General features: G+C 42.6%; 1 protein-coding gene across 1 annotated transcript; it reads left to right on the plus strand.

Moving 5' to 3' along the window:
* The first annotated feature begins 2,837 nt into the window (after positions 1–2,837).
* On the plus strand, positions 2,838–111,984 carry LOC111952978 (alpha-1,3-mannosyl-glycoprotein 4-beta-N-acetylglucosaminyltransferase C-like). Its single transcript, XM_023972027.2, has 5 exons — positions 2,838–2,924; positions 19,742–19,839; positions 108,610–108,761; positions 110,308–110,455; positions 110,723–111,984. The coding sequence occupies exons 3-5, from the start codon at positions 108,633–108,635 to the stop codon at positions 111,877–111,879; spliced, it is 1,434 nt and encodes a 477-aa protein (XP_023827795.1). The 5' UTR covers positions 2,838–2,924; positions 19,742–19,839; positions 108,610–108,632; the 3' UTR covers positions 111,880–111,984.
* The last annotated feature ends 32,195 nt before the right edge of the window (positions 111,985–144,179 follow it).

Consider the following 144,179-nt stretch of genomic DNA (forward strand, 5'->3'; position numbering starts at 1 on the left):
AGTTATATATTCAAACCCATAACCATTCAATCTTCATGATGAGAAGTGAAAGCTTTCTGCATCTAATTCTAGTCCTATAGTACTCAAGGATGTCATTAGAATGATGAAGATAAGGACAACAAAACATTTAATTTTATTCTATATTTTTTTAAGGGGTGGATCAGCTTTAATATTGCGGAACGATTGTTGCTTCCATCAATGTAATTGTCTGCATCATTTCCCATCCCCCATATGTTTTTGGGGTAAATACAGTTGAAGTCGGGAAGTTTACACACACCTTAGCCAAATACATGTAAACTCAGTTTTTCACAATTCCTGACATTTAATCCTAGTAAAAATTCCCTGTCTTAGGTCAGTTCGGATCACCACTTGATTTTAAGAATGTGAAATGTCAGAATAATAGGAGAGAGAAGAATTTATTTCAGCTTTTATTTCTTTCATCACATTCCCCAGTGCGTCAGAAGTTTACATACACTCAATTAGTATTTGTAGCATTGCCTTTAAATGTTTAACTTGGGTCAAACGTTTCGGGTAGCCTTCCACAAGCTCTCCCACAATAAGTTGGGTGAATTTTGGCCCATTCTGTACGGCTGTCCTCGCTGACAGAAGGTGTGGACCAAAACGCAGAGTGGTTAGTGTTCCATACTTTTAATGAAAGTCAACAAAACACTTCAAAATAAAAAAAAACCAACGTGACAAAACCGAAACCGTCCTGTGTGGCCAACAAAACCTCCACAAGAACAAACACCCACAAAACACAAGTGAACCCTGGCTGCCTAAGTATGATTCTCAATCAGGGACAACGATTGACAGCTGTCTCTGAGAATCATACCAGGCCGAACACAAAATCCCCAACATAGAAAATCAACCATAGACAACCCACCCAACTCACGCCCTGACCAACTAAAATAAATACAAAACAAAGGAAAACAGGTCAGGAACGTGACACATTCCTCCTGACAGAGCTGTTTTAAGTCAGATTTGTAGGCCTCCCTGCTCGCACATGCTTTTTCAGTTCTGCCCACACATTTTCTATGGGATTAAGGTCAGGGCTTTGTGATGGCCACTCCAATACCTTGACTTTGTTGTCCTTAAGCCATTTTGCCACAACTTCGGAAGTATGCTTGGGGTCATTGTCCATTTGGAAGACCAATTTGTGACCAAGCTTTAACTTCCTGACTGATGTCTTGAGATGTTGCTTCAATATATCCACATAATTCTCCTATCTCATAATGCCATCTATTTTGTGAAGTGCACCAGTCCCTCCTGCAGCAAAGCGCCCCCACAACATGATGCTGTCACCCCCGTGCTTCATGGTTGGGATGGTGTTCTTCGGCTTGCAAGCTTCCCCCTTTTTCCTCCAAACATAACAATGGTCATTATGGCCAAACAGTTATTTTTTTGTTTCATCAGACCAGAAGACATTCCTCCAAAAAGTACGATCTCTGTCCCCATGTGCAGTTGCAAACCGTAGTCTGGCTTTTTTATGGCGGTTTTGGAGCAGGGGCTTCTTCCTTGCTGAGCGGCCTTTCAGGTTATTTCGATATAGGACTAATTTTACTGTGGATATAGATACTTTTGTACCTGTTTCCTCCAGCATCTTCACAAGGTCCTTTGCTGTTGTTCTGGGATTGATTTGCACTTTTCGCACACCAAAGTATGTTCATCTCTAGGAGACAGAATGCATCTCCTTCCTGAGCGGTATGACGGCTGCGTGTTCCCATGGTGTTTTTTCTTGCGTACTATTGTTTGTACAGATGAACGTGGTATCTTCAGGCGATGAACCAGACTTGTGGAGGTCTACAATTTCTTTTTTAGGTCTAGGCTGATTTCTTTTGATTTTCCCATGATGTCAAGCAAAGAGGCACTGAGTTTGAAGGTAGGCCTTGAAATACATTCACATGTACACCTCCAATTGACTCAAATTATGTCAATTAGCCTATCAGAAGCTTCTAAAGCAATGACATAATTTTCTGGAATTTTCCAAGCTGTTTAAATGCACGTCATCTTAGTGTATGTAAACGTCTGACCCACTGGACTTGTGATACAGTGAATTATAAGGGAAATAATCTGTCTGTAAACAATTGTTGGAAAAATTACTTGTATCATGCACAAAGTAGATGTCCTAACCAACTTGCCAAAACTATAGTTTGTTAACAAGAAATATGTGGAGTGGTTGAAAAACGAGTTTTAATGACTCCAAACTAAGTGTATGTAAACTTCCGACTTCAACTGTATATGCTTTATAATGCTTTGAAATACCAGATATCTCGGGAGAAAAGTGATTTATTCTCGGGATGGAACATTTGTAAAATACTGGGGAAATATTCAACCCTAGCATACACTCCAGGTTCCAAAAGGAGAACCCTGTCTTGGTTCCAGGTAGAACCCTTTTTGGTTCCCTCTGTGGAAAGGGTTCTTCAAAGGGTTCTCCTATGGGGTTCTAGATAGCACCTTTTATTCTAAGAGTGTAGGCATGCACTTAGTTGTATTTCACAAAGAGGATCATCATTTTCTTGAGCATGTATAGCCTGACTCTTTCTGCCTGTGTTATTACTGTATGGTATAATAACCAGAGGTTAAGTTTCTCACTGAGCTAAAGCACAGAGAGATCTATCATGGCGACCAACTTTGAGCCCCCAAAATTACAAACAAACTAAAGGCAAGGGATTGCTAGTTAGTGTTTCTCCCTCCGGCCATAAGCTCTGTGTCCACGTTTGGAGCCAGTGGATCCACGACAACCACCACGTACTAGTGTTTTACTGTGTGTTTACTGAGTCTGCGTGGGTTTTCTTACTACACTGATTTAACAGCCTAATGTTTTTTTTCCATTTTCCAGCCCGGCCCTGACCAACCCTGCCACTTTGATCTGTGAGAGCGAGGAGAGAGCCCTCAGATAATGGCCTATAGGATAAGCAGTAGAAGTAAGTGCATTAGAATAGATTTACTATCTTCAAGACCCCCATCCCTTGTCTCCATACTGTGGTTCATTAAATGTACTGTAGGTTCTCATCTATATATGTTGATCAATACTGCATTAACATCTCTAAATCACCTAATTTAACAGACAAGATAACTACAACTAATAGGAAACAGAGAATTTCCTGTAATGTAAGGAAATTGCTGACTGGGAGACAGTAGGATCTCCCTTGCTACTATGATCACATTATGATCAGCCATGTGTAGTGGCTCATGGTAGAGGAAACAGCTAGAAGTTCCATGAGGATTAATGTTTCCTGTAAGATATGTAACACTTTACCTTGACACCTGTCAGAAGGCACATCCCAGTTAGCACATTTAGTTACTTGGAAGTTGTGGGAACGAAGCCATACGTTTCCTAACCGGTAAAACGGAATGTTTTTTAAACGTTCTGAGAATGGAATTTAATGTTTAGGTTGCTGGGAGATCCTTTTATCATGGTTCCCTGAGTTATCCTGGGAGGTTTTATGGACATTTATGGACATTTTTGAATAACTTCCTTAAAAAACGTTCACGGAATGTTTCAATAACACTTTTAATAACACTGCTAGCTTAGTTTGGGTGAAGCACATACAGTTGGTGTCGTAGGTTTTCATGCACTTAGGTTGGAGTCATTAAAACTCGTTTTTCAACCACTCCACAAATTTCTTATTAACAAACTATAGTTTTGGCAAGTCGGTTAGGAAATCTACTCATTTTTCCAACAATTGTTTTACAGACAGATTATTTCACTTATAATTCACTGTATCACAATTCCAGTGGGTCAGAAGTTTACATACACTAAGTTGACTGTGCCTTTAAACAGCTAGGAAAATTCCAGAAAATTATGTCTTGGCTTTAGAAGCTTCTGATTGACATAATTAGAGTCAATTGGAGGTGTACCTGTGGATGTATTTCAAGGCCTACCTTCAAACTAAGTGCCTCTTTGCTTGACATCATGGGAAAATCAAAAGAAATCAGCCAAGACCTCAGAAAAAAATTGTAGACCTCCACAAGTCTGGTTCATCCTTGGGAGCAATTTCCAAACGGCTGAAGGTACCACGTTCATCTGTACAAACAATAGTACGCAAGTATAAACACCATGGGACCACGCTGCCGTCATACCTCTCAGGAAGGAGACACGTTCTGTCTCCTAGAGATGAACGTACTTTAGTGCGAAAAGTGCATATCAATCCCAGAACAACAGCAAAGGACCTTGTGAAGATGCTGGAGGAAACAGGTGCAAAAGTATCTATATCCACAGTAAAACGAGTCCTATATCGACATAACCTGAAAGGCCACTCGGCAAGGAAGAAGCCACTGCTCCAAAACTGCCATAAAAAAACAGACTACGGTTTGCAACTGCACATGGGGACAAAGATCGTACTTTTTGGAGAAATGTCTTCTGGTCTGATGAAACAAAAAAAACGTTTGGCCATAATGACCATCGTTATGTTTTGGAGAAAAAGGGGGAGGCTTGCAACCAAAGAACACCATCCCAACCGTGAAGCACGGGGTGCAGCATCATGTTGTGGGGGTTTTGCTGCAGGAGGGACTGGTGCACTTCACAAAATAGATGGCATCATGATAGAAAATTATGTGGATATATTGAAGCAACATCTCAAGACATCATCAGGAAGTTAAAGCTTGGTCGCAAATGGGTCTTCCAAGTGGACAATGAACCCAAGCCTACTTCCAAAGTGTGGCAAAATGGCTTAAGGACAACAAAGTCAAAGTATTGGGATGGCCATCACAAAGCCCTGACCTCAACCAATATAGAACATTTGGGGCGGAACGAAAAAGCATGTGCGAGCAAGGAGGCCTACAAACCTGACTCAGTTACAATAGCTCTGTCATGAGGAATTAGCCAAAATTCACCCAACTTATTGGGAAGCTTGGGGAAGGCAACCCAAAACGTTTGACACAAGTTAACAATTTAAAGGCAATGCTACCAAATACTAATTGAGTGTATGTAAACTTCTGACCCACTGGGAATGTGATGAAAGAAATAAAAGCTGAAATCCTTCTCTCTCCTATTATTCTGACATTTCACATTCTTAAAATAAAGTGGTGATCCTAACTGACCTAAGACAGGCAATTTTTACTAGGATTAAATGTCAGGAATTGTGAAAAACTGAGTTTAAATGTATTTGGCTAAGGTGTGTGTAAACTTCCCACTTCAACTGTATAGGACATTTGGAAATGCGTTGGCTTAGGCATTAATCATGCACACTAATTTCATGTGTATTGGGACACGTCGTCAGTGAGATTCAAACTTATGATATTCTGTTATCTATGCATGGAATAGGTCTGCTGCGCCAACATTGTGGAGCGAGCATGCCATGTTTCTTTTAGCTTACACAAGCTGTGTCATTTTAGTCTATTCAAACAAACCCCATTTCAAAGGAAACAAGAACTCAATTAGTGGGCTCGGCCAACACACCTGAACACACTTAACAAGATAGCGGATAGAAAGAGTTTTGTTGACACTGAATGCACAAAACATTAGGAACACCTTCCTAATATTGAGTTGCACACCCTTTTGCCCTCCGAACAGCCTCAATGCGTTAGGGTATTGACTCTACAAGGTGTCCCACAGTTGTCAAGTTGACTGGTAGTGGATCTCTTCTCCGAATAGTTCATTTCATCTCATCCCACAGATACTCAATTGGATTGAGAGCTGGTGGCTGGGCAGGCCACTGCAGTAAGCTGAATTCGCCGTCATGATTGTGGAACCATTCTTGGACAGTCCTAGCCTTTTGGCATGGGGCATTATCCTATTGAAATAGTCAATTCACAGATAGATGCACTGCTACCATGAAGGGATGCACCTAATTGGCAATGATGTTCAGATATCCTGTTGCATTCAAGTGTTGCTCACCTTTTATCAATGGCACCATGTGTGCGATCAAAACACACCACACACCCCACACCTGCAATGTTGACACGCATCATGATGGATGCATGTACTCGTGGTTTTCTCCATACCCTAGTCCTCCCATCAGCTTTAAACAGCAGGAACCGGAATTCATCAGACCAGGCAATATTTTTCCAATTCTCCAGTGTCCAGTGTTTTTGTTCCTCAGCCCACCGCAACCACAGTTTCTTGTTTATTGCTGAAAGAAGTGGAACTCTGTAAGGTCGTCGGCTGCCATACACCATTCGTGTCAAGGTACAACGAGTTGTGCATCATTTTATGGGTCTTTGGGAACTAATGGTGTACTGAGCTGTCAGTTGACTAACTGTAGCCCGTCTGTTGCTTTGCACAATTCGTGTCAGCCTCATTTGTCCTCTTTTATCAATGACCCATTTTTGACCACTGGCCTGGATGTCCTTTGGGTGGTGGACCATTCTTGATACACAAGGGAAACTGTTCAGTGTGAAAAACCCAGCTGCGTTGCAGTTCTTGACACACTCAAACTGGTTCGCCTGGCACCTACTACCATACTCCGTTCAACGGCATCTACAACTGGTTGAAGTGGATTTATCAATCAGGGGTCATAGCTTTCACCTGGTCAGTCTATGTCATGGAAAGAGCAAAACATGACATGTTCCTGATGTTTTTAAATAACATTCTTAGAATGTTAAGGAAACATTAGTAATGTTTTCTTGTGGTTTTTATGGAAAGTTTTCTTAATGTTCTGAGAACATGACTATAAAATAGAACCATGAGGAAACCTGCAGAAAACGTTACGCTGAAGTACTGAAATTCCCACAGAAGAACATGTTTTAAAAAGTTTTATTTTACCCATTTTTTCAATTACAATCTTATCTCATCGCTGCAACTCCCCAACGGGCTCGGGAGAGGCGAAGGTCAAGTCATGCGTCCTCCGAAACATGACCCGCCCTTAAACCACGCTCCTTAACACCCGCCAGCTGCACCAATGTGTCTGCGGAAACAGTTCAACTGACAACTGTGGTCAGCTTGCAGTTGCCCGGGCCCGCCACAAGGAGTCGCTAGAGCGTGATGAGGCAAGTAAAGGGCCAAACCCTCCCCTAACCTGGACAACTCTGGACCAATTGTGCGCCGCCCTATGGGACTCCCGGTCACAGCCATTTGTGACAACCTGGAATCGAACCCGGTGTAACGATCGTCTAAGGGAGGAGACCAAAACGCAGCATGGTAAGTGTTCATGCCTTTTAATGAAAAGTGAACACTATGACAAAAATAACAAAGTGATAAACGAAAATCGAACAACACGAAACAGTTCTGTCTGGTACAGACACAAAGACAGAAAACAACTACCCACAAAACACAGGTGGGAAAAGGCTACCTAAGTATGGTTCGCAATCAGAGACAACGATAGACAACTGCCTCTGATTGAGAACCACACCCGGCCAAACACACAGAAATAGAAAACATAGAACACAAAACATAGAATGCCCACCCCAACTCACGCCCTGACCAAACCAAAATAGAGACATAAAAAGGATCTCTAAGGTCAGGGCGTGACACCCGGGTCTGTCGTGACGCCTTAGACCGCTGTACCACTCGGGAAGCCACCAAGAAAGTGGTTTAACGTTCTCTGAATTATTTGAGAACATTTCCAATGTCAAAATAGTTGATAGAACATTACCAACATTTTAATGAAATGTTACCATTTTTTTTACTTTTAGGAAACGTGCTGTTAGAAAGAAAATAAGAAATAATGTTTTTTTGTCAAGTTCATTAAATGTGCGGAGAATGTTCCAAGCCAAGCAACTATCCTGCATTATTCCCAGAAAGTTGTGGTGGGGTTATATGCAAAATAACCATAAGACAACCACGCTCTCACCAAGCTCTAAGAAACATATGGTTCTCAGAACATTATGTGCTAGCTGGGATTATACAAGAAGCTACTCTTCTCTGTTTTTTGTGTGTGTGTGTGTGTGTGTGTGTGTGTGTGTTATTATATATGTTTGTGTTATTTCTGTTTGTTCGATGTTTGTGTGTGGAGTGTGTGCTGCTCAGTATTTGTGTGGTATTTATGTGCCCTTGGTGCTTGTGTGCCTGTACGTGTGTGGTACTCTGTGTTTGTGTTGTATATTTGTGTGCCTACTGTTTGTATTCTGGGTCTTTGTGTGCCCCCGCATGTCTGTATGTACTCATATGTGTGTGTATTTGTCATGGGCGTAGCCTGGTGCCTGGCAGCAGTGTGATGTGGGAGGCTGTGAGACAGCTCCAGTTCCCCCGTAAGGCAGCGCTGTCAGCAGCGGAGAGCACCTCCTGTCATCCTTGCCATCTGAAAATCGGGCTGTAAGATGAAGCAGGAGACAGGTATATGTCGTGGGGCCTCTCTCTTCTCTGAGCCAAGGGGAACAAGGGAAGGAGGGATGGAGTGTGTGTGTGGGTATTTATGTGTGTGATGCTAGTAAAATATTAATACATGAGTGGGGTTTGAAGAGGTCCACTTGACACTTCCGTACTCTAGCGTCATCTCTTACTATTCATTACAACACTCTAATGTAGCTTACTGTACTCTTGACATGTATAGTAGCTGTTGGTTGCCTAATTGTTACATCAAGTGTATACTGGTAATCTAGACAGTATAATGTTGGTTCGGTTGCCTACAGTTTGTAGCATGTAGTTACAGTATGCTGTCATGACTATAATCATAGCTGTGATGTGTGACGTAAGAGATGGTAAGTTGTACCACATACAATTCAGTGTACATGGAGTATTCTGTTTAAGGGTGCTTCACCTTCATGATCACAATGCTACTGTTATCCCCCCCCCCAGAAAGAAAAACTGACGCCTAAAACATCATGACAAAGTTATGGAGGCAAATTGCACCATTAAATCCAAATTAGATTCCACTCTCCAAATGGGGCTGAAGGTCTCAGAACACTTAATCAATTTATATCAGATTAGCTGTGGAATATTCTCAAATGTCAATAACAGAAATGCTTCTATTCTGACAGCAGGGCTCTTTAAATCCGAGCTACTTGCAGTGAAACAGCATTGGTTTCTGCCATGCTCTGCATAATTCAGCCATGCTGTTCAGCCTCATAGAGCAATAAAACTATTAGCCTCAGTGGAAAAAGTAAACAGGAGAGAGTACGTTTTTAGAAAACCCCACTTCATCCCCTTCTTCTTTCTGCAGTAGCGTCTCTGTAGCTGATCATGAGGACAAGGCCCTATCTCCACATTCTGCAGAAATATCAATATGGATTTAGGAGTCTCCCTGAAGCAAGGTCCTCAGCTAATTAAATCTGTAATCACAGTGGGGGGGGTGGTCTGCATGTTGAAATGACGGCCAGTGGAGTTTTATTTAACAAAGAAAAGATAATTGGGTTCAGGGCCTTTCGTTCGTTCTCCTCATAAAACACGAAGGTTCCTGCTTCCCATCAGGCTGCTGATATCGCTGCTCAGGTAGAGCACTACTTCCCTTGAGGAACAAGACACCACTGCCAAGGGTACACCAGAGAAGCACTAAGTCAGTAGTGGGATGGAGAAGGTAATGGGCTTCAGGGGAGCTCCAGACAGAACTGGAATTCTAAAGGAGGATGGAGGGAGATACTCTCTCTAGGACTGCATGTACTCCTTTTAGGGCTGCACGATCAAATTCAGGATATTGACATGTGAAATATCCATATTGCAAGAGGCTGCAATTTTCTCCTTTCTTTGATACAAGAAAAACTAGACTACGGTACCTCCTCCAATGAGGTACCTTCTCCAATGAGATGCGCTAGACTCCGTTCACTCACTCCCTGCATGCATAAGAGGGTGCTGACCAATCACAAACGGGCTCTCTCACTCTGCGTGGCATGCACATGCTGGCCAATCACAATTGTCCTGGTGAGGGAAAAAATGCAGTGTTGGAAACATGAGTGTTGCTAGTGCTAACGGGAATGTCGATTTGCTGCCAAAGAAGGGCGCACCTCCGTCGTATGGCAATATTCCAGCTACAGGCAAACTGATGTCAACCAAATGTGCATAAAGTACCTCGGAGTTGTGGCGACAACAAGAGGCAACACAACACATTTGTTCAATCATTTGAAGAAGTACCATCCCCTACTTTACGCTGATTGCACGGTGAAACAAGTGCCAAACAGCAGCAAAGACACTCGGCCATAGCCAGCCACCTACGTTAAGCAGGTATTGATTGCCGATGCGTTTTCAAGTGTAACGCCCTACTAAAACCCCCGCAGAAACAGAGAATTCACTGAGGCTATCGCCTATCTATCGCATAGCCAAAGACATGATTCATATTTACACTGTCAGCAAAGGCGGCGTCAAGAAGATAATAAACAAGCTGGACAGGAGAAAAAGATTCACCCATATTTTTCCCAAGTCACCATCCCAACACAGTATAACTAAATTAAGGGAAGAAGCTGAAACAGAGCTTACACATGTTGATTTATGTGACTACAACATGCCTTTTGTCTAGCAGAACAACCGACAGTCAAACATTCGTTTGACAGTACACTTTATTGATGAGGAGTTTCAACTGAATGGTCGGTGCTTGCAGACATAGGCTACATCCCCGGAGATCACGGGGGTGAAAACATCACTCTGAGGTTGAGAGAAGCTTTAGCCGCCTGGGGCCTACATGAGGAGCAGCAAGTGTGCATAACGGTAACGGCACAAACGTGCTAAAGGCCATCGTATTTAATTACTGGACCAGCCTCCAATGAAACAGGCTTCACTTTGCAATCTGTAGCTTACGTGTTACATGTTAAGGCACTTTGAATTATAATAATCATTGAGCCTACTTATACATAATTAAACCTACATTATGGCTGGCGAAATAAATACAACTGAAATAAATAAATAAAACATATATTATTAAGAACTCATAATGGTAAAATAGGAATTCATAATGTAATTAAATAATTAGTGCTGCGCTTATAGCACACTGTATTTTGATGATCATGTGAAAAATGAATGTTTTTTAATATGTAGGTGTAATAATATTATCATAAGTATAACAGAGTGGGAAAATATTTGTTTAATTTGGTTTTGTATCCAGTTAGCACAGTATGTATTCATTCCTACGATCTCATTTTAGAAGTGACGTTCTCTACCCTGCCAATTGTTTTAACCATGTCTGATGGAATTACCAAGTTTTCACCCAAGTGTTTGAAAATCACAATTCATATTCGCAAAATTCGCATCCCCCCAAAAATCGCATTTAGATATTTTTTGCAAATCGTGCACCCCTAGCTCCTTTCATCTTTGATATCTCGAGTCTTGCTCGTTCTAACAAGGTGCTCCACATTATAGTTCTGCCAGCCACTCTCATATGACCCAGGTACTCACATGCTCACACGCTCACACGTCCCGCTTTGCCCTTCACATACACACTACCTTGGACCCACCCAAACTCTATAATTATAATTAGTATATTCCAATTTTAAGCACTCATGCATGCTAGTTGGACTGGCAGCCATATTGGGTGAGCCATTCGGAATGTTTGATTGGTGACACCATAAAGATGTGTACAAAGGTGTACTATCTCAGGCACAACTTATCATAGGGTTCTTTACTTTTTCATGGTTCTTCGAGCAATAAAGGAACAGTACAAAACTATCTCAAGACGTCATCAAGATAAGGTCCTTATTTGTTATTTTCCATTGGGGTCACATGACAAGAAGAGAGCCTTCATTCTGGAAATGCTATGTTCATCTGTGAGCTGATCTCTAAGGTTGTGCCATCCTCCTCTTGTTCCATCCATGTCATTATCTGTCTTACTCACGTTTGTGCCTGTTCCCAGGGCACAACATTTAAAGGGTTCTGACTGGGAGGGAGAGAGGAAAGGCAGGCCAATCACAGTATGTCGGGGTTATCCATGCCCTGTAGCAATCGCCATAGTGACCTGATTTCTTCCTGTTATGTTCCACATTTCCTGGGCCATTCACTCCGATTCTCCAATCCACCTGATCTTGACCACTGCCATTTTTGTTAGGAAAAAAATATATATTACAGAAATCTGGAACGCTCATGAGAAATCTAAGAATGAAATTCAACTCCCTGATCTTATTTTGTATTTTACTCATAATCCATTTTATATTAATTATAATTATCAGGTCATTTGAGATATGCTTTTTTGAATTACATTGATAATGATATTGCTTGTTGTTTCCAACATCAGCAGAGTGTTTTTGGAGAGCCGTCCTCCTCGCTTCTCCTCGGTCACATTCTGTCACATTTATTACTCAGATTTGAGTTATGGTCTTTTGATTCATTGTCCAGTCACGTTTGTCCATGTCTTTCATTTCAGCATCTGGGTTTAATTGGTGCGATGTTGTAAAGCCACAGCTGCGCTGCCTGTTAGGACAATAAATTACCCCAATTAGGAGAGAACCAAAGGCTCAGCTGTCTGACCGATGCTGTAGCCACTCTCCTCTCACACCCATAGGTAGGGCCTTAGTCCCTATGCGCCCTGGTCAAAAGTAGTGCACTATGAAGGGAATATGGTACCATTTGGTACACAGACAGGGAAGGACGTGCTAGAATGAGGCTCCATCGACACGGAGCTTATCCCAAACACCTGTGTCCCACTTTGGCCTGCATTTCAACCGCCACCTGCATCATCGGCATCATCTGCATAATCTGCGTCACAAGTTATCTGACCTAAATAACTTGTATGTACAGTATGTGTATACTGATATGTAAACTCAACAAAAAAAGAAATGTCCTCTCACTGTCAACTGCGTTTATTTTCAGCAAACTTAACATGTGTAAATATTTGTATGAACATAACAAGATTTAACAACTGAGACATAAACTGAACAAGTTCCACAGACATGTGACTAACAAAAATGGAATGTGTCCCTGAACAAAGGGGAGATCAAAATCAAAAGTAACAGTCAGTATCTGGTGTGGCCACCAGCTGCATTAAGTACTGCAGTGCATCTCCTCCTCATGGACTGCACCAGATTTGCCAGTTCTTGCTGTGAGATGTTACCTCACTCTTCCACCGGACATTTCTTGGGGAATGGCCCTAGCCGTCACCCTCCGATCCAACAGGTCCCAGACGTGCTCAATGGGATTGAGATTCAGGCTCTTCGCTGGCCATGGCAGAACACTGACATTCCTGTCTTGCAGGAAATCATGCACAGAACGAGCAGTATGGCTGGTGGCATTGTCATGCTGGAGGGTCATGTCATGAGCCTGCAGGAAGGGTACCACATGAGGGAGGAGGATGTCTTCCCTGTAACGCACAGCGTTGAGATTGCCTGCAATGACATCAAGCTCAGTCCGATGATGCTGTGACACACCGCCCCAGACCATGACGGACCCTCCACCTCCAAATCGATCCCGCTCCAGAGTGCAGGCCTCGGTGTAACGCTCATTCCTTCAACGATAAACGCGAATCCGACCATCACCGCTGGTGAGACAAAACCGCGACTCGTCAGTGAAGAGCACTTTTTGCCAGTCCTGTCTGGTCCAGCGACGGTGGGTTTGTGCTCATAGGCAACGTTGTTGCCGGTGATGTCTGGTGAGGACCTGCCTTACAACAGGCCTACAAGCCCTCAGTCCAGCCTCTCTCAGCCTAATGTGGACAGTCTGAGCACTGATGGGGGGATTGTGCATTCCTGGTGTAACTCAGGCAGTTGTTGTTGCCATCCTGTCCTGCATGTGTGATGTTCGGATGTACTGATCCTGTGACTGCGAGGACGATCAGCTGTCCGTCCTGTCTCGCTGTAGAGCTATCTTAGGCGTCTCACAGTACGGACATTGAAATGTATTGCCCTGGCCACATCTGCAGTCCTCATGCCTCCTTGCAGCATGCCTAAGGCACGTTCACGCAGATGATCAGGGACCCTGGGCACCTTTCTTTTGGTGTTTTTCAGAGTCAGTAGAAAGGCCTCTTTAGTGTACTAAGTTTTCAGAACTGTGTATAATTGCCTACCGTCTGTAAGCTGTCAGTGTCTTAACGACCGTTCCACAGGTGCATGTTCATTAATTGTTTATGGTTCATTGAATAAGCATGGGAACAGTGTTTAAACCCTTTACAATGAAGATCTGTGAAGTTATTTCGATTTTTATGAATTATCTTTGAAAACATCCCTTTCCTGAAAAAGGGACGTTTCTTTCTTTGCTGAGTTTATATATGCATGTAACTGATAGATGTTACTGAATGTAGGCTTAAAAGGTACAGCGGTTCCTCTATTAAATGTTTTGAACTTATGCCGCGACACATTTGTGGTAGATGGTGGTAAATTGCGTTATTCCGTCATTGCTCCACGCTATCGTTAGAGGGAGTTAGACGATCGATTATGCTTTAGGTATTGCTTTTGGTTTCTCTCCCTCTTAAAAAATGTAATAAAAACTATTCTAATGTAACAAACTGGCTTTATTCAGCACAGTGTGATATCCCCTCTATATAAAGTGAGTTTCTGAAACATGGATTTCTTCTTTGCTGATGTGAAGAAGAAAATGAATGACAAAGAGTCCATCGAGAATATGTTTTGGAAAAGGGTTGCCCATATTTTCAGGACCTGAGCTATTTAATTTATTTGTTTTATTTATGAAATTGACTATTTTATTTAGTCAATTACATTGATTTAGTAGGCTATTTTGCAGCATAAAGCTATATTTGTCAGCATAAAACTGAGTGACTCGCTCATTTGTGGCTTTGGATCAAAATAAAAAAGTACCGACATTATTTCAGATAGTCTTTAATAAAGAAATGCTTTGACCAAGTTAATCTGCTCATGTGTGTGTGTTCAATTAGTTGTGCCATTGTGGTTACAATGAAGATTGTAAACAAAATAAATAAAATACATAATCAGGTTCGTGTTGCAAGCTGTCATTTTTCCTTTGTTTTTTAAACATGACGAAACATACAAATGACCACATCACACAAACATCAACTACATCACACCTGCCCAGACCCATATGCTCACACCCCCATCTCCAGGTCCTGCATCTCTCTCCACCAACTTCACAGTTTTGTTTCTCTCTGTCACCCACACACTTTCACAATAAAGCATTTTACCTTTCCATTATGTTAACGACGGAGGATTGGTTGATTTCCAGTTTTTAAGTGTTTGTTTTTTCAAGAGGATTGATGAGAAAAGTATCGTTCAACCCATTGGGTATCTCACAGCACCCTTGTATGCCATGTCTTGAAATATGCAGACAGACAGATTAAAAGTATATTTCCATTGTAATTCTTCTGACAGCCAAATTTCTAACTCTGCCCATAACTTATTATTATAACGTAATGAAAAATGAACCTGGTAATCTAATTTAATTTACTGTGGGGCTGCAGGTAGCCTAGTGGTTAGAGCGTTGGGCCAGTAACCGAAAGGTTGCTAGATTGAATCAACGAGCTGACAAGGTAAAAAGTTGTCGTTCTGCCCATGAACAAGGCAGTTAACACACTATTTACTGTTAACACACTATTCATTGTAAATAAGAATTTGTTCTTAACAGGGTGGTTGTTGCTCCGCCCACAACAGGCAGTGGCTCGGGTGGTTGTTGTCCTTTGATGATTTTTTTGGCCTTCCTGTGACATCAGGTGTTGTAGGTGTCCTGGAGGGTAGGTAGTTTGCCCCCGGTGATGCGTTGTGCAGACCTCACAGACCCTCTGGAGAGCCTTACGGTTGTGGGCGGAGCAGTTTCCGTACCAGGCGGTGATGCAGCCCGACAGAATGCTCTCGATTGTGCATCTGTAAAAGTTTGTGTTTTTGGTGACAAGACAGATTTCTTCAGCCTCCTGAGGTTGAAGAGGCGCTGTTTCGCCTTCTTCACCACGCTGTCTGTGTGGGTGGACCATTTCAGTTTGTCCGTGATATGTACGCCGAGGAACTTAAAACTTTCCACCTTCTCCACTACTGTCCCGTCGATGTGGATAGGGGGGGTGCTCCCTCTGCTCTTTCCTGAAGTCCACAATCATCTCCTTTGTTTTGTTGACGTTGAGTGTGAGGTTATTTTCCTGACACCACACTCCGAGGGCCCTCACCTCCTCCCTGTAGACCGTCTCGTCATTGTTGGTAATCAAGCCTACCACTGTAGTGTCGTTTGCAAACTTGATGATTGAGTTGAAGGCGTGCATGGCCACGCAGTCATGGGTGAACAGGGAGTACAGGAGAGGGCTGAGAACGCGCCCTTGTGGGGCCCCAGTGTTGAGGATCAGCGGGGTGGAGATGTTGTTTCCTACCCTCACTACCTGGGGGCGTCCCGTCAGAAAGTCCAGGACCCAGTTGCACAGGGCGGGGTAGAAACACCAGTCTCAAGTTTAATGACGAGTTTGGAGGGTATTATGGTGTTAGGGCAGTGTGCAGTGTTGTTGTGATTGCATCGTCTGTGGACCTATTGGGGCGGTAAGCAAATTGGAGTGGGTCTATGGTCTCTTTCCCCCCTTGATTTTGCATAACCACTGCACTACAATGTCCTTCATGTTCATGATGTTCATGAACAAAAATTTGAATAGGTCATTTTAAATTTGGCAACCCCAATGCTGGTGCTTGACACAATTGCTTCTTTAGCTCGACAAACGCTTCCTCACACTCTTGACTCCGTTTTATTTGTTCATGGGGACCCTTCCCACCTTTTGTCAATTCCCTTCCCACCTTTTGTCAAGTGGCTCAGCAATTTCAGAAAACAACATAATAAAATGTCTCACAAATGTTAAAACACCTAGGTCTCGCATATGAGTTTCTTCGTCTTTTGACGCCAATAACAAATCATCTACATACTTTACCAACACAGAACCCTCAAATGTACACCCTTTTAGCGATTGTTTCAATGCGGCGTGATACAAAGTTGGACTATTTGTAAATCTCATTGGTGCCCTCGCCCACGTTTACTGCTCCCCCTGGCAACAAAACTCAAACCAGTGTCGTGACTCCTCAGCCACCGGCACTGACCAAAATCCTAACCCTAACCCTTCAATCACGCTATAAAGATGAACTTTAGCGATCCAGCCCTAAGTCGCCTCAGTCAACATCTTCCTCCGCACTGGGACCACGTTCTGCGACATGAGGGATGATATTAAATATTGCAGTGGCATGGCTTTCCCTTGGTATGTAACTTTACTTCTCACATCCGCTCCAGCAGTAATATTCCAGAACAGAGAAGCTAGAGAAGTTGGTGTCCGTCTCTCTCTGCTACCATTTTAAAGCCATTTTTAAACTAATCCTTGTTATGTTGATGACAGTGGATGCATGTAGCCGTTATGGCCAAGCGTCCAAGTACAGTGTTACTGTATAAGTTTGTTTGTATGACAACATTGCTCTCTATCACAGGAGCATGCAACCACGGGGCCCAGGGCTTGTTGCCCATATGTATTCTGTGTTTATCATTGGGCTTGCCCTACCTCCAGCTGGTCTCTTGCTGAAGGGGATTCCCAGTGAGGTGGACCTCTATGAGAACTGCACAACCCTCCAGGTTCTCACACAGGTTCTGCAGCTCTACAACACACAGACAGGCAGAGCAACACAGGCCTGAGCTTCAGGTTTTACAACACACAGAGGTAGTGCAGCGTCCTGGGCTTTAAGCAGAGCAGTGCCCTACATTTATGGTTTTCACTGCCTATATCTCACTATCACTGGTATCTGATCTTGTTGTGGAGACTGTATCTTTATCTACTGCCTGGATCCCCTGACATTTACTGGATGGAGGTAGAGTAGAGTACCAGATACCGGCTAGTGACAGTGTCTAGTGATGACTGTTTAGCAGTCTGATGGCCTTTAGATAGAATCTGTTTAACAGTCTCTCAGCCCCAGCTTTGAAGCACTTGTACAGTTGCCATACCAGGCGGTGATACATTCCGACAGAATGCTCTTGATGGTGTATCTGAGAGTTTTAGTGGCCAACACAAATATATTCAGCCTCCTGAGGTTGAAAAGGCGCTTCACCACGCTGTCGGTGTGGAGGGACCATTTCATGTCCCCAGTGATGTGCACGTCGAGGAACTTGAAGCTTTTGACCCTCTTCAGTGCGGCCCCATCTATGTGGATGGGGGTGTGCTCGTAGTCCATGATCAGCGTGGCGGAGGTGTTGTTGCCTACCTTGTCCAGGTGGGATAGGGCAATATTCAGCGCAATGGTGATTGCGTTGTCTGTGAATCTGTCATATCACCTCCAGGTAAAGTGGAGATGATATGATCTTTAACTAGCCTGTCAAAGGACTTCACAATGACAGGAGTGCTACAAGGCGATGTGTTTAGTTTTAACTGGGAACAATGCATCGGTGTCCAGATCATGGCGGACTTTCCCTTTATAATCCATAATTGTCTGGAGTCTCTGCCACACGTCTCATGTCTGACCCGTTGAACTGTGACTCAAATTTGTCCCTCTACTGTCATTTTGCGTCTCTGATTTCCTTACAGAGGTCATAGCTGGTCTGTTTGTACACGTTCATGTTCCCAGTCACCTTGCCATGGTTAAATGTGTTTGTTTGCGTTTCAGTTTTGCACAAATGCTGCCATCTATCCACGTTTTTTGGTTTGGATCTAGTTCTAATCTTCCCGATGAACCTAGTCGCCGAGTCAGTGTATACGTCGATACTATTTTCAGAGGCGACCTGTCTGCGCGATGGACAGAGAACCCCGCTGGCTGAATGGACGGGGACAATATATCCGGAGAGAGACATGATTCCGTAAAACAGTATGTTACAGTCCCTGATGTCTCCCTGGAAGGAGATCCTCGCCCTGAGCTCATCTACTTTATTATTCAGGGACTGAACGTTAGCGAGTAATATACTCAGAAGCGGTGGATGATACGCCCGCCGCCTCAGTCTGACTAGGACCCCACTTCTTCTTCCTCTTCTTCATTTTGCTGCAGACCCTGGGATGAATGCCTCAGTAAGTACAAACAAAGGATCCAGTTCAGGGAAGTCGAATATATTGTCGAAATGCTGGCGAGTGACTGCCAATCTAATATCCAAAAGTTATTTTCGGCTGTAGGTAATAATATAAGACATTCTAAGCAAATAATGTAATAAATGACTAAGTAAATGAGAAATACTGCAAAGTTGGCTAAGAGTTAGAAACAGGCCGACTGTGTATGTCGGCGCCATCTTGTGTGTATGTTTGTGTGTGCATGCCTGTGTGTGCGTGTACGTGCATGCAAGTGTGTGTGTGTGTGTGTGCATTTCTCTGTGTGTGTGCATGTGTGTGTCATTGGGGGGGGGGGGGGGGGGTGTATATGTGTCTCTTTGTGTGTAAGAAGCAGAGAGAGCGAGAAGCTTAGTTAGCTGTCTGCTTGGCGCTCCACTGCCCTTGTGATGCATGTTTATGACCCATCATGGTGAGCCAATTACAGTGCCTCTGTGTGGGAGAACCACACCATCCCATCTCGACCATCAGTGTCTCTGCACAGCCTCAGAGAGAGACAGTCAGCGACAGTTAGACTAGATAGAGAGCCTGTGTGGGAGACAAGTGACAGTTAGACTAGAGAGAGAGCGCGAGAGAGAGACAAGTGACAGTTAGACGAGAGAGAGCGAGTTCCTGGACACAGCCAGCTTTTTTTCTCTCCTAGGGGAAACTCTGGAAAGGAGAGTAATCTTCAAATGTAAGGCAGAGTACTAGGCAGGAGGCACAGGAGTTGGAAGCCGGGGGTGTTGGGGCTTTATTGTTCGCTTTACTGTACATTACAGTAATTTGTACGCAGAAAATGAGGGACTCTCTCACATGCACACTCATATGCACACACACTTACACACACACTGTACAATACATTTTCTGTGCACCAGACACGCACTCACACACGCGTTACGTACAGCACATTGATGTGCAGCTCACATACACGAAGGGTACATAGCGGAACAATGGCACACTGATGTGTATAATGAATTACGTTCCCGGGGTTGGGCTGACTGTCTCTCTGTCTGTCTTCGTTTTGACAGAAACAACTGAGGAGCATCTGTTTGTGGATACAGTCCATGTCAACCTTCAGAGCAACCAGAACTCCTCCCCAAAAAAGACATCTGACTTCTGCTGAAAGGTACTATAACATTTCATACAACACTCTTAATGAGCTTGACTCTGTTAGACCTGGATGGTTATTTGTTTAATTGAATGGCAATACTCTGTAGAACCAAGTGAGCAGCAAAACAGTGAGCAACCGCCTTTTATTCTATATAGTTGTTCCCTTTATTTTTCCGCATACTGTACTTCTCCTTACTTCAGAGAAGCTACACTACTATATAACATTCAGTGTGACAGAGCGAATTATGCCTGTCGTTGTGATCTGACATTTTCAAAGGTGAACACACTGAGAAAGTTCTGTCTCACAGCCGCTCGTTTATATAGCCCAATTAGCATTTTCAAATGAGTCATCTCCTTTCCTCCTGACTGGCAGCGGTAGACACAGAATGTGGTTACCCACTTGGTAAATATATATTATTTTCTGTAACTACTATATGTACCCATCTCATTGTTATTCAATTATTAGAGAGACACACATTGTTTTTGCACCCACCATACGTCTTGTCTGCAATGGTCAGGTGAAATGTGTATATTTTGGGATATGAGCACTCAGTTTGTTTGACACGACAAAGATCTGTTTCGGATCGTAACGTTGCCAATAAATCGGTGAATTGGGAGCTTTAACAGTGTGCGGGCCTTCTTGCTCTATACTAGTATTCTTTATTAGCCCAGCACCTATGTTTTTAAGGATGTGCGTATGACCACAAACTTTTCGACAGATACAGAATGTGACATTATCTCTGGTAATTAGTTCCATCAGTGCCTCGCATGGATCTGGTAGGTGAGGCTGAGGACAATGTATTTTTAATTTTAAAGGACGACAGTTTCATCCTCCATAAATGTTTTATTGTTGTTTTTTTACACAGAGAGATAGACAGTGTCAGAGACAGAGATTGATGATCGGATGCCGATTTTCGAGGAGGTGGTTTGTGGCATCTAAGCCTGGTCTCCAGGGGCAGTATATGTGACCGCTAGAGTGCTAGACCAACCTCAGACATAGACTGGAGACAGTGACCCTTGGAGTAAGGGTCTATATTTTCAGCCTATCCACACTCTGTTGACAGGATCAAACAACGACAAAGCTTTGTTTGTGTTGGCTGGCCGAAGAAGGGCACTTGCCCAAAGGGTTTATCAAGAGGGAAAATATTGACATCAAAGCCACTGTTGCACTTTGCTGCTGTTATTGCTTTTCACACTTCTGTGATACAGACGGTAGAGTCTCCATGTAGAGCAATTTAAACCGACAGCCAGAGTAGATGTTTTGTCGTTGACAGTGGCACAGCCTAGTCTGTTCTCAGTGCCATGTGGAACTTCTTAGTGATGTATGTGCACAAATAGTAAAGAAGCTTAAGTGTTCTCATAGATTGTCATTTTTAAGTCGATTCTATAACTTTAAACTTAACAGGCTGCTTACTATACAGTTTGAATAGCTTCTGGTTTTGGCTGGTGTCCAGATCTTCTCATTCTCCAGTAAAAAGCCAATGTAGTTGATTTTCAGACTGGTGGTGGGCTTCATTTATTGACAGAAGCAAATGTGATATGTTGGTTGCTGTCGACTCCTGATATATGCAATAGCTTAGGACGCTTGTGAATGTGGCGAGATTCATATTTATTTCCACAATCCGGCTGCGAGCTAACTGCCCCATTGTGCATTTCAAACTGCGTTCGCTACTTTCCTGTAGGAAGCGAGACACTTGAATGAATGAGATTTAACATTCTCGAAGTGAAGGCGACTTGAAGCAGTTTAAAGTGAGAGTGAAGGGATCCAGATCTACATCTGCCAGAATGAAGCAACAATGATGTGGCCGATGTGCATTAAAGATTCATGCAAACAGCTGTTCTTCCTACAGGACAGACAGCATAAACCAAAGCCTGTGTGCTCGATAAAACATCACAGGCCTGTGTGCGTTGCCTTGGAGCTAGAGATCCTTTCCCAGCTGCCCAAACCGTGCATATAGCGATGAGAGCGTCCGTCAAAGGCAGCTCACGCTAACCAGCCCTGTCACAATCGTTTTAGTTCACATGGACCTCAACTCAACTCCACAAGCGGTTTACGTGATGGAGTGAGTGGTTGTATTAGTGGTCGTTAGTGTTGAGCATCTGGAATATGGTGGTCACTGGACGGTAAAGTAATTGTCTTAGACTAGGCTACGTGCAGTCATTCATCTATACAAACGTTAAAATGCAAGTCTAGTAAAAAGGTTGGGCTATATCCAGATTTTCATACCGTCATAACATTTCTGTACCATACCGGGGTATACAGTATTACCGAATGTGCACACGAGGAGTGATTCAAAAAACACATACAAGAAAACATGGATCTTGATAAGGTTTGAATTACGGGAACCCGGTTACCGAGATGTATCGCTCGAAACCACTCCCGGGCTAAATAGCTGCGAGAAACCGGCAAAGGATAATAAATGACTTGTATGAACAGCATGACGTGAAATGGAACTGTTAAACTATATGCAATGTCTAAATCTGGCTTCTCTACACGCTCAGGGTGGGGACATACAGCCCATCTCAGTATGGAGGGAAGTTCACAATGCATGTAGACCTATCATGTCATCATGGCAACTTTTTTTCTTGTGACAGGTAGGCCCTACATTTGCTGGGGGGGGGGGGGTCAATGTAAATAGTCTGGGTGGGCATTTGATGAATTGTTCAGCAGTCTTATGGCTTGGGGTAGAAGTTGTTAAGGAGACACTTGGTCCTAGACTAATCAAATCCAGACATAGCCTATTCATGTGCTTTATATGCTGGGATCACCTCCATTAAAATGGCTGTTTCTCCACAATTGCAATTATTGTTGTGCATTGACTGCTTGTCAGAATGCTGGTTTCCCTCCCTATGGCACTCGTAACTTGAATGTGTCTCGGTAAATTCTATTCTACTACGGGGTTGTCTGATTTTTCTATTCATTACTCATTTTGTTTTTAGAGAAAAAGTCAATGGGGACATTTTCTAGCATTATTTTTTGACAGGAATCTTTGTTCATGTTTCATACAGTATTACTTGGGTGTGGTGGGAATGATTTTGCGGTGGTGCAGCGCCACAGTTAAATGACTGCAGCGGAAACACTGACACACAAAATAACCACAAACAATATGGTCACTCATCAAACAACTGCCACTTTGCATTTAAATGCAATCCAATCCAAATGAGTACTTCCAATTATAATGGTGAAATTATGAAATGGATAATTGCTCCTTCCAAAGCAGAGCAGGTCTGGAGATAGAAGAAAAGACACTGGGTGCCTCTGCAATAGCAGCTTATTGACTATATAATGCACTATAAAGAGAATAGGGTGCTATTTGGGATCCAGCCCACTGTTCTGTCATCAACACAACAAAGTCACACCTCGCTCCATGCATGCACCCACACATCTGCCTGTCGTGCTGAATAACGCCTGCCACTGCTAAGCAGCAGTCGCTGAGGCACTGAGCTGAGTTATTCCTGCTGGAAATCACGGTAATAAGCAGATGATCCCCTTTAGAAATAACATCTGGTTGTGTTTTTCTAATGGAGGAGCCCCATCACATGCCGTCAGTCCTCGTTCATCAGCAGCTGTTAACCAAGATACCATACGGTGGAATATGTCTTTCTTTGCTTTTTTTGGTGGACTAGCTAGATTTCACCAGTATTATACAGTACATTCTATGTTAGAGACTCTAAAATACCTTTAGATTGTGTAGGTTAACTGTGTGCTAGGGTATAAGTGTTTGTCTGTATATTTGTAAGAATGATGACCCGTAAACCATGGTAGTCGCCCTCACATTTGATCTTGCAATTATTTTGCAGAAAAAAACAAGTTCAATTGCTACTGACCCAACTTACTTTCTAAGTTTCACTATTAATCTGTGTTGGAGAGTGTTTCTGTGGTTTGTAGTGATTAGCTACTGAAGAGGATCTCTACTTCTAGAAAAGTGGCTTTTTATTTTCGGAAACTCAATTACAGTGTTTGTGAAGCCTTTCACCTTCCAATTAATCCTAACAGTACCAGTGGGATCTGTCTGAATCCAATTACCAGAGCAGCAAAATACAAAATACAATATCTCTTCAGCTCTAATCAGCAGGTTGAAGTTTATTGTCATGAATATTGCCCTGGTGGCAGAACTGACAACCTAGATGGGCCAGCTGCAAAGTCCAAATTGGCTATATCGTAAAAATGTTAAGCTGTTTGGTCTTAATGTTAGGGTTAGGCATTTGGGTGTGATTAGGGTTACATTTAAAATCATATTTTATGACTTTGTGGCTGTGCCAGGTAGTGACCACTCTGCAGAGCTGCAAGATTCATGACAATAAATGCCAACCTGCCTCTATCTAATCATGGAAAGCCCAAACCACTTCCAGCTCCACAATAGTGCAGCTACTTCCATAGGGACCTATGTGCTTTTTAATGCCTAGCTGTGGCAGGTTCAGAGAGCAGGACAAATATCAACGTGAGAGAGTAGACTTAGTGTATCTCTCATCTGTGCTTAAACTGTGTGCTTTCAGCCTAATGTCAGCCTAACACGCACAGACATACACACACGTTGTGCATTTTCCTATTCCTAGGTTGTTATATTATAGAGGGAGTTGTTTCTACTTGCTATTTGTCATTGCAGTATGGGATGTTTGTTCTTGTGTCAGGAGGCTTGTGCCTGGCTGGATCTTTAGCTATACTGACCCTTCTATTCAGAGTCAGTGGGCTGCAATGGGCCAGAGCGGCTTATCGTAACCGATGGCCTCTGGAAGTTGGCTGCTGGCTTTACCTCCATGGAGCAGGCCAATTGGGCCGAGAGCCTGAAAGGAGTGAACCTATCTGTGGCTCAGAGTGTCCTCAGCCCCCATGCTGAGACAGAGGGCCCGGGGGCCAGATAGACAGATTATCCACCCAACTCCAGAAACATGGGGTCAATGTGGGACAGAGGTAGAGACCAAGTCCGCTGCTGTACTTAGTTGGGGTCAATGCCATTTCAATTCAGTCAATTCAGGAAGTAAACTGCAATTCCAGTTCTATTTACCTCAATGAGAAAAATGGAATCTGATCTCCAAAGGGCTCAAACTCTCCTAAGTACAGTGCCTTCAGAAAGTATTCACACACCTTGACTTGTTCCACATTTTGTTGTGTTACAAAGTGGGATTAAAATGGATTGAATTGTCCTTTTTTGTCAATGATCTACAAAAATACTCTGTAATGTCAAAGTGGAAGAAAAATTCTAACATTTTGAAAACAGGGGTGGCAGGTAGCCTAGTGGTTAGAGCGTTGGACTGGTAACCAGAAGGTTGCAAGATCGAATCCCTGAGCTGACAAGGTAAAAATATGTTGTTCTGCCCCTGAACAAGGCAGTTAACCCACTGTTCCTAGGCTGTCATTGAAAATAAGAATTTGTTCTTAACTGACTTGCCTAGTAAAATAAAGATTACAAAATAAATAAAACAATATATGAAAAATAAAATGCTAATCAATATCAAACACTAATCAAAACCTTGATAAAATAAGTATTCAACCCCCTTAGTCAATACATGATAACCTTTGGCAGTGATTACAGCTGTGAGTCTTTCTGTGTACTGTAAGTCTCTAAGAGCTTTCTACACCTGGATTGTGCAACATTTGCCCATTATTCTTTTCAAAATTATTCAAGCTCTGTCAAAATGGTTGTTGATCATTGCTAGAGAACTATTTTCAAATCTTGCCATATATTTTCAAGCAGATTTAAGTCAAAACTGAAACTCGGCCACTCAGGGACACTGTCTTCTTGGTAAGCAACTCCAGTGTAGATTTGGCTTTGTGTTTTAGGTTATTGCCCTGCTGAAAGGTGAATTAATCTCCAAGTGTCTGGTGGAAAACAAACTGAACCAAGTTTTCCTCTAGGATTTTGTCTGTGCTTAGCTCCATTTTATTTATTTTTTATTCTGAAAAACTCCCCAGTCCATAACATGATGCAGCCACCACTATGTTTGAAAATATGGAGAGTGGTACTCAGTATTGTGTTATGTTTGGGGAAAATCCAATACAACACTTTGTAGTCAGGACGAAAAGTGAATTGCTTAGCCACATTTTTTTACAGTATTACTTTAGTGCAGGATGCATGTTTTTGAATATTTTTATTATTCACTTTCCACTCTGTCAATTGGGTTATTATGGTAAAAGTTAGGAAGGACGCCTTTATCTTTGTAGTGACTGGGTGTATTGATACACCATCCAAAGTGTAATTAATAACTTCACCATGCTCAAAGGGATATTCCATGTCTACTTTTTCATTTTTTTCACCCAATGCGAGGCATTGGAAAACCTCCGTTTTTTGTGGTTGAAACTGTGTATGAAATTCACTGCTCGACTGTGGGGTACAGAGATGAGGTAGTCATTCAAAAATAATGTATAACATTATTGCACATAGAGTGAGTCCATGCAACTTATTATGTGACTTGTTAAGCACATTTTTACCACGGAACTTATTTAGGTTTGCCAAAACAAAGGGATTGAATACTTATTAACATAAGACATTTCAGCTTTTCATTTTTTATTCGTTTGTAAACATTTCGAACAACAGAATTTCACTTCAACATTTTTATCCATTTTAACTGTAGGCTGTAACACAACACAAGGTGGGAAAAGTTAAGGGGTGTAAATACTTTCTGAAGGCTCTGTATAAGTACCTCCCAAGGAATAAATACAACTCTTGTAACACAACCGCATTGTGAGTAGTCACAAGGAAAGGAGTTTTTTTAGCAAGAGGTTTGTAATAAACAAAATATCTTGCATCATTCAAATAGAGAGTAAGAAAATGAGCAATTAACTACTGCGGAGAGAGGAATGACAAAAAACACATCCATTATGGTGAAATATGGCCACCATGAGGAGATGAAGGCTCTTGAGTTGTAATGAAATAGGCCCCCTGATATCCATGAATTCACCAATATGGGTCTCATATAACATTTAAAGTATGTGCTTTTTCACAACTGGTTTATATTGCAAAAATAATCTTCCTGGTGGTTTCAAGATGCCTTCCTAATTGTACAGCTCATTTGGAAAGTATTCAGACCACTTTACTTTTTGTTACATTACAGCCCTATTGTAAAATTAATTTAATCGTTTTTACCCCTCATCAATCTACATACAATGCCCAATAATGACAAAGCAAAAACAGGTTTAGACATTTTTGCAAATTTAATAAGTATTCAGACCTTTACTCTTTGACAGCGATTACAGCCTTGTGTCTTTTTGGGTATGATGCTACAAGCTTGGCAAACCTGTATTTGATGAGTTTCTCCCCCCCTCTCAAGCTCTGTCAGGTTGGATGGGGATCGTCGCTGCACAGCTATTTTCAGGTCTCTCCAGAGACCTTCGATCAGGTTTAAGTCTGGGCTCTGGCTGGGCCACTCAAGAACATACACAGGCTTGTCCCTAAGACACTCCTGCGTTGTCTTGGCTGTGTAGTTAGGGTTGTTGTCCTGTTGGAAGGTGAACCTTCCCCAGTCTGAGGTCCTGAGCGCTCTGAGCAGGTTTTTATCAAGGATCTCTCTGTACTTTTCTCTGTTCATCTTTCCCTCGATCCTGACTAGTCTCCCAGTCCGTGCCGCTGAAAAACATCCTCACAGCATGATGCTGCCACCACCATGTTTCACTGAAGCGATGGTGCCAGGTTTCCTCCAGACATGACACTTGGCATTCAGGCCAAAGAGTTCTATATTGGTTTCATCAGACCAGAGAATATTGTTTCTCATGGTCTGCGTCCTTAAGTTGCCTTTTGGCAAACTCCAAGCGGGCTGTCACGTGCATTTAACTGAGGAGTGACTTCCGTCTGGCCACTCTACCATTAAGGATTAGTTGGTGGAGTCCTACAAAGATGGTTGTCCTTCTGGAAGGTTCCCCCATCTCCGCAGAGGAACTCTGAAGCTCTGTCAGAGTGACTATCGGGTTCTTAGTTACCTCCCTGACTAAGGCCTTTCTCCCATGATTGCTCAGTTTGGCAGGGTGGCCAGCTCTAGGAAGAGTCTTGGTAGTTCCAAACTTCTTCCATTTAAGAATGATTGAGGCCACTGTGTTCTTGGGGACCTTCAATGCTGCAGAATCTTTTTGGTACCCTTCCCCAGATCTGTGCCACGACACATTCCTGTTTCGGAGCACTACGGACAATTCCTTCAACCTCATGGCTTGGTTTTTGCTCTGATGTGCACTGTCAACTGTGGGACCTTAAATAGACAGGTGTGTGCCTTTCCAAAGCATGTCCAATCATTTGAATTTACCACAGGTGGACCTCAATCAAGTTGTTGAAACAGCTCAAGGATGATCACTGGAAACAGGATGCATCTGAGCTCAATTTCGAGTCTCATAGCAAAGGGTCTGAATACTTATGTAAATGTTTAATTAGGGGCGGCAGGTAGCCTAGTGGTTAGAGCATTGGGCCGGTAACCAAAAGGTTGCTAGATTGAATCCCCGCGCTGACAAGGTAAAGATCTGTCGTTCTGCCCCTGAACAAGGCAGTTAACCCACTGTTCCTAGGCCGTCATTGTAAATAAGAATTTGTTCTTAACTGACTTGCCTGGTTAAATAAAAAATGTTTAATACATTGTGAAAAAGGGGTCTGAATACTTTCCGAATGCACTGTACATGCAATGGTAATTACAATAATTAAGGCTTTGATTTTCCCCATAAAATCGAATAATGTATGCAGAAAGAAAAAGTTTCAATACATTGCAAGACCCTGTCCTTGTCTCATTGCATAAAAAATGTTGTGGTTATGTTAGCTCCGTATTTGAAAGGTGCCGCTTATGTTTTTGTGAAACAGTACCTCACGCTCCAGGTCTTAACAGTACCTCACGCTCCAGGTCTTAACAGTACCTCACGCTCCAGGTCTTAACAGTACCTCACGGCTAACAGGTCTTAACAGTACCTCACGCTCCAGGTCTTAACAGTACCTCACGCTCCAGGCTTAACATACTCACGCTCGCAGCGTCTTAACAGTACCTCACGCTCCAGGTCTTAACAGTACCTCACGCTCCAGGTCTTAACAGTACCTCACGCTCCAGGTCTTAACAGTATGCATTAATATGCATTTAAAAAATTGGGAGTGTTACTTTTTTCACCGCGACTGGCGATCAAAGTCTACCCCAGGGGTTTGGACCTAAATCATTTCCCCATCGTTTTGTTCTGAACAGAACCATAATTTTTCCCCTTCCGTTCCACTGATCCGACCAGCAAAATACATTTAGAATAAAATACATTTGTATTTGTCACATGCGCTGAATACAACAGGTGTATACTTTACCGTGAAATGCTTCCCTATGAGCCCTTTCCCAACAATTCAGAGTTAAAAAGTTGGAAACATTTTCTAAAAATAAAAAAGGAAATATACTGAACTACAGTATAAACACAACATGTAAAGTGTTGGTCCCATGTTTCATGAGCTGAAAATAAGATCCCAGAAATGTTCCACATGCACAAAAAGCTTATTTCTTCATATTCAGTTCACAAATTTGTTTACATCCCTGTTGATTAGCAGTTTTCCTTTGCCAAGATTATCGATCCATCTGACAGGTGTGGCATGTGAATATGCTTATTAAACAGCATGATCATTACACAGGTGCCACTTGTGCTGGGGATAATCAAAGGCCACTCTAAAATGTGCAGTTTTATCACACAGCACAATGCCACAGATGTCTCACGTTTTGAAAGAGCATGTTGACTGCGGGAATGTCTACCAGAGCGGTTGGCAGAGATTTGAATATTTATTTCTCTACCATTAGCCGCCTACAATGTCATTTTAGAAAATTTGTCAGTACATCCAAACAGCCTCACAACAGCAGACCACATGGAACAACGCAAGCCCAGGACAGCCACATCCGGCTTCGTCACCTGCGGGATCGTCTGAGACCAGCCACCCAGACAGCTGATGAAACTGTGGGTTTACACAACCGAAGAAGTTTGCAAGAAGAAAAACGGTGTGCTCGTCGTCCTCACCAGGGTCTTGACCTGACTGCAGTTCGGTGTCGTAACCGACTTCAGTGGGCAAATGCTCACCTTCAGTGGCCAGTGGCACGCTGGAGAAGTTTGATCTTCACAGATTAATCCCGTGTTTCAACTGTTATGGGCAGATGACAGACAGCGTGTATGGCGTTGTGTGGTCGAGGGGTTTGCTGATGTCAACGTTGTGAACAGAGTGTCCCATGGTGGTGGTGGGGTTATGCTATGGGGAGGCCTAAGCTACGGACAACGAACACAATTGCATTTTATTGCTGGCAATTTGATTACACAGAGGTACCGTGACAAGAATCTGAGGCCCATTGTCGTACCATTCATCCACCATCATCTTATGTTTCAGCATGATAATGCATGGCCCCATTTCGCAAGGATATGTACACAATTCCTGGAAGCTGAAAATACTCACCAGACATGTCACCCATTGAGCAATTTTGGATGCTCTGGATTGACGTACGACAGCGTGTTCCAGTTCCTACCAATATCCAGCAACTTCACACAGAGGAGTGGGACAACATTCCACAGGCCACAATCAACAGCCTGATCAACTCTTTGCGAAGGAGATGTTTCACGCTGCATGAGGCAAATGGTGGTCACACAAGATACTGACTGATTTTCTGATCCACGGCCCTACCTTTTTTTAAGGTATGTGACCAACAGATGCATATCTGTATTCCCAGTCATGTGAAATCCATAGATTATGGCCTAATTACTTTATTTCAATTGACTGATTTCCTTATATGAACTGTAACTCAGTAAAAACTCAGTAAAAGCACAGAGAGACCAAAATTATTGAATATGTTTTTATTTATGGTCAAGTTTGGGGGAAGCCTGGCTTCCCTTGGCATCCATAAATACAATCCACTGATACCAAATGGTGATGCAGCCGGTCAAGATGCTCTCAATGGTGCAGCTGTAGAACTTTTTGACGATCTTTTGACGATCTGATATATATATATATATCTGCCAAATATTTTCAGCCTCCTGAGGGAAGAGGCATTGTCGTGCCCTCTTCATGACTGTGTTGGTATGTTTGGACTAGGGGTGCACCAACATGGCCACACTCTTATTTGTAAACTTATCCGTAAATTGACAGTTGATAGTCGAATCGGATTGGATGATACTCGTGATCGGAAAAAATTAAGTGTTTTAATATGCCTAAATAGATGTTGGCAAAATAAATCACTGCACGTTCTCACTGCTAAAAAGCTGCAGATTTGGAGCAGCTTGCAAAGGTTTGGGTCTGTGTGTGTCTCTGTGTCCTCAGCAGGCTGCCAAGTTTGCTGTCACTCAGTCAGAATGCTCATCAGCGTTTCATCTTTTTCCCCTACCATTTTGCCCTGCTTGTTAAATATAATGCACATTGATAGCTTCATAGAATATTTCCTCGCCATGTGATTTATCATAGTAGTAGGCAACAGCAATCTAAAGGATCAGACTGAAAACATGCCAGGAAAAGTGGTTGTGAAATGATGAATCGAGTGGACGGAGAAGTACAATTTCACTCTATCTAAGCAGAACAGCAGGATCAACATGCAGCTTCTCTTTACAGACAGGCAAACTAGACAGTTGACGTATTTAGACCACGTAGAGCCTCGCACATGACTGACTTAAAGAGAGTACAGTGCAGTATGGTCTTCATTTTTTTTCTAATCACAGATAATTACACAAAATACTCGGATCCTAATTGTATCCAGAAAGTTGCCCATATCCGTTACGATACTCGTTTTGTCCGGCTACTCGGCACACCCCTAGTTTGGACCATGATAGTTCCTTTGTGGAACTTGAAGCTCTCGACCCGCTCCAGTACAGCCCCATTGATGTGAATAGGGGCATGCTTGGCCCTCCGTGTCCTGAATTCCACAATCAGCTTCTTTGTCTTTCTGACATTGAGGGAGAGGTTGTTATCCTGGGATTACACTGCCAGGTCTCTGACCTACTCCCTATAGACTGTCTCATCGTCGTCAATCATCAGGCCTACCACCGTCGTGTCATCAGCAAACTTAATGATGGTTTTGGAGTCGTGTGCTGCCACGCAGTCGTGGGTGAACAGGGAGTACAGGAGGGGACAAAGCACGCATCCTGAGGGGCCCCCGTGTTGAGGTTCTGTGTGGCGGATGTGTTGTTGCCTACCCTCACCACCTGGGGGTGGCCTGTCACCACCTGGGGGTGTTCTGCAGGATTCAGTTGCAGAGGGACGTTTTAAGTCCCAGGGTCCTTAGCTTAGTGATGAGCTTGAAAGGGCACTATGCTGTTGAGGACTGAGCTCATCACTGGTAATTCCTCTTTGAGTTTTTGCTTGTAACCAGGAATCAGGAGGATAGAGTTATGGACAGATTTGCCAAATGGAGGGCGAGTGAGAGCTGTAGTCAATGAACAGCATTCTCATGTAGGTATTCCTATTGTCCTGGTGGGAAAGGGCAGTGTGGATTGCAATAGAGATTGTGTCATCTGTGCATCTGTTGGGGTGGTATGCGAATTGGAGTGGGTCCAGGGTGTCTGGGATGATGGTGTTGATGAGAGCCATGATCAGCCTTTCAAGCATTTCATGGCTACAGATGTGGGGGCTACAGGGTGATAACCTGTCTAAATTATTATCTTGGCATTCTTGGGCCTAGGGGCTGTGGTGGTCTGCTTGAAACGTAGGTTTTACAGATGGTCAGGGAGAGATTGAACATGTAATTGAAGACACTTGCCAGCTGGTCAGCACATGCTCTGAGTACACGTCCTGGTTATCCGTCTGGCCCTGCGGCCTTGTGAATGTTATTAACTTGTTTAAAGGTCTTACTAAATCAGCTACGGAGAGAGTGATCACACAGTTGTCTGGAGCTCTCATGTATGGTTCAGTGTTGCTAGCCTCGAAGCGAGCATAGTAGGCATTTAGCTCGTCTGGTAGGCTTGCGTCAGAGGGCAGCTCGCGGCTGGGTTTCCTTTTGTAATAGTTGATAGTTTGCGAGCCCTGCCACATCCGACGAGCTTTAGAGCCGGTGTAGTAGGATTTCGTCTTAGTCCTGTGTTGATGCTTTCTTGTTTGATGGTTCATCTGAGGGCGTAGCAGGATTTTTTATAAGCGTCCAGATTAGTGTCCCGCTCCTTGAAAGCTGCAGCTCTAGCGTTTAGCTCAGTGTGGATGTTGCTTGTAATCCATGGCTTCTGGTTGGGATATGTATGTACGGTCACAAACAAAAATTTGCTTGTTATCGCGTTGTCACTATGGGGTATTGTGTGTAGATTGCTGAGGATTTTATTTATGTTTAATCCATTTTAGAATACGGCTGTAACATTACAAAATGTGGAAACAGACAAGGGGTCTTAATACTTTCCCGAAGGAACTGTATATATGGTCACTGATGTCGTCGATGCACTTATTAATGAGGCTGATGTGGTAAACTCCTCAATGCCATCGGATGAATTCCGGAACATATTCCAGTCTTTGCTAGTGAAACAGTTCTGTAGCTTAGCATCCACTTCATCGGACCACTTCCGTATTGAGCGCATCACTGGTAATTCCTCTTTGAGTTTTTGCTTGTAAGCAGGAATCAGGAGGATATAGTTATGGACAGATTTGTCAAATGGAGGGCGAGTGAGAGCTTTGCATGGGTATCTGTGTGTGGAGTAATGGTGATCTCTAGTTTTTTCACCTCTAGTTGCACAGGTGACATGCTGGTAGAACTGAAGTATTTCAGATTTCCTAAAATCAACGGCTACTAAGAATGCGGTCTTAGTGCCAGCATCGGTGGTAAGTAGACAACTACGAAAAATATAGATGAAAACTCTCTTGGTAAATAGGTCTACAGCAGTAGTCACCAACCTTTTCTGAGTCAAGATCACTTCCTGAGTCAAAATGCAAGCCGAGATCTACCACTCAGATAAAAAAAAGAACATGACTTAAAAAACGTATTAAGCCTATGCAACATTTACCAATTAAAAACTGTTCTGTAGAAATGAGGTTTGTTTAGTAGGCTATAGGCCTAATACATTCTCACTGCATATCGGCTATGCTTGAATACACTGCCAATGTTGTTATTCTCATACCATTTAGAAATTATATATTTTAAATTAGGTAAATGATCTCACTTGTAATAGACCATGTGGTGTTTTACTTGTGAGGCACAGCTGAGTGGGCATAATAATTAGCTTTTTTTACTGGACTGATGGCCTGCATCTGATTATCAGTCTGAAGGGAGGGAGGAAGCAGCGGTGAGGTAGCCTCTCACCCGACTTACCGTCCCTCCGCTCTCCCTCCCTCCGCTGAGAAAAGGGGACACAGTTTTCCAGATGGCGAGACTCATGTTTCACTGCATTATTTATGCCGTATGCACCAATTCATGTTGTTACTCCTATGAGCAGAGAAAGTTAAATATTTATGAATATTAAAAAAAGACACAAGCCACTAAGAACACACAAGAACACTTTGCTATACTCATTAATTGCAGCTGCAATGCTTGTTGTAGCGTTAGTGGAAGTAGGGAGAACGCACATTTTATGGCTTATAAAAATGTTGAACAAAGTGTTGACAGTGCTGAATAACAACTTACACTTTGCTGTATTCGTTGTCTCTCTAGGCACGATTTTAAATGTTTTTAAATCTCACAGTATCAACTTTGCTGTGCATTCAAGGTTTCTTTTTACATTCTATGACTCGAGGAAACTGATTGGCCAGCAGTAGACCTATAGGTGTACTTGATTCGCTCTCTGGACCTTCCAGGTAGGTTGAGTTCTACCTTCAGACACATGAAATGTTACAAAATGGAAACACTTTGCCTTCCCGGTGCTATGGCTGCTGAATCAATGTTATCTACCACCAACAGCTCATAACAAATTCAAAAAAATTGGAACGCAAGGCTTTATCGTTGGGTTTTTTACAGAAATGTTTGGTGATCGACTTGGAATGCCTTGGAGATCGACCAGACTCCCTTAATATTAGAGATTGCCCACTAGCTGTTGTTAACAAAGCGATGCACACCATCCCCCCTGAGTTTGCCCGACGCTGTCATTCTGTCCTGCCGATGTATAGAAAAACCAGCTCGATATATATTTTCCATGTCCTTGTTCAGCCACGACTCGGAGAAACATGTGTGTCAGGGATTTGGGCCTGGTCCAGGATGAGCTGTATATAAATCGCCTACCGGCTCATTTAAGTAGAAATCTTCATCGAAATCGAGGTCACTGTTTTGATGTCCAAAAGCTCTTTTCGGTCATAGGACATGATGACGGAAACATTTTGTACCAAAAACGTTAAAATCAGCGGGAAAAAACTCAAAGTAGCACAATTGGTCAGGGTAGATCACTAACAGTATAGATCACTTTCGTTCTCAGTTCTGATTCTGTCCCTCAAAAAATTACGTTATTTTCAGGTATTTTCTGTTCTCTGAACCGGTTCCAACCCCTGGTTTATCCACCTATTTTTAGACCACTACATCACTGCCAGTAGCATACTTTAACACTACTCTTTCCAGCATGGTTCGGTTCACTAAAATTGGACTGAGATGTCCCAATTTTTTTATCTACTATTGCCCATTCATAAGCAGCCCAGTGGGCAGAGATGATGAAGCCAAAAAATATGGACCACCCGTTTGTGTCACCTCACTCATCAACATCGGTCAGCTTTGAATTGAAAAGACCAACCACATTTTCCTGCATTGGAATTACAATCCCACATTCGCCCAGTTGTAACATCACATTTTCTAGCAGCGCAACAATGTTCTATAAAAACAGGTACAGTAGTTAGACCTAGTATTCAAACTATAGGGATTATTCTTCTTCTCATACATTTGTTCAGAAAATGTTCTCATTTCCATTTATACTCTCCATTAAACACTTCTAAACATAACAGCTATTTTTATCCTCATTAAATGTACCAATAGGAGTCTTGGGGAAAAGGAAGCTATGTGACTTTTTAAAGAATGAATAAACCTGTCTCATTTGGATGTGTCTAGTATCACAGGCAGCCTCTGGAAGCCCCAGTTTCACATTTTCTTGACAGTGTCTTTGATGATCACTGATTATGTTGCGGATCATCCGACAATGCAGAGAGAGTCAGCGGAGACCAGCTCTACTGATCCTGACTGAGCTTTATTGTCTGGCCCCTCCCCAGCATCGTGGGCCCATCAATACCTTGGCTTAGCTCTCTCTTATAAATAGTCGTTATCACATAAATTACACATTCCATTCTCACAACATCAGGAGCAGTGAGTACATGTTTGGCATGTTTCTCTTTTCTGCTTACATGGACAATTGGTTAGGCTATTTGATGAAGGTCAATGGCTTTTCTGAGCATGCAGGCGTTGTAACAGAAACTCAACAGGGTCCTTTATTACCTATCTTTGCTCAGTTACCAAAAATGCCCATTGCTGTTAAAAGCATTTCTCACCGTGCTCCAATGGCAAATACTCTGAACTGCACTTATGGCTTTGTTGGAGTTATAGGCGAAGGATAGCGTTCTCAATTACATTACTGCTTTAAAGGTATTCTGAAATGTCTCCACATTGCACACAATCTGTTTAAATACATTGTCACGTACAGTAGGGCAGCGATCATCAACTAGATTCAGCTGCGGGTCTGTTTTTTTCTTGAGTGGATGGTCAAGGGGCTGGAACATAATTCCAAATCATTTGTGAACTGCAAATTGATTGTAAGAAGCCCAAACAGATATAACGTTTGACTAAAACATAAACATTTCGAACCTTGCTTACATTTGTATACGATCATATACCTGTATATCTCTCTCCTCCTAATATTTCTTAATTTCATTCTTTTACTTTTAGATTTGTGTGTATTGTTGTGAATAGATACTACTGCTCTGTTGGAGCTAGGAACACAAGCATTTCGCTACACCCGCAATAACACCTGCTAAATATGTGTATGTGACCAATAACATTTGATTTGATTTGACATTATGCGTGGGAATACTTTGGAACAGATTTCCAAATAAAATCACCCGAGGGCCACCAGTTCAGGAGACAACCTGCCCTTGTCTGTTGAAAATTACAGTCATGGATTTATTGAAGAAATTAGGTTTCCTCCAAGTAATATCATAATACAATGCAGGTTGTCTCTATTCTGGCTCCTAAATCAATGCACAGGATGCTACCTGGAACACACTTGTCACATCAATACGAAACGTTGACAGGGAGAACTGTAGAGAGCTAGCCTGTGACCCTGTTTTAATGTGTTGTCTCAGGGCCTTTCCTTGCCTGCAATAACATCACTACTTACTCACTGGCATTGGGACCTTAATGATATGGTAGATACTGAGACAAAAAAAGAGACAGAAAAGATACAGAGACAACGACGATAGAGGCAGAAAAGATACAGAGGAAGAAAGGTTGGCAGAACACCAGGGGAATGCAATGAGGCTTCCACATAAGCAAGTCCACACTGTTTATACATACTCCAATTGCACGAAATCTAGCAACCCTCGAAACTCACTGTCATTTAGCCTTGTGTCACATAAGTCATTACGGATGATGATAAAGCTCTACTGTTGCTGAATGTAGCAATTCAGGTTTAAATGATCTAAATGTGATTGGACTACCTAATTTAGTCTAGATGGCAATGCAGACCTGAAGAATCTGTGTGTAGGCAGGTCGCGTAGTTGTCCAGTACTGCATGAGCTTCTTTAATGGTTTGTTGTTTGTGCACTTGAGTCAGACTTCTTTAGGAACACAGGTATGATTTTTTTTGTTGTTTACATTTACATTTAAGTCATTTAGCAGACGCTCTTATCCAGAGCGACTTACAAATTGGTGCATTCACCTTATGATATCCAGTGGAACAACCACTTTACAATAGTGCATCTAACTCTTTTAAGGGGGGGGGGTTAGGAAGGATTACTTTATCCTATCCTAGGATTCCTTAAAGAGGTGGGGTTTCAGGTGTCTCCGGAAGGTGGTGATTGACTCCGCTGACCTGGCGTCGTGAGGGAGTTTGTTCCACCATTTGGGTGCCAGAGCAGCGAACAGTTTTGACTGGGCTGAGCGGGAACTGTACTTCCTCAGAGGTAGGGAGGCGAGCAGGCCAGAGGTGGATGAACGCAGTGCCCTTGTTTGGGTGTAGGGCCTGATCAGAGCCTGAAGGTACGGAGGTGCCGTTCCCCTCACAGCTCCGTAGGCAAGCACCATGGTTTTGTAGCGGATGCGAGCTTCAACTGGAAGCCAGTGGAGAGAGCGGAGGAGCGGGGTGACGTGAGAGAACTTGGGAAAGTTGAACACCAGACGGGCTGCGGCGTTCTGGATGATTGTAGGGTTTAATGGCACAGGCAGGGAGCCCAGCCAACAGCGAGTTGCAGTAATCCAGACGGGAGATGACAAGTGCCTGGATTAGGACCTGCGCCGCTTCCTGCGTGAGGCAGGGTCGTACTCTGCGAATGTTGTAGAGCATGAACCTACAGGAACGGGTCACCGCCTTGATGTTAGTTGAGAACGACAGGGTGTTGTCCAGGATCACGCCAAGGTTCTTAGCACCGGGAGGAGGACACAATGGAGTTGTCAACCGGTGATGGCGAGATCATGGAACGGGCAGTCCTTCCCCGGGAGGAAGAGCAGCTCCGTCTTGCCGAGGTTCAGCTTGAGGTGGTGATCCGTCATCCACACTGATATGTCTGCAGACATGCAGAGATGCGATTCACCACTGGTTATCAGAGGGGGAAAGGCGAGAAGATTAATTGTGTGTCGTCTGCATAGCAATGATAGGAGGACCATGTGAGGATATGACAGAGCCAAGTGATTGGTGTATAGCGAGAATAGGAGAGGGCCTAACAGAAGCCCTGGGGGACACCAGTGGTGAGAGCACGTGTGGCGGAGACAGATTCTCGCCACGCCACCTGGTGAGCGACCTGTCAGGTAGGACGCACATCCAAGCGTGGGCCGCCGGAGATGCCCAAGCTCGGAGAGGGTGGCGAGGAGGATCTGATGGTTTCACAGTATCAAAGGCAGCCGATAGGTCTAGAGGACGAGAGCAGAGAGAGAGAGTTAGCTTTAGCAGTGCGGAGCGCCTCCGTGACACAGAGAAGAGCATGTCTTCAGTTGAATGGATAGTTCTGTGAAACTGACTGAAGATTGGATCAAGAAGGTCATTCTGAGAGAGATAGCAGCCGAGCTGGCATAGGACGGCACGTTCAGAGTTTTGGAGAGAAAAGAAAGAAGGGATACTGTCTGTAGTTGTTGACATCGGAGGGATCGAAGTGTGGTTTTTTCAGAAGAGGGTTGCAACCTCGCTCTCTTGAAGGACGAAGGGACGTAGCCAGCGGTCAAGGATGAGTTGATGAGCGAGGTGAGTAAGGGAGAAGGTCTCCGGAAATGGTCTGGAGAAGAAGGGAGGGGAAATAGGGTCAAGGCGGGCAGGTTTGTTGGGCGCGGCCGTCACAAAGACGCGAGATTTCTATGCTGGAGAGAGGGGAGAAAGAGGTCAAAGCAAGGGCTAGGGCAGTGTGAGCAGAACCACGGTTTTGTCGTTTGGACTAGGCAAACGAGGATCGGATGTCGTCGACCTTCTTTTCAAATGGTTGACGAAAGTCTATCAGCAGAAGAGGAGAGGAGGGGGGAGGAGGGGAGGAGGATTCAGGAGGGAGGAGAAGGTGCAAAGAGCTTCCTAGGGTTAGAGGCAGATGCTTGGAATTTAGAGTGGTAGAAATTGGCTTTTAGCAGCAGAGACAGAAGAGGAGAATGTAGAGAGGAGGGAGTGTAAGGATGCCAGGTCCGCAGGGAGGCGAGTTTTCTCCATTCCGCTCGGCTGCCCGGAGCCCTGTTCTGTGAGGCTCGCAATGAGTCGTCGAGCCACGGAGCAGGAGGGAGGACCGAGCCGGCCTGGAGGATAGGGGACATAGAGAGTCAAAGGATGCAGAAAGGGAGGAGAGGAGGGTTGAGGAGGCAGAATCAGGAGATAGGTTGGAGAAGGTTTGAGCAGAGGGAAGAGAATGATAGGATGGAAGAGGAGAAGAATAGCGGGGAGAGAGAGCGAAGGTTGGGACGGCACGATACCATCCGAGTAGGGGCAGTGTGGGAATTGTTGGATGAGAGCGAGAGGGAAAAGGATACAAGGTAGTGGTCGGAGACTTGGAGGGGAGTTGCAATGAGATTAGTGGAAGAACAGCATCTAGTAAGATGAGGTCAGCGTATTGCCTGCCTTGTGAGTAGGGGGGGAAGGTGAGAGGGTGAGGTCAAAAGAGGAGAGGAGTGGAAGAAGGAGGCAGAGAGGAATGAGTCAAAGGTAGACGTGGGGAGGTTAAAGTCACCCAGAACTGTGAGAGATGAGCCATCCTCAGGAAAGGAACTTATCAGGGCGTCAAAATCATTGATGAACTCTCCAAGGGAACTGGAGGGCGATAAATGATAAGGATGTTAAGCTTGAAAGGGGCTGGTAACTGTGACAGCATGGAATTCAAAGGAGGCGATAGACAGATGGGTCAGGGGAGAAAGAGAGAATGTCCACTTGGGAGAGATGAGGATCCCAGTGCCACCACCCGCCGACCAGAAGCTCTCGGGTGTGCGAGAACACGTGGGCAGACGAGGAGAGAGCAGTAGGAGTAGCAGTGTTATCAGTGGTAATCATGTTTCCGTCAGTGCCAGAAGTCGAGGGACTGGAGGGAAGCATAGGCTGAGATGAACTCTGCCTTGTTGGCCGCAGATCGGCAGTTCCCGAGGCTGCCTGAGACGCTGGAATCCACGTGGGTCGTGCGCGCTGGGACACCAGTAGTTAGAGTAGCAGCGGCCACGCGGTGGTGAAGCGTTTGTATGGTCTGTGCAGAGAGGAGAGAACAGGGATAGACAGACACATAGTTGACAGGCTACAGAAGAGGCTACGCTAATGCAAAGGAGATTGGAATTGACAAGTGGACTACACGTCTCGAATGTTCAGAAAGTTAAGCTTACGTTGCAAAAAATCTTATTGACTAAAATGATATAGTACTGCTGGCTGGTGAAATAGGCTAGCTAGCAGGGGCTGCGTTGTGACTTTGTTTGAAAGTTAGCTGGCTAGGTAACCTCTAACTGGCTAGGTAACCTCGACAATTACTCTAGACTACACAATTATCTTGGATACAAGACGGCTATGTAGCCAGCTAAGATCAAACAAATCAAACTGTTGACTGTAATGAAATGAAATGTAATACTACCTGTATAACTACCTGTGGAGCAAAGCGGAATGCAACTACTCGCTCCAAACCAAACCGGAAGTGCGTATCGTAGAGGGAGAGGCAATAGAAGTGTTGTTTCTTGTATTATTGTCTTTTGTGTCTTTAGAGGACTGCTTCACCTTAATGTCCCCTTTCCCTTTTATTCTGTCCTTATTTGTCCCACTTTGTCCCTTCTTCTCTTCTGCCAACTAGACACTCCTTGTTAGCTAGCTAGCTTCTTYCAGGAATGTCCCTAGCAACTGCCTAGCAACAGGTAAACAACTTAGCTAGCTAAGAAAACGGTATAATTTTATGAAAAATTGTTACTTTTTCAAAAGCCTTTCTTCTTTGTTTGCTGCTTGTTTGGTCTCCTATTCAGTTTGCAGTTTTCTTTTGATTTTTTTTCAATGTACTTTACTCTAAAAAAACATTTAAATTTCAATATTTGTAGGAGCTCATCTTTTCAGCTGCTGCTGCTTAATTTGGAACTCCGGAACACTGATTGTTGCTGTTTTTAATGATGTTGTGCCAACAGACAGGGCAGCGATGGTAAATGAATAACCGTGTAACTGACGGTTACGGATGATGACCTTCATGAAAACACAAAACCTCAAAACCGTTTCAGTAGGCCTACATTAATTATTTGAAAAACATATGGTTTCATGAACTTTATTTTCATGTGGACTTTACCTCATAGCGGGAGTATTCACTAATGATTATAAGCAATTGTTTTTCTAATTTAGTCTGCCTATTAAACTGTCTACATTTCCTCTTTCCAACTGTTGTTTGATGCTCCAGCAGCCAAACGACTAGAAGCGCGGGGGTGTATAGGCTATGGCACTTGATGTGTCGACTTTCATTTACACAATGCATGTTTTCATTGCTTGCTAGTAAATAAATAAATCGGTCTTCTTTTTTGAAAGGTTGGATGTGTCTGACTAGTCATTAATTATTCAACAGCAGTCGACAAGGTTGTTCTGTCTCTGAGGCCTATAATGCGCTAATGTTGTGTCAAATGGACAATGTGCCAATCCTCTCCAACCTGGCATGGTATAATTTGATACGGAATCATTTCTTCATTTATAGACTAATCAACTCTGATATATAGGCTATGGACTATTTTATTAATTGTCAATTTCATACTATCGCATAGCTGTCTCTCTCCCCTTCATACTTTCCTCATCAATTCATTATCTTATAGCCTACTTTCAGAAAGCCTAATGTAGGCCTAGGTTTTTTAATACATTTTAAGGAAATATTTGCTCTTGTGTCTGACAAGCTGGTGGATTTGATTGACGGGTCCTTTTACGGGGTGTGATTATATCTATTGTCCTACAGTGCCTCCATTCACTTATTCCACATTTTGTTGTGTTACAGCCTGAATTCAAAATGGATTCAAATATTTGTTTTTCTCACCCATCTACACCAATGGGGGCTCCTCAGAGGAGAAAGGGGAGGACCATCCTCAGAGAATTTCATAAAAATAAAAATTGTAAAACATTTTAAAAGTTATCCTTTTTAGATAAAATCATATTAAATACAATCATGTCACCAAATAATTGATTAAAACACACTGTTATGCAATTAAGGTCTACAGTAGCGTCAACAGCACTCTGTAGGGTAGCACCATGGTGTAGCCGGAGGACAGCTGGCTTCCATCCTCCTCTGGGTACATTGTATTCGATACAAAACCTAGGAGGCTCATGGTTCTCATCCCCTTCCATAGACTTACACAGTAATTATGACAACTTCCCGGGGGACGTCCTCCAACCTATCAGAGCTCTTGCTGCATGAACTGATATATTGTCCACCCAATCTGTCACACCCTGATCTGTTTCACCTGTCTTTGTGATTGTCTCCACCCCCCTCCAGGTGTCGCCCATCTTCCCCATTATCCCCTGTGTATTTCTACATGTGTTCTCTGTTTGTCTGTAGCCAGTTCGTCTTGTTGGTCAAGTCAACCAGCATTTTTTTTGCTACAGCTCCTGCTTTTCCCCAGTCTCTTTTGTCATCCTCCTGGTTTTGGCCCTTGCCTGTCCTGACCCTGAGCCCGCCTCCCTGACCAATCTGCCTGACCTGACTCTGAGCCTGCCTGCCGTTCTGTACCTTTGCTCCTGTTGCTGAAATAAACATTGTTACTTTGACACGGTCTGCATCTGGGTCTTACTTTTATCCTGATACAATCAAAGGATCAGAGAATGAATCTAGTACTGAAAGCATAAGCTACAGCTAGGTAGTACTGCAGTGCATAAAATGTGGTGAGTTGTTGACTCAAAGAGAGAGAAAGACCGTAGTTGAACCCTTTTGAAAAAGAGAAGCAAGAGAACTAGAGAGAGTGATAGAGAATGTCTTTTTTTTTCACTTTCAGTTTCACTTACTTAGCTAGCAAATTCAGATAGCTAGTTTAGCCTATTGAAACACCCTGCTCAAACAGAGGGATGCTATGTTAGCTAGCTGGCTATGACATTCCAACACAACACTGGAACTCTTCCAAGTCAACGTAAGCTTTTGGTTTTACAAATCTATTTCCACCGGGGCCCGCCTGTGTAACTGCTTACTGACTGTACACTGTAACATTACTGCATGATTGTAGCGGGTTTATTAACGTGTTAGTTCTATTAGCTATGCTGATTATGACGGTGACAATGATGTAGCCTGTGTGTAGCGGTTTGGCTCAGAAAGGTTTTTTCACCTGGGCACATACAGCTGATGTGTTGTACAATGAAGTCCACAAGCAAGAGGAAGAGGTGAGAGGAGAGTGTATAGAGAATGAATACACTGTGGCTGCTATGAAAGTGAACTGTGTTTACGCATGATATGGGGTGTATTCATTTGTTGAAAAATGTTTCTTAAAAGGAAGCAGACGGAACAAAACGGGGATAAACATACCTGAATTTGTCCAATAGAAACTAATGATTACAGACTATATCAGCTAGATGCAGGCAATAGTGTGCAAGGCTGCACTGTCTGTCCATGTGTCACTGTCTGTCACCTCAAATGTGTCTCCCGACCTGTGTGCACCTACGTTGTAAACTTTCATTCATAGGCTAGGTTGTAGCAACCTCATGATGGGTATAGGGAAAATTTGAGTATCATGTAGTAGCCTAAACCTATCACTGTTACATTAAACTGGGTGAGGTGAATGGAATATGAATGACAATCATCCAATATGCTGTAATAGAAGTTGAAGGCCAGGATCATGAAAAATAAAATTCCTCCATCTTAAACGGCACTGACTGCCACTGACCTACACACAATACCACATATTGACAAAGCAAACATAAAAAAAAATGTTTTTAATCAAATTTATTCTAAATGGAATACAGAAATATCTAATTTACATAAGTATTCACACCCCTACATTGATTACAGTTGTGAGTTTCTGATTAAGTCTCTAAGAGCTTTGCACACGTGGATTGTACAATATTTTCACATTATTCTTTCAAAAAATATTCAAGCTCTGTCAAGTTGGTTGTTGATCATTGCCAGTCAGCCATTTTCATGTCTTGACATAGATTTTCAAGCTGATTTAAGTCAAAATTGTAACTGGGCCACTCAGGAATATTCATTGTCCTCTTGGTAAGCAACGTCAGTGTAGTTTTGGCCTTGTGTTTTTGGTTATTGCAGGGATGCAAACTGGTGAGGGCCCAAAAAGGTGACCCTTTTTTTTGTTGCACTGAAACATGCAATAAACTCCTGCTAGGGGAAGATTCAGGTTTTAACTAATTAAACAACAAAGAATATGATCATCATAAAATAAAAAGTGGTTAATGTGAACTTAACTCTGCTAAAAATGTAAAGAAAGCAATCCAATGTTATTTGTTGCCTAGACTTTACTGCAAATGACACTCAAGTCTCGAGAAAAAAACAATACACTAAAAGTAACGCCCGGGGTGTAGTGGAGGAAGAAGTCAGGCGCAGGAAGCAGAGAGTTCAGGGTAGCGCTACTTTTAATGCACCACAACGGTGAACAGACGCCAACCCAAAYAAATGCCCCAAACACGGGGAACATTAAACAGYCCAGAAAAAATACCAACACACGAACAACCGTGACCTACAGCCGTGTACACACGTACACTGAAATAATCCCGCACAACAGCAGGCGGGCCGGCTGGAAAATAAAGCCCAACCAGTTAGCCTAACTAAACACAGGTGCAACTAATAAACAGAAAAGGAGGGAAAAGGGATCAGTGGCAGCTAGTAGGCCGGTGACGACGACCGCCGAGCGCCACCCGAACAGGAAGGTGAGCCACCTTCGGTAGGAGTCGTCACACTAATATTGCAGTTAGCTACGACAGCCTATATGATCGAACGCTTGTGACCACACACATCTAAATATTGCACTTGGGAAAAAAACATCTCAAAGTAGAAATAGAATGAAACAAACAGGCATTCTATTTTTGCTCTATTGTAGTGGCCACTATAGTAGACATTGATTAAATGCACAAGGCTATATGTGTGCAAAAATAACTTTCACTGAGTAAAAAATTTAATAATCCCCCCTCACTCACACACAAGTGTTACTGTCAAGTTCAACACAACAAAAGCAATATATTTGGGCTACACTGCACATTATTACATTGTACACTTTCTGCCTGTGGACATCTGTTCTACAATGTGCCAGCAGAGTATGATACCCTTTGTAGGCATAATTGGTCTATTTCAGGCAGAGAGTACACCTGGTATACCCCTTTTTATCCACTGTATTGAAAAACTGAGAAAGAGGGAAGTGTGTGGGGTTCCTTTCACCTCTATAGTGGCATCCAGCTTAAGCCAGAACCAGCTACACTTGATCCCTGAATCCAGTTGTGTTAACAAGCAATGCTTAATTTTCTCTCATTCTGAAAATTAACCACATACTGTAGAGGTAAAACATTAGTTCACAGATAGGAGTTAGTTCGTTAGCTAGTTAACTAGTTAACATTTCACACAAATTGCCAGGGTCCAGTAAGCAACTAACACGTTATAACTTGAGGAACGGCAAGGAGTCGTATACCAGTTAATACTATAGCGAATTGGTTAGGTTACTAATGTTAGTTCATCTGATGTTGTAATGTTAGCTAGCTAACGTGCTAATTTTCACACCATAAACTCAATTATTTGATCAGTTGAGTTGGCTAATGTTGCTCAACATTTCTCTGGCTAGCTAACAGAGAATTTGATCCAGCTAGCAAGATACTTAACAATGCTAACAATACTTATTCCACCACACTTTCACACTCAACTCAAACTTTCCAAATGCCAGTTGTTTTTCAGTTACAGCTCATGAAGTACGCTTCATCACCTTCTCACCCCCGTCTCCGTGGTCAGGATTCTATCCTACCTTTTCGTAATCGTTCAGGGGACGCGCTGCTGTAACTGGCAAACTGCCTTTCCATTCTCTACTGTCTTTCCAGAGCGTGCGCTGATGCTATAACTAGCAAATTGGTTGTCTCTTCTCTCTTCAGTCGTATGCTGCATTCTGTTGTTATGTGAACGATTGGTGGAGCCTTGGATACAGCCAGTATTGCTCCAAACACGCATCACTCGTTCACTTACAGCCAGTAGTGATCCAAACCCCCCCCTCTCAAACTTTTGTCATCAAATCTACACGAATAACGTAGGTCACCTATTTTTGCCGAAAGGTGACTAGTTTTCATCCCTGTTATTGTCCTGCTGAAAGGTGAATTTGTCTCCCAGTGTAGGTTGGAAAGCAGACTGAACCAGGTTTTCCTCTAGGATTTTGCCTGTGCTTAGGTCTATTCCCTTTATTTTTATCCCCCAAAAAACTCCCTAGTCCTTGCCGATGAAAAGCATATCCATAACATGATGCAGCCACCACCATGCTTGAAAATATGAAGAGTGGTACTCAGTGATGTGTTGGATTTGCCCCAGGCATAACACTTTGTATTCAGGATATGAAGTCAATTTCTTTGCCACATTTTTAGCAGTTTTACTTTAGTGCCTTATTGCAGACAGGATGCATGTTTTGGAATATTAATGGGGGTCCTAATAAAATACCCAAATATCTTCACCATGCTCAAATAGTTTTTCAATGTCTGCTCTTTTTTGTATTTTTCACATCTACCAATATGTGTTCTTCTTTGCGAGGCATTGGAAAACCTCCCTGGTCTTTGAATCTGTGTTGGAAATTCACTGCTCGACTGGAGGACCTTACAGATAATTGTATGTGTGGGGTACAGAGATTAGGTAGTCAAAAAATCAAAAATCAGGTTAAACACTATTATTGCACACAGAGTGCAACTTTTCATTTGTAATTCATTTGTAAGAACATTTTTAAAATGTTATTCAGTTTTTAGGTCGGTGCAGCTAGCGACTGGAACGAGCTGCAAAAAACACTCAAACTAGACCGTTTTATCTCTTCATTCAAAGACTCAGTCATGAACACACTTACTGACAGTTGTGGCTGCTTCGCGTGATGTATTGTTGTCTCTCCCTTCTTTCCCTTTGTGCTGTAGTCTGTGCCCAACAATGTTTGTACCATGTTTTGTGCTGCTACCATGTTGTGCTGCTGCCATGTTGTGTTGCTGCCATGTTGTTGTCATATTGTGTTGCTACCATGCTATGTGGTTGTCTTAGGTCTCTCTTTATGTAGTGTTGTGGTGTCTCTTTTGTCGTGATGTGTGTTTTGTTGTATATTTTTATTTTTAATCCCAGCCTCCGTCCCCGTAGGAGGCCTTTTGCCTTTTGGTAGGCCGTCATTGTAAATAAGAATTTGTTCTTAACTGACTTGCCTTGTTAAATAATGGCTATGTTTAGTTCCAGAAACAAGCCTGTTCACTCACCAATACCCTTTTTGGATTCCTGCTGAGGTTACCTGCCTATTAGCAAGTTTAACCACACAACAGGGCTGAAGAATTGGATGAAAGGGGCTTGCAAATAAGCTTGAATGAAACAGAGCCATGAGCAGGTTATTGACTGAAAGAACAAAATTAGAATTGATTTGCTGGGAAAAAGAGGTTAGCTGCCTTCCTTGTGAGCCAGTGACTGCTGCAGTGAATTTGTAATCCAGCAGCCTTTGAGGAAATCTCTGTGGCAGAACTGGCCTCTCATTTATCTTTCAGACAGACCTGCAAAGGAGCAGATTGGAAACTAGACAGACATCAGGCTGTATTAAGATTCAGCCTCTCCTCAATGCCCCCAACAGACAGTTGGGTTGAAGAGAGAGGGATTCTTGTACAAAGCCCTGTCTTTGTGTCCTCCAGGGAATCTAAGGCATATGACCATTACAGGTAAAGAAAATCAAACCAACCCAACTAACTCTGTGTGCCATCGACAAAATCAGTTTTATTCTCAATATATATTTTTTTGCTTTGTAGAACCCTTTGACATCTCGACTGGGCACATTATGCTTAGTGTTCGCACTGAAACATCTCTTCACCACACCATAATGTCACAGCATGGAGTTTGGTCTCACACCACCACCCATTTAGACAAATCTGAGATGTAGGTCTATATTAGGTATATTCAATATAATGCTGGGTTGTTTTGAATGAAAGCCTGGATGCCCCTGCAATGTTAACAGGACAGTCTAAGTCCTCCAGTAAATTTAAGGGATATGACCACTCCACAGAATAAATTATTTGTTGGTTTTCTAAAGTTATTTAACGGTATGGTAGATATTGAGGCAGAAGGATACTGAGGCAAAAATTGACAGACTAAATCCCTCTATGGGATCTCTGTAGTGTGAGGCAGCAGGGTGGCGGTAAAACCTAAACTGAAGTGACACTTAGTGGCTGGGCCGACGGTAAGGCAAAATGAGCTTTCCTTCCCGGGGAAAGGGGAATCTTTGAATAGGCAGATTGACAGGTTGAGGAGGAGATGGAAAACACTTGTAATTCTTTATGTAACGTTTAGGGGTCAGAAGCGGAGGGTGGCAGCTCTGCCGGGCGAGCTGTGCCAGCGGTTTGTCGTTATGACACCCTGTCAAGCGTTTTGTGATGGCGTCTCCACGCAAGCAGAGCCAACACAGCAGGGTCCTGGCGGTTGGGCAAATTTTCAAGGAACCCAATGATGTTCTCCTCTGGGGGTTATTGTGTCTCGACAACATGTTTTGCCTAAAATGGCGATGTACAAACAAGCTTGGTGTTAATCACTTGACAGACCGGAGATTTCACCTGTGCTACTTCTTGGTATTTCTGGAGGTAACACTTTTACTTTTGGGGAGTTTTTAGTTTAGCTCTTATACCTAAGGCATTCATTACGACTAATAGAATTGGAAGTGTGAATTGCACATTTTAGGATTGGAGGTAGTTAGTGCTTAGATACACAAGTTGACAGAAATTATTTTAAACTTCTGTGGTGATTTAGGATTTTTGTTTAACTTCACTGCTTTCTTTCAACACAGTCTGAAAGTAAACAGCTTCCTAATACTGGGATGCTGTGTCTATTCTCTGAAATAACCTGTCATTTTTATAGACATTTGAAGAAATTAAGCCTGCCTCTGCTTGAGCAGGATATATTATCACTTCCCACCAACAATAAAAGGTAATTCAGCTGACCCTCGAAGCCTGGACACTGTCGGAACATAAACAAGATAATTGTGCTTTAGTTAATCGGCCCTGCGTGTTGTTGAAATCCGGTAAACCCTTAAACAGGATGTGTGTGTTTTGTGTTTATCTGATATACTTCTGGCGCACCTGCCTAGCTGCCTTCATTTTGAAACGAGATGATAACAGGCAGGATGTTGTCCTCATTATTTATAAAGCCTTCCATTAGGCTCTGCTCTTGACAGGCAGGATGTGCCTTTAAATTATTCCACCGGCTGGCAGCTTTGCAATGGGACGAAAACACATTTTATATTGCTCAGTAAACACTCACAATTCACACTTCAAAAAAATTCACACTTCATGTATGTTTTAAATATTTTCTGCTGTACACAGTCAGTGTAAGGTGGTTGGTTTATATTCTCGTTATCTGTCGAGGCAGCGTCAACTCCCTATGCTGTAGATATTGCTGACTTGTATACATGTACAAACTCAAAGAGAACATAGATGAACCGGAGGAGGAGGAGAAGGACGCAATCAAAGAGGTTGCATAATTAGAAAGTGAATGAAGGTTTGTCTTAGCTAAGTTCTCCCATCTTTGTGAAATACAGGTTAGCTTATCATGGTCTCGTAGAGAACTCATCAGTGAATTGACACATTAATTTCCCTGTGTCTTAATTCAGCATGTATAGAAAGTGAATGAAGGTTTGCAAAGTGTGTGGGCTGCTTTCTCCCAAAACAGGTTAGCTTATCATGGTTTCGTACAGAACCCATCAGTGAATTGGGACATTAATTCTCCTCTGACTTATTTCTACTCGGCTCTTGTCTTATACAAATTGATTGCAACTTTTAATGGCTGTTTGGAAACTAAATAGGCGTTTCCATTTGTGTGAAATCGAAGGAGCCATTACAGAAAAGGGCCATGGCTGAGGCATTTAACAGCACAATTAAATTCCAATGGTCTGGTATCTATTGAGCAATTAACCTTTGGTAAACCAATTATTATTTAGCACTTGATGACAAAAGTGAGGTCCTGGAGGAGCCATGTCCTGGTTTAATAGATGGTTCTTATGCAGCAATAAAGGGTGGAAATGTGAGGCCGTTTCCGTCAGCTGGTCTATTAGCTCAGCCTCACTGAAACTGGATCTCTGCCAACCAATGTGCTAGAGTCGCCACTCGTCACTCGCTAGTATTGATTCATCGGAGCTGAACCGCACATAACACTGCCTGGGATGAAGAAGGAAGAGAAAAATAGAGAAAATTATCAATGGATCTGATGATGAAATAGGAGAAAAGAGAAGTGGTGGTGTCCAGTGCAGTGCTGAGAGTTGAGAGCTAGGTAATAAATGGGAGAGAGGCAATATGGGCACTAGGTCCTCAGACGGTGCAGTGCACCAGCTAGATGATGGACGGTGCTTACGGGAAGACCTTGAGACCCCAGATGCCAGTGATGTCTGTGAACCAGATGTTCTATTGTCGGGAATCTGGAACCTGGTGTGCCATCCTGTGGCTTAGCGCTCATTCTTGGCAACCACCGTCAAATTCCCGAGAACCCTCTCCACGGTGCATCGTATTTCTTGCTCTTGCTCAGTCATCTGGAATATTGACATGATCTCTGGCCTCAAATATATGTAAGCTTAATTGATGGCATTGTGTTATTAAATGTATAATGCATTTAACATCATCAGAACACACTTTATCATCGAAGCAACATTGTAAATGCCATTGTTGACTTGTCTGGTTGCTGGAGTGCCGTTTGTCATTGGAGATGTGACTCAAAACTAGCTGAATGATGCCTCCATTCTATTCTCCCTACGGTACATGGAAGACTTCAGCCATACATTTACCTCAGGATAGCCTCGAGCACTACCATTACCCTTAGCCTGACAGCCCTCTAGCAACGGGAGCAATGGATGGGAATCCAATAATATAATAGATTTGATCCGACATAGAACACAGAATGCAGACAGTTCCCTGTGTTTTACTTCCTCCTCTAGTCTCTGTGATACAAAAGAAGGGCTGTGTTAAAGGTTAATGAAAGGATCCAAATAAATAGATCTCTATACACCTAGAAGTGCTCATGGCAAGTCTGGAAGTCAGGTTCTGGAGTTATAATCAAGAGCCAACCCAAACACTAACTTTGACTCATTCTTAACTGAGGGAAAGAAAACAGAGAATCCCACCATATGCAATGTTCTGTTTCTCTGTATAGTCTAAAAGTATTGTGTTTTGGTCCATAAAGGCATGCCCAGAACAAGAAGGAGGGAAGACAAAGTTATTCTTTGTGTGAACAGCCAAAACGCTATACATCCATTTTCAGAAATGTTGGTAAATTAGATTTGATTGTTTAACACTAGAACTGCTAAAGCAGTCATCTTGACTGCTCATGATTGAAAAAAATGTACTACTCATGCCCCCCTCTGTCCTTGACTTTTCCTAAATTAGTCTAATAACACACTGTCGGTGTTAGATTCTTAAATGAGTTATAACCAGTTTTAGGAGGGCATGTCATTTTTGTTATGGTTTTCCCCCGTTGACCCTCCTCCCAACCGTAGGGCCTGCTCCGCTCCTTCTTCCAACAGTTGAAAGTGCAGTGCCCAGCTGATAATCACTCTAATAATTGCCTCGAAACTGTACCTAAACTATACCGAAAACTCAATTTCACGCATATAACAACAGATTAAATAAATTAAGTAAAGTATGATGTGGAGACTGGGGAGTTGATGAGTGAGGGGAAGCGAACGATGAATAATTACGGGGCGGGCCATTCTATTATATTGATCCATTCTTAATCTAATCTTAAAATGGTATGTACCCTATATCAGTCAACAGAATCAAAGCAGTCTTATCAGTCTACTCTGGCCTATTTCAAGTAGGCTACACAGTGAGAGCGTGCGTAATTGTACATGCTGAACAGATTTCAATTTCCGGGAAAACATCCACATCGGGCAGCAGGTGAGCTAGTGTCGGAGAATGTGGTGATGAGGCTTGTGGAACCATGCGTTGACAAGGGGAGAAATGTCACCACGGACAATTTCCTCACTTCACTGTCATTGGCAAACTAGTTGCTTTCAAAGAAAACAAGTCTGGCCGGCACCATGAACAAAGTGAGACGAGAACTCCTAACCTTTGTGCAAAATAAGGTACCTGCACAGCCTTTGTTACAATGGTGCTGAAGAATGACAAGATGACGGGACACAATAAAGAGACTATTATGCAAGACAACCAAACAAAGGCACACTACATGACCAAACGTATGTGGACACCTGCTCGTGATCATTCCAAAATCATGGGCATTAATATGTTGGTCCCCCCTTTGCTGCTATAACAGCCTCCACTCTTCTGAGAAGGCTTTCCACTAGTGAGGTCAAGCACTGATGTTGGGTGATTAGGCCTGGCTCGCAGTCAGCGTTCCAATTCATCCCAAAGGTGTTTGATGGGTTTGAGGTCAGGGCTCTGTGCAGGCCAGTCAAGTTCTTCCACACTGATCTCTACAAACCATATCTGTATGAACCTCGCTTTGTGCACGGGAGCATTGTCATGCTGAAACAGGAAAGGGCCTTCCCCAAACTGTTGCCACAAAGTTGGAAGCGCAGAATTGTCTAGAATGTCATTCTATGCTGTAGCGTTAAGATTTTCCTTCACTGGAACTAAGGGGCCTAGCCCGAACCATGAAAAACAGCCCCAGGCCATTATTTATCCTCCACCAAACTTTATAGTTAGCACTATGCATTGGGGCAGGTAGCATTCTGATGGGATTTGCCAAACCCAGATTTGTCCGTCAGACTGCCAGATGGTGAAGCGTGAATAAGTACTCCAGAGAACGCGTTTCCACTGCTCCAGAGTCCAATTGCGGCAAGCTTTACACCACTCCAGCCGACACTTGGCATTGCACATGGTGATCTTAGGCTTGTGTGCGGTTGCTCGGCCATGGAAACCCTTTTCATGAAGCTCCCAACTAAGAGTTATTGTACTGACATTGCTTCCAGAGGCAGTTTGAAACTTGCAACCGAGGACAGACAATTTCTATGAGATACGTACTTCAGCATTCGACGGCCCTGTTCTGTGAGCGTGTGTGGCCTAACCGTGAGCCATTGTTGCTCCTAGATGTTTCCACTTCACAATAAGAACACTTAGAGTTGAACAGGGCAGCTCTAGCAGGGAAGAAATTTGACGACCTGACTTGTTGGAAAGGTGGCATGCTATGATGGTGCCATGTTGAAATTCACTGAGCTCTTTAGTATGGCCACTCTACTGCCGATGTTTGTCTATGGAGATTTCATGGCTGTGTGCTCGATTTTATACACTTGTCAGCAACGGTGTGGCTGAAATAGCCGAATGTGTCACAAACTTTTGTATATATAGTGTATGTCAAAGTGTGACAAGCAAGTGAAAGTTACGAAAATTGTGTCAACTGTTAGGACAAGGGATAAGAGAAGAAGACAGAGACAAGCACGAGCTGACAATAATTCGAATATTTATTAGAATGCCATTATTGCTTTTGTGCTGAGTTTCACAATTTATAAAAGCGACTTGGAGCTCATAATGATGTTTAGGCTACTGAAGTTTTCATTATTTGACCGCGCATCTTGACAATGCGTCTTGATGGTTGGGATATTTTGGTTTATTTTGTTGTCATAAAAAGAAGCTGTTACTGTGTTCCAACACATATGCTTTATGTTTCATAGTTGTAACTAAGCCACTCCTACGATTACAATTTATTGAGTATTTTCATATGGGTGTTTATTTGATTTTTTTTTACATATAGCCTAAAGTAACATAAACTAATGAAAATGCTATTGTGTTATTAGAATAATATTTTGGGGGTTTTAAATGTTACCCAAGGCCTTCGTAAACACAAGCATATGATTATTTTTGCAACAGCATAAATTAAATGTATTAATTACACTGTTAGAATGTTTCATTAGCTTGAAGGGGGGTCCGTCAAGGCCCAACGGTTCTAGTGTTAAAGAAATTATGAAGAGATGGGTGTGTTTTTTTGCCGAATATTCATGGCATGGTTCAGTGACAGACTTACTTGTTAGAAATGTATCACGTGATGGAGACAAATAATCATGTTTTGTTGCAAAACGCAATATATCGCCTCACTCTCAGAAAAAATAAGTAGTACTGCTGTTTTACTTTTTTTTTAAAGAACTGTACAAAGGATACATTTGTGACATCAATATTTTTTGGGGGAAAAAACTGTTTAAAAATGAATCAATATAGTAATATGAGATCTGTATGTATAATATTTACATTTAGAAATGTTTGTCATTTAGCAGATGTTCTTATCCAGAGCGACTTAGTTAGTCCATTCATCATAACATAGCTAGGTGAGATAACCACATACATTGCCTTCAGAAAGTATCAATCAATCACATTTATTTATAAAGCCCTTTTTACATCAGCCGATGTCATAAATTGCTATACAGAAACCCAGCCTTAAACCTCAAACGGCAAGAAAGTACTCACACCCCTTGACTTTTTCCACATTTGTGACCCGTTTTTTGAAGTTCGGCGTATGTTGCATGTGACTACTTCACAGGAGAGGCACTTCAACAGAATTAATTATACTTTTTCTAAATGCATTTTTTCTTTCAGATATTATTATGTAGTGTCTTGGCTATCATTAATGTGATGACGATTGTTTTATCAAATCAATGAACTATGTTTAATTATTACAATGATTAAATTAATCCCGTAACAATGAACTATTTGGCGATCTTGGGGCATCACGGAAAAGGTTTATTTAACGAATTACCGTTTTCCGAATTTAATCATAAAGATATAAATATATCTTACATTTCAGTCATCAATCAGTAATTAATTAATTGTTTACCTTCTATTAGTCTCATTCTGAATGTCGCAAAATCCTTAGATATCTGCACGAACCCTAGCATAAATGATGAATCAGCGATATACAAATTGGCTTATTTATTTATTTATTAACTAACTAAATACTTACACAGAATTACATAAACACACAAACAGTTGGTTATTGGTTACTAACACAATGCAATGAAAGGTCCCTAGTGAACTAAACCGATATGACGGCGTGTTAGACAATGGAAAGGGGTGGGGACAGATAAAGAGCGGGAAAGACAGAATAGAACCGACTACACACAGTTGATAACTAGGCTCATTGAAATGCTAATACTTGGCACATGAACAGCCGCTCATTCGAAAGGAATTGCAATTTATATATTTATGCCTGTGTCCTGTTGTCTCTCTGTTGAAATTGCCGGTCCGTCTGCTGGAGAGTCAGTCGACAGAAAGTCTCTGGTTTGTCCACCAGAGATCAAAGTATTTCGTAGTTGTAGCTCTGTTATAATGGCTCATCAGGCGTACCAATGGTCGTTGGATAGAGAAATGTTCTTTAGAATGGATCTTTTCAAAGTACCACCCGGTGGTTCTCGGGCTCGGACTATTTTACATATACAGCTGCAGACTGTCAATGTGTAGTCTTGTAGTTCTCTTAAACATTTCAACTTGTAAAGCTGGCGCTGCACGTAGCTGTTCTGGTGGAGTCTAACCATTCGTGACATCCGGTTCAACACCGTCCGCCTGTTTGGTCTAATGCACATTTTGCCAGAAGTGGGTTTTATCCACCCTGGGAAAAGGGGCATTCCATGATGCCGATGTAATGTCTGTGCTCACATGAGTGTGGCAACATCACATTACATCTTCTCACAAATAGTTTCATATTTAATCATATCAGTTCCCCAACATTTGGGTGTGACCATGATCACTGGGAAATATACACATTCAGATACAGTTACGTTGTTATACCGTCCTTCATGGGATCCCAAAACACAACTAATCTGACATAATTGTGCTTTGAGTGCCCACGGACCACTCCAACCACTTGGATTTACAGAAATATTGTTTAATTCCCCACTTTTGGATGATGGAGTTTTGGCTGGAAGAATGCCATTGTTCTTCATAGGTTTCTTTCCCCTCAATTTTGCCAAATCCAAAGTTTCTACACGGTATTTACGACCGGTTATAAAACTGGGGGGATCTGGCGCCTATGAGCCTCACCCAACAGGGCGAGTCATGACAATATGTTACAACGTTTGTCAGAAAGTCGTTTTTATTGCAAGTTAAAGCATACTGTTAGCTAGTGAACGTTAGCTTGCTGGCTCGCTAGCAAGACTAATGTTAGCTAGCTAGCTAACATTGAACCTAGTTGGTTAGCTTTAGCTAACTGCAGATTCATACTACAGCATTTTATGCATGGTGGTAAGCTATGACAATATGTTTTTACTGTAGATATGGGTTGGGATAATGGTTTATTGTTTAGCTAGCTAGCTAGTCATAACAAAAGACTCAACTTTGCCAGAATCATCAAGTTAGCCGGGTGTGTCTGGGGGTGATTATGGCCATCTATTGTATTTCATGAACATGTTTACATGTCTAGACAATAGTGACCCATCCACTTTGCTACATGTGGCTGTGGAGTGGTTATAGTGTGTCTGGGTAAGCATAATTTAATATTTATATATTTTATTTATGTATTAAATATTTTAATATACAGTGCATTTTTTCACATTTTGTGACGTTACAGCCTTACTCTAAAACGGATTATTTTTTTCCCCTCATCAATCTACACACAATACCCCATAATGGCAAAGCAAAAACAGGTTTTTAGAAATGTTTGCTAAAATCAAAAATGGAAATATCACATTTACATATGTATTCTGACCCTTTACTCAGTGCTTTGTTGAAGCACCTTTGGCAGTGATTACAGGCTTGAGTCTTATTGGGTATGATGCTACAAGCTTGGCACACCTGTATTTGGGGAGTTTCTCCCATTCTTCTCTGTGGATCTTCTTAAGCTCTGTCAGGTTGGATGGGGAACGTCACTGGACAGCTATTTTCAGGTCTCTCCAGAGATGTTAGATCGTGTTTAAGTCTGTGCTCTGACTGGGCCACATTAATAGACTTGTTCCAAAGCCACTCCTGCATAGTGTTAGCTGTGTGGTTAGGGTCAATATCCTGTTGGAAGGTGCGTTTTCACCCCAGTCTGAGGTCCTGAGCGCTCTGGAGCAGGTTTTCATCAATGATCTCTCTGTACTTTGCTCCATTCATCTTTCCCTCGATCCTGACTACTCTGCCGGTCCCTGCCGCTGAAAAACATCCCCACAGTGTGATGCTGCCACCACCATGCTTCACCGTAGGGATGGTATTGGCCATATGATGAGCGGTGCCTGGTTTCCTCCAGATGTGATGCTTGGCATTTAGACCAATAGTTCAATATTGGTTTCATCAGACCAGAGAATCTTGTTTCTCATGGTCTGAGTTCTTTAGGTTCCTTTTGGCAAACTCCACGCAGGCTGACATGTGCCTTTTACTTGACTTCCGTCTGGCCACTCCTCAAAAAGCCTGATTGGTGAAGTGCTGCAGAGATGGTTGCACTTCTGGAAGGTTCTCCCATCTCCACAGAGGAACTCTGGAGCTCTGTCAGAGTGACCATCAGGTTCTTGGTCACCTCCCTGACCAAGGCCCTTATCCCCCGATTGTTCAGTTTGGCCGGGCATCCAGCTCAAGGAAGAGTTCCAGAATGATGGAGGCCACTGTATTCTTGGGGACCTTCAATGCTGCAGTCATTTTTTGGTACCCTCCCCCATATCTATGCCTCTATACAATCCTCTCTCAGAGCTCTACGGACAGTTCCTTTGATCTCATGGCTTGGTTTTTTCTCTGACTTGCACTGTCAACTGTGGGACCTTAAATAGACAGGTGTGTGCCTTTCCAAATCATGTCCAATGAATTCAATTTACCACAGGTGGACTCCAATTAAGTTCTACAAACATCTCAATCATGATCAATGGAAACAGGATACACCTGAGCTCAAGTCTCATAGCAATGGGTCTGAATACTTATGTAAATAAGGTATTTCTGTTTTTTATTTTAAATACAGTACCAGTCAAAAGTTTCGACACGACTACTCATTCAAGAGTTTTTCCTTATCTTTACTATTGTCTACACTGTAGTGTAATAGTGAAGACGTCAAAGCTATTAAATAACACATATGGAATCATGTAGTAACCAAAAAGGTGTTGAAGAAATCAAAATATATTTTAGGTTTGAGATTCTTCAAAGTAGCCACCCTTTGCCTTGATGACAGCTTTGCACACTCTTGGCATTCTCTCAACCAGCTGCAGAGTGCTGTGGTAGCCATGATGGTTAAGTGTGCCTTGAATTCTAAATAAATCACAGACAGTGTCACCAGCAAAGCACCCCCACACCCTCACACCTTGTCCTCCATGCTTCACGGTGGGAACCACACATGCGGAGATCATCCATTCACCTACTCTGCGTCTCACGAAGACACAGCGGTTGGAACCAAAAATAAAAATTTGGACTCATCAGACCAAAGGACAGATTTCCATCAGTCTAATGTCCATTGCTCGTGTTTCTTTGCCCAAGCAAGGATCTTCTTATTATTGGTGTCCTTTAGTAGTGGTTTCTTTGCAGCAATTGGGATTCACTCAGTCTCCTCTGAACAGTTAATGTTGAGATGTGTTTGTTACTTGAACTCTGTGAAGCATTTATTTGGGCTGCAGTTTCTGAGGTTGGTAACTGAGGCTGGTATTCTCTGCAGCAGAAGTAACTCTGGGTCTTCCTTTCCTGTGGCGGTCCTCATGAGGGCCAGTTTCATCATAGTGCTTGATGGTTTGTGGGAATGCATTTGAAGAAACTTTCGAAGTTCTTGAAATTCTCCGTATTGACTGACCATGTATTAAAGTAAAGATGGACTGTCGTTTCTCCTTTATTTTTTTAGCTGTTCTTGACATAATATGGACTTGGTCTTTTGCCAAATAGCGCTATCTTCTGTGTACCACCCCAACCATGTCATCTTAAGAAGGAATGTAATTCCACAAATTAACTTTTAACAATGCACACCTGTTAATTGAAATGCATTCCAGGAGACTACCTCATGAAGCGGATTGAGAGAATGCCAAGATTGTGCAAAGCTGTCATCAAAGCAAAGGGTGGCTACTTTGAAGAATCTCAAATATGAAATATATTTTGATTTCTTTTACACTTTTTTGGTTGCTACATGATTCCGTATGTGTTATTTCATAGTCAATGTCTTAACCATTATTTCACAATGTAGAAAATAGAGAAAATAAGGAAAAACCCTGGAATGTGTMCAAACTTTTRACTGATACTGTATATTTGCACAAATTTCTAAAAACCTGATTTGTCTTTGTCATTATGGGGTATTGTGTGTAGATTGAGGAAATTGTTTTATTTAATCCATTTTCGAATAAGGCTGTAACGTAACAAAATGTGATTTAGTGAAAAGGACTGAATACTTTCTGAATGCACTGAATTTATACAATATTTTTATATGGACGCTTGCTATTTTTGATATTGCAAGTAATAATTTCACTGTACTGTTTGCACCTTCAGTGTCCTGTGCATGTGACAAATAAACTTAGATTTTAGTTGATATAGTGTGTGTTTACCAGAGACGGTAATGTGAAGAACAACAGGACCTGCGTCAAAGTCAGATTAGCATATAGGCCAAGGACTAGATAAAGTGTATTTTTACCTGGAGTTTTTCCTTTTTGCAGGATACTACTTTGCCAACTTTTAGTCTTGAAATCTTTGGTTGTTTCCAACACTACCTTACTCACTCTGTTTAGCACATGGCCTCACGTGAAATCAAATCAAATTTTATTTGTCACTGCGCCGAATAAAACCTTACCATGAAATGCTTACTTTCAAGCCCTTAACCAACAATGCAGTTGAAGAAATAGAGTTCAGAAAATATTTACTAAATAAACAAAAGTAAAAAAAATCGAATCAAAAAGGCTATATACAGGGGGTACCGGTACCGAGTCAATGTGCAGGTTAGTCGAAGTCATTTACAAAGTGACTATGCACAGCGAGTAGCAGCAGTGTAAAAACAAAGTGGGGGGGTCAATGTAAATAGTCCGAATGGCCATTTGAATAATTGTTCAGCGGTCTTATGGCTTGGGGGTAGAAGCTGTTATGGAGCCTTTTGGTCCTAGACTTGGCGCTCAGGTACCACTTGCCGTGCTGTAGCAGAGCACAGTCTATGACTTGGGTGACTGGAGTCTTTGACAATTTCTTGGTTCTTCCTCTGACACCACCTAGTATATAGGTCCTGGATGTCAGGAAGATTGGCCCCAGTGATGAACTGGGTCGTACGCACTACCCTCTGTAGCACCTTACAGTCATATGCTGAGCAGTTGCCATACCAGGGGTGATGCAACTGGTCAGGATGCTCTCGATGGTGCAGCTGTAGAACTTGATGTGCCCTCTTCACAACTGACTTGGTGTGTTTGGACAATGATATTTTGTTGGTGATGTGGACCCCAAGGAGCTTGAAACTCTCATCCCGCTCTACTTCAGCCCCGTCGATGTTAATGGAGGCCTTTTTCGGCCCTCCTTTTCTTATAGTCCACGATCAGCTCCTTTGTCTTGCTCACATTGAGGGAGGGTTGTTGTTCTGGCACCACACTGCCAGGTCTCTGATCTCTTCTCTATAGGCTGTCTCATCGTTGTCGGTGATCAGGCCTAGCTACGACTGTGTCGTTAGCAAACTTAATGATGGTGTTGGAGTCATGCAAAGCTGAATAGGTGTAGACAAAGAAGGGCTCTCCAGTAGGTGTACAAAAACATTCAATGGACATTTTTTTCCTCAAAGTGGGGTTACAAGTTTATCAACTTTCAAAGCTGAATTACTTTCCCATTGTTCCTCAACTGCAAATATACCATTTGTGACCAACCGGCTCAATTTGGTCTTATGCACAGTAGCAAAATTTCAAATTGTGTTTTTTACATTAGATAGAAATAGTGACTAAGAGCTAGAAAATTGTATATCATACACTACAGTTGAGGAACAATGGTAAAGTAATTCTGCTTTGAAACTTGTAACCTCACTTTTGAGAAAATTGCTTTTTTTGCCAACGTTTACTGACACCTGCCAAATTCAACGGGTGGGGAAATGTCATACATTTCATAAATCTGTCAGGTATTCTGTGTTCTAACACACTCAGACGAGAGTGCTCTGAAATCGGAGTTGATAACCAGAGCAAATTTACCAGCTATGTCTTTGGACAGTTGTTGCAGTTACATCATAAACATTCTATTGAAATAGTTATTTGCATAGTGGAGTCTTTTGTTTAGACATGTAGCTAGCTAGATAAACAATTAACCATAATCCCAACTCATATCGTTACTATCCAGCATGAATCTGCAGCTAGCAAACCAACCAAGTTCAATGTTAGCTAGCTAACATTAGGCTATAACAACCAATGCAAATGGCTCTGAGATACGAATAATATTACTACACAGATCATACACGTAACGTCAGCTAGCGAGCCAGCCAACTAATGTCAGCTAGCTAATAGTACACTTTAACTTGAAATTAAAACGACTTTCTGCCTAAATTAGAAATGTGTAATAGCTGAGAATGTAGCCAACTAGACTCTCTTACCCGTATACATGGATGGATGCTTCTCCCTCTCTGTCACGGATGCCATGGTTGCCCTTAGTTTGAAGATGTAATCCGGAGACAGGTGTTTTATACTGACGCTGTCTGCCTATTTGCAATCAAACGGCAGACTTTTCTACATCTCCTTAGCTATCATACTCTAATTCCACTGATTTAAAAACTCGGTCCTCCAGAAAGTGGAGAGCAACACTTATGCAGTTCTGCTACGTGATATATATTTTTTAAAGCAGCATTAGAAAGGATTACCCACACATACTGACCAGCTCATATTATAGACAGAAGCGAACTACACGGCAGACCAATCCGAACTCATCTTTCTGCATATCCAGCCCACTCATTATCTCAGCCAATCAAGGCTAGCGGGAAGTTTGCTGTCTTTTTCCATGGCTAAACCAACTATACTCATAATTTAACAAATGTATTCGTATTTACGGATGGCATACAAGTTTGTTATTAAGGCACATGAAAGTTCACGTTCCAGAAGGCATTTCTGCCCAAAAATGCATTTTGATTAAAAAAATTAAGTTTACGTTCAAATGGCGCTCCTGGGAAGTAGTGACGTGCGACATACGCCTAGTTTCCTGAAACAAGTAACAATTTGTAGCTCTGAGATTCTGCTTTTATCCAATGTAAAAAACAGAATTTGAAATTTTGCTTAGTAAAATCGAATCAGAGTATGTGAGCGGAGCTGGAGTTGAGCGAGGAGAGGAGCATTCCCAATTTGACTGGAGCATGGAGCGAGATTCCCAAGGCCTACTCGCCCGCTCCAGTAGCGCTCCAGTAGCTCTCACTTCATGAACTCAGGGTATGCCCACCCCAGCATGCATTTGTAGTCTACTTGTGTGCAGCTATAGCCCCTTGCTTTAGCTACTGTCATGGAGTTCACTAAATATTTTCATAAACTGATAAAACACACAGGTGCTAAATCAAGGTGACTTAAAAAGATGAGGACCAAGAGCAAGAGAGGGAGTGTGGTGAAGAATCATTGTGGAATCTGAAAAGACAGGTATCCCAAAAGAATGACGGTGTACTTACTACGCACACATGCTAAAAGAAAGGAATGAGGTGGGCAGAATAACTAAGTTAGTCATTGTAGCAAAGTATTTATAAATAAAACATCTGATCTCTTAAACGTTTCATTAATTTTCTTCTATTATCCATACCATGGGCCATAATTCATTTTGGCCCAATATGCCTGGCATATTCCCATATCCAAGGAGCTTTCCATTTTGATTGGGTTATTTTGCCTAAAAACCTTTAGGCCTACCTATAGAAAAAAACTAATAAACAACTCTGCACCTCTGCCCAGCCAGGGAAGATTGGCCAAAAGGGTGTTTAGCATCCCGAGTGGCTCTGCAAGTGTGGGGAGGGTATTTTCTGATGCTGGCCGGCTCTTCATGCACCATCGCATGAGCCTGAAGCCACAGACTGGCCAGAATGAATTCTAAAAATGAATTCAAAGGCACTAATAAGTCACTTTTCAGTTCATTTGTATTTAATTATAAATAAGTCACAGCCTATATGCTCAATTTATAGACTATACGGATTTAATACAATTAAATGTCTACATCAAATCAAATTGTATTGGTCACAAACACAAAATGCTTGTGTTCCTAGCTCCAACAGTGCAGTAGTATCTAACAATTCACAACATTACACACACATCTAAAAGTAAAAGAATAGATTTAAGAAATATATAAATATTAGGACGAGCAATGTCGGAGTGGCATTGACTAAAATACAGTAGAATACAGTATATACATATGAAATGAGAAAAGCAGTATGTAAACGTTATTAAAGTGCCAGTGATTCTTTGTCAATAAGTATTCAACCCCTTATAATGGCAAGCCTAAATGAGTTCAGGGGTAAAAATGTGCTTAACAAGTCACATAATAAGTTGCATCTGTGTGCAATAATAGTGTTTAACACAATTTTTTAATGACTATCACATCTCCACACATACAATTATCTGTTGGGTCTCTGTCGAGCAGTGAATTTCAAACACAGATTCAACCACAAAGACCAGGGAGGTTTTCTAATGTCTCGCAAAGAAGGGAACCTATTGGTAGATGGGTAAAAATAAAAAAGCAGACATTGAATATCCCTTTGAGCATGCTGAAGTTAATTACACTTTGGATGGTGTATCAATACACCCAGTTACAAAGATACAGGCGTCCTTCTTAACTGTTACAGACTTTAATGGCTGTGATTGGATAAAACTGAAGATAGATCAACAGCATTGTAGTTACTCCACAATACTAACCTAATTGACAGAGTGAAAAGAAGGAAGCCTGTACAGAATAAAAACATTCTAAAACATGTGTCTTGTTTTCAACAAGGCACTAAAGAAATACTACAAGAAAATGTGGCAAAGCAATTAACTTTTTGTCCTGAATACAAAGTGTTATGTTTGGGGCAAATCCAATGTAAAACATTACGGAGTACCACTCTCCATACTTTCAAGCGTAGTGTTGGCTGCATCATGTTATGGGTATGCTTGTAATCGTTAAGGACTGGGGAGTTTTTCCAGATAAAAAAGACATGGAATGGCGCTAAGCACAGGCAAAATACTAGAGGAAAACCTGGTTCAGTTTGCTTTCCACCAGACACTGAGAGATTCAATTACTTTTCAGCAGGACAATAACCTAGCTGGAGTTGCTTCCCAAGAAGACAGTGGATATTCCTGAGTGGCAGTTACTGTTTTGACTTAAATCTGCTTGAAAATCTATGGCAAGACTTGAAAAATGATTGTCTAAGCAATGATCAACGACCAATTTGACAGAGCTTGAACAATTCTGAAAAATAATAATGGGAAAGCTCTTAGAGGGTCACCTAGAAAGACTCACAGATGGAAGCGCTGCCAAAGGTGCTTCTACAAAGTATTGACTCAGGGGTGTGAATGCTTACGTAAATTAGATATTTCTGTATATCATTTTCAATAAATGTGCAAAAATGTCTAAAAACACGTTTTCACTTTTTTATTATGGGGTATTTTGAATTCAGGCTGTAGCATAACAACATGTGGAATAAGTCAAGGGGTATGAACACTTTCTGAAGTCACTGTATCACATTCAAATATAGAGGATATGAAAATGACATTCCAGCTAGACAATGGAAATGCAAAAAATCTACAGTATGAATAAAAAATATAAGAACAGTAATATTTTACACACACATGAAGGTAACCATTAGCAATCATTTCTGATGAAAAACAGAAATTGGAAAAATCGCTGCATATAGCGTTTTGGAATAAACTCTTCAAGTGGCAACCACTCTGCCCTGTTTCTCCATGTGTTGTTCCACAGTCTTTGATTGTTCGCGAGAACAGCCAAAGTTAACCAGTGACTAGATTTGATATCCTTGATTCATTCCCAGATCAATATAGATAATGCAGGGTGATCAATAGGGTACCCCTGGAGACCACGTGGCGTAGTCTGCAGAAGCCTGTTTGAAACGCTTTGTGTGTAGGATGTCCTCCGGAAAAAGTGCTAATTTCCTCCGCTAATCAACTCCAATTCCAATGTTAGTCCGTTATAGTTTGTTAAATGGCTTACAGAAATGTAGACATACCTTTGCTAAATACACTATATATACAAAAGTATGTGGACACCCCTGCAAATGAGTGGATTCAGCTATTTTAGCCACACCCATTGCTGACAGGTGTATAAAATCGAGCACACAGCCATGCAATCTCCATAGACAAACATTGGCAGTAGAATGACCTTACTGAAGAGTTTAGTGACTTTCAATGTGGCACCGTCAAAGGATGCCACCTTTCCAACAAGTCAGTTCGTCAGCTAGAGCTGCCCCGTTCAACTGTAATTGCTGTTATTGTGAAATGGAAACGTCTAGGAGCAACAACGGCTCAGCCGTGAAGTGGTAGTCCACACAAGCTCACTGAACGGGACTGGCGATTGCTGAAGCGCGTAGCACATACAAATCGGCTGTCCTTGGTTGCAACACTCACTACCGAGCTCCAAACTGCTTCTGGAAGCAACGTCAGCACAATAACAGTTTTTTTGGGAGCTTCATGAAATTGGTTTCCATGGCCGAGCAGCCACACACAAGCCTAACATCATGTGCAATGCCAAGCGTTGGTTGGAGTGATGTTAAGCTCACCACCATTGGACTCTGGAGCAGTGGAAAGTGTTCTCTGGAGTGATTAATCACCTTTGACCATCTGGCAGTCCGACGGACAAATCTGGGGTTGGCGAATGTCAGGAGAAAGCTACCTGCCCCAATGCATAGTGCCAACTCTAAAGTTTGGTGGAGGAGGAATAATGGTCTGAGGCTGTTTTTCATGGTTCGTGCTAGGCCCCTTTCTTCCAGTGAAGGGAAATCTTAACACTACAGCATACAATTACATTCTAGATGATTTTGTTTACAACTTTTTGGCAACAGTTTGGGGAATGCCCTTTCCTATTTCAGCATGACAATGATCTCGTGCACAAAGCGAGGTCAACACAGAAATGGTTTGTCGAGATTGGTGCGGAAGAACTTGACTGGCCTGCACATAGCCCTGAACTCAACCCCATCGAAAACCTTTGGGATGAATTGAAACGCCAACCACGAGCCAGGCCTAATCGTCCAACATCAGTGCCCGACCGACCTCACTAATGCTCTTGTGGCTGAACAGAAGCAAGTCCCCGCAGCAATGTTCCAACATATAGTGGAAAGCCTTCCCAGAAGAGTGGAGGCTGTTATAGCAGCAAATGGGAAACCAACATATTAATGCCCATGAGTTTGAAATGAGATGTTCAACAAGCAGATGTCCATATACTTTTGGTCATGTAGAGCATGTTAACTTGAAATATTTTGCAGTCCACATTGTTCTAAGTAATTGCATGGCTTCAATAACATTCACACTGATATATCAAATCAAATGATATTAGTCAAGTGCAGACTGTGTTGAAGTAACAATGTTTATTACAGCAACAGGGGCAGGCAAACGACAGGTCAAGGCAGGCAGGGGTTGATAATCCAGAGTGGTGGGGCAAAGGTACAGGACGGCAGGCAGGGTCAGGTCAGGCAGAGGTTGGTAATCCAGAGTAGGGGCAATGGTACAGGATGGCAGGCAGGCTCAGGGTCAGGGGCAGGCAGAGTGGTCAGGCAGGTGGGCTCAATGTCCGGACAGGCAAGGGTCAAAACCAGGAGGGCGAGAAGAAGAGAGACTGGGGAAAAGCAGGAGCTGAGAAAAATGCTGGTTGGCTTGACAAACAAGACGAAATGGCAACAGACAAACAGAGAACACAGATATAAATACACAGGGGATAATAGGGAGGATGGGTGTCACCTTTTTATTTTTTTATTTCACCTCTATTTAACCAGGTAAACTAGTTGAGAACAAGTTCTCATTTACAACTGCAACCTGGCCAAGATAAAGCAAAGCAGTGCAACAGAAACAACAACACAGAGTTACACATGGAATAAACATGCGTACAGTCAATAACACAATAATAAAATTAAAAAAGTCTATACAGTGTGTGCAAATGGCATGAGGTAAGGCAATAAATAGGCCATAGTAGCAAAGTAATTGCAATTTAGCAGATTAACACTGGAGTGATAGATGAGCAGAAACTGGTGTGCAAAAGAGCAGCAAAGTAAATAAAAACAAAAATGGGGATGAGGTAGGTAGATTGGGTGGGCTATTTACAGATGGACTATGTACAACTGCAGCGATCGGTTAGCTGCTCAGATAGCTGCAGTTTAAAGTTAGTGATGGGGGTGGAGACATTCACAAGGACAGATGAAACAGATCAGGGCGTGACAAATCCTATTATAAATTGCATTATGGTTGAGCATGGACATGCCAAACATTGTCAATAAGAAAGATTAAATAACTTATTGAGAAGGCCTAAAAAGATAATTAATAATTCTAATCAAATTCTAAACAAAACGTAACAACAACTTGTTTTAAATAGACTGTCACACTTACAGGCACCATCATTTCTCCCCATGTGGATATAATATTAAAACAACGCAGACTATGTAGGGTTTTACGCACATTGAAACTTTTCACAAAGATCCAATATACTGTAAAAATAATTGGAGAATGTCCACTCACTGTTATACCGCTCCCACATAGGCCTGTTTTATGAACATAATCGGATCCATCTTACAGATCAAATCGCATTCATCCCCAGAAGTTGCATTGCAAGTTTGATTGTAATAAAATTAAACGAAAAACAAGCAATCATTATTATTATTATTTTTACAACAACAATAAATACATTTAAAATGTAACGATATCATAAAATCACCAGGATAAAAAAGACACACATTGCTGTTGAACCAGCCTTCGTTATAGTAGGCCTAAGGGAGAGCTTAGGTTTTGAACATATGAATCGGGAAAATATGCAGTTCTTACAGGTTACAGATCACTTCTAAATATGAGGTTCACCGGCATTCACCAAGGTTCTCATCTCTCGTTTCATGATGGGCATAGACACGTAGCCTACAGTACATCATGGAGGGGGGTTTACGCACATCCTAAATGGGACCTGCATGGCTAAAATAACGTGGACTTGCCTACAATGCATAGATAAAAAGGGAATGTCAGCTCACATTCTTTTGTGAATAAGATGCATTCTCAGGGGCCAAACCCTTTATCGACAGTCCTCACTACTTTGCGATTGTATTGGGCAGACAACAAAAAGCCTTCATTGAGAGGAGGGGAGGCTATGCTTGGTTTTTAATAAAATAAAATAAAATGGGATAGCTGGATAGGTGTAATGGGTCCTGTGTGTAGCTGGTGTAGAGAGTCAGGCGCAGGACAGCAGATATGAGTAATCAACGTACTTTACTAAAAAATACACAAATACAAAGCAATAATGCAAGCCCACAATAACGGACCGATATACAACGAACAATTACTCACAAAAAAAATGGGGAAACAGAGGGTTAAATAATGAACAAGTAATTGGGGGATTGAAACCAGGTGTGTAAGACAAAACAAATGGAAAATGAAAAGTGGATCGGCGACGGCTAGAAGGCTGGTGACGTCGACCGCCGAACGGCACCCGAACAAAGAGAGGGACCACCTTCGGCGGAAGTCGTGACAATGGGTTGCGTTTCCGCTGTCAAAATTAATTCCATAACCAACTGCGTAACCGCTAAAACCAGCCTTTGGTTGGTCTCAAATGTCCCTATCAGCACTACCTGAAATTATCACTTTGTTTCATGAATTTTAAAGACACACCTAAAACAATTCCACCCTGCCCATTTCAGCATAAGCGAGCTGATATAAAACAGGTAAACTGCCGAACCTGGCGTTAGTGCTGGAAATTGCCAGTGCAACAGTTTTTACATTACAAAATTGCTAGCTAACGTGCATTTGACACTAGCACCGCCTTAACGCCAGCTGAAAATTAGAACACAGCGTGTACGATAAGGCAGACACTGGGACTCAGAACAAACGCACCTCAGTGCCAGTGGCGGATTTAGGTATAGGCGACATAGATAGGCACCCTGGACGGCATCTTGCCAGGACGGCACTAGGAGCCCGCCCCAAAAAAATCAGAATGATGACATTTGCACGTCATGTCAATGATATCATGTCACTGTGTGGGACTGTGGGTCAATTAACCTTGTCGGAGCCTAGTTTGTGAGCTAGGCAGGCTACTGCCTGGGAAGGTCTCCCACTCAGAAGTACTAGATGGGGAGGGGGGGGGGGGGGTAGGTTGACCTCAGGTCTCCCCATTGGAAGCCCGAGGTAGGGGGAGTGGGGGAATCTATCAAATAGCGCACCTCTAACTTTGTACGGTACTAATGCAATTATTACAAGCAGTAACACTACGAAATGCTACCAAATGAACCACAATTCATTCATAATACTGTGAATATATAGTTTCACAGACATATTGTTGAATTTTTTTCTGGTTTGTGCGAAATCGTTAAGAATAATATAAAACCAGTCTGAACACCACCATGGTGAATTGGTTTAGTCTTGACCCTTGGTTGACAGTGTTGGGGGATGGGCAATGTATTGATGCTCGAGTGCCAAGTCAACACAAATTTGTCTTTGTTACTTCTCTTTGATATGGATTAGTCTTATTTTTGTATATAATTGTATATTTATATAGTTTTAAATGTTATGATTATTTATTTGTGTTGTTCCAAATGTTTGAATAAAAAATTACAGTTAGTGCAGAAAGGTGCTATTTTTTTGTTTGTTGGCGGGGGATGTTGAAGGAGGGGTTCGCCCAGGGAGCTATACAAGCTAGAAACACCACTGTTCAGCGCCATGAAAAGGAGCAACCCCACTTTGATGTTTGTCTATTGTTCTTTCCCCGCGTTCTCTCTCCCAATTATCTGGTGAACAAATAGTCAGCAAACGCCAGCATGCTTTTCTATGCTCCTGACCCCCGGCCCAGCCGCTCGCCCTCCAGAACGAAAAGAGTTGCACTCCCCCTGTCACATTTCTGGGAACTTTAGCGTAAGCTCATTTCTACCTCATTAGTTATGCATTAATGTCAGTGTTTGTGCTGCCTGTAATGGCGGCAAGGTCAAGGCATCGGTTTACAGATTTCAGAGACAATAGGAAGAAGAATTTCAGAGGAACTGCTTGGAGAATCAAGGTGAAAATCAAATTATCTCCACACTTTGCAATTCTCTAAAGAATATGTAACACTACTCTTTTTCTTTTTCATACCTCTTTCTTCTCTGACTCTCTTGTACGCACACACCACAGACATTATCTTTTTTTGTCTCTATATCCTGTCTTGAGCTTTTGCTCTAAGCTCCATGCAGTCTCAGAGCAGTGGGATTTCTCTCAGCTCTGAACCTCCAGACCATCATTATCGACCACCATCTGCCCAACCTGAGCTTCACATCGGCCCTCTCCTCTCCCCTCCACTCAGCAGGTCCACATAGGCCCCCTCTCGCCCACCCTGCTGCCAGATCTTGGCTCGCACATCTCCAACTACTGCCATGTGTTATTGACTGTACCCTTGTTTATTCCATGTGTAACTCTGTGTTGTTGTTTCTGTCGCACTGCTTTGCTTTATCTTGGCCTTGGTCGCAGTTGTAAATGAGAACTTGTTCTCAACTAGCCTACCTGGTTAAATAAAGGTGAAATAAATTCAACAAAAGAAAAATCTTGGCTTTCCACTGAGTGTCACATTTGGCCATCCCAGGCTACTCTTTATGCCCCATCATCCCTCCATGTGAGTTTTTGCTACATAGACATGTAAGCCACTCACCAGAAACACTGGTCACTGACCCGTTCAAAGGAGCTTTGTGAACACTGCCCGGTTTTTCGCTGGGAACTGACAGACAGTGGATGCTTCCCATCAGTACAAAAAAATCACCTGAGGCAAAATATACAGTGCCTTCAGAAAGTATGTATACCCCTTGACTTATTCCACATTTTTCCATAGCCTGAATTCAAAATAGATGACAAATATTTTTTTCTCACCCATTTACACACAATACCCCATAATGATGAAGTGAAAACATGTTTTTAGAAGTTTTTGCAAATTTATTGAAAATTAAATATTTAATGTAGGTAAGTATTCACACCCCTGAGTCAATACATGTTAGAATAACCATTACTAGCAATTAGAGCTGTGAGTCTTTCTGGGTAAGTCTCTAAGAGCTTTGCACACCTGGATTGTACAATATTTACACATTACATATTTTTTTATTCTCCAAGCTCTGTCAAATTGTTTGTTGATCATTGCAAGACAAACATTTTCAGGTTTAGCCATAGACTTTCAAGCCAGTTTAAGGTAAAACTGTAACTAGGCCACACAGCAAAAAACATTCTTAGACTTTTTATGGGTCGGGATACAAGGGCCCCTCGCCTTGACAGGTAAACAGGACTTTGGGTCTGGCAAGTTGAAAATTGGTCAGGTCCAATCTCTAAGAAATTACAACTGGCAATCAATGCCAGGCTGTGTGGCTCAGAGGCAGGGTATCAGGCTCTGTGTGGGGATGAATGTTGGGGCCGAGCCCTGACTCTCCATCACGATAGCACGGCACTGATTCATCAGGGCGGACGTCTTTGACTGTCAAAAAGCCAAATTGTCTGATCTGTAGAGAAATGACCAAGTCGTGAAAGATTGACTAAATTAAGCCATCTAAAAACGTACACTCATCTACTTCGGAGGTGAATTTTCAGGAGGGGGAAATTAGTGTAATGCAGGGGTTCCCAAGCTCGGTCCTGGAGCATTTTTGTTTTTGCCCTAGCACTACACAGCTGATTCAAATAACCAACTCATCATCAAGCTTTGATTATTTTAATCAGCTATGTAGTGCTAGGGTAGGGGGGGGCAGGACAGAGTTTGGGAAACCCTGGTGTAATTGGTACTACGTTTCTGATTGATTGGTCTCGTTAATGTGCCCTACTATTTCACCTTTTCAACCGTCAACAACAGTGTTATTATTTACTTGTTTGTGCTTCAAGCTTAAGCATTACTCAGGGGAGCTAACACAAGCCTTCACTGAACTATATTACTGTCACGACTTCCGCCGATGTCGGTCCCTCTCCTTGTTCGGGCGGCGTTCGGCGATCGACGTCACCGATCTTCTAGCCATCGCCGATCCACTTTTCATTTTCCATTGGTTTTGTCTCGTCTTCCATCACACCTGGTTCCAATTCCATCAATTACATGTTGTGTATTTAACCCTCTGTTCCGCCCCATGTCCTTGTCCGTAATTGTTTGTTGTCAGTGCTTGTGCACGTTATGTTCTGGTGTGCGTCGGGGTTATGTACCCATTTATTTTCATTGTTCTGTATCCGGTGGGTTTTGATGATTAAACTGAGCCGTTGGAAACACAGTTTTGCTCTCCTGCGTCTGACTTCTCTGCCGCCAGTACGCACCCCTGACAATTACACTCAACTATCTTCAGCGGAACATGTAGCAAACATGTAATTTCTTATGAGACTAGGGCTTCTTTTGCTTAGTCTCATGATATAACCAAAGTCTGGCAGTATATTGAAAATGTGGGCTTCAATGACATTGATGGAAAGTAGACATTTATCTGTGTTGTTTACAGCTAACTTACAGCTAACATTTCATGTTCAATCAATTGGGTTCTAGTTTTCAACTGTACTTTTTGCCTGAATGTGTTTAAGGATGTGTGACAACGTGTGCAATGATGTGCCCAATCTGTGATTTAGTGCATTATTGTTGGGTAAACATAATAAGCCACCTCAATAGCCTATTTGCAGCCATGCAGTGTATTCGGGAAGTGTTCAGATCCCCTGTCTTTTTCAACATTTTGTTACGCTACAGCCTTATTCTAAAAGGTATTAAATGTATTTTTTCCCTCATCAATCTACACACAATACCCCATGATGACAAAGTGAAAACAGGCTTTTACAAATGTTTGCAAATGTATTAAAAAAGTCCTCAACTGGCAGCTGTATTAAATAGTACCCACAAAACACCAGTCTCAACGTCAACAGTGAAGCGGCGACTCCGGGATGCTGGCCTTCTAGGCGGAGTTCCTCTGTCCAGTGTCTGTGTTCTTTTTCCCATCTTAATCTTTTCTTTTTATAGGACAGTCTGAGCTTTTTCTTTGCAATTCTGCCTAGAAGGCCAGCATCCCGGAGTCGCCTCTTCACTGTTGATGTTGAGACTGGTGTTTTGCAGGTCTAATGGGCCTTTGTACGCCTATGTAGATATTCCATTTAAAAAATCTGCTGTTTCCAGGTACAATAGTCATTTACGTCATTAACAATGTCTACACTGTATTTCTGATCAATTTTATGTTATTTAGTTATTTAGTAATAGACAAAAAATTTGCTTTTATTTAAAAAACAAGGACATTTCTAAATGACCTCAAACTTTTGAATGGTAGTGTAGGTATTCAGACCCTTTACTTTTACTTGTTGAAGAACCTTGGGCAGTGATTACTGTTTTTGCTTTGTCATTATGCGGTGTGTGTGGTTTGATGAGGGGGAAAAAACGATTTAATACATTTTAAAATAAGTCTGTAACATGACAAAATGTGAAAAGGTTTAGGGGTCTGAATACTTTCCCGAATGCACTGTAGATGGTAATATCTCTCTAGGAGCAGATCCGTCGTCAGTATTGTGGAATAATTCTAATGTTAAGGTAAGATTTGAATGAAGAAAGCTGATCAGAGAGCAGCGCTGCTTTTCTTTTGATCTTATCAGTATCGACACATGGTCGAATGACGCACTTAGCGAACATTGTCTCTACGTGCTTGTTTGGAAAACACTCTTAAAAAGTTGCCTCGTAAATAACGATGCATCTGGTACGATCATCATAATGCTTAAGTTACATCGCAACTGGGAAACCAGACCCAGGTTGGTTATCGATGCTCTTTCAAATCAATTTAAACAATTTGGCTGGTTTTGAGACCCTTTCACATCGAGTGGCATTACCCTTGCTGTGTCTCAAATTGCATCCTATTCCCAACATAATACGCTATATAGGGAATAGGGTGCCATTTGGGACACAACCCTTGAAAGCCAGCAGTTTATATGTGATGAGCTGCATTCAGGTCTCAGGATGGTGGGATTGTGAGTGAACGTTCGTTGGCCTCTTGGCTGCCTGCAGCAGCCAAGAGCCCACGCACTCTAATTAAATGCTTTCGGTAGGGTTTGAAAGTCTATAATTCCACCACGAAAACCATATCACCACGAATCACCCATCACCACTGGTATGTTCTGTGTCAAGGCATCGATAAACATAATTCCTTTCCCACACAGTGAGACAATCTTCTATCTATCAGAGAGGCTTTGTGAAAGAATGCATTGGGGGGAAAAATGGATCAATGTCCATTTCTCTCAGCCAGCCTAAAGCCCAAAGCCAAGATTTAAATCAAATTTTAAGTCTGGGGGGGATGTACGCAAAAGAAGAGAGAATGAATTACAAGAGATGTCAAGGGGAACGTAGCTAAATAGTTTAATTACCTAAGTGTAGACTGGCATTTATCTGATTGTGCTAATTAATGGCATAGAGGTCAAGCCAAAAGAAAGTGGGGCTAGTTAATAGCAATGGCCTGTACAGGTAACTGCCAAAATAATGGAAACACTTGAGTGAACGAGGGATACAAAGTGTATGAAAGCAGGTGCTTCCACACAGGTGTGGTTCCTGAGTTAATTAAGCAATTAGCATCCCATCATGCTTAGGGTCATGTATAAAAATGCTGGGCAGCCCATTATTTTGGCTATTATTATGGATAACATGGTTATGTCTCCATAGGATGACAATGTCCCCATCCACAGGGCACGAGTGGTCACTGAATGGTTTGATGAGCATGAAAATGATGTACCATATGCAGAGGCCGTCTCAGTCACCAGATCTTCACCCAATTGAACACTTATGGGATATTCTGGAGTGGTGCCCAAGACAGTGTTTTCCACCACCGTGCTTCTACACCTGCATTGCTTGCTGTTTGGGGTTTTAGGCTGGGTTTCTGTACAGCACTTCGAGATATTAGCTGATGTACGAAGGGCTATATAAATACATTTGATTTGATCAACAAAACACCAAATCATGGAATTTCTCATGGAAGAGTGGTGTCGCATTCCTCCAATAGAGTTTCAGATACTTGTAGAATCTATGCAAAGGTGCATTGAAGCTGTTTTGACTCATGGTGACCCAACGCCCTATGTTGGTGTTTCCTTTATTTTGGTAGTTTCCTGTAAATCTTGAATGTCTGCGAGAAAGAGGGAGAGGGAGAGAAAGAGAAACAGAGCGAAAGAGAGCGAGAGAGAGAGAGACGCAGACAGGAAGAGAGCGAGAAAGAGAGGGAGAGGAAAATGCTTTGTGATTAATTTGAGGAATGAAAGCTGATAACAGAATAATCTGTGTTTTTTGTTGAAATAACCTGCATTACCTTTGAGACATCAGTGAAGGATATTTCAAATAAGTTTTGCTGAGGAGAATAAACACTTCAGGAATATTAAAACATAATGAAGAGTAATAACCCATGTAATAACCCCTTTTAGGTTGCAGGTAGAACCTTTTGGGTTCTACACAGGGTTCTACATGCAACCAAAAAGGGTTCTCCTATCGGGACAGCCGAAGAACTCTTGTGGAAACCTTTTTGTCTAAGAGTTTTGAAACATGTACAGTATGGCTATTTCACTCTTATGCAGTCATAGTTAACTTCACATATTGCCATTTTACAGTCCATTGCTGTTGCTGTAATTCATATTAAGCATTTCATTAACCCAATTTACTTAACATCAAAACGCCATCTCTTGCAACCCTAGGATTCAATGCATTGCAAGCCAAAAGTGACAGAAAAAAACAGACAGAAAAGTAAAGTTGTGATATGTGAGTGCCGCCTCCTCTCCCATATGGTGTATTCCATTCCCTCCTCGAAGAGCCTGCCCATGAGTGTTATTGTCTTCTATTCTAAGAGACTCCCTACTGTGTGATGTGTGGAGTGAAATGGAGGGAGTTAACCAATGCCAGTCCCCAGCAGAGACTGCCCACATAGAGACTTTGACTGATTGACTGATACAAGGGATTTGTTTGTTCTCACAACCAGACCTGGGTTCAAATACTATCTGAAATCTTTCAAATACCTTTTGCGTTTGCTCTATTCTGCCTAGAGTGCCAGATGGGTGGGGTTAGAACTATTTTATTGGTTTGATTGTGCCAGGTAAGCTCAATCAAACACAGATAAAGTATTAGAAATGATTTCAAATAGTATTTTGACCCAGATCTGCTTACTTGTCCTCACAACACAAAAACCCTCTCTTCCCATTTAGTCTCCCAACCCACGATTCCCTTCCTGCCCCTGAGGCAAGAGCGTCCAACTTCTAAATGCCAACTGCAGTCTGGATTTATCGCAGCTACTTCCCCAGTGAGAAATGTCAGATGGATCATGATTTCACAGATTTCACAAAGGGAGAGAAGATAAACTATTATCCTAGTTTGATAAGTGGGACATAGTTGTCGGTAATATAAAGGTTTATATAGTTATTGTTTTTACCGTAAACTGAAACAGAAATTGACAACAGTTAGTTTTCAACTGTAGTTTTCAACTGTAACTGTAATTTGTTTACACTAATGACCTTGACATTATTATTGTTATTCAGTTAGAGTACTTCAGAGCCCTTGATAGTTTACAGTCTCTATTCTCCTCTGATGTAAATCCGATCATTGAGGATTGAAGTGTGAATGGTAACAATAACCATCCCCATATCCGCTGTATTAGTTTCCTTCCTTTCATTCGGGATGAGTTTCATAGTTCGAGTCACACAAACGAGAGGAGCGAAAGAGTAGACCGGGCTAGACTCAGTGCCATTTTCACTCATCCTGAACACAAGGAAATAATCGCCCAATCTGAGACAAAAATAATACGGTGACAAAATGGACGCTGCCACAGTCACAACCCAGCAGCATAGAGCTAGGGGGGGAAATGTGAGAGGACACTCAATGACACTGTATCCACTTTCAGCATCACTGCTGCCGTATCAAAAGACATCGAGACTGAATGCTGAGGTGTCTTGAGTTGATGGACATCCATGGCTAAGCAAATCGAAGAGATAGCACTGTGGAGAACAACAATATAATCACTTTGGAGGACTGTGGAAACTCGAGTTGTCTCTGTGTCAAGAGATCATGGCAGTGAGTGGATTGATAGAACAGAGTGGTGACACATGATGGCATTGTGTATGTCTCTTATAGCCTGTTACGCAGAGATTTGTGCCATTTGTCATATTTTCTTTTGAGTTATGAGTTGAAGCATAGAGAAGGGGCTTATAATGGATATTTTTAGACTCCCTTTGATGGATTATTAGCCGGACTGTAACGTCTTGTCTCTCATAGAACCCAAATATAAATATATCACAAAGATGACAGAGAACCAAGAATATATCAACATTTCTATGAATAGCAATGGTAACATTGAAATAATAAACTCAGCAAAAAAGAAACGTCCCTTTTTCAGGACCCTGTCTTTCAAAGATAATTCGTAAAAATCCAAATAACTTCACAGATCTTCATTGTAAAGGGCTTAAACACTGTTTCCCATGCTTGTTCAATGAACCATAAACAATTGATGAACATGCACCTGTGGAACGGTCGTTAAGATACTAACAGCTTAGGCAATTAAGGTCACAGTTATGAAAACTTAGAACACTAAAGAGGCCTTTCTACTCTGAAAAACACCAAAAGAAAGATGCCCAGGGTCCCTGCTCATCTGCGTGAACGTGTCTTAGGCATGCTGCAAGGAGACATAAGGACTGCAGATGTGGTCAGGGCAATACATTGCAATGTCCGTACTGTGAGACGCCTAAGACAGCGCTACAGGGAGACAATACGGACAGCTGATCATCCTCGCAGTGGCAGACCACGTGTAACAACACCTGCACAGGATCGGTACATCCGAACATCACACCTGCGGGACAGGTACAGGATGGCAACAACAACTGCCCGAGTTACACCAGGAACGCACAGTCCCTCCATCAGTGCTCAGACCGTCCACAATAGGCTGAGAGAGACTGGACTGAGGGCTTGTAGGCCTGTTGTAAGGCAGGCTCTCACCAGACATCACCGGCAACAACGTCGCCTATGGGCACAAACCCACCGTCGCTGGACCAGACAGGACTGGCAAAAAGTGCTCTTCACTGACGAGTCACGGTTTTGTCTCACCAGGGGTGATGGTCGGATTCACTTTTATTGTCGAAGGAATGAGCGTTACACCGAGGCCTGCACTCCGGAGCGGGATCGATTTGGAGGTGGAGGGTACGTCATGGTCTGGGGCGGTGTGTCACAGCATCATCGGATGGAGCTTGTTGTCATTGCAGGCAATCTCAACGCTATGCATTACAGGGAAGACATCCTCCTCCTTCATGTGGTACCCTTCCTGCAGGCTCATCCTGACATGATCCTCAAGCATGAAAATACCACCAGCCATACTGCTCGTTCTGTGCGTGATTTCCTGCAAGACAGGACTGTCAGTGTTCTGCCATGGCCAGCGAAGAGCCTGGATCTTAATCCCATTGAGCACTTCTGGGACCTGTTGGATCGGAGGGATAGGGCCATTCCCCCCAGAAATGTCCGGGAACTTGCAGGTGCCTTGGTGGAAGAGTGGGGTAACATCTCACATCAAGAACTGGCAAATATGGTGCAGTCCATGAGGAGGAGATGCACTGCAGTACTTAATGCAGCTGGTGGCCACACCAGATACTGACTGTTACTTTTGATTTTGAACCCCCCTTTGTTCAGGGACACATTATTCAATTTCTGTTAGTCACAAGTCTGTGGAACTTGTTCTGATTGTTCAGTTTATGTCTCAGTTGTTGAATCTTGTTATGTTCATACAAAGATTTACACGTTAAGTTATCTGAAAATAAACGCAGTTGACAATGAGAGGACGTTTCTTTTTTTTATATATTTGAAATTCCTAAAATGTATTCTGTCTCTTCAATTTACTTTATAATGACATGCCTATTTATTGTATTACTTCTTACAGCCAATTTTGACGGTGCAGTCTGATTTGTACTATACTTCTTCAAATTCTTCTCAATGTTAAACCTCCCTGGAGAAAAGTTGAATGGAGCCTGAACTGGAGAACTGGCATTGTCTCCTCCTTCTGATTCCATCCATTATGACTTGCACCTGATCAAATGGGCTCAATACCACCTCATCATATCTCATCTCAGTCCCCTAGTCTCCCCAGGAATAGCAAACCAGCTAGAAGTCCAGGTAGGTTTTGAACAAGTTAATAAAAGTGAGTCATACCTCTTCCCTCTTTCATTAGCATTGTTTCCACTCCCATGCTCTCTCTGCTAGCACCAGAGATGTTTGAAACCAAAAGATTCAAAATGTTATTACTTCCTGCAAATACCTCGTGGGGAGATGGGTGGTTAGGGGGATAAAAGGTTAGGGGGGAGTGGGATGCTAGAAATATTCTGCATTTACAAAATGTTATGCTGTTTTCAAATTAACTGTGTCCCTCTCTGCCACTGAACCCTATACTGCCCATCTATACTCATTTGCAGTTGGCTGCAGTGCTTCCGTCACCACTACATCAGGGCATGAATATTTGAAGAGGCCGGTATAAAGCTTGGAGAACTTTAAACTCAACTCACTGGTCCCCATGCATCTTTAATGAGGTCTGCCCCTCTTGTCCAGATGCAGGACAGGGTTATAATTGCTGGGACCCAGTGTCCGAGAACTAGCAGCCTTCTTCCTTGATTAATACGTTAAGTAAACACAGTCAACCAGGCAGAGATGCAGTCTTTAAACTTCCAGTAAATAACAAGCAGATTTGTTTTCCTCTGAAAGCTTGCTGTTTATCGCGTTTCAGGTATGACCCAAATGCAGACTGTGTTGAAGTAACAATGTTTATTACAGAAACAGGGGCAGGCAAACAACAGGTCAGGTCAGGCAGAGGTCGGTAATCGAGAGTAGGGACAAAGTTACAGGACGGCAGGCAGGCTCAGGCAGAGTGGTCAGGCAGGCAAGGGTCAAAAGCAGGAGGGCGAGAAAAAGAGAGGCTGGGGAAGAGCAGGAGCTGAGACAAGCCGCTGCTGGTTGACTTGACAAACAAGACAAACTGGCACAGACAAACAGAGAACACAGGTATAAGTACCCAGGGAATAGTGGGGAAGATGGGTGACACCTGGACGGGGTGGAGACAAGCACAAGGACAGGTGAAACAGATCAGGGCATGACAACCGATTACTCCTCAATGTCATCCATCTTGCTACAATTTCCACTGAGGCCTGACCTGTTCAGTAGCTCTAGGTTTGACCACATACTTTTCCTACTCTGCTTCTAAAGGAATGCACCTTTTGGGAATGTACTGCACCATAACACAATACCCACTTGACACAAACTGGTTGAATCAACGTTATTTCAATATAACGTATTGTGACATAGAATCTATGTGGAAAATACATTGGATTTGAAAAAAGTAATCAACTGTTGTTTTGAGGGTGTAATTTCAACCACAGGATTATGTCATCATGGTAACCACATTTCTACATAATAAACCTTGTATAAAATATGTTGAATTTGTACCTTTAAACAACATCAGATCTTCAACATTATATCCACTATCAGGAAAAAAAACAATGGGCAGTACCTGCTACTGGAGAATGTATTTATCTATAGCTACCCTCTGGTCTTCAATCCAAGTTTTTAACCAAGCCCAGCTATGATATTTGTCACTGACTATTACCAATGTGCTATTGTGAAAATGATTGTTGAGAGAGTTCTACTTAAAAACTAAATAGGTTCACTGTGGCTATCGAAGTCATTTAACAGAGCAAATGAAATGTGACCATACTTTATCACTAATATATCATCACTGATACTATTTAGGCCTATATAGCATTTGCAAAGTCATCAAAAGCTATTGTTTCAATTCAACACATAATTCAACAAAAAATAGCTAATACAATAGGCCTAGCCAAATGTTATGGTATTTAGGGCTCGATTCAATCTGTATCGCTGAAGCGTTGCAAATTTAGAAATTGAAATGTATAGCTAATTTCCGATTGAGCCGCCATATGCAGCGTTTACCGTGAATGCAGTCTCCGCTAATGCAGGAATATGGCCCTTAAATTTCAATCACGCTGTAACGCTGAACTTCAGCGATACAGATTGAATCGAGCCCTTATATGATATTGAATTGTGTTTGGTTGTCAACACAACCAAATATCAACATTTGAAGGAGATGTAAGTTCTGCTTGGATAGTAACATCTGTACCACAGACTTACACTACATGATTAAAAGTATGTGGACAACTGCTCGTCGAACATCTCATTCCAAAGTCATGGGCATTAATATGGAGTTGGTCCCCCCTTTGCTGCTATTACAGCCTCCACTCTTCTAGGCTTTCCGCTAGATGTTGGAACATTGCTGCGGGGACTTGCTTCCATTCAGCCACAAGAACATTAGTGAGGTCGGCACTGATGTTGGGCGATTATGCCTGGCTCGCAGTCGGCATTCCAATTCATCCCAAAGGTGTTCGATGGGGTTGAAGTCAGGGCTCTCTGCATGCCAGTAAAGTTCTTCCACACCGATCTCGACAAACCATTTCTGCATGGACCTCGCTTTGTGCATCGGGGCATTGTCATGCTGAAATAGGAAAGGGCCTTCCCCAAACTGTTGCCACAAAGTTGGTAGTTCAGAATGTCATTGAATGCTGTACACTTAAGATTTCCCTTCACTGGAACTAAGGGGTCTAGCCTGGACTATGACAAACAGCCCCAGACCATTATTCCTCCTTCACTAAACTTTACAGTTGGCACTATGCATTGGGGTAGGTAATGTTCTCCTGGCATCCGCCAAACCCACATTCGTCCATCGGACTGCCAGATGGTGAAACGTGATTCATCACTCCAGAGAATGCGTTTACACTGCTCCAGAGTCCAATTTCGGCAAGCTTTACACCACTCCAACCGACGCTTGGCATTGCGCATGGTTATGCTCGGCAATTATGCTGACGTTGCTTCCATAGGTAGTTTGGAACTCGGTAGTGAGTGATGCAACCGAGGACAATGTTTACGCACGTCGCGCTTCAGCACTCGGCGGTCGCGTTCTGTGAGCTTGTGTGGGCTACCACTTTGCGGCTGAGCCGTTGTTGTTCCTCTATGTTTCCACTTCACAATAACAGCTCTAGCAGGGCAGAAATTTGATGAACTGACTTGTTAGAAAGGTAGCATCTTATGACAATGCTATGTTGAAAGTCACTGAGCTCTTCAGTATGGCCATTCTACTGCCAATGTCTGTGTCCTCGATTTTATACACCTGTCAGCAAAGGGTGTGACTGAAATAGCCGAATCCACACATTTTAAGTGGTGTCCACGTACTTTTGTATATATGGTGTAGTCTGGAGCAGGTTTTCATCAAGGATCTCTCTGTACTTTGCTCTGTTCATCTTTCCCTCAATCCTGACTCCCAGTCCCTGCCGCTGAAAAACATCCTCACAGCATGATGCCGCCACCATCATACTTCACTGTAGGGATGGTGCCAGGTTTTCTCCAGACGTGACGCTTGGCAAGAATTCAATCTTGGTTTCGTCAGACCAGAGAATCTTGTTCCTCGTGGTCTGAGAGTCCTTTAGGTGCCTTTTGGCAAACTATAAGCAGGCTGTCATGTGCCTTTTACCATAAAGGCCTGATTGGTGGAGTGCTGCATAGATGGTTGCCCTTCTGGATGGTTCTCCCATCTCCACAGAGGAACTCTGGAGCTCTGTCAGAGTGACCATCGGGTTCTTGGTCACCTCCTTGACCAAGGCCCTTCTCCTCCGATTGCTCAGTTTGGCCGGGAGTCTTGGTGGTTCCAAACTTCTTCCATTTAAGATTGATGCAGGCTATTGTGTTCTTGGGGACTTTCAATGCTGCAGACATTTTTTGGTACCGTTCCCCAGATCTGTGCCTCGACACAATCCTGTCTCTGAGTTCTACGGACAATTCCTTCGACCTCATGGCTTGGGTTTTGCTTTGACATGCACTGTCAACTGTGGGACCTTATATAGACAGGTTTGTGCCTTTCCAAATCATGTCCAATCAATTGAATTTACCACAGGTGGACTCGAATCAAGTTGTAGAAACATCACGGATGATCAATGCAAACAGGATGCATCTTAGCTCAATTTCGAGTCTCATAGCAAAGGGTCTGAATACTTATGGAAATAAGGTATTTCTGTTTTTTATGTTTAATATATTTACAAAAATGTCTAAAGATCTGTTGTTGCTTTGTCATTATGAGGTATTATGTGTAGATTGAGGAAACATATTAATTTAATACATTTTAGTTTTGTTACGTTTAGTAACGTAACAAAATGTGGAAAAATTCAAGGGGTCTGAATTCTTTCCAAATGCACTGTAAATGGTGTTATGTACAGTTGAAGTCGGAAGTTTACATACACTTAGGTTGGAGTCATTAAAACTCATTTTCAACCACTCCACAACTGTCTTGTTAACAAACTATAGGTTTGGCAAATCGGTTAGGACATCTACTTTGTGCATGACACAAGTAATTTTTCCAACAATTGTTTACAGACAGATTATTTCACTTAACTCTTGGCGCAACGATCCCTTTAGCGGGATCATTTTCGTCAACATCCCCTGAATTTTTTTTATTTTTTTTTATTTTTTATATATATATATTTTTTTTAGGGGTGGATCAGCTTAATATTGCGGAAAGAATGTTGCTTCCAATGTAATTGTCTGCATCATTTCCAAACATCCCCTGAATTGCAGAGCGCCAAATTCAAATTAAATTACTAAAAATATTTAATTTTCATGAAATCACAAGTGCAATATACCAAAACACAGCTTAGCTTGTTGTTAATCCACCTGGCATGTCAGATTTAGAAAAAAAGCTTTACAGCGAAAGCAAACCAAGCGTTTGTGTGAGGACATCGATCAGTAGACAAAACATTACAAACAGCTAGCAGCAAAGTAGCTTGGTCACGAAAGTCAGAAAAGCAATAAAATGAATCGCTTACCTTTGATGATCTTCGGATGTTTGCACTCACGAGACTCCCAGTTACACAATAAAAGTTTGTTTTGTTCAATAAAGATTATTTTTATATCCAAAAACCTCCATTTGGTTGATGCGTTTTGTTGAGTAATCCACAGACTCGTGCAGGTCACGACGGGCAGACGAAAATTCCAAATAGTATCCATAAAGTTCGTAGAAACATGTCAAACGTTTTTTATAATCAAACCTTAGGTTGTTTTTAACATAAATAATCGATAATATTTCAACCGGACGGTAAACTATTCAATACAAGAGAGAAAGAAAATGTCTAGCTACCAGTGTCGCGAGCATGAACAAATCTAAGGACATCTGGCAGTCCACTGACGCGATGTGATCAATCTCGCTCATTTTTCAGAATAAAAGCTTGAAACTATGTCTAAAGACTGTTCACACCCTGTGGAAGCCATGGGAAAAGGAATCTGGTTGATATCCCTTTAAATGGAGGATAGGCAGGCAATGGAACAGGGAGGTTTCAAAATAAGAGGCACTTCCTGGTTAGATTTCCTCAGGTTTTCGCCTGCAATATCAGTGCTGTTATACTCACAGACAATATTTTGACTGTGAGTTCTATCCTAATCTGCCAATTGTATGCATATTCTAGCATCTGGGCCTGAGAAATAGGCAGTTTACTTTGGGAACGTTATTTATCCAAACATAAAAATACTGCCCCCTAGCTTCAAGAGGTTATCACTCACTGTATCACAATTCCAGTGGGTCAGAAGTTTACATACACTAAGTTGACTGTGCCTTTAAACAGCTTGGACAATTCCAGAAAATTATTTCATGGCTTTAGAAGCTTCTGATAGGCGAATTGACATAATTTGAGTCAATTGGATGTGTACCTGTGGATGTATTTCAAGGCCTACCTTTTTAAAATCTTTCTTAAAATTCAAAATACAGATCAGCAATTTACATTCTTACATCATACAAAACAGAACGCAGGTATTAACGAGAAAATACTGGAACAAAAAAAATATTAAAAAATAAACAATTCTAGTGCAATTGAAATCACTCTTGATTTAGGAAAATGTTATTCTTGATATTGTTCACTAGGGTTAATGTTTTAATAAAATAGTTAAATTAAATCAAAAATGTCAAGGCCTATCTTCAAACTCACTGCCTCTTTGCTTGACATCATGGGAAAATCAAAAGAAATCTGCCAAGACCTCTGAAAAAAATTGTAGCCTCCACAAGTCTGGTTCATCCTTAGGAGCAGTTTCCAAACGCCTGAAGGTACCACGTTCATCAGTACAAACAATAGTACGCAAGAATAAACACCATTGGACCACGTAGCCTTCATTCCGCTCAGGAAGGAGACGCGTTCTGTCTCCTAGAGATGAACGTACTTTAGTGCGAAAGTGCAAATCAATCCCAGAACAACAGCAAAGGACCTTGTGAAGATGCTGGAGGAAACTGGTACAAAAGTATCTTTATCCACAGTAAAACGAGTCCTATATCGACATAACCTGAAAGGCTGCTCAGTCAGGAAGAATCCACTGCTCCAAAACCGCCATAAAAAAGCCAGACTACGGTTTACAACTGCACATGGGGACAAAGATCGTACTTTTTGGAGAAATGTCCTCTGGTCTGATGAAACAAAAATAGAACTGTTTGGCCATAATGACCATCGTTGTGTTTGTAGGAAAAAGGGGACTCTTGCAAGAAAAAGAACACTATCCCAACCGTGAAGCACGGGGGTGGCAGCATCATGTTGTGGGGGTGCTTTGCTGCAGGAGGGACTGGTGCGCTTCACAAAATAGATAGTATGATGAGGAAGGAAATTGATGTGGATACATTGAAGCAACATCTCAAGACATCAGTCAGGAAGTTAAAGCTTGGTTGTTAATGGGTCTTCGAAATGGACAATGACCCCAAGCATACTTCCAAAGTTGTGGCAAAATGGCTTAAGGAGAACAAAGTCAAGGTATTGGAGTGGCCATCACAAAGCCCTGACCTCAATCCTATAGAAAATGTGTGGGCAGAACTGAAAAAGCACGTGCGAGCAAGGAGGCCTACAATCCTGACTCAGTTACACCAGCTCTGTCAGGAGGAATGGGCCAAAATTCACCCAACTTATTGTGGGAAGGTTGTGGAAGGCTACCCGAAACAATTTAAAGATAATGCTACCAAATACTAATTTAGTGTATGTAAACTTCTGACCCACTGGGAATGTGATGAAAGAAATAAAAACTGAAATAAATCATTCTCTCCACTATTATTCTGACATTTCACATTCTTAAAATAAAGTGGTGATCCTAACTGACCTAAGACAGGGGATTTTTACTTGGATGAAATGTCAGGAATTGTGAAATACTGAGTTGAAATGTATTTGGCTAAGGTGTGTGTAAACTTCCGACTTCAACTGTATATCCAAAACTTTGGAATGTAGCTGTAAGCTAGGTGTTGATAGCCACAGGCTGACTCGTGGAGTGCTAATATAACGTTAGCAGGCTGGTAGGGCTAACGTTAGCAGGCTAGTTGGCTTGATTTGTAACAATACATTTATAAAGTATTCACTTGTAAGCTGGCAAAAGAATTTTTTTGCATCAGCAGTCATGATTGCAAACAATTTTGTTTAATTTGAAGTTATACATTTGAAGTTATTTCTGTTTTACATTATAGGGAATAGGCTGGCTTGTCGGGTCCTCCATATTACATCAGCCTCCGGAAAAACATTTTCCGATATGACTTTTGCATTCTTCAGAATTCTGATTGGTTTTATGTAATAACTAAAAAATAGTAAAGTGAGGTGTAACTTTGCATTGGGACTTTTGATGCGTATACTAATGCAAATCCATATGTTACATGTGGTTATGTTATGCTACCTACCCTTTAAATTTTGATATTTGGTTGTGTTGACAACCAAACACAATTCAATATTACTTTTGTAATATGGTAAATAGCCTAAAGTTAAGGCTTTCTTGCAAACAAATGTAACATTCAACCTTATTCTGAGTTATAATAAAAGTTACTCCAAAATGACAAAATACATTGTTTAACATTAATTTCAATTAGGCATAAAATCATCTGAAATACAACCAAAATGAACTGCAAATGCATCCAACAAATTTGTAGAGTCACAAGCTTGATTTTGTATTCATCCCCCATGGCTTTTTTATTAATCAGATAGGCAACAAAGAGACCAAAGATAACCCTGCAGGAGCTGCAAAGCTCCACATCAGAGATTGGAGTATCTGTCCATAGGATCACTTTAAGCCGTACACTCCACAGAGCTGGGCTTTACAGAAGAGTGGCCAGAAAAAAAGCCATTGCTTAAAGAAAGAAATAGGCAAACATGTTTGGTGTTCGCCAAAATTCAAGTGGGATACTCCCCAAACATATGGAAGAAGGTACTCTGGTCAGATGAGACTAAAATTGAGCTTTTTGGCCATCAAGGAAAACACTATGTCTGGCGCAAACCCAACATCTCACATCACTCTGAGAACACCATGTTTTTCATCGGCTGGAAAACTGGTCTGAATTGAAGGAATGATGGATGGCTCTAAATACAGGGAAATTATTGAGGGCAATCTGTTTCAGTCTTCCAGAGATTTGAGACTGGGACGGATGTTCACCTTCCAGCAGGACAATGACCCTAAGCATACTGCTAAAGCAATACTCGAGTGGTTTAAGGGGAAACAGTTAAATGTCTTGGAATGGCCTAGTCAAAGCCCAGACCTCAATCCATTTGAGAATCTGTGGTATGACTTAAAGATTGCTGTACACCAGAGACATCCAAGCTGGAGCAGTTTTGTCTTGAATAATGGGCAAAAATCCCAGTGGCTAGATGTGCCAAGCTTATAGAGACATACCCTAAGAGACTTGCAGCTGTATTTGCTGCAAAAGGTGGCTCTACAAAGTATTGACTTTGGGGGGGTGAATAGTTATGCACGCTCAATTTTTTTTTTCTTATTGTTTGTTTCACAAGAAAAAATATTTTTCATCTTCAAAGTGGTAGGCATGTTGTGTAAATCAAATGATACAAACCCCCCCCCCAAAAAAAAAAATCAAGGGGGTGAATACTTTCGCTGTATATATTTATATGTTTTTATGTACAGTACATTGATGTCACAAACATATCATTTGTACAGTTCTTTATATATATATATTTTGTTTTTTGTCATATTTGACTGTGTAAAACCCACTGCAACTTTTTTCTCTGAGAGTGAGGCGGATCTACTGTATCTCGTTTTGAAACAATATGTGATTAATTGTCTCTCTGAAATTAAACTATTTAATGATAGTTTCAAACAAATGCCTGTCATTTAACAGCCATGATTAGATGGGAACAAAACACACCAATCTCTTTCATAAGTTCTTTAAATATCCATTTCTGAAAATGGATATATAGCGTTTTGGAATTCAACTCTTCATATGTAGATACCTCCCTGTAGATGAGGGATATTTTTTCTCCCTCACATAAAACATTGATTGGTATTTTTTTTAGAAACCAGAATCTGTTCCGTTGCCAGCATGTCATCAAACAAATTAACAATAGTGTTTACCTAATGGCTTTGTTGTAGAACATAACCGCTTATTAAAACTGCATCTCATTAGCTGCATTGAGCAGCCATTTTACATAAGATTAATTGCCTTTTTCGATTCTGTCTTGCAAATGTATTCACTGCAACGGCGATGCATATGTTCATTTTACAGGAAGCTTGGAAATTGTTTGGAAATGAGGTTCAGCACCTGAGGCAAAAGAGACCAGTGTGCATGGAATATATTTTTAGACCTTTTAAAATGCCTTTGTTGTGGATTTAATCATTTGTATTATTTTCTAGTTAATCTTACTTTGGGGGGTTTTGTATTCTATTCCCTATTTTATTGTATTGAGAATCAACATCTTACATATGGGCAAGACAAATGTGCAACAAGACAAGAGTGCATGTAGGCTACACTCTATTTGGAATGTGTAGTGGCTGTGTATATGTACAGTGCCTTCGGAAAGTATTCAGACCCCTTGACTTTTTCTAAAATTGATTAAATCGTTTTTTTCCTCATCAATCTACACACAATATCCCATAATGACATAGCAGAAACAGTTTTAAAAAATAATCTATTTTAGAATAAGGCTGTAACATAACAAAATGAGGAAAAGGTGAAGGCGTCTGAATACTTTCCAAATTCAATGTATGTTTCTGTATAGGACTCACCAGTATGACTTTGATTTCATGTAAGAATATTTTCTGCTTCTTCAGCCTCTTTCCGGACATCAATAATAAAATCAGGAAAGCTTTTACTAGCCTCTGATATTCCACCAGGTTCAGGGATTGTTTGGAGCACTTATTGGAATGGCTATAACAGAAAATAGAAGGAAAAAACCCTCATAAAATAGATAGTGATGGATATTTTTAGATCCTATACTCTAGAATATATTATACGTGTATATTGCATCATACTTTTGACCAGAGCCCTATGCACTATATAGGGAATAGGCTTCCATTTGTGAGAGACACAACCCAGGTTCACAGCCTGCCTGAGGCTGGAACAAAACAAAAAAGTTGTATTTTATGTGAAGTATAAAAAAAATTAAAGAGTTCGAAACTGTTTTACCGGAGGCTTGCTGAAATACTTAAAAGGTAAAGGGATTGTCAGCAGCAGAGACTGACAGTGTTATATATACCAACATATTAACATTTCTTACAGAGAATAGTTGCATATCATACATTTACCATTTGAAAATAAAGAAAACGGCACCCTTAATTAGAGTATGTGGTTGTATTTTTGATGCGCAACGACATTACATGTCATTAATTACATACGTACTAACTGAAAACATATACCACTTGAAAGTAAAACCACACCCTTGGCTACTGTATGTCGTCACGTTTTTTGCATTTGTTTATTTTTAGTCTCTTGTGACTGGGTCATATTTTCATGTGCAATGGCATGACATATCATTACATTCTCTGATTATTGGTGACATGTGGCGTCACCAAACATTGAATCAATTCTCTATGGGGTGAGAAAGGGAATCAGACATGGAAAATTAGCCAATGTCATCTGAGTAGAAATGTAGTTAGTCTTTGCTCTGAGCATAAATGTCAATGTAAATCACTCTTTAATTAAAGTGTAATTGCTTGACATGCCGGTTAGTGCCTCATTTGATTTTGTCTGATTATAAGACTAAACATCCATTACTGATTGGATTTTTCTTTTCATAAACCATCTCGTGAAATTAACATCATACTTATTTTTTGGTGGTATATCAGTTACACTTGAGTCATTTATATATTTGCAGACCTTTTTATCCGGAGTGACTTTCAATATCAAAGAAAGAAGAAATATACTAGTCAATATTTAGCATGTTTTTGACAAGTAAGTCAAGTGACTCATGATGGCGACTAATGTCTGGGAGATGACTCAGACTATACTAAACACAGTATGTGTTAGAACGACACTACCTGCATTGTTGTGTGAGTAAGACTGGAGACATTATATCTGAAAATAGCCAATTAATGAACACAACACATCTCATAGTACACAGGGAGCCAGGCAGACAGAGACACCAGACAGACACAAACAAGCATGTGTAAGTGTTGAAACATCCTCATTAGCTTGTTGTCGTTGTTAGGAACTTGACATTATTCATGGAAGCAGCGTTTGCATATATATACAGTGCCTTCGGGAAGTATTCAGACCCCTTGACTTGTTCCACATTTTGTTACGTTCCAGCCTTAATCTAAAATGGATTACATTTTTTTTAAATCCTCAGCAATCTACACACAATACCCCATAATGACAAAGTGAAAACAGGTTTTTAGAAATGTTTGCAAATGTATAAAATTTAAACGGACATGCCTGATTTACATAAGTATTCAGACCATTTTCAATGAGACTCGAAATTGAGCTCAGGTGCATCCTGTTTCCATTGATCATCCTTGATGTATCTACAACTTGATTGGAGTCCGCCTGTGGTAAATGCAATTGATTGGACATGATTTTGAAAGGCACACAACTGTCTATATAAGGTCCCACAGTTCAGACAGAGGCTGGACATGAACCCGATCTAACATCTCTGGAGAGACCTGAAAATAGCTGTGCTGTGACGCTCCCCATACAACCTTACAAAGCTTGAGAAGATCTGCAAACGGTTCTTCAACAAAGTACTGAGTAAAGGGTCTGAATACTTGAAAAAAAACTTGAAAAAAACATCACATTTACATATTTTTTATAAATTTGCAAACATTTCTAAAAACCTGTTGCTTTTTCATTATGGGGTATTGTAACGGTTGTCGTCTGGAGGAGAAGAAGAGGACCAAGGTGCAGCGTGGTAATTGTTCATCTTGTTTAATGAAGGTGAACACAAAAAATACAAAAAGAACAAATGTGAAAAACCGAAACAGTACTGTCTTGTGCAGACACACAAAGACAGAAAATATGGTTCCCAATCAGAGACAATGACTAACACCTGCCTCTGATTGAGAACCATATCAGGCCAAACACAGAAATAGAAAAACATAGATAAACCAACATAGACTGCACACCCCAACTCACACCCTGACCATACTAAATAAAGACAAAAACAAAGGAAATAAAGGTCAGAACGTGACAGGTATTGTGTGTAGATTGAGGATTTAAAAAAATCTATTTTAGAATAAGGTTGTAATGTAACAAAATGTGGAAGTGGAGGGGTCTGAATACTTTCTGAATGGACTGTATATATACATTGAACAAAAATATAAAAATGTAAATGCAACATGTAACAATTTCAAAGATTTTAATGAGTTACAGTTCATATAAGTCAATCAGTCAAATTAAATACATCCGTTAGGGCCCTAATCTATGGATTTCACATGACTGGGAATACAGATATGCAAAGGTAGGGGCGAGGGTCAGAAAACCAGTCAGTATCTGGTGTGACCACCATTTTCCTCATGCAGCGCGACACATCTCCTTCGCATAGAGTTGATCAAGCTGTTGATTGTGGCCTGTGGAATGTTGTCCCACTCCTCTTCAATTGTTGTTTGAAGTTGCTGGATATTGGTGGGAACTGCATCACGCTGTCGTACACGTTGATCCAGAGCATCCCAAACATGCTCAATGGGTGGCATGTCTGGTGAGTATGCAGGCCATGGAAGAACTAGGACATTTTCAGCTGCCAGGAGTTGTGTACAGATCCTTGCGTTGTGGGACCATGCATTATCATGCTGAAAGATGAGGTGATGGAGGTGGATGAATGGCACGACAATGGGCCTCAGGATCTCGCCTCAGGAAATTAACGTTACATTCTCTGGCAACAGCTTTGGTGGACATTCCTGCAGTCAGCATGGCAATTGCAGGCTCCCTCAACATTTAAGACATCGGTGGCATTGTTCAACAAAACTGAAATTGTTATAGTGGCCTTTGTCCCTAGCACAAGGGGCACCTGTGTAATGATCATGCTGTTTAATCAGCTTCCACACCTGTCAGGTGGATGGATTGTCTTGGCAAACTCAGTGGATTCTTTGGGGTATGTAAACGTTCTTCAATTGGTGTCAAGGGACCTAATGTGTGCCAGGAAAACATTCCCCACACCATTACACCACCGCCACCACCCTTTACCGTTGACCCCAGGCAGGATAGGGCAATGGAATCATGCTGCTTATGCCAAATCCTGACTCTGCCATCAGCATGTCACAACAGGATCCGGGATTCGTTGGACCAGGCAATTTTTTTCCACTCCTCAATTGTCCAGTTATGGTGGTCTCGTGTCCAATGGAGTCGCTTATTCTTGTTTTTAGCTAATAGGAGTGGAACCTGGCATGGTCGCTTGTTGCAATAGCCCATCGGTGACAAGGACAGACTTGTTCTTGTCACCTTGTGCCTTACAAGACGCTGTTCTGCACACAACTCTTGTACTCAGCCTGATAGCTTGCACGATTCCTGCCATTGTCCTTCAACCTCTCTCATCAACGCCCACAGGACTGCCACTGACTCGCAAAGTTGCTTAGGTCACTCATTTTGCCCTTTCTAACATTCAATCAAACAGTAACTGAATCCCATGATGCCTGTGTCCCTGCTTTATATAGGAAGCCATGACCACGTGACTCACTGTCAGTAGGACTTCCATGAACGGGGTGGTGTACCTAATAAACTGGCAATTGAGTGTATATATACACTATCAGTCAAAATTTTGGACACACCTACTCATTCAGGATATTTATATATTTTTTGTATTTTCTACATTGTACAATAATAGTGAAGACATCAAAACTATAAAATAACACATATGGAATCATGTAGTAACCAAAAAATTGTTAAACAGATCAAAATATATTTAGTATGAGATTCTTCAAAGAAGCCACCCTTTGCCTTGATGACAGATTTGCACACTCTTGGCATTCACTCAACCAGATTCATGAAGTCGTCACCTGAAATACATTTCAATTAACAGGTGTGCCTGTGGAATTTCTTTCCTTAATGCGTTTGAGCCTTCTTTAGACTAATTGAGTATCTGGAGCATCAGCATTTGTGGGTTCGATTACAGGCTTAAAATGGCCAGAAACAAAGAACTTTCTTCTGAAACTCGTCAGTCTATTCTTGTTCGGAAAAATGAAGGCTAGTCCATGCGAGACATTACCAAAAAACTGAAGATCTCGTTCAACACTGTGTACTATCGTCACAGAACAGCGCAAACTGGCTCTAAAGAGAGAGAGAGAGAGGCTCAATTACAATAGTGTTGGATTGTCTGGTCAGGGATAATGGCGATAAATGACTTTTAGTGATCCAGCCTCATCAATTATTAATGCTGAAGGAAGACTGGGTGGATGCAGGTTTATAGGATAGGACACTCTCCATAAGTCAGTCTAGCTATGGAAGAGATGTACAGTATACTGTCTTTCTGAGACGGCTGTCAGATGATACTGCTGTTTAGGATGCTTTAGTCCACTAGGAAGAATGGACATTTTTCACGAAGGTAGGCTACTGTATTTACTTTCTTATGTCTACAGTAGTTGTGTAAAGTCGTTTGATATCATGGTTTGTCAGAACATTTTTACAGAAAGAACTGTATTATACTGTATCTTCATTTGTGTTGCATCTACTTATGTAAAGGTTGATATTATGGCTTGTGAGGACTCAATAGTTTGATGCTTGGGATTTATGTTTAGTGAGGTGTTTTAGGGTTGTGCTAGTAAAACATAACATTTATGTTTTTTGCATTATGTACACAAATGAAAATATACCGTTTAATGGAATGGCAGTTTAACTTTAGTCCGTCCCCTCGCCCCGACCCGCACGCGAACCAGGTACCCTCTGCACACAGACAACAGTCACCCACGAAGCATCGTTACCCATCGCTCCACAAAAGCCGCGGCCCTTGCAGAGCAAGGGGAACCACTACTTCAAGGTCTCAAAGCGAGTGACGTCACCGATTGAAACGCTATTAGCGCGCACCACCGCTAACTAGCTAGCCATTTCACATCGGTTACACTCACCCCCCTTTCGACCTCCTCCTTTTCCGCAGCAACCAGTGATCCGGGTCAACAGCATCAATGTAACAGTTTAACTTTACGTCCGTCCCCTCGCCCCGACCCGGGCGCGAACCAGGGACCCTCTGCACACATCAACAACAGTCACCCACGAAGCATCGTTACCCATCGCTCCACAAAAGCCGCGGCCCTTGCAGAGCAAGGCGAACCACTACTTCAAGGTCTCAGAGCAAGTGACGTCACCGATTGAAAGGCTATTAGCGCGCACCACCGCTAACTAGCTAGCCATTTCACATCCGTTACACACAGTTATTCAGTATCTATCTGCTCCTCACTTGTACAGTCCTGTCAATTTGTTACAGTACTTTTCCTTCATGTACTAAACCCAATGAAATGAACACTATTCATCTCTGTGGTTGTCTACTTTCCTCATCCCAGAGGCTCGTTTCCTAAGAGCACTTTTTCTCTGTGTGTGTTCTGTTCTCTCTTCTCAGACTGGTGGGAAACTGGGCCATCTTATTGTCTCTCTCTGGTCTCTCATTTCAACACCACGGAGAGACGGAGCCCTTTGAATAGCCTGCCAGTGCCCTGTCCTCCCTGCACTCAATGTGTGAGGAGGAGATAACATGAGAATGCACTATCTTCCACAGGACCCTTGCCCCTTCAGCCATTTTCTCATTTCACAGATTTGACCAGGAGGTGAAGTTGGCTTTTTAAGAGCTTTCAAGGCAAGTCCCCTGTCTACCTCCCGACTCCCTTCTCCCAAACTGACGAAGAGAGAGAGAGAATTCTCTCTTTTTTTCTATCATCTCCTCATGGCTTTTTTCTCTCGCCCAGAGCAGAAAGATAGAGTGGGCTTGCTGACAGTTGTCTGAGGAGAGGAGAGAATGCACATGGGGCCTCTCGTTCTGGTTTATTGCTCCAGGGTAGCCGCGGCATATGTTGATGACATGTGATGTCATACACAAAGGGCAAGGTGGGAGAATCAGTGTGCAGCAGCAGGGTTGCTCAACATGCTGGTTAGCCATGGGCTGAATGTACTGTAACCCACCAACGGCGATGAATTAACAGAGTATTTTGACACTAGATAATTACTTCAGAATATGTTAATTTAACCATGTGGTACTCTAATGCTACAGCATAATTTGTGTCACAGTCTGTTTCTAACAGTATCAAATTGTTCTGACGCCAAAGATAGTGTTGTAACAGACACAGTGTGTGTGCATGTGTGTGAGTCCATTTGTACGTGTGTATGTCTGTGTGTCTAGTACAACATGTCCGGTGTGTTATCTAGTGGAAATGAGCCAGACAAATCGCGGCCCTCCATCTCCAGCTCTCTCCAGTGGGCCTCTGGTCGAGAGCTAATCTGGGTCAGAATGCTAACTGCTGAGAATGGCCTGGGAGAGGCTCACTCACACATGAATCATTTCTCACGCCTCCTGTCTTCATTATGCTCGCCACTGATGGAACCGCAAAGCCTTTCATGTTTCTCTCTGACCCTAAAGGTAAATATCGAGATAACATTCTGGAAGCAGCCTGGCTCCCAATTCATAGTAGCATTCGTCGCCCATCGCCCCCATCACAGAGACACTTTTGGTGTTGCTCATTTGTTTGATCAGACCCTGCCCATACAGTGTAACTCATATCCACTTTCAACTGGCCACTGTGATGTGACACATGTATGTAGACAGATCACTGTTCTCTCTCTCATCATAGTTATCTCTTTAATTGATATCAATGCGGTCAAAATGAGAAAGGTAATCTCCCTTTCAAATCCAACATCACAGTGATACGGCCAGTTAATTATCAGTTGTTTAGTTGTCCAGGCTTGGCATGCCTCCATTTGGTGGCCTTGAAAATATATGATACAACCTTGAGCTCTGTCCCCGGCCAAATAGAAAGAAATGTAAAGAAAATAAATAAAAAAATACAGACCAATCCAATGTTGAACAACCCTCCTTACGATCACATTTCAATCATGGCTAGCACCGAGCTATCAGGAGCGCTTGTACTGCAGCCAGAGGACTGCCATTTGTTCCTAGTGTTTGAAGCCTGATTGCTCTGAAGCTAGCATCAATGAGCTCTGAAGCTAGCATCAATGAGCGACACATGTTCAATATTTTATGAGGAACCTATTCTAGAAGCTAGAACACCTGTGTCACCTGCCCTGGTCCTTGCATGAAATAGCCACGGTGGTAATGAATGGAAATGCATTTTAGGGCTTTGTACGTGGATCCAAATTACGCTGGACTTAGATTAAACAAAGTGTCCTTCCTTAGGAATCCTAAAAAAATAGGCAGCAGCACTGTTGAGTTGGAAGCATCCAAAACACTGTGTACTTCTGGCAGACGTGGGGATGCTTAGTGATATGCAGGAGGCAGCGGTTTAAGGATGTTTGTTACTTCCTGTTCCAAGGGGTTGCTGCACACCACCAGGCCATTATGGGAGAACACCTGGAGCTGCACCACCGCCTCATTGGCTCCCATGAGGCGGTGGTGGCGGCAAGGGCCAGCTTGGACAGCGAGTCAGGGGGGAAAACACACACACAAACAGTGTGTCCAGGGGGAAACACACTCAGGCTGCTGACAGCGGTGATAGACCTGGAGCAGGAGGGGAGTGTGTGTGCATATCTATTTAAACCTTGGCACCGCTGTCCAACCTCTGGAGCTCCACACAGCCAGCCAGCCTGTTACCGGCTACCGGTAGAACACAGCGTCTGGGCCCGGTGACGATGACCAGATCTGACAAGGTGTTGGCAGCTAAGTGAGCACACAGCCATGTGCAGACGGACTGAGCAGCAAACAAGAGGGGTGCAGAATCATTGGAGCTCTACCTGTAGTTTTAGTATAAGTTAGAATACGAGTTAGTGGAATACGAGTTAGTGGAACAGGAGTTGTGTCCTCTCAGGGTAGGGAACATGATTGACAATGTTACAGCCTTGACAATTGTAGCCTTGTTGGGGTGTATGGGAACTTTTATGGATTGCATGATGAAATTGCTTTAAACTTTTTCATTTACCGCTCCAAAGAGTGATAAGGCACCAATAGTAATCCCCTTCGGTATGCTGCCTATGTTGATAATTCAGCATCTTTACAAAAGAGGTCTATATCTGACAGTCCATTAAGTCTTTGTAGATGATAGATTCTCATTGTGTGACAAATTACATAAGAATGCAGTAATTGGTAAACTGTTTTACCAATTTTAAATCGTTTAAAAATAATAATAAATCGCTTCATAATGAATGGAGTTATTATTCCTCGCTACATTACAATTTTGTTATCAACAGCAGCCTCCGGTGTTTCCCTCTTGAAGGAAAGTGGCTGAAGGCCTGACACAAAGCAACTGCTGAATCCCTGCAAATCTGCAGGCTTAATTGATTATTTGTGCAGAGCTGTACGTCTGTGCAGGATACCCAGGGGAAATAATGTCATACAGATAACAAGATCAAATGTGGGGGAACTGCTTTATGCTGCCCATTTTATTAAAATGCATGTTCCCCTTTCTCATTCACAATGAGTTTTCCATTCAGATTTTCCCATTACACGAGGCGCGCCTCATTTTTTAAATGAAGTGTCGCTAAATTGGAGAGTTTAAAGTGATTTAGACCCGAAAGAAAAGTGTTTGTTAAGGGTTTATTTTTTACTTATGAACAACACATCGAGAGACTCCAAGGTTGTTTCCACACTCCCAGAGGACAACATTTCATTTTCAAATATTCACTTCGTTATTCCATCTTCCTCAGTGCCCTGCTGCCGGTGTCCTGTCTACTAAAGGGATTAATGAATTATGTTGATAGTACTGTACACAAACACTTTGAAAAGGTCGCTATTCTTGATTATTTTATTGCCAGAGCTTGTCAAATGCAGGTTTCAGAGATATTTCACTTTTGCTTTGACAGCTTACCCATTCTGTGTAGTGGTGTCTTGAATATATAAATGTATTCCAGTGGGGTAAGTTCAGAGGAGTGGAGCCTTGTGGAATGCACATTTGTATCACTTCCATAAGTGATGGGTACAGTAGCAGTCTTTCATAGGTAGCTATTAAACCATTTCCAACTGATTTGAGTGACCACTATAGGGTGGCAGTGGTGCGGTTTCTTTGGTTCAATTTCCACAGTGGGTCTTTAACAGCACCCACTGAAGAAGTCTGATGTGTCCTGCTGCAATGTTACAGCAGGGAGATAGGAGGACTGACGGAGTGACTGACTGCCAGTAGCCCATTAAAACACACTTACCCCTACTATCTACACAATTCATTAATTCCTTTAGTAATAAGTAGGCAATAATGTCAAAGTGTGTTATTTTTTTCGAAAAATAAAACACAAATATATATACAGTGGGGAGAACAAGTATTTGATACACTGCCGATTTTGCAGGTTTTCCTACTTACAAAGCATGTAGAGGTCTGTAATTTTTATCATAGGTACACTTCAACTGTGAGAGACGGAATCTAAAACAAAAATCCAGAAAATCACATTGTATGATTTTTAAGTAATTAATTTGCATTTTATTGCATGACATAAGTATTCTGATCATTCCTAGCCAACCCGTAAAAATGTCCGGCTCTCAGCGAGACCTGGTTAGTTTCTCTTAGCGAAGCCCTCCGTGTGGCTCCACTTCATTTACCTGTTATTAATCTGCACCTGTTTGAACTCGTTACCTGGTATAAGACATCCTGTCCAACAGCTCAATCAAACAGGCCACTCCAACCTCTCCACAAGGCCAAGAGCTGAGAGAGCTTGAAGGACAATCAGGGAGATCGGAAATTGTCAGACCTGCACAAGGCGTGGTGATGGTGCTAACAGGACAATAGGCCAAGTCAGCTTGGTGAGAAGGGGCCAAAACCCCAAAAACTCTGTTGGGCGCAGATTTTAGAAATGGAAAAGAAGTTGAAAGGTTACTGGTCAATCACCTCGGTTGGGGCTCATGCAATACTCACCATCGTGGGCGATAATGATGCATGATGGCGGTGAGAGATCAGTCCCAGAACTACACGGCAGGACCTGGTCAATGACCGAAGCAGAGGCTGGGACCACAGTCTCAAAGAAAAACATTAGTTAACACACTACACCGTCATGGATAAAATCCTGCCAGCGCACGCAAGCGTCCCCTACTCAAGCCAGGCGCATGTCCAGGCCCGTCCTGAAGTTTGCCAATGACCGATCTGGAGATCCAGAGGAGGAGATGGGAGAAGGTCATTGTGGTCCTGTATGAGACATACATAGAAGCTTTTTGGTCTAAACTTCAACTCGCCGTGTTTGGAGGAAGAAGAAGGATGGTAGTAAACCCCAAGAACACAGCCCAACCGTGTAAGCGATGGAGTGGAAACATCATTCTTTGGGGCTGCCTTTTCTGCAAAAGGGGGACAGGACGATTGCCGTATTGAGGGGAGGAATGGATGGGGCCATGGTATCGCAGATCTTGGCCGGCAATCTCCTTCCCTCAGTAAGAAGCATTGAGTGGGTCGGTGCTGGGTCTTCAGCAAATGAGAACGACCGAAACACACAGCCAGGGCAACTAAGGAGTGGCTCGTAGAAGCATTCAAGGTGCCTGGAGTTGGCCTAGCTAGTTCTCAGACCTGAACCCAATAGAAAATCTTTGGAGGGAGCTGAAAAGTCCGTATTGCCCAGGGACAGCCCGAACCTGAAGGATCTGGAGAAGGTTGTATTGGAGGATGGGCGCAAAATCCCTGCTGCGTGGTGTCAAACCTGCGTCAAGAACCTACAGGAAAGTAATGATTCTGGAATTTTGCAAACAAAGGTTTGTCGCAAATATTAAGTTCTGCTTTTCTGATGTATCAAATACTTATGTCATGCAATAAAATGCAAATTAATTACTTAAAAATCATACAATGTGATTTTCTGGATTTTTGTTTTAGATTCAGTCTCTCACAGTTGAAGTGCACCTATGATAAAAATTACAGACCTCTACATGCTTTGTAAGTAGGAAAACCTGCAAAATCGTCAGTGTATCAAATACTTGTTCTCCCCACTGTATATATATTGATTAGATAAGTATTCAACCCCCTGAGGTTAGAATCACCTTTGGCAGTGATTACAGCTGCGAGTCTTTCTGGGTAAGTCTTTCCACACCTGGATTGTGCACCATTTGCCCAATTTTCTTTTCAAAATTCTTCAAGCTCTGTTGTTGATCATTGCTAGAAAGTCTTGCCATAGATTTTCAAGCAGATTTAAGTTTAACTGTAACTTGGCTACATTCACTTGGTAAGGAACTCCAGTGTAGATTTGGTCTCATCCTTAATATTAGGGATAGGTGTTCCGCTAGCCAACAGCCAGTGAAATTGCAGAGCGCCAAATTCAAACAGAAATCTCATAATAAAAATTCCTAAAACATACAAGTGTTATACATCGGCTTAAAGATGAACTTCTTGTTAATCCAACCACGGTGTCAGATTTCAAAAAGACTTTACGGCGAAAGCATACCATGCGATTATCTGAGGACAGCGCCCAGCACACAAAACATTACAAACAGTAACCAGCCAAGTAGAGGAGTAACAAAAGTCAGAAATAGCGATAGAATTAATCACTTACCTTTGATGATCTTCATATGGTTGCACTCACAAGACTCCCAGTTACCCAATAATTTTTTGTTTTGTTCGATAAAGTCCCTCTTTATATCCAAAAACCTCAGTTTTGTTCAGTAATCCACTGTCTCAAACAACATCCGGTGAAATTGCAGAGCGTGAAACTCAACAAAACAGAAATTCTCATAATAATCCTATGCTATCTTGCTACCGATAGCCAGCTACCCGGCCAGCTGTCTGGATCGCCGTGACCCCAACCAACCTCTACTCACTGGACCCTTATGATCACTCGATTAAGCATGCCTCTCCTTAATGTAAATATGCCTTGTCCACTGCTGTTCTGGTTAGTGTTTATTGGCTTATTTCACTGTAGAGCCTCTAGCCCTGCTCACTATACCATATCCAACCTTTCAGTTCCACCACCCACATATRCGATGACATCACCTGGTTTCAATKATGTTYCTAGAGACAATATCTCTCTCATCATCACTCAATACCTAGGTTTACCTCCACTGTATTCACATCCTACCATACCTTTGTCTGTACATTATTCCTTGAAGCTATTTTATCGCCCCCAGAAACGTCCTTTTACTCTCTGTTCTAGACGTTCTAGACGACCAATTCTCATAGCTTTTAGCCGTACCCTTATCCTACTCCTCCTCTGTTCCTCTGGTGATGTAGAGGTGAATCCAGGCCCTGCAGTACCTAGCTCTACTCCTATTCCCCAGGCGCTCTCTTTTGATGACTTCTGTAACCGTAATAGCCTTGGTTTCATGCATGTTAACATTAGAAGCCTCCTCCCTAAGTTTGTTTTGTTCACTGCTTTAGCACACTCTGCCAACCCGGATGTTTTAGCCGTGTCTGAATCCTGGCTTAGAAAGACCACCAAAAATTCTGACATTTTCATCCCYAACTACAAGATTTTCAGACAAGATAGAACGGCCAAAGGGGGCGGTGTTGCAATCTACTGCAAGGATTGCCTGCAGAGTTCTGTTTTACTATCCAGGTCTGTTCCCAAACAATTTGAACTTCTACTTTTAAAAATCCACYTCTCTAAAAACAAGTCTCTCACCGTTGCCGCCTGCTATAGACCACCCTCTGCCCCCAGCTGTGCTCTGGACACCATATGTGAACTGATTGCCCCCCATCTATCTTCAGAGCTCGTACTGCTAGGCGACCTAAATTGGAACATGCTTAACACCCCAGCCATCCTACAATCTAAGCTTGATGCCCTCAATCTCACACAAATTATCAATGAACCTACCAGGTACCACCCCAATTCCGTAAACACCGGGTACCCGCATAGAATATATCCTAAGGCAACTTGCCCTCGCAAATACACCTTGCTGTTTGTCAACGCCAAGATCTCAAGCGATCACTGCCTCATATGCCTGCATGGCCCGTAATGGGTCACGCGGTCAACGAACCTCCAACTCATCATGTTGGTGCACTCTGGTCTTCAAGAGCGCTACCCTGAACCTTCAAGCGAGCAGGGGGTTCTGCCCTTTGCCTAATGCGGAACCTGGCCGAGGTATCATGGCAAGGATATTGATCTCTCCCGTCAGTAGAGGATCGCCGCTCTGGATATTTTGTTTTAATGTTTCCTGGTCCTCACCATCTTGAATAAGCATGTTCCCCATTCAAAGAATTTATGAACGCAGGACAGTATAGGCCCTTGGTTTCTCTCGCTGACTGACTGCCCTTACCAAGCAGAAAAACATCTCTATGCGTTTCTGCATTAAGCATCGAACCAGCCCCTGCTTCGTGATATGCAACTTTTTCAGCGGAAAGCTGAAACAATATACACAGGCAGTTAAGAAAGCCAAGGCTAGCTTTTACAAGCAGAAATTTTGCTTCCGTGCAACACATAACTCACAAAGAATACGTTCTGGGACACTGTAAAGTCCATGGAGAAAAGAACACTCCTCCTCCAGCTATCCACTGGCACTGGAAGATAGGAAACACTGTCACACCAGCGACGAACTCCACTATTAATTGAGAAATTGTCAAATGAGCTATTTTCTACGCGGCTGGACCTATTGCTTTACCACCTGGCTACCCACTCTACCCCAGTCAACAGCACTCCTCCTCCCTCACTATCTCGCCCAAGTCCTTCCCCATTTCTCTTTCTCCGAAATACCAGTCAGCTGATGTTCTCGAAAGAGCCTGCAAAATCTGGACAGCCTTACAAAATCAGCCGGGCTAGAAATCTGCGACCTTTTCTTCTAAAACTATCTGCTGAAATTGTTGCAACCCCTATTACTAGCCTGTTTCAAACCTCTCTTTCGTGTCGTCTGAGATTCCCAGAAGATTGGAAAGCAGCTGTGGTCATCCCCTCTCTTCAAAGGGGACACTCTTGGACAACCTCAAACAGCTAGCAGATCCTATATCTAATCCTACCTGTCCTTTCTAAGGTTTCTGAAAGCAAGTCAACAAAACAGATGATGTGCTGACGCATTTACTGTAATCACACGCGTGGTACTCGTTCCGCTATGCATATCTGGTTTCAGAGCTGGTCATGGGTGGCAGCCTACCAGGGCCAGGCCGCTCAAGGTCATACAACGATTATCTTAACCGCCATCGATAGGAAACAATACTGGTTGCAGCGTATTCATTGACTGGCCCAAGGTTTTGACTCTGTCAATCACCACATCCTCATCGGCAGAGCTCGATCAGCCTTGGTTTTTCCTAATGTTTGGCGTCTGTAGCCTGTTCACGAACGTACTGTCTACTGCGATCGGTTAAGGTGGTGTCAAGATTGGGTCGGAATGGGGTCTGCCTTGTCCGGGCTCGGTTGAGCGGGTGGCTCTGCAGTCTTGTGGGGTGCACAGGGTTCAATTCTTGGACCGACTCTCTTCTCTCTATACATTACATGATGTTTGCTCCTTGCTGCTGGTGCTCCTGATCCACTCTACGCAGATGAATCACATTTCTGTATACTTTCTGTGCCCTTCTTTTGACACTGTGTTAACAACCCTCCGGCGAGCTTCAATGCATAGTGCATCTCTTCCGTGGCGTCCTCCAATTGCTCTTATAATACGAAAGTAATACTAAAGCCACTCTTCAGATCACGAGTACGTGCTGCCTGACCTGCCGCTGTCCAACACTACACTAGACTTCCTCGCGTACGGCGCCTGACTTAGAATATGTGGACCAACTACAAATACTTAGGTGTCCTGGTTGACTGTAACTCTCGCTTCAGCAGAGCTCACATCAAAACATCTCAAGTTCAGGTTGAAGATAGTAACTTAGATATTGGTTTCCTATTCCCGCAAGCAAGCATCTCATTCACTTCATGCCTGCAAACGATACCCTTGTAAAACTGACCATGTGGTCGTATCGCGAATGTCCTCGACGATTGGTGATGTCATTTAACAAAATAGCCTCCAAAACCCTACTCAATAAATTGGATGCAGTCTATCACAGTGCCATCCGTTTTGTCACCAAAGCCCCATATACTACCCACCACTGCGACCTGTACGCTCTCGTTGGCTGGCCCTCGCTTCATACTCGTCGCCAAACCCACTGGTTCCAGGTCATCTACAAGACCCTGCTAGGTAAAGTCCCCCCTTATCTCAGCTCGCTGGTCACCATAGCAGCACCTACCTGTAGCACGCGCTCCATCTCTCTGGTCACCCCCAAAACCAATTCTTCCTTTGGCCGCCTCTCCTTCCAGTTCTCTGCTGCCAATGACTGGAACGAACTACAAAAATGTTCATTGACTACAGCTCAGCGTTCAACACCTTAGTGCCCTCCAAACTCATCACTAAGCTAAGGACTCTGAGTCTGAACACCTCCCTCTGCAACTAGATCCTGGACTTTCTGACCCCAGGTGGTGAGGGTAGGCAACAACACATCCACCCCGCTGACCTTCAACATGGGGGCCCCTCAGTGATATGTGCTTAGTCTCTTCCTGTACTCCCTTTTCACCCACAACTGCGTGGCTGCACACAACGTCAGCAAGACAAAGGATCTGATCGTGGACTACAGGAAACAGGGTCGAACCCGCCGCCATTCATATCGACGCGGCTGTAGTGGAGCTGGTCGAGAGCATCAAGTTCCTTGGTGTCCACATTACAAAGGATCTGTCATGGTCCACACACACCAACACAGTTGTGAAGAAGGCACGACAACACCCCTCAGGAGACTGAAAATATTTGTCATGGGCCCTCAGATCCTCAAACATTTCTACAGCTGCACCATTGAGACCATCTTGACTGGCTGCATCACCGCTTGGTATGGCAACTGCTTGGTATCTGATCACAAGGCGCTACAGAGGGTAGTGCGTACAACCCAGTACATAACTGGGGCTGAGCTCCCAGCCATCCAGGACCAGTATACCAGGTGGTGTCAGAGGAAAGACATTAAACCTGTCAAAGACTGCAGCCACTCAAGTCATAGACTGTTCTCTCTGCTACCGCATAGCAAGTGATACCGATACACGAAGTCTAGAACCAACAGGACCATGAACAGCTTCTACCCCAAGCCATAAGACTGCTAGATTGTTAGTTAATTAAATAGTTAACCAAATAGCTACTCGGACTATCTGCATTGACCCTTTTTGCACAAACTTTTTTAAATCGTCACAAGCTGCTGCTACTGTTTAATATTTGTCACTTTATTCCTAGTTATATATACCCCAATTATCTCGTACCTCTGCACATCGACTCAGTACTGGTATATAAGTTAACATTACTCATTGTGTAGTTATTATTACGTGTTTTACTTTTGGGAAGGGCCCATGAGTAAGCATTTCCCTGTTAGTCTACACCTGTTGTTTTAGGAAGCATGTGACAAATAACATTTTATTTCATTTAATGGGTTCATTGTAGTTAATTACCACATTTCTGCGCTGAACCTAGTTGAATATTTGCTTAATGAAAACTGCAACTCCTTTCAGCCAAGCGTCCCACATAGTTATTGACTTAATTTCTCTCTAGAGAAACAGCGCGTTGGGCTCACAAAAAAACGACGTCGGTCGTTTGTTTAATAAGTTGTTTAATAACCCCCCAAAATTTTAATAACCCCCCAAAATAAAATCTGTTAATTACTCATCACTAAAGCACAGTGATAACACATTAATCTGTTGTATACATAAACAACATATCTGACATTGTATTCCCATTTGAACTTTTCTGTGCTTTTAAAAAGGTTGAAAGCGCAGTGATAGATATCAGGGTGGCAAAAAATGTGACCGTTTTTTCATTGGAATTTGGTTTGTTAGATGGTTGAAAGCATATTGATAACACATTGGAAATTCAACTCACATTTGGCTGTCTTTTTCAGTGTGTGAATATACAGTAGGTTGTAATGTCATTGATCAAAGTTTCAACCAAACATTACCCAATCATCCATGTTGAAATGCCGTGGTGTGCCCAGTGGGAAGCACTCATAAGTACTGCACTATATAGGGAATAGGAGGCAGTTAAACAGCCAGTACTGACCCAACCTGGATTATCAGGATACCAACTACAGCACTCATGTGTGAGAGAGAATACTTTACCACCTAGAAGCAGAGAAAATAAAATTGCCCAGTTGTGTAATTGTAGTATTCTGTCCACAGTGGTCCAGGGAACACATATATTTTTCTCTCCCCATTGTAATTTGCTTACTTTCCCTTAATAACATAGTTTTACAAAAATAAGACTGAAAGAGGCTTCACAATGTTTGCCAGTGTCACATTTAGCTGTAGTTGACTATTTAATTAAAATGTTTACCCCCTTTTTCTCCACAATTTCGATCTTTTCTCATCACTGCAACTCCCCAACGGGCTCGGGAGGGACAGGCAAAGGTCGGGTCATGCGTCCTCCGAAACATGACCCGCCAAACCGCGCTTCTTAACACCCACTCGCTTAACCTGGAAGCCAGCTGCACTGTGTCAGAGAAAACAACGTTGACCGAAGTCAGCCTGCAGACTCCCGGCCCGGCCACAAGGAGTCGCTAGAGCGTCATGAGCGAAGTAAAGCCCCCCCCCCTGGCCAAACCCTCCTCTAACCCGGACGACGCTGGGCCAATTATGCGCTGCCCCTATAGGACTCCCGGTCAGTACCTTAGACCAATGCGCCACTCGGGAGGCCCCCGTGGCTGTTGGCTTTTGATAGGAAGAGATGAGATTATAAAGGAGCTGTGTTGTTGTGTGGAGTCCACTGTGCTGCAGAGTTGTGGAAGTCTCAGTCAGCACTGCAGCTTTTCGGCTTATGTCAGTCATCTACACTACAGAGGTACCTGTATTGAGAGATAGGGAGGGAGGGAGGGATTTGAAAGTGACAAGCTTAAAGTGTAGTTCAAGAGAGCTACTTGTTTGGCTCAAGATTATATTTTTTATATTAATCGAACTCTTGGCTACTAACTAATTGATTAGTTAGTAATTAGTTAACTAACTGGATGGCAGGTAGTCTAGCGGTTAAGAGTGTTGGGCCAGCAACCAAAAGTTCTCAACCGAGAGTTTCACCAAGCTAGGTGAAAAATCTGTTGATGTGCCCCTGAGCAAGGTACTTTACCCTAGTTGCTTTGGATAAGAGCATCTGGTAAATGAATAATTTACTGTTGGCAGGTGTTTCTTGAGGCTACCTTCATAATTCATATGACGCGGATGAAGGTCCCATTAAGTTCCTATTATTTGTTCAATACCTTTCCTATTTTCTATTTCCCTTTTTATATACCTTCACAGTTGGCTTTTACAGGACATGTTGACATATACCAATGTTGCAATGAAAGTAACCCATAATTGTGCAAAAGCATCGACAGCATCCAATTACGCATAACCAATACCACTGATGACTGAAGAAATAGCCTACAAAAGACACAGGATGTGTGTGTAGATCCAGAACAGAGCGGTATTGACCAGCCCTTTTCCCAGGTGAGGCAGGCTCCCCGGTGCTCGATGTGTGTGTGACTATTGAACTAAGCTTAGAGCTAGTTTGTATTCCATTAAGCATCTCTGGGGCTTTGTGGTAGAAAAGAGTTAGCTGATGCCCAATTGCAGTCTATAAATTTAATTGTCTATTTCTTTGTGTGTTTATCTTTGTATTCTCTGATCTATCTCTGGTGGTACTCGTTGTATTCCACTATAATACTTTTATAATACTATAATACATTTTTTGCCAGTATTTTGAAAATAGCATTTTCCCACTATGCACTATGATCAGGAAGAGTGGAACTAATCTGATTGCAGTACAAGGTGATGCTTGAAAGAAAAAGAAAATGATTCATAACCCCTCCATCTGATGGCAGTCTATAGGCCAAGCCCGTCTCATGAACTATATGTTCCATCTCAACGTGTTGCTACAGAGCTTGCTAATGTACCTTTCCACATGTGTTTCCCTGCAGATCCCAGTGAGATTGTCTCCATCATGAGGCTGGTGTGGAAGTCCTTGGACAAGATGAGGTGTTTCCGTAAACGCTCCACCATCCCCTTCCTGGGGGTCCTGATCACCTGTCTACTCTTCCTCAATCTGTACATTGAGGATGGGTATGTGCTGGTGAGTCTTTATCTACGGCATCCAAATTAGGACGTTTTGTCTGATAACTGACAAATTCCTAATATGGATGCCATATTGTTCACTTAAAGGGGCAATGCGCAATTGAAACAGTAACAAAGTGTGACCCCCGTCCCTGTTTTGGTAAAAAGCTGAGGGATGGGGCTGGAGTAATGTAACCACTCTCAAATTCATTGACAGAGCTATGGATGCAAGGACTAACCATCCAGAAGTATAGTTTTAACCAAGTTCTGAGGGTTTATAGTGTTTGTTTACATATAATTGTTTACAAACATTGGAGTAAAAGAGGCTTATATTTTTGGTTCTGATGGGGTACGACAGTGAAACTAAGTTAATGATGAGCCATTAATAGGTTATATTCTTTAAGAATCAATGGGTACATATCATTCATTTATAAGTCCAAAAATTTATGTAGCAACTGCCGAATGCGCCTTTAAGTCATCCAATCTCAAATATATGGAGAAGACAGGCACCATCTAAAAACTTGGAATTAGATGGTACCTATCTTTCACATACATTTGGAATTGAGAAATGCAGATTTCCACTACTAATGGCATAGAATAGTATCCACATTAGTCCACTTTTTAGGTAGGACAACATCTAACTGAATTGTATTTTGGGGTGTAGTAGCCTGTTGTACCACCCCCCTCCTCTTAAATCAAACAGCATCCAAGAGTTTACTCTTGTATTTAACCATGTTGTCACTTTTATAGTTTCTTGTTTTCAAAAGGCAACATATTACAGTTTTCAGAGGCAAGAGATTTATTTCTTATTCATGATTCCATCAAATCTTGGTGATCATAACACATTATCTATATTTGTTATTTAAATTATGGGGGGGGGGTGTGCATATTTTCAACGATCTGGTGCTCTCACGAAATACATATCCATGGCAATGTCAATATCAATATCAATGGTCTTAGAAATTTGAGAAATGTTCAAAGGAGATGACTTGACTTTGCTGTGTTTGTTTGTACAGTAGCTGAGATCAAATCAAATCAAAGTTTATTTGTAGACCTTACAGTGAAACGCTTACTTACAGGCCCTAACCAACAGAGATGAGATGAGACTTTGGTTTGTCTGGCATTGTCACGCCCTGACCATAGTTTGCGTTGTATGTTTCTATGTTTTGTTTGGTCAGGGTGTGATAGGAGTGAGCATTCTATGTTGTATGTCTAGTTTGTCTGTTTCTATGTGTTTGGCCTGATATGGTTCTCAATCAGAGGCAGGTGTTTTTCGTTGTCTCTGATTGGGAGCCATATTTAGGTAGCATGTTTTGTCATTGTGGGTTGTAGGTGATTGTTCCTGTTTCCTGTGTGTTTGTGTTCACTATACGGGACTGTTACGTTGTTCGTTCGTTTGTCGGTTTATTGTTTTGTTCGTTTGTTTAAGTATTCTGATTAAAATGAATACTCACCACGCTGCATCTTGGTCCTCCTCTCTTTCGCCTAACGACGAGCGTTACAGGCATTCACAATGTGAAGTCGTCTCATCTCATCTGATCTGTTGTCTTTGTTCTGTGTTGTAGGAGGAGGATAAAAGACAACTGAGAGAAACATCAATGCATCCTTCAAACTCTGAGAGATATGTTCACACCTATAGAGATCTCACAAATTTCTCTGGAACCATAAACGTCACATATCGTTATCTTGCTGGAACCCCTTTGCCTCGAAAGAGTGAGTGTATCATAGGATGTAGCATAGCATGTAGTGTGTAATTCATTGGCTGTCATTGCAAATTGTTTTATTAACAATGTCAAATTAGACACGAGAAATACATTGTAAAAACTTGTTTAAATAAATTATTAATAATACATTTTCGGGCAGTTGTTTCGACAATATGTAGCAACATTTTATATATTTATTTGGTCATCATGCAAGYGATACATTTTTTAAGTCATATTTTAATGTACAGTGAAATAATATTTATGTTTTCGTTTACAGAATATCTAACCATTGGACTGTCGTCCGTCAAAAGAAAAAGAGGGAATTACCTCATGGAGACAATCAAATCAATTTTTGACCAGTCCAGTTATGAGGAGCTGAAAGAGATTGTGGTGGTGGTTCACCTGGCGGACTTTGACCTGGCCTGGTGTGAAAACCTGGTGCAGGACATCTCCAGGAAGTTTGCCCACCACATCATCACTGGGCATCTCCTGGTGATCCATGCCCCTGAGGAGTACTACCCATCACTGGATGGGCTGAAAAGGAACTACAACGACCCAGAGGACAGGGTACGCTTCCGCTCCAAACAGAACGTTGACTACGCCTTCCTCCTCAACTTCTGCACCAACCTCTCAGATTTCTACATGATGCTGGAGGACGATGTGCTCTGCTCACGGAACTTCCTGACATCCCTGAAGAAGGTGGTCACCTCCAGGGAAGGCTCGTACTGGGTGATGTTGGAGTTCTCCAAGCTTGGCTACATAGGGAAGCTCTACCACTCAAGAGACCTTCCGCGCCTGGCCCACTTCCTGCTCATGTTCTACCAGGAGATGCCTTGCGACTGGCTCCTTATTCACTTCCGGGGCCTGTTGGCCCAGAAAGATGTGATCCGCTTCAAGCCCTCTCTGTTCCAGCACATGGGCTACTACTCCTCATATAAGGGAGCAGAGAACAAGTTGAAGGATGATGACTTYGAAGARGACTYTATTGAYATCCCTGACAACCCTCCTGCCAGCMTGTACACAAACATKAATGTATTTGAAAACTATGACGCCACMAAGGCTTATAGCAGTGTGGACGAATACTTTTGGGGGAAACCTCCCTCTACCGGAGACTTCTTTGTCATWGTMTTTMACRAAYCAASYAAWATWAGCAAWATCAAAATCTTRACAGGAACRGACGATCGTCAGAACGATATCCTGCACCATGGAGCTCTGGAAGTAGGAGAGAAGCTGGTGGGTACAAAGAGAGGAAGGCAGTGTTCTTCCTACATCACGTTAGGGGAGTTTAAAAATGGCCACATTGAGGTCAAAGATGTGGACCACAAGATTGCCTTTGCTATTGAGTGTATTCGTATTGTGGTGACTGCCAGTCAGAAAGAATGGCTGATTATTAGGAGTATAAGCTTGTGGACTACACAACCTCCCAGTCAATGAGGACAATACAAAAACTATCATCATACCATGTGGGTAACAGTTGGTTTACTAATTCATTTGACAATGTATTCATTTATTTACGTATTATTGTATTTATTTATTGTTGCATGTGTTTATTTACTTAATTATTTATTTAGCCATTTATTTATTTCATTTTATAGTATATGTATTTATATTTTTATGTACAAATCAATCTAGAGTTTTTATATTTGAAACTATACTTTACTGCTTTTTACAATTATGGAAAAATGTTTAATGATTGTCTGACTAACTACTTTAATGGATGTTGACCCGTTTTTATGGATGTGAGATCATGGGAAATATCTGTTGGCTATTATACTCATGTTGTACATCTTCTTATTATTTATGTTTCTCAGTGTCTTTCCACATCAAAAGTAGCCTCTGGGTCCTCTGGACTTGAACAGTGTTGATTAAGAAATAACACACCTGCAGACAAGTATAGCCTTAGGAACATAGCATTGCTCCAAATGTTCTTGCTATCGGAAAATAGCCCCATTCAGCCCTTTCCAAAGTAATCGTCATCCTTTACATCTTACCCTACAAGCATTATGATGGTCATTCTGTCTGTGAATATCCAGTGTGTCCATTCAATCCCTCCTATTAAGGCTGGCATGGTGTTAGAGTGTTGGAGCGAGCTCTGCAAAAGTATTTCTCTGGCACTTTCTCTGGCGCTGTATGTTCCATCAGAGCCGCTGACAGGAGAACAATGTTTGTTTTCACCCTTCTTCTCTAACATCTCAGATTGGAGCGCACAGTACGGAATGGGGTGGAACTGATATTTGACTCTTTTTTTTGTCACCACAGCAGACTTTTACCGGAGTAAATTGGTCTGTGTTAGGAGCGCTCTGCTCTCTACACCAGCAAACAACAACACCCCTGGAGCTAGGGTCTCAAGTAAATTCACTCTCTTTCCCCAATGATGTGCTCTCAGGCACTAAAGGATCTTCTCTTAGAATGTTTCTGTAATATAGAAACAAATCAACTTTATTTACTCTGTGTGGTGCCCGTGGGCCATGGTATACTCAAATCAAATCAAATTGTATTTGTCACACACTTTGTAGACAACAGGTGTAGACTAATAATGACACACTTACTTACGGGTCCATTTCCAACAATGCAGAGTTAAAGATAATCATTTTCTATTTAAATAAAATAGAAATAGTGACACGGGGAATAAATACACAGTGAATAACGAATACAAATAAAGAGTAAAAATAACATGGCTATATATAGGAAGTAGAAGATATCATGGCTATATACAGGGTGTACCAGTACCGAGACGATGTTCAGGGATACAAGGTAATTGAGGTAGCGTCAGTATGTACTGTACATATGCAGTCTGAATACTTCAGAAAGTATTCAGACCCCTTTACTTTTTCCACCTTTTTTTTAGGTTACAGCCTTATTCTAAAATTGAATCAATTGTTTTTTTCTCAATCTACACACAATACCCCATAATGACAAAGCAAAAATAAGTTTGTAGAAATTTTGGTAAATTTATAACATTAAAACAATTTGAAATACGACATTTACATAAGTACCCTTTACTCAGTACTTTAGGTGATTTTTGGCAAACTCGAAGCGGGCTGTCATGTGCTTTTTAATGAGGAGTGGCTTCCGTCTGGCCACTCTACCATAAAGGCCTGATTGGTCGAGTGCTAGTGCTGAAGAGATGGCTGTCCTTCTGGAAGTTTCTCCCATCTCCACAGAGGAACTTTAGTGCTCTGTCAGAGTGTTCTCCCTGACCAAATCAATTCAAATGTTATTGTTCACATACAGTGGGGAGAACAAGTATTTGATACACTGCCGATTTTGCAGGTTTTCCTACTTACAAAGCATGTAGAGGTCTGTAATTTTTTATCATAGGTACACTTCAACTGTGAGAGACGGAATCTAAAACAAAAATCACAGAAAATCACATTGTATGATTTTTAAGTAATTAATTTGCATTTTATTGCATGACATAAGTATTTGATACATCAGAAAAGCAGAACTTAATATTTGGTACAGAAACCTTTGTTTGCAATTACAGAGATCATACGTTTCCTGTAGTTCTTGACCAGGTTTGCACACACTGCAGCAGGGATTTTGGCCCACTCCTCCATACAGACCTTCTCCAGATCCTTCAGGTTTCGGGGCTGTTGCTGGGCAATACGGAATTTCAGCTCCCTCCAAAGATTTTCTATTGGATTCAGGTCTGGAGACTGGCTAGACCACTCCAGGACCTTGAGATGCTTCTTACGGAGCCACTCCTTAGTTGCCCTGGCTGTGTGTTCGGGTCGTTGTCATGCTGGAAGACCCAGCCACGACCCAATCTTCAATGCTCTTACTGAGGGAAGGAGGTTGTTGGCCAAGATCTCGCGATACATGGCCCCATCCATCCTCCCCTCAATACGGTGCAGTCGTCCTGTCCCCTTTGCAGAAAAGCAGCCCCAAAGAATGATGTTTCCACCTCCATGCTTCACGTTTGGGATGGGTTCTTGGGTTGTACTCATCCTTCTTCTTCCTCCAAACACAGCGAGTGGAGTTTAGACCAAAAGTTATATTTTGTCTCATCAGACCACATGACCTTCTCCATTCCTCCTCTGGATCATCCAGATGGTCATTGGCAAACTTCAGACGGGCCTGGACATGCGCTGGCTTGAGCAGGGGGACCTTGCGTGCGCTGCAGGATTTTAATCCATGGCGGCGTAGTGTGTTACTAATGGTTTCTTTGAGACTGTGGTCCCAGCTCTCTTCAGGGTCATTGACCAGGTCCTGCCGTGTAGTTCTGGGCTGATCCCTCACATTCCTCATGATCATTGATGCCCCACGAGGTGAGATCTTGCATGGAGCCCCAGACCGAGGGTGATTGACCGTCATCTTGAACTTCTTCCATTTTCTAATAATTGTGCCAACAGTTGTTGCCTTCTCACCAAGCTGCTTGGCTATTGTCCTGTAGCCCATCCCAGCCTTGTACAGGTTACTACATTTATCCCTGATGTCCTTACACAGCTCTCTGGTCTTGGCCATTGTGGAGAGGTTGGAGTCTGTTTGATTGAGTGTGTGGACAGGTGTCTTTTATACAGGTAACGAGTTCAAACAGGTGCAGTTAATACAGTAATGAGTGGAGAACAGGAGGGCTTCTTAAAGAAAAAACTAACAGGTCTGTGAGAGCCGGAATTCTTACTGGTTGGTAGGTGATCAAATACTTATGTCATGCAATAAAATGCAAATTAATTACTTAAAAAATCATACAATGTGATTTTCTGGATTTTGTTTAGCTTCCGTCTCTCACAGTTGAAGTGTACCTATGATAAAAATGACAGACCTCTACATGCTTTGTAAGTAGGAAAACCTGCAAAATCGGCAGTGTATCAAATACTTGTTCTCCCCACTGTACATATATTTAGCATTTCTCCCCCGTCAGTATGCTGCATGTCTGTGCATGTTACGTGTGTGTGGGAGTACAGTGCCTTCAGAAAGTATTCATACCCGTTCACTCATCCCACACATTTTGTTGTGTTACAGCCTGAATTCAAAATTGATTAAATTGATTTATTTACTTCTCCCATCTACACACACTACCCCATATTAACAAAGTGAAAGCATGTTTTTATAAATTGTAGCAAATGTATTGAAAATGAAATTTACATAAGTATTCATACCCTTGAGTCAATACTTTTTGTAGAAGCACCTTTGGCAGCGTCTCTGAGAACTTTCCACACCTGGATTTTGCAACATTTGTCCATTATTCTTTTCAAAATTCTTCAAGCTTGGTCAAATTGTTTGTTCCCTCCTGTCCTCTTCTCTTTCTGATATTCTGCATAGCAACAGGGACATGTGATAAACCAGTGGTTCCCAAACCTTTCATAGTCCCGTACCCCTTCAAACATTCAACCTCCAGCTGCCTACCTCCTCTAGCACCAGGGTCAGCGCACTCTCAAATGTTGTTTTTTGCCATCATTGTAAGCCTGCCACACACACACACACTATACGATACATTGTGTTGTTATTTCGCGGAAACTTAGATGGTTTAATTTTATTTTTGGCAGTGAAACGAGGCTACTCAAGAGGCGAGAAAAAAACCTCACCCAAATGTATAGCCCCATTGGAAAATCTCTATATATATATTTTTTTTTTGAATGTGAATCACATTTCTATTTGGCGTACCCCCGACAGCATTGCACGTACCCCAGTTTGAGAATACCTGTGATAGAAAGCCTGACCTCTCCCCTCTCTGGGCCCCAGGTGACTGAGGCCCATATGAGGGAGGAAGTGCAACTGCCAACACCAGCCTCCAAAGGGAAATATTCTAACAAGAGTTTTACAGTTTTAGAGAGGCGGGTGAGTGCCTACTCCAACTACGGCAGGGTGGCCACACGCCTCCCCGCGGATGAGCGACGCCGACTGAGACAGTTGGGACTCTGTCCCTATTGTGGGGACAATGTCCCAACTGTGTCTGGTACGTCCCAACAGGGAATCCTCGAGAGCAGAAGGATGGCCCTGTGGTCATCTGTCTCCTGGGTTAGGCTTGAGTTATCCATCATCACTTTCCGCCATACCTTTTTTTGGTATCGATTTCACTCATCTCTTGTTTCTACAGCTCTAGTGGATTCCGGTGCCGGGGAGAATTTTATTAACCAGGCCCTTGCCTCCTCCCTGCACATCACCTCATACCCGCTCTCCTCTCTGTTTCCCGTCCAAGCGTTGGATATGCGACCATTGGGATCCGGCACTATTACGCATGTCACAGGTCCACTCACCCTCACCGTGGTACCCAAGCACCAGGAAAGCCTTCCCTTCCTCATCACCTCCACACCGATGCACAAAGTCATCCTCGGCCTCCCGTGGCTGCAACTCCATAATCCTACCATCTCCAGGTCAGAGAGGAGGATTACCACCTGGGGACCAGGATGTCAGAGGACCTGCTTTTCCGCACCTTGTGGTTCCACATAGGCCCTATCAGTGTCTACCAGCCCATCAATCGGTCCTCCTGTATTGTTGGCACTTGGTTTTGGGGCGTAGATGTAGACATCCGCCAGGCTCTGGAGAGGGAAACTGCTCCTTCGACCTGCCCTCCGGAGTGCATCTACGCCCCCTCGGGGGTCGGTTGCTGACCTGAGCACACACATCCCTCGCCGCTGGACCCCCATGTATCACCCGCACCACTCAATCCCTTTCTGAGAAATACTGATGGCCCCCTTTGGCGCAGGACGTTGCACACTGTCAACTCAAGTTAAGTATGTACTCAATCTAAATCTCCCACACTCCAGCAGGTAAACTTCTTCCCCTTCCCATGCCTCAGTGTCCCTGGTCTCATCTGTCCATTGATTTCGTCACTGATCTCCCCTCTGATGGTTTCACCACCATTTTGGTGGTTGTGGACAGATTCACAAAATCATGCCGCTTCATCCCTCTCTGGTCTCCCTACCGCTCTCCAGGTCGCTGAGGCACTGTTCCAGCAGGTCTTTCGTCACTATGGCCTTCCGGAGGATATCGTCTCCGATCGTGGCCCCCAATTCACATCACGTGTATGGAAGGCTTTCATGGAGAAGCTGGGGGCATCAATCTAACTGGTGCAGAGGATGAACCAGGAGCTGGGAGGTTCATGAGGAGTCACTGCCAGAACCGGCAGGGGGAGTGGGCCCGATTCCTTCCTTGGACTGAATACGTCTAGAATTCCTTGTGACACTCTTCCACTGGGCTGACTCCCAGTGTGTTCTGGGTTATCAGCTGGCCCTGGCTCCGTGGACTCCAAGCCAGACCGAAGCTGCTGCGGTGGACGAGTGGATCAGGCACGTAGAAGAGGTATGGAACGATGCCCACGTGAGAGTCCAGCGCCCTGCCTGCTGTCAGAAAGAGCAGGTGGATCGCCACCGCTGTGAAGCTCCCGTGTTCCATCCTGATGATCACGTCTAGCTCTCCACCAGGAACCTCCCACTCCGCCTGCCCTGTAAGAAGCTGAGTCCCTGGTTTGTGGGGCCGTTCAGGGTATCTAAAGGGACAATGAGGTAACTTACAGGTTACAACTCCCCACTAACTACCGGATCTCACCATCTTTTCATGTTTCCCTCCTCATGCCGGTGGTTCCTGGTCCCCTGGCTGATGCCGTGCCTCACGACACCCCTTCACCTCCCTTGGACATCGAGGGGAGCCCTGCCTATGCTGTCAGATCACTCCTGGACTCCCGACGTTGTGGGGGTTGGCTCCAGTACCTGGAGGACTGGGAGGGGTATGGTCCAGAAGAGCGGTGCTGGGTTCCGGTGGACGACATTGTAGATCCCAACATCATCCTAGAATTCCACCTTCGCCGAATGGCCCGGTCCTCTCCCTTGGGGCCGTCCTCCTGGGGGGGGGGGGGGGGGTACTACTAACCACCGGTCTCGGCAATTACGCACATCTGGCAACCCTCATTATGCACACCTGCACCCCATCATGAGGCACACCTGAGCTGTGTTCGAATACCCATACTAACATACTGTATACTACATACTTAATGAGTATATACTATATACTATTAGTTCATTTTAGTATACTGTAAATGAACGGTATCCTTTCAGTTGAGCGTACTAGCACTTCGCTGTCTATCGGAAGTTGAAGCTGTTGCCATGCAACCTCTTGCTAGCTTGTTAGCATAACACATTTCTAGCTAGACTGTTCGTAAATTCAATCTGGAGTCCAGGGTGCGCTCGTATATTAAGGGCGTTGTCAGATTGTCCGTTCGTAAATTCAGAGCGTTTTTTCTCTTGGAGAGTTCAGAGCGCAGACTGGAAGCTCTGGCTGAGGAGTAGGGTTGATCCGAGCGTTCTGACCTCACAACTAACTATATCCATACTATGACCACTAAGCATACTATATACTAAATGTACATCACAAATAGTACGGTCAGTGCAGTTAGTATGAGTATTCGAACACAGCTCTGGACTCAATCACTACCCTGATTACTCCCCTTCATCTAGCACTCCCTAGCAGCACTCTTCAGGCAGTATTGGTTATGTTTCCTTGTCAGACGGTTCTCTTGTGTTGTATTGGTCTACGTTCATTATTATTAAACTCACTAACTACACTTGCTTCCTGACTCCCTGTGCCAACGTTGAATCTGTGTTTGAAATTTACTGCTCGACTGAGGGACCTTACAATTATTTGAGGTAGTCATTCAAAAATCATGTTGCACACGTTGAGTCCATGCAACCTATTTGAATTGTTAAGCAAATTTTTACTCCTGAACTTATTTAGGCTTGCCGTAACTGTTACATCTGCTCCTGCAATGCCCTCTACTGCTCATCCTGTGTCTCCTTGACCTGCCACCACTCCCCCAGTACTCTCTCCCTCTGTGTATCTGTGATTGTGTGGGCGGAGACAGGTGTGCTGGAGTCAGAGCAGATCCCCACCAGCTGCAACCTGTTCCATAATCAAGACCTCTACAAATACTCAGACCTGACACTTCCACGCTACCAGCTCATAATCTCTGCTCAGTCAGTCTACGGTTCTAGCCGTTTGTTACTATTCAGATCCTGTTGTGCCTGTTTTCCTTGCTTGACGCTGTTTTCGTCTCCGCTACAGTTCTGCCCGCTCTGACTCTGGTACCTGTCTCCAATCCCACGTCTCGACCATCCTGCTACTCTGTCCTGGATTCCCCACTCTACTACTCCCTACTCCCTACTAATCCCCCTTCGGACCTGCTTACACTGTCTCAACCCCTCTCGCTCCAGCCTCAGCCTCCGCACCTGGTTTCCAGCAACCTGCCCGTGCTTCCCCTGACCTGCACTCCATCTCCCCCCTGTGTTTCAATAAATACCTTGGTTACTTCATTCCAGTCCCCTTGTCTGAGTCTGCTCTTGGGTTCCCCAGTTCCACTACGCGTAACGATAACGAAGGGGTTGAATACTTTTCAGCTTGTCATTTTGTCATTTCAAAACAATTCCACTTTCACATGGGGTATTGTGTGTAGGGCAGTGACAAATAATTTTTAATTTCAGGCTGCAAAAAAATCAGGGGGTGTGAATACTTTCTGAATGCACTGTATGTAGTGTGTGTTGGGGTCACTGTATGTGTGGGTAGAGTCCAGTGTGTGTGTGCAAAAAAAGGCAAAATGCAGGTAGTCCGGGTAGTCATTTGATTAACTATTTAGCAGTGTTTAGATTTCTTCTGGCTTGGGGGTATAAGCTGTTCAGGGTCCTGTTGGTTCCAGACTTGGTGCATTGGTACCGCTTGCCATGTGGTTGCAGAGACCACTGTCTGTGGCTTGGTTGGCTGGAGTCTTTGACAATTTGTAGGCCTTCCTCTGACACCACCTGGTAGCGGTCCTGGATGCCAGGGAGCTCGGCCCCAGTGATGTACTGGGATGTACGCACTACCCTCTATAGTGCCTTGCGGTCAGATACCAAGCAGTTGCCATAGCAAGCGTTCATGTAGACCAGGGGTGGGTATCTCCAGTCCTTGGGGGCCTGATTGGTGTCACACTTTTTCTCCGTCCCTAGCAAACACAGCTGATTAATCAAATTGCATTCTAAATTGAAGATCATGATTAGGCGATTATTGGCGTCAGGTGTGTTATCTGAAGCAAAACTGTGACAGCAATCAGGCTCTCGAGGACTGGAATTGCCGACCCCTGATGTAGACTGTCAAGATGCTCTCCATAGCGCAGCTGTATACATTTTTGAGGATCTGAGGGCCCGTGCCCAATTTTTTCAGCCTCCTGAGGGGGAAGAGGCGTTGTCGTGCCCTCTTCACAACTGTTGGCGTGTTTAGATCATGATAGATCCTTAGTGATGTGGACAACTAGGAACTTGTAGCTCTGAACTACAGCCCTGTCGATGTGAATGAAGGCATGCTCAGCCCTCCCGTTTGCTGTAGTACACAATCAGCTCCTTTGTCTTACTGACGTTGAGGGAGAGGTTGTCTCTTCATCGGTGATCAGGTCTACCACCGTCGTGTTGTCGGAAAACATAGTGATGGTGTTTGAGTCGTACGCGGCCACAAAGTCATGGATGAACAGGGAGTACAGGAGGGGACGGATGTGTTGTTGCCTACCCTCAACACCTGGGGGCAGCCTGTCAGGAAGTCCAGGATCCAGTTGTAGAGGGAGGTGTTCAGTCCCATGGAATTTAGCTTAGTGATTAGCTTTGAGTATACTGTGGTGTTGTACTCTGAGCTTTAGTCAATGAACAGCATTCTCACGCAGGTGTTCCTTCTGTGGAATGCAAACGAGGTTGCGTCATCTGTGGATCTGTTGGTGAGGTGTGCGAATTGGAGTGGGTCCATGGTGTCTGGGATGATGGTGTTGATGTGAGACATTTCAAAGCATTTCATGGCTACAGATGTGTGTGCTTCGGGGCGATAGTCATTCAGTAAGGTTACCTTGGTGTTCTTGGKCACAAGGACTATGGTGGCCTGCTTGAAACATGTTGGCATTACAGACTGGCTCAGGGAGAGGTTGAAAATGTCAATGAAAACACTTGCCAGCTGGTCAACGCATGCTCTGAGTATGGCCTTGTGAATGTGAAACTTTTTAAAGATCTTACTCACATTGTGATCACGTATTAGTCCGGAACAGATGGCGCTCTCACTCAGGGTTCAGCATTCTGCAGCGATACGCCATCCCATCTGGTTTGCGCTTAGTGGGACTATCATTTGTTTTTCAACTGGCCAATGACCCAGAACACACCTACAGGCTGTGTAAAGGCTATTTGACCAAGAAGGAGAGTGATGGAGTGCTGCATCAGATGACCTGTCCTCCACAATCACCGACCTCCACCCAATTGAGATGGTTTGGGATGAGTTGGAACGCAGGGTGAAGGAAAAGCAGCCAACAAGTGCTCAGGATATGTGGGAACTCCTTCAAGACTGTTGGAAAATCATTCTAGGTGAAGCTTGTTGAGAGAATGTGTGTGCGAAGCTGTCATCATGGCAACGGGTGGCTACTTTCAAGAATCTCAAATATATTTTGATTTGTTTAACACTTTTTTGGTTACTACATGATTCCATATGTGTTATATCATAGTTTTGATGTCTTCACTATTATTCTACAATGTAGAAAATAGTAAAAATGAAGAAAAACCTTAAATGAGTGTGTGTCCAAACGTTTGACTGGTACTGTATGTACAGTCACTGTGGGAACGACGTTGTCAATGCACTTATTAATGAATCCGGTGGCTGATAGTAAACTAGTAGTAAACTCCTCCATGCCATCCCATGAATCCTGGAACATACTTCCAGTCTGTGCTAGCAAAACAGTCCTCTAGCTTACTATGTACTGTGTTTTGGTACAGTACATACAATGTACTGTATCATAATACCTCCGGCAAGAACTTAAAGCCAGAGGTTGTAAGATTTTCCGTATTGTCAATGAATAGTATATACCTACCTTGTCATTTTGAAGAAAATGACATGTACAAAAAATTCTCAAATAAGATACGGACAACAACTTAGCTTATTAAAGCTGAAGAGTCACTTGTCCTCTTCCTTTCCACACGCCTATTTTCAGCATAAAAAAATCAGTCAAATCTTACAACAATACAATAACGTGATGAATGTTGACATTGACCAATGTTCTGGTGAAATACTCAAGGTGCAAGGCAGGGGCACGGTTTGACAGCATATTTATGAAATGCCTTGTTATGTTTTACCCACGGTTCCATGTTGTTCTCCCATTCGGTCTTGTTCAGAGTCACAGATTGAGTTTCTCCATTACAGGTAGTACACTAGTACAGATTGTTCTGGGAAAGCCTTTCGCCTATGACGCTGATCTATCCATAACAAGCTTCTGTGTGCCAAATCACCTTGAAGAACAACATAACATCACCTCTTGAACGTGAATTCGTTCTTGTCAAACATTTTATGACCTGAGGCCCCAACCTCTTACAATATGACTTCTCTTTTTTTTGTGCATATGAAGTCCCCCTGAGACTTTTCTTGATAAAAAAAAGTCACTATATAAGGTAACTTGTGTGTGACATTCACTGTTGATAGATTCTCCTTTGAACAGAGCCAACGAATCAGGTACATGTACTACCTGTAATAAAACAGCTTTAGACTGGGACATATGTCATCCTAAAGCAGTAGAATCCCTGGTTTTCCTGTAATCCCTGGGTATATTCCTGGGGTAGAGATTGGTATAAATTCCCTGATATAAATCCCAGGAGGTCATTGTACATGGCTATTACTAGAGGGGAAATTGCTGTCCATGCTGAAGAAAGACACGAGTAAAAAACAGTTGTACACTGCAGATGTATTTGTACATTTACATCTTGGGGAAAAACATAGAAATCCAAATAATTTCGCTCAGCTCAGTGTCAACAAACTACTGTATACAGTTGCTTACTTGTCTTCAAACCGCAATATCTCGTAACACACTCCTAACATATAGATTATGTGGTAGCAAATGTACCCCATTAAATCATTTGAGGGTGTTTTTTATATAATTTACAGCAGATTAGTAGCCATGCTACCCAAGATCCTTCTGTCACTGTTCCCATAACTTGGAAATAACAAGCATAAGCAGTGTATTGATGGAAATTCTAGGTTGTTGGGAAGTTTTGCTGTCTTCCAATGGCAAGTGTACAAAGATGCATGCATCTGAACACCAAGGTTTAAGTGGGTAATCAAATCATTTGATATTCCAGGATCTATAAACTTGTTGATTAGCATCTGCAATTGAACTCTACTAAAAATGTACTTGGATTGTGACTAGATGCTTACCAATACTACCTTACTAAAAAACAGGTTCAATCTCACTTGTGCTATTTTGTTCAGTGGAGAGAATGTGTTGAAGTGTTGTTTTGGTGTTGTATTTTTTCCAACATTGTTCGTCAAACAGTACTGTATGTATATTATTGTAAAATGACATATATTTTTTTACATGTATCATTTCAAATGTTGTATTGTATATATATTGTCTTTAAAATATATTTAAATTAAACTAAATTAATGCCAATAACTTTGGGGGAATGGCATTGACTTTGGAAAAGTCTACCACTACTTCCCCTGGTATCAAAATGGGAAACATTCTGTGAGAAATTGCACTGCACAAAATGATGAATAATGACATCTTTGTCTGTATCAGTATAGGGCATGCATATGGTATTTGGTAAAAGAGAGATTGAGAGCAAGTAAACCTTGGATCAATACAGTATGTATTTTAATAATGTCTTTGCCTGAACATGTTACAGTATGTTTTAATATAGAAATGTTTACAAATAAATGTCGATCACACAATTTGGCTACCCTCGTCAGAGTGCAAATAAAAAAGATAACTGTTGTGACATTTGCCTATCCTTGAAAATGCCAGCAAGAGCAGGAATGCAACATGTTTGACTCAGATCTCAGAGTAGCCGAGAGCAAAATCCATACTTTATTCATTTCAATATTCATGTGCTTTCTGCCTTTTTATTGCCTTTTTACTGCATACTCAATGTCTGAACTTTTTAAAACAGTCCTTCATCATGGTCTTCATTATATGGTCTCCGTATGCCGCAGAAGGGAGATGATGTGCATTACACCGTGCTTAAGAGAGAAGTCATAGACAACAGACATCAAGTAAAAGGATGGTTCTGAAAGTGGGCTGTGCAGTGTGAACTCAAAGCACTGTCAGTTATGGCCGATATATGAAGTGTAGGAATGTGCAAATACATAGATTCAAGTTCCTCTTGATGCTGGTGAGCCTTTTGATTCCTCACACTGGGCTGGTTGGCTGGGAACATACTTTTACAGGTCTTTAACTTTCCCTCCCAGACTCAGACTAGATTCAGGCGTTCGTCCCACCCTGCCAATCTCTTTAAAGTGAACTGGATCCAAGCGGGAGGTGAGTCTACACAGAAGCCAGTATGTCGCGGAAACCATACCTAATGCACATTATAGAGACCTGCCAGAGCATCATGCCGAAATCAATACCCCATGCAGCTGTAGCTGACAGCATCCAAATTGATTCCTGGTTGCCATCATACCAGCGGCAGTGTATAAAAAGAAGCACAAAACCGCAACATCAGGTGATATGGATCGTGTGGATTTCCTCGTTTGCCTTTCAATGTGTTACACTTCCAGCTCCCGCATCTTTTACAAACTCACCTCTGTAACCATCACAGTGGATGCTAATTCCCCTCACATACAGTACTGAATGTGGTGGAGATGCCCGAGTACGACGCCAATCAAAATGTCATTTGATTCCATTCCAAGATGCAGCAAATTCCAAGAATAAACCATTTCCTGGTTAGATTAGATACCGGCGGAGTATATTTTGAGTATATGTTGCACTGATGCACGTCATATGCAATTGAATGTGCACATGTAACACAGTGAAGGGTTACATATACCTGAGTAGCATGGTAAAGGTGAAGGCGTGCCAGTATGGAAGAGATGAAAGGACGAAGAAAAGTAGAGTGCAATGAACAGATATATGGGTAAATAAGGGCCTTTAAAAGCATGTGCCTCAGGGAGAGGAGGAGAGAGGGAGAGGGAGAGGCAGAAGAGGAGAGAACAGGGAACAGACGGGGGTGATGAATGGCTTATAATAAGCTAGCAAGGAGCCTGTGATTGTGTGTCTGCTGGTGATGGAGGATCCCGAGCTGGGTGTTCGGAATGTTCGGATGACCACATGCTTCTTGAAGAGGTGATAATGAGAGCATTGCGGCTTCTGCATCTGCAAGCAGCGATACAGAGAATTGGACCTGGCCTATAACTAGGACCAGAGCAGCCTCTAGTCAAGTGTATTTTAAAAAACACTAATCAGGGATCTAAAAGGGGGATGGAGAGGAAGGTATTGTAAAGCAGTGTTCAGGCAACACCCACATCTGGTTGACCCCAAGTCAAAACAATATTCTTCCCATGCCAGATACCAATTTAATAGGTTTAAATAAAAATAAGGGGTAAGGGCCAAGTTGAGTTTAAATAAATTAACACTATACAGTTGCTGGGTAAATTCAGAATCAACCACTTACTTATCAAAATATTGAATTAACACCCAAACTATCAAACGGTATATCCTACCAGCAAAAAGAAAACTAGCTTCTCTCTTCTCTGTCATGGCAATTCCTGGGTCTTCGGGAGGAGCGCAGATAAAAGAATGGCGCTTGGGGCGTTGTTGGAGCCTGCTGTTGCCTCATTGTGTAGTCCCTACGGCAAGAGGACTTAATCGCTCCCAATTGCTTTGCCTCACAAAGGTGCAAACCTCCCATCTGTCTCTCAGTGTTACGGCACACACATCTTGCCTAGGTTGAAGGCTTGGTTTGCATCCTAAATGCTACCATATTCCCTACATGGCGCACTTCTTAAAAGTGCACTGTATAGGGAATAGCGTGCCATTTGGGATGCAGACTTGGTGCTTGGTTCTACCTTAACTTATAGCAACTCCTTTTTCACAATGCAACACGGTTCCTCACCTGGGAAAAGGACTGATTAATCAAAACTACTACTCCCCATGCCTTTCTTCTCGGGAGAGTTGCTTTACTTGTTTCCAATGCAAAGCTCTCATTTCATCCAACAGGTTCTAGTTGTGTCTTGAGGCCTTTTTTGTGGAATTTCTTTGTGAGGATGGAGCAGCTGTCATGGAACCATTTCCTGTGTAGCAATGCTTTCCAACAACATCCTGACAGTCAATTACCTATGGGTTACGGTATGTGACCCCGGTTCTCTGAAGGAGATGAGGGAGACATCTCACGTTGGGACATGCCCTCGTGCATGTCATGCACTGAAGCCCTATTCAATCACACCTGAAAGGCCAATCAGAGCTTTGTGGGTCTATACAGCACCCATACTGCTCTGGTTTCCTCATTCTAAGAACTGCCTCTTATACAAGTCATGCAAGAGGGGCAATCTGGTAGAGATGTCTCCCTCATCTCCTTCATAGAACCGGGGTTACAGATCGTAACCCATAGCGCTCCTTCAGTCGACTCGGTTCCACATCTCCCTTTGGGACTAGCGAAACGCCTCCATTGCCAAGAGCCCGTTTCCCGAAAAGGTTTTGTTGTGTTACATGGAAGTGTACCTGATCCATCTTACTCAGCTCCAGCCCCGAGGACTGTGTGTGCCAGGGAGGGAGCAGTAACGTCCAGACGATAGAACCTCAGAAAGATGTGAAGGGAAGTGGAACTAGACGCCTTTCAAATCTGAGACAGAGATGCCCCTGAACAGTGCCCATAACGTAGCAATGCCCAGACACCTAGGGGAGACTGCAATCCCCGACAACTGTACGCCTTGGTAATATCCTCCACTACCCTGTGGGAAAGGCATTGTTTGGACAAAGCCATACCCCGAGCTGGGTTGGCAAAGAAAACAAACAGTTGGCCTCCTCCTGTCCATGTAGATGCACAGGGCGCGCACTTGACAAAGGGTTTTTAGGCGCCGCTGCTCTGAGGAAGAGACTGGCGGAGGGTGGAAGGGAAAGAGATCAGTGGCTTGACTACTATAAGTCATAGTAATGACCTTAGGAACAAACAAGGCATTGTGCACTCAAAACTGAGTGCATGAAGGATGAACCGAGAGCGAATGAAGGTCGCTAACGTGCTTGACCGAGGTTAAGGCAAACAACAGGGCAGAGTCCACCGTCTCCAGAGGTTCAAAGTGATCACCTGTGAGCGGATCCAGAACCAGTGCCAAGTCCCATGATGGGGCAAGTGGCTTGGAGACCAGACAGAGACACACTCCCTTCATAAAACAACAGACCATAGGGTGAGCCCTGATCGTTGTCTCTCCTAGTCCTACATGGCAGGCTGAGATCGCCACCAAGTAGACCTTGCCAGTTAAAAAGACCTTGCCCTCGTCGAGCAAGTGCTGCAGGAAGGAGAGAACAGCTAGCCTCATACGAAACATCCTGATCTCGAGAGCTTACGTTCTGTTTCACTACACGGATACAGTCTGGCCACGACCAGATTCAAACCGTTTGAGCCCTTCCCTTCCGTCCACCATATGGCTGGACCAATAAGCATCCTCTGGTTATCTGTGAGGGTCGTTTAGTTGATGACAACAACGAGAAGCGCCTGTAGTCGAAGTCAATGTTTGTAAAAATATATATATATATATATAATCACATTTACATAATTATTCACACCCCTTTACTCAGTACTTTGACAGACACCCTCGAGTCTTCATGGATATGACGCTACAAGTTTGGCACACGTGTATTTATTGTTTCTCACATTCTTCTCTGCAGATCCTCTCAAGCTCTGTCAGGTTGGATTGGGAGTGTCGCTACACAGCAATTTTCAGGTCTCTCCAGAGATGTTCGATTGGGTTCATGTCCGGGCACTGGCTGGGCCACTCAAGCAAATTCAGACACTTGTCCACCACTGCATTGTCTTGGCTTTGTCCTGTTGGAAGGTGAACCTTCACCCAAGTCTGAGATCATGAGCGCTCTGGAGAGGGTTTTTATCAAGGATCTCTCTGTACTTTGCTCCGTTCATCTTTCCCTCGATCCTGACTAGTCTCCCAGTCCCTTTTGTTGAAAAACATCCCCACAGCATGATACTGCCACCACCATGCTTCACCGTAGGGATGGTGCCAGGTTTCCTCCAGACGTGACGCTTGGAATTCAATAAAAGTGTTCAATCTTGGTTTCATCAGATTAGAGAATCATGTTTCTCATGGTCTGAGTTCTTTAGGTGACTCCAAGCAGGCTGTTTTGTGCCTTTTACTGAGGAGTGGCTTACGTCTGGCCACTCTACCATAAAGGCCTGATTGGTGGAGTGTTGCAGAGATGGTTAACTTCTTATGGCTGCAATCCCGTTAACGGGATCGATATGACAACAGCCAGTGAAAGTGCAGGGCGCCAAATTCAAACAAAAGAAATCTCATAATTAAAATGTCTCAAACATACATGTATCTTATACCATTTTAAAGGTAATCTTGTTGTTAATCCCACCAAAGTGTCCGATTTCAAATAGGCTTTTCAGAGAAAGCACCACAAACGATTATGTTAGGTCACCACCAACTCACAGAAAAATTCTGCCATTTTCCAGCCAAGGAGAGTAGTTACAAAAAGCACAAATAGAGATAATATTAATTACTAACCTTTGATGATCTTCATCAGTTGACACTCATAGGACTTCATGTTACACAATACATATATGTCTTGTTCGATTAAGTTCATATTTATAACCAAAAACCTCAGTTTACATTGGCGCCATGTTCAGAAATGCCTCCAAAATATCCGGAGAAATTGCAGAGAGCCACGTCAAATAACAGAAATACTCATCATAAACTTTGATGAAAGATACATGTTTTACATAGAATAAAAGATACACTTGTTCTTAATGTAACTGCTGTGTCAGATTTCCAAAAGCTTTATGGCAAAACACAATATTCAATCATCTGAAAACAGCGTTCAGCCACAAAAGCAAGCCATACAGTTACCCGCCAAATTTTTGTAGCGTGTTTGGTAAACAAATCCAACGTCAGGAAGCGCATTCACTAAAAGCTGACGAAATGTCCAAAGTTCCATAACAGTCAGTAGAAACATGTCAAACGATGTATTGAATCAATCTTTAGAATGTTTTTAACATAAATCTTGAATAACGTTCCAACCGGAGAATTACATTGACTTCAGATGAGCGATGGAACAGAGCTCCCTCTCATGTGAACGCGCATGGTCAAAGAATGGTCAGGTCATGGCAGACCTGACTAATTCCGCTCTCATTCGCCCCCCCCTTCACAGTAGAGGGATTAGACAAGGTTGTACAGACTGTTGACATCTAGTGGAAGCCGTAGGAAGTGCAAACTCATCCATATCTCGCTGTGATTTCAATAAGATCTTGGTTGAAAATCGACCAGCCTCAGAATTTCCACTTCCTGTTTGGATTTTTTCTCAGGTTTTTGCCTGCCATATGAGTTCGGTTATACTCACAGACATAATTCAAACAGTTTTAGAAACGTCAGAGTGTTTTCTATCCAATACTAATAATTATATGCATATATTAGCAACTATGACTGAGGAGCAGGCTGTTTAATCTGGGCACCTCTGTGCACCTCTGTGCACCTTTCACCCAAGCTACTCAATACTGCCCCTGCAGCCATAAGAAGTTATCCTTCTGGGAGGTTCGCCGATGTCCACAGAGGAACTCTGGAGCTCTATCAGAGGGACTATCGGGTTCTTGGTCACCTCCCTGACCAAGGCCCTTCTCCCCCGATTGGTCAGCTCTAGGAAGAGTCTTGGTGGTTCCACACTTCTTCCATTTAAGAATTATGAAGGTCACTGTGTTCTTGGGGTCCTTCAATGCTGCATAAATGTTTTGGTACCCTTCCCCAGATTTGTGCCTCGACACAATCCTGTCTCGGAGCTCTACGGACAACTCCTTCGATCTCATGGCTTGGTTTTTGCTCTGACATGGACTGTCAACTGTGGGAACTGATATAAACAGGTGTGTGCCTTTCCAAATCATGTCCAATTAATTAATTTACCACAGGTGGACTCCAATCAAGTTGTAGAAACATCTCAATGATGATCAATGGAAACAGGATGCACCTGAGTTCCTTTTCAAGTCTCATAGCAAACGGTCTGACTTCTTGAGGATTGATTAATGAGGGAAACATGTTAATAAGTAACAAAATGTGGAAAAAGTAAAGTGGTCTGAATACTTTCCGAATGCACTGTATGTTCCTCCATAGCCAGAAATCTCTCACCAGAGAGTGAAGTTGACAGGAGCATGTTCCTCCTTGCAGTTGATATACGCCACAGAGACATATTATCCAACCTGACCATGACATGCTGGCCCTGTAGGAAATGACGGAAGTGCCTGAGGGCTAGTGACACAGTTTAGAGCTCAAGAACATTGATATGGGCTGTTCTCTGAGAGTCTGACCATATGCTGTTCACCGTACGCCCTTCATTAACTGCCCCCCATCCCTGTAGTGAAGCGTCCGTCATCACTACTTTGCACGTGAGGACTCTCCCAGTAAGAACGCCCTGCATCAAGAGGGATGGGTCTCTCCAGCATTAAAGTACCAATAGACACTTTGCAGAGAGATGCTCTTAAGCCTCTCCCCCGTAGGGGGGCTCGGGCCAGGGACAGACCGAATGGTAAGGTGAGATATTTGTAGGCCATGCCCTTCTGTGTGCATGATAAACTCTGATGTGGAAATAAGCATCCTTGAGGACTACCGGGGTGAACCACTTGTTCGGCCGAATCTAATCTAACAGCATGCAATATGTTTGCATTTGAAATCTGTAGACCCTCCGATGCCTGTTGAGGTGCCGTAACCCCCCCCCCCCCCTCTTTATTTGGGACCAGGAATAGCGGATGAAGAAGGACTGGTGAGATTCCACCCTTGGCACCACACGTACGGCTCTTCTGCCAGGCCTGGTGGCCGGACGAGGTCACCCTTGAGAGGTAGTTTGTTTTGCATGGGAACATCCTGAACCATCCTCCTTGGCCCGTGGGCCTGGTTGAGATGGGAACAGCGGTGTTGATCCACCCCAACAGGGGCTTATGGGTCTTGAGGTGAGGAGGTTGTGTGCTAAACATGCTTGTGCGACCTGATGCAGGACCCTGAGAAGACTCTGGTCATTGAGCACTAGGAATGCTGCTTCTTATTCCCTTTCCCCCTGGATGGAGCAGAATAGGCCTGTTCGGTGGTTGGAGTGACGCCTGTGCCTAGAGGCATTGCGTTGTTGGTGAGCGGACTCGTTTGTCCCTGGGTTGGAGCTCCCCGGAAAGGGTACTGAGGCTTCTTGGAAACCTTCCAGATTGAAGGAGGCCTCATGTTAACGACCTGGGCAAATCGTGACTGGAGTGGAATATTTATGAAAAAGCACTGAAAAATCAATAGCTCCTTGACCATGTGACCTAGACACCTCAAAGCAACTTTGGTTATTTCAGAGTGTAGGGACACATATTTCACACCCTTTGGTTATACCTTAATGAATAATTACATGTTTTACTTAGAATTACAATAGCTACTTAATCACATAACCATAAACCAACTTTGCATTGTTCACAAGATAGGGAAACACATTGCACACCCTTAGTTTTTTCCCCATAAAGTGCCTACATAATATTATATAAAAATTTGAACATGTACAATTTCAATGGCTCTTCAACCACTTGGCTTAGCATACCTCATTTCAACTTTCCATTATTCCCTAAATAGAGAGACATGAGATATGTTGCACATATTTTAGTTTTCTCATAAAATGATTCCTCCATTACAAATATATGCACTACCAGTCAAAAGTTTGGACACGCCTAGTCATTTAAGAGTTTTTCTTTATTTTACTATTTTCTACATTGTAGAATAATAGTGAAGACATCAACAGTATAAAATTACTTTGAATCATGTAGTAACCAAAAAAGTGTTAAACAAATCCACATTTATTTTATATTTGAGATTCTTGAAAGTAGCCACCCTTTGCCTTGATGACAGCTTTGCACACACTCTCTCAACCAGCTTCACTTGTTGACTGCTTTTCCTTCACTCTGTGGTCCAACTCATCCCAAACCATCTCAATCGGGTTGAGGTCGGGTGATTGTGGARGCCAGGTCATCTGATGCAGCACTCCATTACTCTCCTTCTTGGTCAAATAGCCCTTACACAGCCTTGAGGTGTGTTGCATCATTGTCATGTTGAAAAACAAATGATAGTCCCACTAAGCACAAACCAGATGGGATGGTGTGTAGCTGCATAATGCTGTGGTAACCATGCTGGTTAAGAGTGCCTTGAATTCTAAATAAATCACAGACAGTGTCACCAGCAAACAACCCTACACCATCACACCTCCTCTCCCACGCTTAACAGTGGGAACCACACATGCAGAGATCATGAAGGCCTGATTCACACAGTCTCCTCTGAACAGTTGATGTTGAAATGTGTCTGTTACTTGAACTCTGTGAAGAATTTATTTGGGCTGCAATTTCTGAGGCTGGTAACTCTAAAACGTATCCTCTGCAGCAGAGGTAACTCTGGGTCTTCCTATCCTGTGGCGGTCCTCATGAGGGTCAGTTTCATCATTGCGCTTGATGGTTTTTGCGACTGCACTTTAAGAAACGTTCAAAGTTCTTTAAATTTTCCGGATTGACTGACCTTCATGTCTTAATGTAATGATGGACTGTCGTTTCTAATTGCTTATTTGAGCTGTTCTTGCCATACTATGGACTTGGTGTTTTACCAAATGGGGATATCTTCTGTATACCACCCCTACATTGTCACAACACAACTTATTCAAAAAACCCTTGAATGAGTAGGTGTGTCCAAACTTTTGACTGGTGCTGTATATATATATTTAAAGTGCCCTTGGAAAGTATTCAGACCCCTTGACTTTTTCCACATTTTGCTATGTTACAGCCTTACTCTAAAATAGATTTTAAAAAGTCTTCAGCCATCTACACACAATACCCCATAACGACAAAAAGAAAACAGGTTTTTAGACATTTTTGCCAATTTATACAAAATATAAAACTGAGATATATTGCTTACATAAGTATTCAGACGTTTGCTATGAGACTTGAAATTGAGCTCAGGTGCATCCTGTTTCCATTGATCATCCTTGACATGTTGCTACAAATTTATTGGAGTCCACCTGTGGTCAATTCCATTGATGGGACATGATTTGGAAAGGCAACACCTGTCTATATAAGGTCCCACAATTGACAGTGCATGTCAGAGCTAAAAACAATGCCATAAGGTTGAAGGAATTGTGATTGTGTCGAGGCACAGATCTGTGGAAGGGTTACAAAAACATTTCATCAGCATTGAAGGTCCCCAAGGACACAGTGGCCTCCATCCTTAAATGGAAGAGGTTTGGAACCACCAAGACTCTTCCTTGAGCAGGCCGCCCGGCCAAACTCAGCAATCGGGGGAGAAGGGCCTTGGTCAGGGAGGTGACCAAGAACCCAATGGTCATTCTGACAGAGCTCTGGAGATCCTCTGTGGAGATGAGAGAAGCTTACAAAAGGACATCTATCTCTGCAGCACTCCACCAATCTGGCCTTTACGGTAGAGGGGCCAGACGGAAGCCACTCCTCAGTAAAAGGCACATGACAGCTCGCTTGGAGTTTGTCAAAAGGCACCTAAAGACTCTCAGACGATGAGAAACAAGATTCTCTGGTCTGATGAAACCAAGATTGAACTCTTTGGCCTGAATGCCAAGCGTCCCCATCCAAGCTGGCAGAGCTTGAGAGGATCTGCAGAAAAGAATGGGAGAAACTCCCCAAATACAGGTGTGCCAAGCTTGTAGTGTCATATCCAAGAAGACTCAAGGCTGTAATTGCTGCCAAAGGTGCTTCAACAAAGTACTGAGTAAAGGGTCTGAATACTTATATATTTTTATAATACTATATATTTTTTTGTCTAAAATGTCTAAAAACCTGTTTTTGCTTTGTCATTGTGGGGTATTTTGTGTAGATTGATGAGGGGAAACAACTATTTAATACATTTTAGAATAAGTCTGTAACGTAACAAAATGTGGAAAAAGTCAAGGGGTCTGAATACTTCCCGAAGGCACTGTATAAAAAAGCTACTAAAATTCAATAGCTCAGAGGGTAGGGACACTTAGCACACCCTTTGGTTATCTGAAAAAGTGTTTAATTTAATTTTAGCTTAATTTAGCTTAATGTGTTAGTTATTAGTTTTTACTTAGAGTTTCATTAGGTTGTCGGCTTCCTATTTCGCAACAAAGCCTCCTTCACTCGTGCTGCCAAACATACCCTCGTAAAACTGACTATCCTACAGATCCTTGACTTTGGCGATGTCATTTACAAAATAGCCTCCAACACTCTACTCAGAAAATTGGATGCAGTCTATCACAGTGCCATCCGTTGTGTCACCAAAGCCCCATATACTACCCACCACTGCGACCTGTATGCTCTTGTTGGCTGGTCCTCGCTACATATTCGTCTTTGCTAGGTAAAGCTCCGCCTTATCGCAGATCACTGGTCACCATAGCAACACCCACCCATAGCAAGTGCTCCAGCAGGTATATTTCACTGGTCATCCCCAAAGCCAACACCTACTTTGGCCGCCTTTCCTACCAGTTCTCTGCTGCCAATGACTGGAACGAATTGCAAAAATCACTGAAGTTTGAGACTAATATCTCCCTCACTAACTTTAAGCATCAGCTGTCAGAGCAGCCCATCTGCTGTACATCTGCTGTACACAGCCCATCTGTAAATAGCTCATCCAACTACCTACCTCATCCCCACATTTGTTTTTGTTTTTCTGCTCTTTTTGCACACCAGTATTTCTACTTGCACATCCTCATCTGCACATCTATCACTCCAGTGTTAATTGCTAAATCGTAATTACTTGCCACTCTGGCCTATTTATTGCCTTCCCTCCTTACTTCATTTGCACACATTGTACACATATTTTCCTATTGTGTTTTTGACTGTACATTTGTTTATCCCATGTGTAACTCTGTGTTGTTGTTTTTGTCGCACTGCTTTGCTTTATCTTGGCCAGGTCGCAGTCGTAAATGAGAACTTGTTCTCAACTGGCCTACCTGGTTAAATAAAGGTGAAATTAAAAAATAAGAAAATTCTGCTCTTGTGTAAGGGGTGCATAACTGGTGGCAGTGAAGTCAGATGCAGGAGAGCAGAACTGGGTAATAACCGGAGTAGTTTAATATATATATATATAAATAACCACCGGCATCCAGAATAATAAAGAATGGGTACAAAACCCGTTGCGCACCAGACAACAATGTGCACAAGCACCTACAACAAACAATACCACACAAAGACATGGGGGGAACAGAGGGTTAAATACACAACACGTAATGAGGGAATGAAAACCAGGTGTGGGAGAAAACAAGATAAAACAAATGGAAAATGAAAAATGGATCGGCGATGGCTAGAAGACCGGTGACGTCGACTGCCGAACGCCGCCCGAACAAGGAGAGGAACCGACTTCGGCAGAAGTCGTGACTTCTTGCTTCAGTTGTTCATGCGTTTTGGTGTACGTCATGTATCTCAGACCAGAGGGCAGGCTCTGGAAGAAGCCACACATATTGTCAACTCAGTCCCCTGCTATTTGTTTTGCTTTCTTCCTTGCCTGTGTGTGATACAGCCTCGAAAGGCCTGAGCGCCGCTGCCCTCAAACAGCAGAGCCCATACTGACTACCTTCCTCAGCTTCATGTAACAGGTGGTACTGTAGGTGTATGTGGCAATGTGGTAGGCGTAACAGCTCCGCAGGATTGTGGGAACTACGTCGAGGTGCCTCAGTTTCCATAGCAGGCAAGTGTAAAATGTATTGTGTTTTAAGTGAAGTTGATGCTTCTGTCTGTAATAGTCCACAAGTAATTGAAATTGCTGATCCTCTCTACCTGTTCTCAATTGAGGGTCAGCTGAGGTAAGGAAATCAGCCCTCTTTCTGAAGTCAAAGAGGACCTCCGTTGCTTTCTCCACACGGTGATTTGCAAGGTTCCCCACCCCTTGGTTGCAACCCTTCTAACAGAACAGGTCTGTGGGAGCTGAGTGAAAATGGAGGAAAAATACACTTTCTAGGAGGACCTTTCAGCCTTTCACTCCCTCCTCTCTACCTTCTCTTCCTCTGTATCTGCTGATATGCCACTTTCTATCACTCTTAATTTCAAGCTACTGCCTCTGACCCTAGGAAACTATTTTCCACCTTCTCCTCCCTCCCTTTTCCACCTTCTCCTCCCTCCAGCCACTCAAGCATAGACTGTTCATTGTCAACAACTTTGAAAAGAAGATTGATGACATCCGCTCCTCATTCACTCAGCATACTGAATCCACTGGTCCCACCTACACAGAACTACCCTACGTTTTGACCTCTTTCTCCCTTCTCTCCCCAGATTAAATCCTGAGACTCGTGAAGTCCCGCTGCCCGACAACCTGCCCGCTCAACCCCATCCCCTCCTCCCTTCTTCAGACCATCTCTAAACCTCTAATCTCTAATCTCACCCTCTCAAGGACTAGGCATCTCAGACTCTGCACACTCTTGGATTGCATCCTACCCTGCAGGGCACTCCTACCAGGTGATGTGGAGAAGATTGATGTCTGCACAACGTACTCTCACTACTGGAGGCAGTGCTCAGTTCTAGGCCCTTCTCCTTTTCTCTATGTACACCCAGTCACTCAGCTCTGTCGTATCCTCACATGGTCTCTCCTATCATTGCTTTGCAGATGACACTAAACTACTTTTCTCCTTCTCCCCTTCTGACACCCAGTTGGCGACACGCATATCTGCGTGCCTGGCAAAATCTCAGCTTGGATGTCGGCCCACCACCTCAAGCTCAACCTTGACCAGACGGAGCTGCTCTTCCTCGAGGTCTTGAGGTAAGGTCTGACAACTCCACGGTGTCCCCCTCCCAGAGTGCATAGAACCTTGGCGTGACCCTGGACAACACCCTGTCATTCTCTGCGAACGTCAAAGCAGTGACTCGCTCTTGCAGGTTCATGCTCTACAACATCCGTAGAGTACTTGCTCAGCCCAGTTCTTGCTCAGCCCAGTAAAAGCTCTTGTCTGTCCTGGCACCCCAATGGTGGAAGCAGCTTCCCCCTGAAGCTTGGACAGCAGAGTACCGGCCCATCTTCCGAAAACATCTGAAACCCTACCTCTTCAAACAGTATCTTAAATAATCCCACAGCACCCCCCCCCTGCACCCCTCCTTTCGTGAACTAACACTCACTCTTAATTTCCGCCCCCCCCCAATAGCACTGAATTTGTTGATAGCTACTTTAATTCGGAAAAATGTACTTACTATGACGGAGATATGTGGTTGTCCCACCTAGATATCTTAAGATGAATGCACTAACTGCAAGTCGCTTTGGATAAGAGTGTCTGCTACATAACTAAAATGTAAAATAAACCATGTTAAATTGGAAACCTGACTCAGTCATCTCCACCTCTGTCCTAACTTACACCTCAAGTCCAGTGGAGGCTGGTGGGGGGAGCTGTACGAGGACGGGCTCATTGTAATGGCTAGAATGGGATAAATGGAAGGTTAAACATGTGGTTTCTATATGTTTGATGTGTTTGATAACGTTCCATTTATTCCATTCCAGCCATTACAATGAGCCTGCCCTCCTATAGCTCTTCCCACCAGCCTCCACTGCTCAAGTCTGTAGCTTGCCAGCACTATTACCTTTTTCTGTCATCCTTCAATAACTGTTTGGATAAATCTGGATGTTCTTTGGCATCAAATACAATTTCTTTGGATCACTAGAAAGAAAGAATATGAATCTATTCCCACCGGTGAAATCATGGGACACATTTATCATCACAACATTACAAACTTCTGGAGTCTATGGAGTCCAGACTAATAGAAGAGATGAAGCACAATGCCTTTCATATTCAAATTATGGAAGGTCTTAAAAGACAAATATACCACTAGAAATGTAAAATATTCAATTTAACAAAACATTTGACAAACTATGACATAATTCCAGCAACACACTGAACACATCACAACACATCACAGAAACTGAATGGCAACACATCACAGGAACTGGATGGTAATGGTTTATGGTTGAACACTCTTTGGAAAAAATGTGCTATGTAGAACATATTACTTCTGCTTGTCCCCATAGAGGAACCACATTTGGTGCTAGGTATAAACCTTTGCAAAGGGTTCTACCTAGAAACGAGAATGTGTAACAATATAAAACAAATAGATCAATCAATCACTGTTGTACTGTGTGTGTGTGTGTGTGTGTGTGTGTGTGTGTGTGTGTGTGTGTGTGTGTGTGTGTGTGTGTGTGTGTGTGTGTGTGTGTGTGTGTGTGTGTGTGTGTGTGTGTGTGTGTGTGTGTGTGTGTGTGTGGTGTGTGTGTGTGTGTTTGTGTGTGTGTGTGTGTGTGTGCATGTGTAAGGAGAAACAGAGAGATAGAGGAGGTTCAGAGGGTGCATGCCTAAGATCACACAATACACCAGAAAGGACAGACTGACCCGAGCCCAAGTATGCAGAACAGATACTTGGGACTGATTGGGCAACACTGTGGCCCTGTCCAAAATTACTCCTGGACAGGGCCAATCAGGCAGGATAAACACCACCCACTTTGCCAAAGCTCAGCACCCACACCATTCAAGGGAAATCAACAGACCACTAAATTAATGCCATGAGAAATGGTTGAGTATAGCCAATGGAGATCTCCCACACTAGCCCTAGAGGGAGCAAAACCGGACAGGAAGATTACGTCAGTGACTCAAGGTTGAGACCCAGTCTGCTTCTCTCACATGGATCGGCAGACCATTCCATAACAGAGGGGCTCTATAGTAGAAATCCCTGCCTCCAGCTGTTTCCTTTGAAATATAGGGACAATAAGGAGGCCTTCTTCTTGTGACCGTACACGTACGTACATTATGTATGGCAGCAGCAGGAGCAAGTCCATGCAATGCTTTGTAGGTTGACAGTAAAACCTTGAAATCAGCCCTAGCCTTAACAGCAATCCAGTGTAGAGAGGTTGGCACTGGAGTAATATGATCAAATGTGGAGTGGAGGGTAACATAGGTGTTGCCAGAAAATATGGTTTGTGATTCTGGTTTTAAATATGCAACTGAGGTGATGGATGTCCCAGGAGTTTCAGAAGAGTGCAGCTGAGCTGAAGGCACTGAAGACACGGTCTCCAGTGGCGAGGAGTCTGGTGTTGGTGGTGATAAGGAAGCCAGAGTCAAATGACTCAGTGACAGGGGATTTGGGATTGCAGCATTTCAGAAAGGTAAAGAAGAGCTAGGTCATGGAGAGACTTGTAGGTGAGCAGTGGAGTTGGTGGAAAGTAGATGTGATGGATTCTCAGATGTTGGTGCGGATGTAGGAACGTTTCGGTTTCCAGTGGTGTGAAATGAAGGATCCAAGGATAGAGCGAACAACGATGCTCTTTTGAAAGTTTAACAGCCTTCAGACAATGTGCACAATGGTGAGAAGTAGCATACAGCCTGCCTGCAAAGTTCTCCAATGGTCCTCAGTCTTACTTTATGCCATAACATCAGATAAGGACCCAGAAGGTGAACACTGTCTATTCCCCTCCCCCTGCCAGTCCATCAGAATGGCTGCAAACAGATCGAGCCATAACGGTAACACCAAAATGGTTTACCCTTCAGGGTGAGCACTGAAGCAACAGAATTCTGAACATATTGAAGAGGGTTGACAGAGAGACTATAGAGATGAGCATTATATAGAAGAGGGTTGACAGAGAGGCTATAGAGATGAGCATTATATAGAAGAGGATTGACAGAGAGGCTATAGAGATGAGGGTTGACAGAGAGGCTATGGAGATGAGGGTTGACAGAGAGGCTATAGAGATGAGGGTTGACAGAGAGGCTATAGAGATGAGGGTTGACAGAGAGGCTATGGAGATGAGCGTTGCAGTAGTCCAGGTAAGAGGTGACATTCTGACAAACTGTTCAACACAATACTATTCAGAATGCCCAAAACCTGGCAGTCCAACTTTGAAGGAAGTGCTATTCTTGTGTGAAACTAAGAAAGTTTTGGGAATTTTATTAGGATCCCCATTAACAAAAATATAAATGTAACATGTAAAGTGTTGGTCCCATGTTTCATGAGCTGAAATAAAATATTCCAGAAATGTTCCATACGCATAAAAAGCTTATTTCACTCCTATTTTGTGCAGAAATGTGTTTATATCCCTGTTAGGGAGCATTTTTCCTTGGCCAAGATAATCCATCCACCTGACAGGTGTGGTATATCAAGAAGCTGATTAAACAACATGATCATTACACAGGTGCACCTTGTGCTGGGGACAATAAAAGGCCACAGTTATGTCACACAACACAATGTCACAGATGTCTCAAGTTTTGAGGGAGCGTGCAATTGGCATGCTGACTACAGGAATGTCCACCAGAGCTGTTGCCAGATAATTAAATGTTAATTTCTCTACCATAAGCCACCTCCAATGTCTTTTTTGAGATTTTGGCAGTACGTCCAACCAGCCTCAGAAACCGCAGACAATGTGTAAACATGCCAGCACAGGACCACATCCAGCTTCTTCACCTGCGGAATCGTCTGAGACCAGCCACCCAGACAGCTGATGAAACTGAGGAGTATTTCTGTCTATAATAAAGCCCTTTTGTGGGGAAAAACTCATTCTTATTGGCTGGGCCTGGCTCCCCAGTGGGTGGGCCTGGCTCCTAAGTGGGTGGCTGCGCCCCTTCCCAGTCATGTAAAATCCATAGATTAGTGCCTAATGAACTGTAACTCAGTAACGTTTTTGAAATTGTTGCATGATACGTTTATGTGGCAGGTCATTGGCAAAAATAGAAAATAGAAGAGGGCCAAGAGAGCTGCTCTGCGGTACAACACACTTGACATATTTAACATTAAAGAAGCGTCCATTAAAGAAAACACTCTGTGTTGTATTAGATAGATAGCTCTGAATCGACTATATGGCAGAGGTTGAATAGCCATAACACATATGTTTTTTCAACAACAGGTCAATAATATCAAAGGCTGCATTGAAATCTAACAGTACAGCTCCCACAATATTTTTATTGTCCATTTTTTTCAACCTATCATCAGTCATTTGTGTCAGTGCAAGTACATGCTGAGTGCCCTTCTCTATAAACATTCTGAAAGTCTGTTGCTAATTTGTTTAAATATAAATAGCATTGTATTTGTTCAAACACAATTTTTTCCAACAGTTTGCTAAAGAGCTGGCCGCAAGTTGATAGGTCAAGGATGGAGGTGGGCATGACTTAAAAAATGGCAGAGTAATACAAAAAAATGATGATCAGTCAAAATGACTGCTTTAATGATTCTAGTGTTAAATGCTCAGGCTGTTTCTAGGCCTGACAGTCAGGCCTAGAACCAGTAAAGCACGCTTTACCATTCTTGGGTAGCTGAATGACTTTGGATTCCCTCCAGGCCTGATGACAAACAATTTCCTCTAGGCTCAGATGAATATACAGTATATCCTGTCTAGCCCCAGCGTTCCGCTAGCGGAACTCCTCCCACATTCCACTGAAAAGGCAGAGCGCGAAATTCAAAAAATATTTTTGAGAAATATTTAACTTTCACACACTAACAAGTCCAATACAGCAAATGAAAGATACACATCTTGTGAATCCAGTCAACATGTCCGATTTTTTAAATGTTTTACAACGAAAACACCACATATATTTCACCACCAAATACAAAAAAGGACAGACATTTTTCACAGCACAGGTAGCATGCACAAAGCCAACCTAACTAACCAAGAACCAACCAAACTAACCAAGAAACAACTTCATCAGATGACAGTCTTATAACATGTTATACAATAAATCTATGTTTTGTTCGAAAAATGTGCATATTTGAGGTATAAAATCAGTTTTACATTGCAGCTACCATCACAGCTACCGTCAGAAATAGCACCGAAGCAGCCAGAGTAATTACAGACACCAACGTGAAATACCTAAATACTCATCATAAAACATTTCTGAAAAATACATGGTGTACAGCAAATGAAAGATAGGCATCTTGTGATTCCAGACAATATTTCCGATTTCTTAAGTGTTTTACAGCGAAAACACAATATAGCATTATATTAGCTTACCACAATAGCCAGAAACACAAGCCATTTACCAGCAGCAAAAGTTAGCGATCGTAACAAACCAGCAAAAGATATATAATTTTTGACTAACATCAAGGATGGAGGTGGGCATGACTTAAAAAATGCCCACTAAGCTTCATCAGATGACAGTCCTATAACATCAGGTTATACATACACTTATGTTTTGTTCGAAAATGTGCATATTTAGAGCTGAAATCAGTGGTTATACATTGTGCTAACGTAGCATCTTTTTCCCACAAYGTCCGGAWWTTTTTCTGMCACTCACATATTCTGACCAAATAACTATTCATAAACATTACTAAAAAATACATGTTGTATAGGAAATGATAGATACACTAGTTCTTAATGCAATCGCCGTGTTAGAATTCTAAAAATAACTTCATTATGACATCCAGCTTAGTTATAGCGAGAGAGTGCCCAAAATCTGGGCGCAAACTACTAGTACAACATGTTCGACAGATATATGAAATAGCATCATAAAATGGGTCCTACTTTTGATGATCTTCCATCAGAATGTTGTACAAGGGGTCCTTTGTCCAGAACAAACGTTGTTTGGATTTAGAATGTCCTCTTCTCCAGTCAATTAGCACGGAAAGCTAGCAAAGTGGCGCGAAGCTCTCCTTCCTGAACAAACGCAACACGCCTAACGTCCCGAAAAAATTTCAATAATCTAATAAAACTATATTGAAAAAACATACTTTACGATGATATTGTCACATGTATCAAATAAAATCAAAGCCGGAGATATTAGTCGTCTATAACGACAGCTTTACAGAAGGCAATACCAGGTCACTTCTCGCGCGTTCCAGAAAACAGGAAATTGAGGTCACGTCTTGCCAAGAGCTTTTATTCGACCTCAGATGATGTTATACACTCCATTTCTTCTCTCACTGCCTGTTGACATCTAGTGGAAGGCGTATGAAGTGCATGTATACTAATAAATATCAAGCACATTTATAGGCAGGCCCTAGAACAGAGCATCGATTTCAGATTTTCCACTTCCTGTCAGGAAGTTTGCTGCAAAATGAGTTCTGTTTTACTCACAGATATAATTCAAACGGTTTTAGAAACTTGAGAGTGTTTTCTATCCAATAGTAATAATAATATGCATATTGTACGAGCAAGAATAGAGTACGAGGCCGTTTAAATTGGGCACGATTTTCCCCCAAAGTGTAATTAGCGCCCTCTATCCTCAACAGGATATAACAGATAGGAGTGGCTATAGAGTCAGCTACCATCCTCAGTAGCTTTCCATCTAAGTTGTCAATGCAAGGAGGTTTGTCATTATTGATTGTTAACAACAATTTTCCCACCTCTCCAAAACTAACTTTTCAAAATGTAAACTTACAAAGATTTTCTTTCATTTTGTTTTTTTTATGCATGAATACGATTGCTCACTGTTAGTTGTTGGCATTTCCTGACTAAGTTTGCCAATGAAGTAATCATAAACTTTATTGGCAACATCAAATGGTTTTGTGATAAATAAGCCATCTGATGTTGGGAAAGAGCTCTCAAGGTAAGAATTTCACTGTACTCTTTCTCACCTGTTATATACTGTGCACGTGGCAAATAAACGTTGAAACTGTAAGTGTAGTTTGTGTGTGCGTTCGTTTGTGTCTGTTTGTGAGAGAGAGAGCATTTTATAAACGGTATGTCAGATGAGCTCCCAGCATGACAGGTGCTACCACAACACTCCCGTCCAATGACGATGGCCCGAGGAAAACAATGTCTTGGTGCTTGTAACAACATGACTTTTCAACTGATCCCTTTAAATGAACACTGGCTATTTCTAGGCCTGACTGCGTCCCAGATATCTCTCACGAAGAATCCCATTGGTTTCCTCA

Source organism: Salvelinus sp. IW2-2015, linkage group LG26 (genome assembly GCF_002910315.2).
Source record: "Salvelinus sp. IW2-2015 linkage group LG26, ASM291031v2, whole genome shotgun sequence".
Classification (NCBI taxonomy): domain Eukaryota; kingdom Metazoa; phylum Chordata; class Actinopteri; order Salmoniformes; family Salmonidae; genus Salvelinus; species Salvelinus sp. IW2-2015.